This window comes from Beta vulgaris, chromosome 4, assembly GCF_026745355.1.
Source record: "Beta vulgaris subsp. vulgaris cultivar EL10 chromosome 4, EL10.2, whole genome shotgun sequence".
Taxonomy (NCBI): domain Eukaryota; kingdom Viridiplantae; phylum Streptophyta; class Magnoliopsida; order Caryophyllales; family Amaranthaceae; genus Beta; species Beta vulgaris.
In genome coordinates this window covers 51,468,172-51,585,775 of record NC_079205.1, presented here as the reverse complement: position 1 = coordinate 51,585,775, position 117,604 = coordinate 51,468,172, and the positions used below count along the sequence as shown (strand labels likewise).

The following is a 117,604-nucleotide window of genomic DNA, read 5'->3' as shown; positions in this document are numbered from 1 at the left end:
TCTGAAACATTGCTTACCAGATTTACCTCGGACACCACAGCAGCAATGACATCATCATCTTCAGCAAGGTTAGCTTGAGGTTTGCCATCTTTGGATTTGACTGGGGTTTCCTTCCTTTGACGGCACTCCTTGGCAGCATGCCCATACTTACCACACACAAAAAAGTTACCCTTAAATTTGCCTTTTCCCTTGAAGTTGTTGTTATTCTGCCTGGTACCATGAAACTGATTTTGACCTTTGCCTTTTGGTCCTTTACTTGCAGCAGTCTTAGTTTCCACAAGATTAGCAGAACTAGAAGAATGATCAACTGATTTTCCCTTTATTTGGATATGGTTCTGCTCCTCAATTTTTATATGGGACACTAACTCTTGAAGGGTAAAATCTTTCTGCCTATGTTTTAAAGAATGAACAAAATTCTCCCAAGAAGCAGGCAATTTTTCTAGAAGGCAATTGGCTTGGAAAAGGTCAGGAATAGCCATACCCTTGGCAACAATATCAGCACATAAATGTTCATACTCATGAACTTGATCAAGGACAGGTTTCTCATCATTCATAGAAAATTTCAACCAACGACTACACGCATATTTTTTAGTCCCAAAATCATCAGTCCCATACTTCGCATTCAAACCATCCCAAATCTCCTTAGCATTTTTAGACTTACTATAAATCAGATAAAGGGAAGCAGTCATATAATGCAATAACATCCCACGACAGGTCTTATTATCTTTTACGAAATCCCTAACAGAATTTTCAGGAGCAACATCAACAGACAAACAATAATCAACACCAATCTGACACAAGAAAAATTCCATTTTATCAGACCACATCCTATAGTTTTTCCCATCAAAAGGTTCTAACTTTGACATATCAGGGACAAAGGGATTGGTTATAGGAACAGCATTTAAAATACGGGTACCTTCATTAGGAATATCAGCGGCCATAGTTCCGGGATTAAAAATATTTCGGAAAATTCAACTTTAGAATGTAGGAACTAAAACCGCTAACAATATAAATTTAACTTATCTGGAAAACCGTGGCGTGAAGAATTCACTGCCCTAAAGTTGAATTTACCCCGCTACAACACACGGCCTCTTAGCAATCAACCTCCAGGGGTACACGGTCTCTGAGATTCCAGTGTAGATGGAAAAACAGATTGAGAACGATCTTGAATATTGCCCAGAAAGATATTTTCGAGAGAGGAAGAAGAAGGTGTTTATGATTTTCTGTGTGATCAAGAGAACAGTAACCTACGTATTTATAAAAGGATAATAGGGTTAAAACGTGGTTACCAGCCCAAGGCCCAAGTCCCAAGGCCCAAGGCCCATGGCCCATGGCCCAAGGCCCATGGCCCCGGGCGGGCGCGTGTGGTGACTCCACTCACCACATGCCCACTAAAAGTCCTTTTGTCACACAACTCAAAGGGTATAGAAAGTGTAATGTATATAAACCCCTTACACTACCTATTATTCTATCAATGTGGGACCCTTCACATTCTCTTTTGAAGCAACTCTTGAGTTTCCTTTACAAACATTTATTATAAACTCCAACAATTACTAGATTTTGTTTTTATGTTTTAGATTTGTAATTGTCGGATGGAACTACTATAGGAACAATCAATTATATTGTGTTTTATTTATTTTCAAGACTATTATTACTGCAAAGTTGCAAGGCAATGCAATCTCATTCAACTTTGAACACTTGGAACTACATATATGCATGCCTTTTGTAGAATCTCTTCGATCCTTTGTGAAAATTAATCCTTGTTTTTAATTTTTGAATAAGAATCATGAGAAAATCCATTACGACGAGAATGAGTCATGCATAAATATTCTTTTTCCAATGCCTCAATGGAAATGAAATTCTGACCCTTAAAAAGAACACTTTTGATTGCTAGGAGTAGACCATGGGATTATTACGTCCTTTCCTCCAATGATAGATCTGTATAAATGTCCTTTTTTTCATACTAAAGCATAATAAATTTGGATTTATATTTTGTATGAAATGAATCTTCCATTGTTACACTTTTCTAAGGCTTCTCTGCCAGCAAGAGCTTAATCCTATCTGTAAATTTTTTTGCTAAATTAAGGATGCATAATTTTGGTAATTTCTCATCTGCTTATTAATTAAATTTTCCATTCTCACATCGTTTTACAATTGACCTCAACAATTTCAGATCCCTGTGCTGGAAGCTGCCGAAGCAATGCAAATCCTATCTGTAAGTTGAGAATGGCTACCAGTGTTTCTCTGTTCTATTCATTCTTTAGCATCTGACTTTGAGCTCTTTGTTATGCAGAATGGAATTGCTAATCTCATTCCATGGGTTAAAACAAAAAAAAAAAAAAAATTCTCGCGTGCCGTCCTACGTGGACGGTACGCAGGGAATTTTAATTTTTTTGGGCATATTTTGGGAATTAAAACCCACTTTTGCATTATTCAAGGAAAAAATTCAATTTATCAGTGTATAGAATTCTTATTTATATACAATCAAATACGACGCAAATATAGTTCCAACTAACCAATGACATTGAAAATTTTGGGCCTAGCTACAACTTTAGTTGAGGGCTAATAAGAAATACCCAAGTTAAAATTATAACTACAAAAAGTTCTAATGAGTTTGGAATGGTTTACACCATCTCTCTACTTATATGACTGCAGATCAGTTGACATTGGAGAAAAGAAAGTATCCTCTCCTTTCGTATAGATGTCAATCAACTGTCTGGAATACTTTGTAGCAAGTTCTCTGCAATCATCACGATCATGATCTTGTAGTTCATCCACTGACTTCTTCATTTTGCCACACTTGGATCACCGCCTGTCAGAAATTTGGCCAGAGTACTCACCTGGAAGCAGAGCACATGCATGTATCAAACAAAACAATACTTTATCCAGCTGAACTTCTATTCAAAATATTTTCAATGTATATTTTCAAAATATTGACTTTTTATAAGTTGGACTAATAAATAATTGGACATAATATTACATAGGTAGACAGGGATAGAACTAAATTGTATGAAGACTGGAGATTACATCATATGAGGAAAATCGTGATTCATAAAGAAAAGTATTGCGTGTTGACTAGCCAAACACTAGGTTTGGGTAAAAACAGAACTACTTCTAGAAAGTATCCTCCATTGCCCAACTGGTTAGGACTTTTTGATGTGATTCAATCACTTGGTTCTAAAGATTGACTAGTTCATGGAGCCAAAAATCAAAAGTCAGACTCCAAATGTTTTCAAGTAGCTCAATTAGTTTAGCAATAAGAAAAAGTAACAAGTGGATTGACGACCAATGCAACAACAAGATAATAACAAGCATTAGGGGTATTTATGAACCATTCTTCCATATCAAGAAACTTGAGAAATATCATCCATACACTCAGAGCCACTCAGAGGTCAGAAGTATTGCATGCTTAACTAAAATTCACCCTCAGTTAATTAGGATTCAAGAAAAGTGAAAGATTTATATATCGAGCATGTTACCTCTCAAAATCACACTCCTTCTGTAATATCCTGAACCTTAACCTCATTTTATTACTTACTAATTATGTTTATTAGCATAATTACGTCCTAAAATCTTTCGAAATTATTCTTGAGAAGGTTATTTTATAAAATAAGTATATTTATATTACTTTAATAATATTTATTATGATAAATGATTTTATTTACAATATAGTTTATGACTTTAATATTATAAATACAAGTCAAAGTTAAAACTCTTGGAAATAGCAAAGTTTGACATTTTGACATTCAAGGAAAATAAGAAAGAAGAAAGCTTCCCCAATCCAACACAACCGACCATCCCACCCCTCTTCTTCTTTCTTCTTTGCTCTTGTCTCCCACCTTGCTCCCCAAGGTGTTGAATCACCAATCCTCAATAAAGCCACCTCCATTTTGGCTCCGTTTGGTAGGGCGTAAAATATTTTCAGTGTAAAATGATTTTCATGGAAAACAATTTACAATGGAAAACACAATTCCAAATTTAGTTTTCCGTTGTTTGGTTCGATGTAAAAAAAATGATGAAATGAAAGGAAATGAAAGGGAAAGTAAGGAGGTAGTGAGAGAGTATACAAGATAAAGAAGGAAAATAGTTTTCCCTTCATTTTGAAAGGAAAATGGTTTTCCATCTTTGGGAGAGTAATTTTACCCCAAGGGAAAATGGTTTTACACTCTTTTGCCAACCAAACAATGTAAAACTGAAAATAAAGGAAAACAGTTTTCCGGGAAAACGTTTTACGCCCTACCAAACGGAGCCTTTGTCTCCTAAATTCAGCTATAAAAACCCATTGAATCTGAGCTTGGAAAATCAAAAACAAAATTACAAGATTTCCCTCTTTCTTTCGACACTACCATCAACAACCACCAGCGCAGCACTGGTGCGCCGCCTAGATGCGCTGCACAATCGCAGCTCTGCCGCACCTCCCAGGACGCCTTCTTCCTTCTTCTTTCACTCGCCGACCACCTGCAGCTCGCCGGAGCTTTACCTGCAACTCGCATCATATCTCCTTCATTGCACTCTCTCTCGTCGCTCCTCCTCGCACGCTGCTGCTGCTTTCTACCGGAGTTCGAAGGCGACGCCGAAGCTGGGCGGTTTCCGTCGCCGACCTCCCGTGCTTTCTCTCGCCGGAGTTCGCCGGAGCTCCTTTCCGGTGTTGTTCGTCCCTGCTCCAAGTGAGCAGAGGTACTACACCTCTCTTCCTTTTAATCTTCCCTCTAAAAATAAGATCTAAAGTATTATGAGACAAGCCCAATTACTACCTTTTTGCTAGTTCTAAGTTGGGCCTAAAATCTGGTTTGCAGTAGTCAAACCAACTTAATCTAAGTGTTGCATGTACGATATTTGGGCTTAATTCTAATTTTAGTAGTGTTAGTTGAGCCACATAGTTAATCAATGGGCTAATGGAGTTAGGGCCTATTCTCCCCAGCTTATTTTCAGTTCAGTTCAGTTCAGCTCCAATAAGTTTAGTTCAGTTCAGTTCAGATCCAATAAGTTCAGTTCAGTTCAGCTCCAATAAGTTCAGTTCAGTTCAGCACTTCAGCTCTATTCTTTTATAACCATTTTGTTAAATATTAATATTATTATGTTGGTATAATTTATTTTACTAATTACTATTATTATTATTTTTATTATTATTTAAATATATATCATTACTATTAAGTATTATTATTATTGTTGTTTCTATATATATTTTTTATTATAGCTTTACTAATTATTATTACTATTATTATTAGGAGGAACATGGTTTAGGTCAAAGCACAAATAAACCCACTTTTTTAGCCCATAAACCAATCAAATCGCGTCAAGACGGTTTATGATGTAATTTTCGCGGTCCAACCCAATCATTATTTTTATTATTAAATATTTTTATATTATTAAATCTAATTATTAAAATAGTAATATTAATTTACTTCTTAGATATGATTGTTATTATATATCATCGTCAAGTATTAATATATTAATACAAATAATATAAAATAATTATTATTAATTATCATTATTCTCATTAATTATTATTATTATTATTAATTTATGATTATGAATATTATTTATTTATAACTATCATTTAAAAATATTCAAAATACTACTATTATTATTATTCATTATTATTACTTATCATTATATTATTATTTAATATTCATATTATTATTGTTTAAAATATTATTTATATATTTATTACATTCAATTTATTTCAATGTAATTTAATTCAATTCAATTCAATTCAGTTCAGTTCAGTTCAGTTCAGCTCTGATAAGTTCAGTTCAGTTCAGTTCAGCTCCGATAAGTTCAGTTCAGTTCAGTTCAGCTGTTTTATGCCGAAGAGAACAGGCCCTTAAACTAAAACTGATTTGCCTAATTAAACTACCTAATTCATGATATTCTTTGACTTGTTGCGCTAATGAAAGACTAAATTGATTTAATTAGTTTAATTAAGATACTTAGTCCAATTCTTTATTGTGTAACTTTATTCTTATGATTAAGTTATGCTATATTAAATATTTTTAGTATAGGAAATGGTTATAAATGGTTTATGTTAAATAATTTTCATTAAAGCAATGTTGATGACATTTCTAAAACAAAATGTTTTAAGTATTACAAATCAACGAGATTTAAATGAATCGACCTATTAATCTCTTACTTAGTTTCGTCTGAATAATTAAATCATAGGTTATTAGGACATTATGGAGTTATAAAAGAATAATTTGGTTGTTTAGTGGATGATTTCTGATTATGGGTCATGTTGTTATAATTTTGAGGGGGATACATGTATGACGATTCTTGGAGGCTAGTTATGACGATACTTAAGGAGTAAGAAAAGGAATAACGTTCGAGGTAACCTTTCATGTCCAGCAAATAGGTGTATGCCCGTATGTGTTATATGTGATGTTTTATATGTGCTCTTGCGCATGAATACGAGTATGTGATGATGATTATGTGATATGATTATGTGATCTGATTATGTTTCACAATGTTTATGTGGCATGATGAAATATGATATGATTCAATGATGGATATGTATACTATGAGCAATGATGTTATGATTAATGAAACCTGTTTATCATCATTTATGGGTGTTGTTCGGAAATATGATTACATGCAAGTTTGTAAAAGTGGATGGTTCTGCTGACTCGGCATTATGAACTGAACTGGCAAATGGGTAAGTTACAGGTGGAGGAATTATGTTACGATATACGAATGAACTTGGACCAAAAGGGTCATATAATAAAGTTAATGTTATGTCCAAAACCTGTACTTGCCAATGAACTATGGTCACGCAAATGTTCCTTGTCAGTAGACTATTCAACAATGAGGTTTTCTGATAGTATTTCCGAACAATCACCAATATAATGGATACATGTTTATGCTTGAAAATATTTACGAACTAAAACCGTTTTTACGGGCTAAAGTGAAGTTACTGAGTTTTTAACTCATTTTAGGTTATTTTCTATGTTTTCTCTTTTCTCTATTTTACGAAATTATTCAGGTATTATGAAGACAGCTGAAGATTAGTTATGTCAAGGATGCTTCGGAAAGGTTGAGTTGAAGCGACTTTGTATATATTTAGGTTATCTATAATACTCTGTATTTATGGGTAGTAACTATTGAATAAGGATGCTCATTTGTATGATTAAGAGGTTATTCAAACTATTATTTTATTAGTAGGTCATTATGCTTCCGCTGACGATTAAGGTTGTGTGAATTTGTCGGGGCGTTACACCTTCAATCCTTCGCCTGAAGAGGATCCAGACTCTTTTCTGTGCAGTGCACTTTTCGCACAAAAATCAAAGTCCTGCCTAAAAGAACCAATCATATTAGCAACAAGAACATTTTTTTTCCTGCTTCTCTTATCGATCATTATTGTGCAATGTATTGTGCTCAATACAGTTGAAAGACCAACGAAATTTATTCCCGCAAATCTTGCACTGATGTTGGAAAGCTCTATGTTTGGTTGCATTATGATATTGAAAATCTTTCATTGTGTAAAAGGGCTTCTTGCATGCGATACATACAACAATGGGTTCCATGAGTACCTGTGAACATCTATAATTCATCAATTGTCTAACAAGACCATATTCCCCAATTCAATTTATTCAAGAACCCTAATTTACAAAAAACCCCCAAATTCATAAAAATTAACCCATTGAAGCATAGAAATGGTATTGCAAATTAAACTAATATAATAACTTGTTGAGATATTCTAGGCATGATTTGTTATGATTTGTTAGGATTATTTTCCTTAACATGTATTCCTATCTTTTAAGAAGTATTCCTATCTTTTTGTATGTGCCTCCCTATTAATATACAGGGAGATTGTTTCACGTTAATAACACATGTCAAAATCTTCTTCCTTCTTCTACATTCTATCATGGTATCACAACAGGTTATGCAAACCATCATCAAAACCTAAAATTTTTTTTAACCAAAACTATTCGGCATGGCTGGCGAGGATGCCCCTCCGCCACCGCCGCCCAAAATCGATTCCTCTTCACCGTTTTTTCTCGGCCCTCAAGATCGGCCTGGTGATTTTCTTACTCCTACACGACTTCGTCATGATAATTATGCGGGTTGGGCTTCTGATATTCATTTAGCGTTGGTTGCTCGGCATAAATTCGGCTTTGTGGATGGCACTATCTCTGCGCCTCTTCCTCCTTGCACCGATAGTGATTGGCTTACCATTCAGGCCATGCTCGTGTCCTGGATCACAAACACCATAACTCCTGAGGTATAAAGTACATTAACTAAATTTCGTGATCCTGAACGTTTATGGGATCATCTTCGTCAACGTTTTTCTATTGTAAATGGACCTCGCATACAACAAATAAAATCATCTATTGTCCGTTGTGAACAAACTCGTACCATATCTATTTCCACATATTTCGGTCAATTGAATGCTTTATGGGAGGAACTTTCTCTCCTTGAACCCCTTATCACATGTTCTTGTTGTGCTAAATGTACTGCTGGTGATCTTCATAATCAATGGCGTGAAAACTCTAAATTGCATGAGTTTTTTATGAGCTTGAATTCTGAATTTTATGGTAATTTGCGTTCTAATATTTTATCCATGGAACCCTTGCCGACCCTTGATCGGGCCTATCATCTTGCCATCCAAGATGAAAGGGTTCGAGCCTTCCAATCCGCCCCTCTTGACAAGCCTACCGAAGCTTTCGGCTTCTCTGTTCGCGGCCCCCCACCTGCTGGTCGTGGGTCCTCTCGGCCCATATGCGGGCAGTGTCACAAGCAAGGCCACGATACCTCTTCCTGTTGGGCTCACGTTACTTGCACTCATTGTAAAAAGAAGGGCCATGGGGTCTCTCACCGTTACGAGTTACATGGATATCCTCCTGACCGAAATAAGGGTGCTGGCCGCGGCAAGCCTCCTGCTCGCGCCAACGCCGTGGCTGCCGGGCCTAATCTGGCTGCTTCCAATAGCTCGGGTGCTGCCTCCACCGTACCGGGCAGCAGCTCCGCGGCTCCTCTCTTCAGCCCCGATCAGTGGAAGGTTCTTGCGTGCCTATGTGGTAATGCTCCTGTGTCTTCTAACCACTTGAATGGTACGTTTGATAACACTTTGTGGATTATAGATACTGGTGCTACTCATCATGTTACTGGTAATGATTCTTGGTTATTTGATGTAAAATATTTTGACTGTCCGGTTGGCCTTCCCAATGGTAATTCTGTTGTTTCCACCATGGTTGGTTCGGTTTGCTTAACGTCTCATATAACTCTTAAGAATGTTCTTTTTGTTCCAAATTTGAACTGCAATTTACATTCTGTATCGCAACTTAGCGATGATTTATAGTGTGATGTTCAATTTACTTCTTCTATGTGTGTCATACAGGACCCCATGAAGGCGCTGATTGGAACGAGGATTAGGAAGGACGGCTTATACTACTTTACCGGCATTGATTCCATCCATCATGTCTCTCTTCCGTCCTCCACTTCATTTTTGGAACTCTGGCATTGCCGCATGGGCCATCCCTCTGAAAAAGTCGTAAAATTACTCCCTCCTCTCTGCAATAATAAGGGTAGTTTACATCCTAATCGCGAGATTTGTTTTCGTTCTAAGCATTCCAGACACAAATTTCCTTCTAGTGATACTCGTGCTTCTCGTATTTTTGAGAAAATTCATTGTGATTTAAGGGGGCTATATCGGCATGTTTCCTCTAGTGGTAATCATTATTTTTAACAATTGTTGATGACTATTCTCGAGCTGTATGGACATATCTTTTGATTGATAAATTGGAGGTGTTTGCTGTTTTTATGTCCTTTGTTGCTATGATTGATCGTCAATTTTCTCAAACCATTAAAATTGTCCAAAGTGATAACGGAACTGAATTCAATTGCTTACTTGAGTATTTTTCTGCCACTGGCATTCTTTTTCAAATTTCTTGTGTGGGTACCCCAGAACAAAACGGAAGGGTAGAACGTAAACATTAACATGTTCTAAATGTGGCACATGCCTTACGTTTTCAAGCTCACTTACTTATCTATTTTTTGGGGGAATATGTTCTTGCTGCTGCTCATCTCATTAATCGCACTCCGTCTTTATTACTCAATGGCAAGTCTCCTTTTGAATGCTTATTTGGTCGAATTCCTGCCTATGATGCTATTCGTGTCTTTGGTTGTCTTGCCTTCGCTCATAATCAAAAAAACAAAGGGGGATAAATTTGCTAGTCGTAGCCGTAAATGTCTTTTTCTGGGTTATCCTTTTGGCAAAAAGAGGTGGAAGTTGTATGATCTTGACACTCGTGAATTTTTTTGTCTCTAAAGATGTTAAGTTCTTTGAGGCTACTTTTCCATTTTTGTCTCCAGAAGATGTTAACATCGCTCCACAAGAAATGTTTCCTGACACCCCCTACATTCACTATGATTTCGACGAATATGACGCCCCACAAAATTTGCCCCCACCCTCATCAGGGCCGTCTCATGAATTATGGAGGCCCCGTGCTATCCATCAAAACGGGGCCCTTAAATAAATTATAATTTATTTTTATTATTTGTCATAAATCTGATTGAAGGTTGTAGACTACATTCTTGCAAGAACAACCAAGCAAAGTAATTTCATATTACAGTGAGATTGTTATAGTCTTACATATTACATCAATTGAATTAGGCATAATTGCATCAATTGAATTAGGCAAAATTATATAAATTAGAAAAATGTAGAAAAATCAACTAGGTGTAAGTTTAGAGAAAGTGATAAATATTCTCAATAATTGAACAAGTATTTGTGCTATGTAAACAACCATTTTCACCATGCTCCTATATCTCTCTCTAAATGGCCATCCTCATTCACTTCTAACAAAAAAGAAGAAATTCTTCATAAGAATTTGTGCCATATAAACAACCATTTTCACCTTGCACTTATAAATTTCCATTTTGAAACCCCATGATTTCATTTACAATCAAGCAGGTAAGAATAATTTTCCACATGCAAAGCAGAAGATTGTTTGCACAAGGGTAAAGGAAGCAATTGAATTGATTGGCTTACTGAGTTGGACATGTAAAGTCTTGCGCCAGATCTCCTTATTCAACTGCAAAGTTTGCAGCTCAATTATGCAATGTAATTTGTTGCTTGAGTATTCATGTCAATACGAATAATACTAAGGTTTTGCTAGCTCTAATTCAGATAATCATGGCTTCAATAATCTAAGTCTAGCCAAAAGGAGGAAAAGAACTCCAGGACCTTCTTAACTCGGGGTTTACATTTGTCTGTGGAACACCAGATAAACCTTGCCGTAATTGGGTCTCAGGTTGTTAGACATATTCTAGAATACAACAACCAGAACATAGAGTTGAATAGTTCAACGTCTATCAATTATCACTAACACTAGGGAGAGTTGCAAAAATTGCAAAAAAAATTGCAGAAAAATCAATTAGGCAGAATTGCAAACAAACCAAATCATAAAATCGAAATTCAAAATTATAATTGCATCAAATATGCAGAATTAAAAACATAATTGCATCAAATCGGCAGAATTGCAGAAAATCAAAATCAAAATCATAAGAATTACATATTACAAATTTTAATTTCAAATTATAAAGTTTCAAAATTGTTATAAATCTCTACTTGAAAAATGGCATAAAAGAAAAGTGAAATTACCTTAAAAAGTGAAGACTTTGATAACAAATTAGCCTAGAAATTCTTGATTTTTCACCTTCGGACTCCCACAATCAAAATTGGTGTTCTTGAGTTGGAAATATGGAAGGAGTAATGAAATTGAGCATTTTTTGGCAAAATTTAGATTGGAAATGAGATAATTTCTTGAATAAAGAGAGTGACTATTAATTGTATATGGAAAGTTGAATACTATCATGATTTTTGGAGATCTGATTTATGAAAGAGAGAGAATCGTGGAATGAAAGAAGATGGAAAGTCTCTAACTGTTCTTGCGGGAGTTCTCAAATAAATTTTTTTTTCATTCCTCTTTCCATCCGCCAACGAAATTTGGGCCCCAAATTTTTGGGGCCCTGTTCTGCTGAACCAGTTGGACCGGTATTCAGCCGGCCCTGACCCTCATGTTCGGTCCAGCCGCCCGACACTCCTTCTATCCCTTCTGCTCAGGCACAAAATGCGCCCCATACAATTCCTCCTGCCCAGCCCATCCCCGCAACTCCTATTCATTTTTCTCCTTCACCCTCTTCTTCGGCCCAGCCCACAAACCCCTTGTTACCGATCCGCGCGCGCGCCCCTCTTCTACGCCTGGCCCAGATTTGCCTTCTGCATCTAGCCCATTCTCTACCCCTCACCCGCCTCTCTCTCTTGGGCCTTCTTCTGCTGCCCCTTCACCACCCACTGACGCGGTCCACACTTCTCCCCCCTCTGATCCGGTTTCTCCTTCTTCTCCGCCTACGGCCTTGGGTCGTGGGCTTCGTGACAAAATACCCTCCACTTGCCTTCGCAACTACGTCACCCATGCCATCAGTGCTCCCGGTATAAGTTTGTCATCTCCTTCTCTCCCTTCCTCTCATCCTTCAGGTACTCCTTATCCCTTGACTCACTATGTAAATTGTGACAATTATTCTGTAAATTACCGAAAGTTTCTTGCAGCTCTTATTTCTGAACAGGAACCACGTTCTTTCAAAGAGGCTATGAAACATGACGGCTGGCTGGCCTCCATGCAACAGGAGATCCAGGCTCTTGAGGACAATGGCACTTGGACTCTTGAGCCCCTTCCCCCGGGAAAACATGCTTTGGGTAGTTAGTGGGTTTATCGCATAAAATATCATTCCGATGGACGTATTGAACGTCTCAAGTCTCGTTTGGTTGTCTTTGGAAATCATCAGCAGGCGGGCATTGATTATACCGAGACTTTTGCTCTAGTGGCCAAGATGACTACAGTTCGGGCTTTCCTTGCTATTGCTGCTTCCTAAAATTGGGAGCTTCACCAGATGGATGTACATAATGCTTTTTTACATGGGGATCTTGATGAGGAGGTTTACATGACACTTCCTCCTGGCTTTTCTCGTTCCGATCCTAATCTTGTCTGTCGCTTGCGTAAATCTTTATATGGGTTAAAACAGGCTCCCCGGTGTTGGTTTGCGAAATTGGTCACGGCTTTGAAAGGGTATGGGTTCTTGCAATCTTTGATTACTCTTTGTTCACTTTTACTCGTGGCTCCATTTAGATCAATGTGTTGGTTTACATTGATGATCTTATTATTTCTGGGAATGATTTCGCTGCATTATATCTGTTCAAAGCATATCTCAGCAATTGTTTTAAAATGAAGGACTTGGTGGCACTAAAATATTTTTTGGGCATTGAGGTTGCTAGAAGCTCGTCTGGGCTCTTTCTTTGTCAACGCAAGTATACTCTTGATATCACTTCTGAGGTTGGTTTGCTGGGCGCAAAGCCGTGTGGTTTTCCTATGGAGCAAAATCATTGTCTCGCACATGATGAGGGTCCCTTGTTTGAGGACCCTGAGCGCTATCGTCGTCTTGTTGGTCGTCTCATCTATCTGGGTGTTACTCGTCCTGATCTCGCCTATTCTGTGCACATCCTGTCTCAGTTTCTTCAGGCTCCTCATGTGGCTCACTGGGAGGCCGCGGTTCGTATTGTGCGCTATCTGAAGGGTACCCCTGGGCATGGTATCCTTCTTCGTGCTGATAGCGATCTTTCTCTACAGGGTTGGTGTGATTCTGATTGGGCTGCCTGCCTTATTACGCGACGCTCATTGTCTGGTTGGCTTGTCTTTCTGGGTGGTTCCCCTATTTCCTGGAAAACTAAGAAACAACACATTATTTCTTTGTCTTTTGCTGAGGCCGAGTATCGGTCTATGATGGCTATTACTTGTGATCTTAAGTGGCTCAAGGGGCTTCTTTTGAGTCTTGGTGTTCAGCATCCAGGCGATTGCTCTTTTCTGTGACAGTCAGTCGGCTATTCATGCATATTGCCAACAATCCGGTGTTTTATGAACGCACCAAGCACATTGAAGTTGATTGTCATTTTGTTCGGGATGCCATCAAGGATGGACTTATTGCTCCATCTTATGTTCCTACTTCCGCTCAGTTGACCGACATTTTCACCAAGGCGCTTGGCAAGTCTCAATTCGATTTTCTGATGTCCAAGTTGGGCCTTTTTGCTCCCCATGCTCCAACTTGAGGGAGGGCGGTGTTGAGATATTCTAGGCATGATTTGTTAGGATTATTTTCCTTAACTTGTATTCCTATCTTTTAGGAAGTATTCCTATCTTTTTGTATGTGCCTCCCTATAAATATACAGGGAGATTGTTTCACGTTTATATGTCAAAATCTTCTTCCTTCTTCTACATTCTGTCATAACTAGGTCACATTAACCATCAACAATTATGTAAATTTCATATACAATAAATTTCCCCCAATTTAATATATTCAAGAACCCTAATTTAGAAAAACCCCCCAAATCCATAAAAATTAACCCGAAACGGAAATAAACTTAATAGTATACTTACTTGATTAGGTAAAAATAACAGCGAAATTACTCTTGAAGGTTGAAAAAAAAAAGAAAGGGAGAAGAAAGAACAAGGATGAATGAGTCTGGGCACGTGAGTATTGTTACTGCGTTCTTTCTTTCTCCTCCTACATTTTCTTTTCTTCGTTATTTGCTTCTTTTTCTATTTTTTGTTTCTTCTTTTCTTAGCTTTTATATTATTTTTTTTGAAAGGCTTGTCTTTTACTTTTTAAGCTTTGGGCTGAATTTCTTGGTTTTATAAATACATAAGGGGTGAAATACATATGTTGCTATCCAAATGAAGATTTTATGGAAGATTGTTAAGTATCCCTCTAATCTTTTGGTTGATCTTGTTTCCAAGAAATATTTACGTGGAAGTTCGTTGTTTAATTATTCTCCGTCATCTAATTGTTCTTGGCAGTGGAGAAAACTTATGTCTCTCCGGACTATTTTTCAGCAAGGTATCCGCTGGATTGTTAATAGGGGTGACTATGTTTATTTCTGGAATGATAATTTAGACTTGATCAGAAAAGGCCCGGCCCGGCCCGAAAAATCACCGGGGTTGGGCAGCAAAATGTGGCCCGAAACTGGGCTTAGCGCCTGGTTTTTCTGGCCCGACTTGAACCGGGTCGGGTCTGGACAGATTTGTAGGCCCGATTTTTGTCCCGGTCCGTGTCTAAAAGTCAGGTTGCTGTTAGGGTGTTAGGCGCATCAGTGCATGGAGTTGGGAGTTGGACTTTAATTGGGTTGTTGGACAGTATAATGAATATTGGGCCGTGACAGACTAAGTAAGAGACTATGAGTGTATTGATTGAGTCAGCCCGTTTTTTTTGCTTAGGAGAGAGAAATCTGAAATTTCAAAAAAAGAGTGTGATTGAAACCCTACCTTCCAAGTTCCAAGCAACTGTTTTTCCTCCTTCTCCATCCTATTGTCTTCTTCTCTTGATTCTTCATTTAGGTATGTTAAATACTTAAATTTTAGTTCTTTATGAGTTCAAGCAAAAGAAAAAAAAAAGAAAACTTTCAGATTTAGGTATGATATGTATTTGCGGTAAAAATCAGCAATTATATCCGAGTTGTCTACTGCAATACTGGATTTCGCAATCAAGTTATTTTGGGGAACATTCTTATATTTGCGCTTATGGCATAAATTTTGTGATGAAAAGACCTCCTCAAATAAGACACATTTGTGAAGCCATCAAGAGAGCTTAACTTAATCAATAATCAACGTTTAGAAGTTAGGACCTCAAGTAACCAAGTTGTTGGTCTGACCTCAAGTAACTTTTTTGTTCAATTTAGTTTAACTAGTTAAAATGGAGAAAAAAAAAACAGGCCCGCTTGGCCCGTATGGGCCGGACTTTGGGCAGACCAAACTGGCCCGCTGACATGGGCAGAATTTGGGCGGGTGGGCCTGGCCCAGTCTTTGATCAGGTCTATGATAATTGGGTTTTTTCTTACCCAATCTCTGCTGTTTGTGATCCTTTGATGAAGTTTGGGAATTTAAAAGTTATTGATGTTATAAACGACCATCGCTAGTGGGATAAATCTCGCCTTTTGGCTAGTGCCTGCTGATATTGTTCAAGCTATTTTGAGTATTTTTCTGCCTTCTCTAGAGGGCCCGGACTCGTTGGCTTGGGGTCTTTCTTCGGATGGGGAATATTCTGTTAAGTCAGGTGCTCTCCTTGTTCAAGGGATTGCTTTGCACCCCCCTCCGCGTAATCCTTTTACTTGGATTTGAAAGCTGAGTGTTCCTCCTATGTTTAAAAATTTTCTTTGGAAAATCTGCTAGGATGGTCTTCCTACCAAAGACAGGCTGCATAGAAGCCATGTCTTTACTTCTCAAGAATGTTGTTTTTGTAATCATCATTCAGAAGATGCTAATCACTTGCTTTCTTTTGTCTGTTTGCTCAAGATGTTTTTAGTCTGCTTTGTGAGAATGTGGGGTGGAATTGCTTCCTTGTTGGCCCTTTCTCTGATAATGTTTTGATTAATATTTCTTATGTTTTCCATTATTCCTTAATGAAAGATGTGGAGAAGTGTTGTGTTGCTTGGTGCTTTATTTGGTTTTTTCAAAATAAAATTATATTCCAGGATGGTCCTTCCTCTCATGCTTGTACGCTGAAAGCCATTTCTGTTTTCTTTAAGGATTGAGTTAATGCTCAATCTTCTGATGAGCTGTTTGGGTCCAAGGTAGCGCGGAGGTCGAATAAGCAGGGGGTTGTCAAGGAGGTGGCATGGACCGCCCCTCCGGAGGTTGGTTTAAGCTTAATTTTGATGGGTCTAAATTGTCTGATGGGAAGGCTTCTTTTGGGTTTGTTATTCGTAACCACGAGGGTGATGTGCAGCTTTCGGGTTCAATGCCTCTCTCGGGTGGGTGCTCTATTCTCACATCAGAAGCTTGGGGGCTTCGGGAAGGTCTCCGGGCAGCTAAGTTTCTTGGTATTTCTTCGTTAGCCATTGAACGTGATAACTTGGTTGTTATTAATTCTATCCGGCAATGTTGGAAGATTCCTTGGGAAATTTCTTCTTTGATTAAAGATTCGGCTGCGGAAATTCAGAAGTTTCATGTCGTCTCTATTGATCATTGTTTTAGGGAAGCTAATCAACCGGCGATTTTATGGCCCATCATGGGCATGAGTTTTCTACGCTTGTGTATTGTTTTTCTTCTTCTAACATTGTCTTTTCTTCCATCATCTGTAAGGATGCTGTAGGCTGGTCCTATCCAAGGTGCCAAACCAACGTTTTCTTCTCTTATAAAAAAAAGTATATTTAAGGTATTAGTATGAAAAAATAGGACGGTATTTAGCAATCAAGAATATACACTAGGGGAAAAAAAAGGAAGGGCTGCGCAGGAAGGGCTGCGCTTTTTTTACAAGCGCAGCCCTACTAGTGAAGGGTTGCGCTTTTCTTCAAAAGCGCAGCCCTACATAACAGAAGGGCTGCGCCTTTGAAGAAAAGCGCAACCCTTCACTTAATAGGGCTGCGCTTGTAGAAAAAGCGCAACCCTTCTTACATTCAGAAGGGCTGCGCTTTTTCTACAAGCGTAGCCCTACTAAGTGAAGGGATGCGCTTGTTAAAAAAAAAGCGCAACCCTTCTTTAAGTAGGGCTGCGTTTTTAAAACAAGCGCAACCCTTCTTTAAAAAATTTGAAATAATAAACGCGGGCTTCAATTATTAAGCGGGCTTCAAATATTATCCCTCCTCCCTTTTCCTCCTTCTCTCTCATCCTCTATTCTCTCTCAAAAACTCCCAGAAACGACAAACCTACCCAGAAAAAACTCCCAAAACAACCAACAAAAAATTAATCACAAATTAACCTTTCTTTCTTCTCCAAAAACGCCAGACATCTGCAAAATCCCAGAGAGAGAAATTTAGACTGAAGCGTCGCCATTTTCAGGGGCTTTAAAGACCAGTCCGTACATGTGACGTAGGAAGATTGGCGGATAAGTTTGATAAGGAAGCGCGAAAAAAAGCCTGAAATGATTTGCACGGGCCGACGGAGTCCGATTGCCTATTGTGATACCTTTTCGAAAGTGGAACGGGCCAACGAGTCAAACTCACCGCTATGCTGTGATGTATAGGTTTGTTAAGCCATCCTAGTTCGTTTAAGGCCCGAAATAGGCATTTTAAGTATTTCAGATCTATAATTTCTTATCTTTGTTTTGGTTAATGTTCTTGTATTTTCAGATCTATAATTTTTTCTCTTCTGTATTTTAGTTTTTGTTCCTTTTTTTTCATTCTCTTCTTTTTTTTTTCATTTTCGTTTCGTTCTTTTTTTTTTTTTGGGGTTTAGTTGCATTGTAGAACTCTCTATCTTGCATTGTAGAATTCTGTATTTTAGTTTACTTTAAGGTTTAATGCAAATGTTAAAATTCAGAAACTGTGAGATTAATATATGAGTAAAAAAATGTCAAAAAAAAATTTTTGTTTTTTTTTTTGGTAGGAAGGGCAGCGCTTTTACCTAAAAAGTGCAGCCCTTCGTTGTGAAGGACTGCGTTTGAAAAGCGCAACCCTACTTAAATAGTGAAGGGCTGCTATTGAAAGGGCTGCTGTAAAAAAGCGCAGCCCTAAGGGCCTTTTTTAGCGCAGCCCTTCTTTATTTTTCCACTAGTGATATTTAGATAAATTCTTTTCATAATTGCTAATGGAGAAGTAGCGAAATATTTTTGTTCAAGTGTGTTATAATTTCAAATATTTATATCGTTATTTTATTATATAAATACATTGAAATAAATTAGTGTTGAAATATATATAATAAAAATTTAAAAATCTAAACAATTAATTAACTTATGCAACTAGCTTTGCCAAACTGTTAAACTAATAAGGCACCTTATAAGTTTCAGCATCTTATCAGTTTCAATTATACCTTATCAGTTTCAGATACCTTATCAGTTTCAGCTACATTTCAGGTAGTATTGCCAAACAGAGCCATAATTTGTAATTGACTAATTGGGTAGTTAACATAGGGAACTTAGGAGTTAGCTTTTGACCCTCCTAAGGTAAATAAGTGAGAAATAAAATATATATAATAAAATAACATTTTAAAATATTTTTTTTATAAACTATTTAATATAATTGATTACTAAACAGGTATAAAAATACAGGGTGTTACGGAATTTGAGTCAAAATTCAGATTTTGAATACCAAATGTCTCTCCTCTTTGTGGGTTAGAAACCGCAGGAATATATTTACGCCTAACCGCAACAATATATTTACGTTTTATCAGGTTAAAAGAGCATATTGCTGCGGTTTCTTGGTGAAACCGCAATAATATGCCTTATTTAATAATAACTAGAATTTTTTTGCACGCGATGCGTGCTTGCATTTTTTTCGAAAAAGAAACTTAATTTTCTTCGGCATAAGAGTCAAAATTTGAACATTAGACATACGAAGTATAATTGTTTTTAGTTGCAAAATTTGATTGGTTTAGTTTATGTCACTTAAGTCTCTCACCAATCTTTTTTTTTTTTTTCACTTTTCAAAGTTAAATTCTATGAACAAAATAGAAATTTTATTGAATTTTTCTAATATTATAATTTTTTAGTTGATTTTTGAATTAAGTACAGTACTTCATAAATTGTAAAGAAAGTGGACACTTTGATTGCAAGTCAATTTTTTCATAGATTGTAATTTATAAGTGAATTTTTAAGTTTTTGTAAAATTTTCTCATTTTAGTGATTTGCATAACGTAAATTATGCAATTTTTTTAATTGACTTGTGAGTGATTGTTATAATTATATTTTTTGTATTTTAGTTTGATTCCCCCTTTGATTTGTAAGTGAATTGTAATTTAGAATGGGAAGGGGGTAACACAGTCTCTTCATTCGGGGACACCATAACTCCCCCATTCCCTTATATAATAGAGATATGTTGTACTTTAATCCTTGCATGATATTTTACATAAACCTTTTTACCTTGATAATTAATCGCTATTATATAATAGAAAAATATAGGTCCAAATATATGTAAAAGTTTCATTATATATAGGGAACACTATAAAAAAGTAAATAATTTTTTTCCTTATCTAACTTCTAAATTTCAATTTCACTACAAATACACCTCTATTTTTTTTTTATCATGACCCACCATTAATTGTGAATGGTTCTTTAGAATAGTGATTTGTAAGTAAATTTTTGTAAATGTTTTTGTATGTATTGACGTTCTAGGTTATTACTTTTAGTTTGTATGCCAATTTTAAGTTTTAATAAAGTTTTCTGATTATTTGAGTGATTTGCGTGATTTTTATAACGTGATTTTCTCAATTGTATGAGTGATTTGTAAAGTTCCTTCTTTTAAGTGATTTGTGAGTGAGTGTTGTAAATTAATTTTTGGTAGTTTTTTTTGAGTACCGATTATGATTTTGACATTCCTTTCGTAATTTAGGAAGGGAAGGGGGGCAAAATAGGCATTTCAAAAGAGGACATCATTGCTCCCCCCTTCCCTTATATAATAGAGATAAAAATGTGTATTGCTGCGGTTTTCTCAAGGAACTACATCAATATGTCTTAATTAATAATAAAGAAAGCATATTGCTGCGGTTCCTCGACAAAACCGCAGCAATATGCCTCTTTATTATTATTAAATAAGGCATATTGCTGTGGTTTCCCAAAGAAATCGCAGCAATATGCTTTCTTCTTTTTTTAAATTTTTTTTTATGCATTTATTAATGATTGGGAAGCTATGTAATGCAACTTTGAGGAAGCTATGCAGCAAGCAGAATGCAGCAATATGCAATAAATTTTCTGCATAAATTTCGGCAGAGTTCCACTTGTAAATTGGATAAACCCATAATTGGGAATTAACATGTACAACAACCAACATCCACCATCCAAATTCAAAATACCATCAAACAACCACCATCTCCAACATCCATCATCCAAAATTCTATCCAACACCCAACATCTCCAACATCCACCATCCAAATTTCAAGTTCAAAAATAAATAAATACGATTCAATCCAACGCAAATATCTTGCGAATCCAACATATATATATATATATATATATATATATAATATATAATATATATATATATATATATATATATTATATATATAATTATATAATATATATATATATATATATATATATATATATATATATATATATATACAAGTTGCAATAATTTATATATATTCGTCTAAAGTTAGAAAAACAAATTAAAGAAAATTAACATTAACTAACTAACCTATGGAATGCACTCATCAATAAAGTGTCTTGCCAACTTATTCTTCACCTCATTGATTTAATCTTCCGTATAAGCATCATGGGTAAAGGTACGAGCAACCTGAAATTAATTTACCAAAATTAGCCTCAAATAGTTAAATATATAACATACGAAATGAAAATTATATGAACTTACTTCGTCAAAATCCTCCGAACCAAATATGAAGCGAGTACGTCAAAAATGTATCGCATCACAAAATCACCGCACTCCGTGCCTCCTTGTTGTTGCTAGCACTTTATCAAAAGTTTTAAGAAAATGAGAACATTTATCGTATAATGAGAATAAAGTAAGCTTTTAATTGAATCAAACAATTCTATTATACCTCAACATGTTTCCACAAAAGCTCCTCCCGACGAACTTTGTGGCCGCTCAACCGAAACCTCCTAAAAGCACTATAACACAACATTAAATGATTTAGTCTTTAATTGTTGTAGGTTATAATCTCAATTCATTTATCAAACCGATCAACTTACGCTATCATAGGCGGTCTAATCTTTAACTTCTGCTCCTTGTGAAAGCTAGCGGAATCGAAGGTATAAACTATCCCGAGCAAGGGACATATGACAAGGAGCATCCAATGACAGCTACTAGAAGATTGAATAACAATAATTACTTAAAAATCACATATCATGCAACAATCAATATTTGTAGAACTATATATTAAGATAGAATATTACTCTTGAAAGATTGGCGCGAAGATGATACTAGCACCAAGACTGACGGATCCCGTCATAGCATGCACAATGTACCTCGTTACCACCTCTGATGCATGCAAATCCGCGGTACTCTTCGGAAAATCCAGCAAACACGTCCAATAACATCCCCAAATCCATCCAAGTCAGACTGCGTAGCCCTAAAAATTGGCAAAAGTAAATTTTATGTGAAAAATACAACTACCATATAATGAAATATATAAAAAAAAAATCATAACTTTGATTATTGTTACCTCATGTACACTTGGATAATAGCAATATTAATCATCTCTCCTTTCAGAAACTGACCAATATCCTCCTTGGTCAGATAAGCGATGCCATCATGTCCTGAATAATGGAACAAGGAGCGAGCACGACAAGGTAACACTAGCAGCATCATCGTCTACGACGGCAAGGGAAGTCGTATTTGCTAACTCCCTACAGTCTTCAATGAGGGATTCCAAGAACGATCGATCATCGATAACTGGACTAAAACAAGAAGTTGAACCGTATTTCACTTAGAATCAAAGAATCAACACACATTCACCACCTAATTGAGATGTGACGTTTAAGAACAGTCCCCAAAAGGGGACTATTCAAGACTTACTCCTAATGAGTAAGTCTTGAACAGGTATCTAGGCAATATGATGTACATAAAAACAATCGCATTTAAGCGATTCAAAGTATTCACCAAACAATAATCGCATTCAAACGATTTCAAGTTATCATTAAACAACAAGTACCAAACTATTCCTTAGATTTCTCTTCCCCTCCCATTGGTGAGTCTATCAATATAAAGGCATTGCATATCACTTTAAATAAAGAATAGCAAAAACATCACTTTAAATAAAGAAAGTGGACACTTTGATTTCAAGTCAAATTTTTGTGAGTATGTATTGACGTTGTAGTGTAATTGTTGTAGTTTGTAAGTGATTCTTTAGTTTTGTAAAGTTTCCTGTGAATTATGCAATTCTATTATTTTAGTTGACTTGTGAGTGGTTGTTATAATTTTATTTCCAGTATTTTTGTTTGAAGACCTCTTTCGTTTATGAGTGAATTTGTAATTTAGAAAGGAAAGGGAGTAAAATGGTCTCTTCATTTGGGACACCACAGCTCCCCCTTCCCTTTATATAATAGAGATAAGTGAGAAAAAATATATATCTAATAAAGAACATTTTAAAATATTTTTTATAAACTAAAATAATATAATTGATTACTAAACAGGTATAAAAATACGGGGTGTTACAGAATTTGAGTGAAATTCAGATTCTGAATCCAAAATGTCTCTCCTCTTCGTGGATCTAGAAGGGTTTTTCTTTTCATACTCAGTGGTGAGATTGAAGAAATCCATTTTCTTAAGTCATCACCATTTCTACAACTCTCTCTTTCTCTCTCTTGTTTGTTCTTTCCATTATAGTGATGCATATAAAAGCAAACTCAAAATCGTGCAAAAAAGAAAATAATCACATTTGCGCAAAGAACAAAGAATTTGGCTTGTCAGATTTAACTCCTCCTGAGTTCTTGGAAAAAGTAGCTGGTCTTTTGAAGGTATTGCTTTGTCTCACAGAGTTACCAAAGTTGCTAGAGAATTTTGAATCATTGTACCTTTTTTTATCTGCCATCATGGCCATAGGATCAGAATGAGAGTTAACAGAAATCTCCTTATGTTTTTCTTCTTGTGAACAAATTTTGTAGGCTTCTGTTACTTTAGGAAGTGCTTGTATCATTAGCATATTCCCCCCAATAGTAGCATATTTATCAGACAGCTTCATCATGAACTGCAGTACCATCTTCTCCTGGTGTCTCTCATAGATTTTCTTAGTCTAATTGCAAGAACAATTGTTACAAGTGCAATATGGAAGTGGATGAGCTTCATCTATTGCATCCCAAACTGATTTCATCTCAGTAAAGAACTCTGAAACAGACTGATTTCCTTCTTCATGAAGTTCAGACAATTTTTGCTCTAAAGCATAAATCTGAGCTAATAAGGTGTAGCCAAAACGTTCTTCAAGGTCTAACCAAATGTCGCTAACAGATTGTCTAAACATAACACTGCCAGCTATATTTTCATCAAGATTAAACAACAACCATGAGCATACTAGATCATTGCACCTAGACCATGCCTTGTGTTCAGCAGAATTATCATCAACAGGAGTTTTGTAAAAGCCATTAACAAAACCTGCCTTATTCTTAGCTGATAGAGTCAGTAACATTGCTCTTTTCCAGCTAGTGTATCCTTCACCTTTGAATTGTGCAGAATTCGCATCAGATGGATGAATATAGTATATGCTACTAGGATCTTGATTCAAAGGCATTGAGTGTGTTATATTATCACTATCGCTATTGTTTTCTTTTTCAGTAGACATATATGATCTAGGATATTTCTGCAGAATGATTAATGTGAAATGATTGAAGAAATTTAAGGATTTAGAATCAATGAGTGATTTGAGTAAAAGAAAATTTTCAGGAAACAAAAGAGATTGAAGGAATAACCTCTTATGAAGATAAGATGAAGAATGAACAATATTCAAACATGTAAAAGATAAGCAAGATTTTAGAGAATTCGAATCAATTTTCACAAGAAACAGTAAATTTCAGCTTAATAATCATGAATTGCGACAATTATCAGAGATTTATGAGAAATTCAGCAAAAATTTTGGTTTAATCACACCTGAATTGAAGGATTTCAGCTGCGAAAATGCTATGATCAGCACGAGGAATAGAGACTTCCAAATATTTCAGAAACAATGCGGAATTTTTGAGAAATTTTCAGCAAGAAATGTCCTAGAATTCGTGAATCTGCTCTGATACCAAGTTTTCTTGTGATAATTCAGAGAACTTGTTTAGAGAGAGAACAGAAACTCAGAAGTTTTTATCGATTTGAAGAATTGTAATACTCTCTTACAGAAGTTGTTAAGACATAACAACTATTTATACAACAAGTTGTTATAGGTTGTTAGAGGTTGTTAGAGAGAATAACTAACTAAAAGTATAACTAACTACTTTCTATATTGATAAATTAATCTCCAATATTGGGAAAAAAATCAAAAAAAAAAAAATCAATTGAACAACAAACTCAAGAAAATTACATAATCAACATTAAAAAAAACTAAACAACTAAAAAATGATCAAAAAGGAAATACTTCTTAACAATTTATCTGAAGTGGGTGAAACTTGCTAACTTGGAAAACGAACAGCACGGCCCGTGACGCGATGAATCTTGTCCGTGTAATGTTGGATTAGCAACACCGTGAGTCTTGAGATTAAAAATAAGTTTTTTGTTTTTTGTTTGAGAGAAATGGGATAAGTTGTACTATTTGGGATAAGTTGTAGTTATGTTTGGATTTAACTAATAATATGTTTTTTTGTTAATCAATAAATTGTTTTTTATATAAATTAACCTATAAATATATATAGTTATATGATCTTGAAAAAACACTTCTTATATCATTGTCTTGTTCTATATAAACTTTATTCTTACTAACTTCAAATTATAAATCTTTAGTTGTAATTTGTTTGAAAATATTAGGAGTTAAATATCGATCAAATATTTTTTTGATGAAGTAATTGGTTCAGTTCAAGTAGAATTTTCTTCTTTGCAAACAATATCTTTTAGATTTAAAAGGTATTCTTTTTTATATATGTGTCGTTAATGTGCTTTGCAAACAACAAACCTTAAATGGAAGCTCAATTCTTATTAATACGATTGCTATGCATTTTATTGGAAATTCAAAGGAAGAAATGTCAATAAACCAAGTAGTTCTTACTAATCTTAGGTGTTCTATACTTGATGATTATCTATCGCTGGTATAAAGATGTATTCCTTAGTAATATTTTCAGAAGAGGTGATTGCAACCAATCTTTTTGTAAAGCTAAGAAAGATTTATATCTGGTCTTCCATCTCTATTTTCTCAAAGAATATTTCTAAAACTAAGAGAAAGTGCAGGTCAAGATGAAATTCCATACGATAGTATGACTTATGGACAAATATTTTCCTTTGTTAAAAAGGAAGCAATTGTTTTATGTCAAGAATTAGCAATTCAAAGTAAATATTCTTTTGAAAAAATAGAAAGACAATTAGGAAGCTTTTGTATTGTATTTGGATTACCCAAAAATTCAACCTCCCTCTGCCATTAATAAAAAGAGATATAGAGAAAAGTTTCGACCAATTAGACAAATAATTAGCAACAACCCATACTATAAAAAGACCTTTAAACCCCCACTAGACCCCCAAAGAAAATTATGGATCCCAAAAAACTAATTTATTGCTATAAGTGCGGACGAGTAGGTTATAAGGCTAACGAATGTGACATAAAATAAAGGAAAAATTGACAATAGAGGTGTGAACTTTGATGATAATTTTTAAAAGGTCTGAACTATTGATTAACCTGTGTAGGTCCCAACTTTAGGGGGTCTTAACTTTTAGCGGGCCTCGACGACTTAAAACTGAAGATTTTTTTTAAAATCTCACCTAGTTCCTACATCCCTCCCTCAATTAACCCTTCTGATGTCACCCAAGTTTTACAAGTGATGACCTATTAAGCCAGTTTTGAGTCACTAAGGTCCGTTAAAAGTTAAGACCCCCTAAAGTTAGGACCTGCACAGGTTAATCAATAGTTTAGACCTTTTAAAAATTATCACCCAAAGTTCCGACCTCTATTGTCAATTTTTCCTAAAATAAAAGGTCAATGAATTATATGGTCATGATCCAGACCTTCAAAAAAAATTAGCCTTATGTTCACTAGAAAATTCCTCAGATCATAACCTTACTGGCCATAGTGAAAATAATTTACTTCAAATAAAATCAGATAATGAGTCAACTTCTTAATGTTCAAAAGAGTCAACCCCATTTTGTCAAAAAGAATGCTGTAATAATATTTGTCCAATTTCAAAAGATTTATTTTCCTAAAAATTACTTTTACTAATCAAATTATTTTTCAATATTATTTACTCACTTAATTATTTCAAATGCAGAAAACTCTACCATTTTCTAATTCCAAAGAAAAAACCAAACACTTATACTTCACACACACACAAAAAAATTCATACCCAAGAAGTTCAAGATTTACTCAAAAAAAAAAAAACTCCCCTCATCATAAAAGACTTATAAAAAAAAAACCTTTCCTAGAAGGTGTGGGAAAGGTGGCTTTTGAAGCCTTCCCCTCTTAGGTTAAACCTTTTTTTGATAGTCAGTAAAAACTTCGAATTGCCAAAAAAAAAAAAACAACCTCACTCAAACAGCCAAAACCCATACTTTACCTAAGATACATAAAACAATTTCCAAGCTCTTCATACTTGAACTAATCATTCAAATATATCAGCTCCCAATCGACATACAAGAAATCATCATCAACAAAGTAAAGCAAGAAAATTTTAACACAAGGTATATCAATTTCCTAACATCAGAAAAAATATTCCCCTACAACATTTGGCGAACATGGGGACGATCTATATTACTATTTGCATATTACCAAATTGGAGGGTTTTTCCTATCCACAAGAGATCTTCAAAAGACTGATCCATATTTTCAAACATGGAAATATGGCTTAATAAGGATATTTTACGAAGTACCGGAACTAGACTCATAATTTTTTAAAGAGTTCACAAAATTCCAACAATATATATTTTCAATAATATATTCCATTGAAAAGAAAGAATGGATATATGAAGAAATCATTTGCGCCAATATAGAAATGGTAAACGGCAAGATCAAACCACCTCACTGCTTCATACTCATTAATATAAGAAAATGTGATCTCTACTGTAAGGATCCAGCTGTTTTACATCCCACTCAAGCAAGAGCATATTATTTTTTGTACATCATCTGAAAAATTGAAGAATTAATCAGAAAAAATAACGAAGATCCAGTTACTTTTATTCATGTGGAAATACAACAGTTGTTTTCCCTACATGGCCGCAAGAGTATTTTATTACTAGTGTCAACCACTCTGAACCACTGGATCCATATTTATCTCAATTCAGAAAAATGTATATGATCATTTTTCAAAATAGAATACTTAATAGTCTAAAAATAAAACTGTTGCAATTTTAGAGAAACGAGGAAAGTATATCATCTTAATACATATTTGAAGCAAAACGGAGGAATATAACACATAAGAAGTCTTCAATGAAGCAAAAAACAACTAAACCACTAGTATAAGAAATTATACCAAATATATTAACAATGTATAGCTACTAGGAATTTAACACATGATCTTTGAAATAAAATTGTGAGAGTTTAAGTGTTTAACCACCAATCCACTACAGTTTCAATAATTAATATTTCAAAGTAAAACATAAGAAAATCTTATAATTATACTCCCTCCATTTCAAAATATAAGGCATTCATACTTTACGAAAAATATGTTTTGACCACAAATATCTCTCATAATATGATAATATAAAAATTATAAAAATTATATCATTGGATTCATCATGAAAAATACTATGATAACATTAATTTTTATAATTTTTTATCCACGTAAATTGAGAGTAATTAACGGTCAAGGTTCGACCTCGAACATCGTGTGTGCCTTATATTTTGAAACGGATGGAGTATGTAATTTATATATGAAGACATAGACAAAACCTTTTGATCTCTAATCTCTATTATATAAGGGAAGGGGGGAGCTATGGTGTCCTCTTTTGAACCGACTATTTTGCCCCCCTTCCCTTTCTAAATTACAAAAGGAATCTCAAAATTAAAATCGAGACTAAAAAAAAACTACCAAAAATTAATTTACAACACTCACTCACAAATCACTCACAAATCACTTAAAAAAGAAACTTTACAAATCACTCATACAATTAAGAAAATCATGTTGCAAATCATTCAAATAATCAAAAAACTTTATTAAAACTTAAAATTAACATACAAAGTAAAACTAATAATCTAGAACATCAATACATAAAAAACATTTACTACAAAAATTTACTTACAAATACTCACAAAAGTTACCTATAAAAACACAAATTTGAGAAAAACATAAGATTTTGACGGTGGTATCACACATTCATCTATCGGCATAATTTGCGAACTTCCAAATTATTTCACATTAGTTGAAATAAACAATAGGAAATTAGTTGACTGTTATGTAGTTAAAAAAATGGAGATAACAACAATGGAGCTCTTTTATACAATCAGACTTAAATTTAATTCATTTTCATATAAAACAAATTTAGTTTTTTCTAAAAAAAATGCCAATATTTAAATTTTTGCCCAAAACTTTTGCAAAAAATCCATGTTCAGAAATAAATTTTGAAAAACAAAACAATATCAAACTTTTTGCAAACAATTTTTTGCAAAAATCCATTTTCTAGAAAAAAAAAACTAAATTTACAAAAAGTAACGATTTTTGTTTTTCTAAAAAAAATTCCAATATCAAATTGTGTATGAAAAAATCAAAATTTCATTTCAAATATAATTGAAGCTAAAAGTGTTAAAATTTAGAAAAGGACCAAATTTGAAATGATGGAAATTCTTAAATATCAATGTGTGCAAACAAAATTTAGAAGTTAGACAAGGAAAAAAAACTGAGGTATATTTGTAGCGAAATTATAATTTAGAAGTTAGACGAGGAAAAAAAATTATTTACTTTTTCATAATGTTTCCTATATATAATGAAACTCTTAGATATATATTTCGACCTATCTCTTTCTATTATATTATAGCGATTTGTTATCAAGGTAAAAAGGTTTATGTAAAATATCTTTCAAGAATTAAAGTACATATCTCTATATATAAGGAAGGAATGTGTCCGCCGAATGAAGAGACTATTTTATCCCTTTTTCTTTCTAAATTACAAATCCACTTACAAACCAAAGGGAGATTCAATATAAAAATACTGGAAATAAAATTATAGCATACTCAAAGTCAACTAAAATCATAGAATTGTATAATTTACATTACACAAATCACTCAAATGATGAAACTTTACAAAAACCAAACATTAACTTACAACTACAACCAATCACTACAACGTCAAAACATACTCACAAAAATTTGACTTGAAATCCAAGTGTCCACTTTCTTCACAATATATGAAGTAGTGTACATAATTCAAAATCAACTAAAAAATTATAATATTAGTCAGAGATAAATTCAATAAAATTTCTATTTTGTTCATAGAATTTTGACCTTGAAAAGTAAAAAAAAAAAAGTGGTGCGAGACTAGTGACAGAGACTAAACCAATTAATTTTGTAAATAAAAACAATTATACTTTGTATGTCTAATTTTCAAATTTTGACTTTTACATACGTCGAAAAAAATCGAGTTTCTGTTTTGAAAAAAATTCAAGCACGCATCGCGTGCAAAAAATGCTAGTACTTTATTAAGGTAATAACATTATCTTATCCTAATTTCATTGACATTGTTATTTTTATCCTCAATTTCTTGGAAGTTTTTTTGAAACAATTTATCATGCCATAACGTCCATTTTCCAATTTCGCAATAAAAAGATATTTACGAAAAGCTAATGAAATCAATTATAAAACTTATGGGTAATAATATATTTCATAATTGGAACTGTCCAGGGCATCGCCTAGGCTAAAAATACTAGTGTAGAATTTAAAAAGTGTGCAAAATTCTCAATCAAATTCAAGAATTTGCAACTGGGTTGAACAACTGATTAGTTTTGAAAAACCCAAACTTAATCAACAAATTTTCACAATTTTTAAACTACTAATTACACGTACAAATTTATAATTAGAATTTTGAAACATTCAAGAATAAAAAAAAAAAAAAGAAAATCCAATTTTAGACTAATCAAGTAAATGCTTCAAAAAAAATATTCACTTGGATTTTGGATAACTAATATTTTGTGCTAAATTTTTTATTAAATTTTTTTAATTTTTTAAATAATACTAAAATAAATTGTAATCTCAAACTATAAACAGATAAATTTGATGCTAAAATTATAAAATAAATTATGTCTTACTTAATTTACATTAAAAATCAATACTATTACTCCTCCGTTTCTTTTTAATATATTCACTTCACTTTGGGAGAGAACTAAGAGCATAACCAATGGTTGCCCTATAATTTGTGGTCATTCATTATTTTATTACTTTCTCACTCTTTCACCTACCCCACTATTTTTTCTCTCTCCTCCATTTCCTTCTTTGCTCCTCTTTTTCTTGGTCCATCATGAAGAGCTGGACATCAATCTTTTGGCCAAATTTTTCTCTCTCCTAATAAACTAATATTACTTTTATACTCTCTCTCCTCATAACCCACAAGGAGGGCAACCATTGGGAGCACTCTAAGGAGGAAGTACAAAAGTATGAGAGATAAAATAAAAAGGTGAAGCGAGAAACTTAAAAGTGAGAGAGATAAACTAAAAAGTGGGTTAAAATATTAAAAAGTGAATGATATGGTGGAAAAAAAGAGGATAGAGTAGTTTTTACCTGTTACCAAAAATAGAAAAAACGGCGTGTAAATTAAAAAGAAACAGATCAAAAAGAAAAGTGTGTAAATTAAAAAGAAAAGGGAGGAGTATTACATACAATGTCCGAGCATCAATGGAGCCAACAAACTAGCTTATTCATTCAAAGGGATGATTTTTAATAAACTCTGGATGTGTTTGTTCAAAGCGTGAAATATGCATAAGCATTGTGCACAAAAAAAAAACATATCATTTATATAAAAGAATACGAACTTTTTTCAACAATTTTTCTACTTTGAAAAAGAACACAGGACTTAAGATAAAAGAATATATACCTTTTAAATTTAAATTTGAAAAAGGAATTTTTAGCTGCAAAATTTAAGGAAACAAATAATAATATTTTTTTGAAAATTATAGACTCTAAAATAATAAAACGACGTACTCCCTCCGTCCTCTATAAGTTTGCCCCTTTCTTTTGCATAGAGTTTTAGGAGAATAATATTGTGGGTTATAGAAAGAAAGATAAACTATTATTTTATATTAAAGTTGAATGTATGTGTGACGAAAAGTTTGTGGTCTCATTCCAAAAAAACAAAAAAAAGAAAGGGGTAAACTAATAAGGGATATCCTTAAAAGGAATACGGGTAAACTAATAGAGGACGGAGGGAGTAGTTTAGAAAAGGATGTACTATGCTCTACATGCACTTAGGGCCTGTTCTCTTCGGCATAAAACAACTGAATTGAACTGAACTGAACTTATTGGAGCTGAACTAGGGATGGCAATGGGGCGGGTCTGGGTCGGGTCAACCTGGACCCGGACCCGGACCCGTTTATTTTTCACAGACCCAGACCCGCCCCAGATCCGTTGGGTCTAGATTTTTCAGATCCAGATCCGCTGGGTCTAGCGGGTCCATGGGTCCTTACTGGGTCCTAAATGAGTCCTTCTTAGTTTTAAGTTTTCATCACATTTTTTAATTATGTAATCAAAAAATTTCGCCCTAATATATATAGGTTTTTGTATCCATGGTTAAAGCATTTTCCAATTTTTTTTCTAAGCATTAACTCGTAAAATGTTACAACTTACAAAGTTACATGTCTTAGTGGAGTTACAATACTAACGAGTTCACAAAATCACAACTCACAAAATTTTAGAGTTTAAGTAAAAAAAATTCTAATATGTAAATGGGTCCACCGGGCGGGTACGGGTCTAGCATATGTGGACCCGGACCCGACCCATGCTCTTCGGGACCCAGACCCGACCCGGACCCATTGGGTCTAAAATTTTTGGATCCAGACCCTTATAAATGGGTCGGGTCCTAGCGTGTCTGGGCCGAGTCCAGGACCCATTGCCATCCCTAAGCTGAACTGAACTGAACTTATCAGAGCTGAGCTGAACTGAACTGAATTGAATTGAAATAAATTAAATTGAAATAAACTGAATGTAATAAATATATTAACAATATTTTAAACAATAATAATATGAATATTGAATAATAATTATAATGATAAGTAATAACAATGAATAATAATAATAATAGTATTTTGGATATTTTAAATGATAGTTATAAATAAATAATATTAATAATCATAAATTAATAATAATAATAATTAATGATAATATAATTAATAATAATTATTTTATATTTGTATTAATATATTAATACTTGATGATGATATATAATAACAATAATATATAAGAAGTAAATTAATATTACTATTTTAATAATTAGATTTAATAATATAAAAATATTTGGTAATAAAAATAATGATTGGGTTGGACCGCAAAAATTACATCATAAACCGTCTTGACGCGATTTGATTGGTTTATGGGCTAAAAAAGTGGGTTTATTTGTGCTTTGACCTAAACCATATTCCTCCTAATAATAATAGTAATAATAATGAGTAAAGCTATAATAAACAAAATAATATATAGAAACAACAACAACAACAACAACAATAATAATAATAATAATAATAATAATAATAATAATAATAATACTTAATAGTAATGATATATATTTAAATAATAATAATAATCGTAAGAGTAATTAGTAAAATAAATTATACCAACATAATAATAATATTTAACAAAATGGTTATAAAAGAATGGAGGTGAACTGATCTGAACTGAACTGAACTGAACGGAACTGATTGGAGCTGAACTGAACTGAACTGAACTGAAGAGAGCTGAACTGTACTGAACTGAAAATAAGCTGGGGAGAACAGGCCCTTATTTGGGGTGTTTAGTGGCTCGCTAAAATAATGGTATTCGCTAATGTGTCATTACATTAGTACTCCTTCCGTTTCCTAAAGATCTTCCCTCTTTCCGTTTAAGTGCGTTTCTAAAAGATCTTCCCTCTTTTACTTTATTCCTTATTTGGAATTTTTTCCCCTTTTTACCCTCTCATGTCTCTATCATATGGTCCACCATTACATTATTTATTCAATTTTACCCTCTTTCTCTCTCATACTTTAACCTTCTTTAATTTTTTTTATTTATCTTAACCCCTTTCTCACTCATACTTTACCCACCCCACACCCCACACCCCACACAATTTAATCATCATTGGTATATGTAATAATAGTAACAAAGAAGAAATCTTTAGGAAAACGGAGGTAGTAATGACTAATGAGCGTAATTTCTGCAATAATGACTTCTAACCATTCTACCAAATGACCTCATCCATCCAGGGAATAGTTGGTATTTACGTATATTAAGCAGGCTATTTCTGTTGGATTTCCATGATTCAAAGCAAGCTTTTCTTTCCTGCCAAAAAAAAAAAGCAAGCTTTCCTTCGCCCAAGATCCTCACCAACCAATGCTTACATATTCTTTTTTCTTCCTCTCTCTTTTAAGTCTTTTATCTAACAACTTATAAAGGTTGTTTTGTAGCAATGATAGTGGAAGCCCAGAGCTCATTTTGCACCAGACATGGCCACCAACAACTTGTTTCTCCAACTCTTCCTCTTAGCTTCCATATTCATGCCTTGTGCCAAATCCATTAATTTCAACTATCCTGCAGTTTTCAACTTTGGCGATTCGAATTCTGATACCGGTGCTCTTGTGGCTTCTGGACTCGAGGGGATCACTGATCCCTACGGACAGACTTACTTCAAAAAACCATCAGGAAGATACAGTGATGGTCGCTTGATAATTGATTTTCTCAGTAAGTACTTTATCCTACATATCTCCTGTTTTTCTCCTTTTCTCTTCTTTCCTTCTCTTTGAAAGCTTAAGTTTTCTGTTTGATGTTTTGTAGTGGATGACATGGACTTGCCATTTCTGAATGCGTATTTGGAATCCATCGGAGCGCCTATTTTTAAGAAAGGTTGCAATTTTGCTGCAGCAGGATCAACTATTCTTCCAGCAACTGCAACATCAGTTAGCCCTTTCTCCTTCGGGGTTCAGGTGGCTCAGTTTCTCCGATTCAAAGATCGAGTCCAAGATATCTCTAAAAGTATGCACTCCACCACTTTCGGAATTCTTGAAATGGAAAAATTATATATTTCTGGGAAAATTCTAATCATGATTTCTTGTTCTTCAGCAACAGGTAGGAAATATGACAAGTATATTCCATCACAGGATTCTTTGGGGAAGGCTCTCTACATGTTTGATATAGGCCAGAATGATTTGGCGGGAGCATTTTATTCAAAGTCTTTTGATCAAATTCTAGCTTCAGTCCCTTACATTTTGCAAGAATTTGAAGCTGGCATTATGGTAAGCTCGAAAAAGTGACTCAGATTTGTTTTGCATCTGTTGTGTGCAATGTAAGTCACAAACATCTAAAGCAACCTGTATGTATTCAAATGTTGTCTGTTATTCTTTCCAGAAATTGTATGACGCGGGAGCAAGATTCTTTTGGATTCACAATACTGGTCCATTAGGGTGCTTGCCTCAGAACATAGCCAAATTCGGGACTGATCAATCAAAGTTAGACGTGCTAGGGTGTGTTGGTGCACACAACCAAGCAGCTCAGCTCTTCAATCTGCAACTTCATGCTCTCAGCAAGAAATTGCAGGGACAATATCCAGATGCAAATGTCACCTATGTCGATATATACACAATAAAGACTAATCTTCTTTCAAACTATTCTAGATATGGCGAGTTTCAAAACTCTAACTATAACATAGTAATTCCTTTCAACATTATGTTAATAATCCACTATGACCATATTTGCAGGATTCGAACAACCAATCATGGCTTGCTGTGGATATGGCGGTCCACCACTAAATTATGACAGTCGGGTGCCATGTGGGCAGACAAAAGTCATAAACGGCACTTCTGTTACCGCTAAAGGATGCAGTGACAGCACGGAGTACGTAAATTGGGATGGCATTCATTATACAGAAGCATCAAACCAGTATGTTGCATCACAAATACTCACTGGAAAATATTCTGATCCACCGTTTTCCGACAAAATGCCATTTCTCTTAAAGCTCAAATTCTAAATACAACAGTGCACATTATATTTAGACCCAAAGATATTGTATAGTAAACATGATCCAATTTATTCTTCCTGAAAGTTTTAAATCACATTTATTTTTAATCAATGACTCATCTCAAAAGTGATTCTTTTTAAGGGTCAGAATTTCATTTCCATTGAGGCATTGAAAAAAGAATATTCATGCATGACTCTTTCTCGTCATAATGGATTTTCTCATAGCCCCTCAAAATAGGAGTATAGGACTACCTCATCAATCCGTTGTTTACATGGTCAAACATTTGGTTTGGGCAATTATGTGTTTGTACATATACTTTACAAAAATGCAAAAAGATGGCAAGTTACCTTAGAGCATGCATCAATAGACAACCTATTTTTTTGAAACATATGCATAGTATTGTGCCATGGGGACAACAAATGCAATGACCAACAAACCACCAACCACGAGACTGAATTGCCCTCGTTTTTCTTCCGTCTCTTCCTTGGTCTTAAAGTTGGACTCTCGTTTGTTTTCCTGGAACTTTGGGCCACCAGGGTCTGGAAGACCATCAATAGCAGCCACTAGCCGCTTGGCAGTGCTATAAACGGCTTCATTGTATTTCTCTTCAGTTGCTAATACTGCAAGTAGAGTTTTTCCCCTGTTAATACTTCATCTCTTCAACTCAAGCTATGCTAAAACTTGTTCAACCAACATAAACCTTCTTAACCTTGTATTTTCTCTTGAATTACGTAAAATTTATATTAATTTTGTAAGACAAAAGTACTCATTTATTAAATTTACCATGAGTAGCATAAACAAAAAACCAGGATGGTGAACCAACACCCTTTAACCTCCTCTCTACGGAAAAAGGAAACAATAAAGTTGCGAGGTTCTTTACCAGGAAGATTATCTGACACAGTTGCATCAAGAATACTTTCTCCAACAGCCTTGACAAATGAAGGTCCGCCTGTAACTGCCCCTTCCTTTTGGCTAGTGACAAGGACAACAATCCCTTTGTTATCACCTTGCTCAAGACTTGGGTACCATTTCTCCAAAACTTGGTCAGCATACTCAAAAGCATCAGCTTTGCTCTGGAAGCAAACAATGCCAAACTCAAAACAATTAGTATTAAGGCCTTAGTATTTCATATTTTGGTTCACAGATTCAAACCAATCACGTGTGACATTTATTGTTGGAAAAGAGACTAATTTGAACTCTGTTCCCGAAATCTCTCAACAAATAGATATCATCAATATTAACAATGTGTAGGAGAACAGTCTAGTCTTATCTCACCAAGAGGATCAGCTACACATAGATAGATCTGCAATTCTTCATTAATTTCAAAGGAAATTCACACTGGAAATGCTCCAGCAAAACTTTAAATCAGGCCCAAAATCAGTATTTAAGACATGAGGAAGATGGTCAAATCACAAATGCCCTTTCTTGATCCATGGGTTGCAACTATTTTGTCATACAAGGTTTACACCATATATCTGTTAATCTGTATATATCATAGCCTTATTGCAACATTACTGAGTACAGGGTGTCGTCATGATTTGCTCTAGAAACTCTAGCCCAGCCCTTAATTATATTTGCAAACTTCCTCCTATGATCTTGATGAACAAAGACTGACATATTCCACAATCTTTCATGTTAGGTTTCCATTGAGGTGCAAGCGAATTTGTCATTAACAAAACTAAGTTCTGCTCATTACTGTATCACTAAGCAAAAAGATAGATACAAGTCAGAGTCTTACTAAAACTTAACTCTTAACTCTTGTCTGATTATAAGGTAATAAAATCAGTGATAATGAATTGCTAAGTAATGTTACATGACATATCCCAATCACCACAATAAAGCTTCCTACGGCCCATTTGGTAAACGTGAATAAATTGCGCTAATGGGAATGAATTTTAAGTATAATTTTATTAGGGAAGCACCGTTAAAATCTCCATAGGGAGGCATTTCTTCTTCATGGGTAAGCAATCTCACTCCTAAAACGGACCGCTATTGGAATGCGTTACCATCGCCTTGATTACATATAAATTCATTATCATTAGCTAAATATTCGGCTTTGTAACTATTAAGCCATTAATGTTAAAGGGTCATGTACATAAAAATGCAAACTATAAATATATGAGGTATGACTCTTAAGACACTAGTATAAACAAACTTAATTCGGGATTTTACTAACTCAGTTTTCATACACCAAAAAGGCAACAATTCTGCAAATCCCACTTGAAAACATTCAAAAATAATGCAAGCATTAAACTTTTGAAGAGAAAAAAGATATGATGAAACTAAACTTACAGTAAGTTTGCGAACTGTGATGAAATTAATACGGAAATTCTTCCTAGACTCTAAATCAGTCAACAATCTTTTAAGATCAGATTTTGTGACACGACTAAGAACACCTGCATCATCAACAACATATGATTCTTTAGGTGGTCCATCATTAACAACATCAAACTCAGAAGCATTAGCAAGTCCACTTGGCAAAATGGGTGAAAAATTAAGAGCTAAAGACAGAGCAAGAGCTGTTAATCCATGTTGAATGGGAGATAACCAATTATTGGGTATTGAAAGAGATGATGATTTTTGAGGTAAAGAAATGTGCTTTTTGAGGGAATAAGATATGGGTTTTGTAGAGGGTAAAGAATTTGATCTGGGTTGGAAACAAGGAGAGAGAAATGATCTAGTAGATGAAGGTTTGGGGTTGAGAAGTGGAGAGAATGTGGGAGGAGAGAGAATGGTTTCCATTTGTAAGAAATTAGAGTGATTGTGAGAGGAATTTCATGGAAGGATTAGAGGTTTGTGTTTTGTGAAGAGGGTGGAGATTTTTTTCTGTTGTGTGTGACTGTGTGTGAATTTTTCTGATGGGTTCAAGAATTTTGGGTGGTTTGGATTGTTTAGTTGGAGGCAACCACAAGATAATGTCTAAGGACTATGGGGAATTTGGATTTCAGAGGGGCACTTTAGTAAATATGTGTGTATTGAGTTTACTTTTGTTTTAGAAGTTTTGGATTGGATAAGAAGGGTAATGAGAATGTTAGATTTTCGAATGAGCAAATAAGAAGATACTCTAAAGTAGTTAAGTGTAGTATGTATATGGTATATTTAGGTATATAATTGATATTTTAAGGATGAGAGGAGAGAGATATGATTTTGTCAATTTCAAACGAGAAAACTTTTTAGATATGGGAAAGTTGGTTATTAAAAAATATATATATTTTTGCTGCTTTCATTTATTTGCTTTAGAGTGGAGTGAATTTACTTTTTATATTTTTGTTTAGGACGAGTTGATGACCATTATGTGGCAAACACAAAGGGAAATACCAAATAGAAAATTAGAGCAAATATTTAGGGACACTGTATCTCCTATTATAAGAGGATTTTTTATGAGATGCAACAACTTATGGGTTATTTAGATTCTATTCAACCAGGTTTCAACTCGGGTGATTTTGGTGCAAATTAAAGAAAAACTTACTGGAATAACTAGAAATAAAGTCAAAAGTTGTATGCATAATGATCATCACTTTATTAATTAATAAACATTATTGCCCTTTGAGTTGCTTTTGTTGGGTAACTAATGAGACAAAAGTTTGAGGTGTAATAGAGTAAAAATGTCTAGTGAATAGTGTGGATACATATACTGCAGCTTAAAACCAATAGGAACAACATATTAAATTTTTTTTCAATGGAGAATACAAGAACAACAAAAGATGGGGAAAATAATTATTATTTAGGTGGAGTTATATATAGACATATAGTAATACTTCTAATACTCCCTCTTTTCCGAGATACTCATCATGTTGGCAATTTGCACAATTTTAATGTACTTTTGGCTATTGTATATATATAAATAGGAAAATGTTTGAGTAACCAGTAAATAAAAATACATGTCACTTTTTGAAAACAATTGTCTAATGAAGTCAAAATTGGCTTCAACGTCCTGAACTAGCACAGGTATAACCAACACCACCAACTACGACTTGTAACTAGAACACCACCAAGTACGGACCTGAGTGCAGTTAAATGAGGTCGGAGACCAGAATCTCACCGATGACGGGAGAATCTTAATTTATTATTATTTTTTTTCATTTTCCCCTCTTTTCTTATTTTATTATTTTTCCAGCCCACCTTTTTACTTAAACAAAAAAAGACACGTGATCCATTTTCTCCCCCTTCATTCTTTCCCAACTGAAGAGTCCCCTATTAAAGACAAAGTTTTTCTTCGCCAAATTCCCTCTATCTTCCCCAAATTCGCTCTTTCTCCCCCAAATGAACCCTAGTTTTGAAGATTACCCAAATTGAGGTTAAAAGAGTTAAATTTGCATCTCCTCCGTCATAATCATCTTATTCTCCGGCGAATTTTTTGATCATAAAGTATGTATATATCTACCACTCCACTCCAGTTTTTTTTTTCTTTTGATGAAATGGAAGAAATTTATGTTTTAAATGTGGCAAATAAAACAAGTGCGGACGCCCTTTAACTTACTACCTCCGTTTCTAAATAATAGTTACACTTTCACTATTCACGTGTGTCGATGCATCCTTGAGCACTAATATACCTAAACTCGTATTTGTAGAGATTATAAAAACCTAATTTTCTAAAAGTACATACTAAGACGAATAAAACAAGATTGCATATGACTATATTTTTCCTTACCTATAATAACAAATGACAGTTAAATTGAAATTTGTGAAAAAGTGTAACTATTATTTAGAAATAAGGTACTAGTTGATAAAGATTTGTGTAACCATATCTTAAGAGTGAATTTCGTCGACATTAATAAAATACGGCTCACTGTGTTTAGCCACTTTCTAACTAGAAAAAAGGAAAGAGAAATATAGAACCAAAAGAGAATTAGTAATCACTAATTAAAAAGGGTTTTTCTAACCTATGCACCTAGTGCAAAACTTAAGCCTTACCTATTCAATAAATTGATTAACTAAAAATATGATATCCACAATTATGCTAATATATATTAATGACAATTTTTTGATTTGATTAAAAGAAAAAATAAAATATATATTAATAAGAAAACTAACCATTTAACATAATGAAGATATTCTATTTTAATTCATCAAAGCAAAAGAGTAATTACCAATATAATTAGAACCAAAACAACCTTCACTTCTCTTGCTTAACTTCATAAACGTTATCCCACATTATCTAAGCTCATTCTCTTTGTTTCCATGGCTGCTATCTTCACACTCTCATGGCAGTTCTCCTCCCTTCCTCTCTCCTCCAACAACATAAACTCCCTCAAACCCCTAAACCCACTTCTTCTCCACAATTTTCTCTCTCCTCTGACCCTATAATTCTCTCCTTAAATCCCAACAAGAGAGATTTCCTCTTCCAATCAATTTCTCTCTGCATTGCTTCTTTAATCCTTAAACCCCCTATTTCTCTTTCTGCAACTGAAGCTCCATCTTCATCAAAATCGATTTTTTCGGGTATTTCCAACACCAAATCATGGGCACAGTTTTATGGAGATGGGTTTTCAATTCGGGTCCCACCCCTGTTTGAGGATGTTAATGAGCCTGAGGTTTGACTATTTTTTCTCTCTCAATTTTGATTTTATTTGAAAATTAAAGAATATCCAGATGATTTTGTGTTATTATGATAGTAATTGTAATTATAATGTGGTTGTTATGTTATTTTGCTTTGGATTTAAACATTATGTAGAGGAACTGATTATTGTGTTATTGAGGGGATGAACTATGTAAAAAGTAAAAGGATGTTGTTTATAACGTCTAGAAATGCCGGTACTTGATGAATTTGGAGGTGTGGTTTGTTTCAAATATCCAAACATAGCTTGTGTTACTAACTACTATATACATGGAATGTGACTAGCTATGTTTGGATTGCCTGAAGTACGAGGTTCGAAACTAGAATTATCTTTTGGGTGGACCAAGTATTTTGCACGGAGAATGACTGGTGTTGATCATATGGGCTGAGAAAGAATACTTCCCATGTTCCTTCTAGTCTTGTTTGATTTTGAGAGCTTTCAATTCCTCGGTGGTCGGTGTTACATTACTTGCATTACCTTGAGTTCGAGACCTGCTTGATATGACTTTTGAACACTTGAAATTATATAGAAGTCCATGACGAAATTAAGTCCTCAGACCATACTTTATCTTTGTCCAGCATCTTGAGTGAAACAGGTAATTGTGATAGGGAGAAAACAAATTTGACTTAAGGGATGAATTTCTTGACCATTCATATGTAAAATGGCTACTGGTGACAAAGTGACCACTGTTAATGACTTGAACCATCCAATGGTAATAGGTGTAGTTGGTGGCTTGGTGCTAGAGGAACATAACCCTTCATAGAAGTTGTTATCTATACTGATGACAAAGTGTCACTGTGGAGGATCATGAGTGTTGTAGTAGTGTCTTGGGTTAACTGTTAAGAAACTTGGCTTCTATGCGAGATGCTTTGTTATGACAATAATGAAAAAGTTTTTGCAATGCGCTGAACTGCTGAAGCATAATCCTTGTCTCATAGGCTTATCTTTTGTCTAGGCTGACTCACTTGATAAGTTGTTAAAAGATCTTTACGTTTACCTTTATGCAAAACTTTTGCTGTCCAACTATCTATAGAAGAAACCACCACCGCATTCATGTGTAAGAAAAAAGTGCTTAGTTGATCTGCTATATTATTTTCTGGAAATTTTGGCCATCAAGAAAAAATTTTAGCCACAAGATTTTGAAGCCTGTTCCTTTTTAATATGTTCAAATATGCCGTTGTGTTACTATGCAGTTAACCGGTTCCGTTCTGTTTGGCCATGTTGTTATAGTTGGAGTTGTTCTAAGTTATAACTAATACATTCGAGTTAAGTTTGCTGTGGGTCAATTCTAGAAGCTTGACGATGGAAATGGGATCCTTGTTCTGCACTATCTTAATTTAGTTATCTCTATTATATAAGCCAAGGGAGGAGGTGTGGTGTCCTCTTTTGAAGTGACTAAAATACCCTTAATGATCTAATTAATAGAATGAAAAAAATTACAAAAGCAAATAATTTAAAAGTTCTCATTCCAACTTGCCATTTAAAACAAGTTTAAAATGGTATATGCATCAAATACTTTAATCAAAAATTAAATGGACAAAATATGTATACCTTATAAAAAAAGATGACATACATAACGTGCACATGAAAAGTCTGAACATTCACTACCTTTGATACTCTTTAATTCAGTTAAACCACCTCATTATTTTTGTTCTTTCTGTTCAATATTCATTCACAAAAAAATAATGTTAACAATCACTCACAACCTTTTTATTTTTTTACATTAGCGAATTAATATATCTAAATTCATCTAACTGTTGAATTTTTCACATTTAAGTTTAATCATAAATAAAGTACGAATGGAGTATCTAATAGAATAACAAATTTTGAAATTAACGCACGCATCGCGTGCATATGAAGGCTAGTGTCCTCTAATGAAGTAATGATCCATTTTCCAAGAACTGTCCTAATCTGTTGGTTGAATTGTTGAAGAACGTTAACTGAAGAGCAGTTTATTCTTTATTCTCTCTCTGACCATATTCTTTGATATCTTATGGATTCTATTCCATTTTTGACGCTTTAGGATTATAATGCTGGAGCGTCCCTTTATGGAGATAAGGTGAAGCCGAAGACGTTTGCAGCACGGTTTTCATCTCCTGATGGGTAAACATAATGCCTTTACTCCTTTCTGCATTTGAATGTATAATGTTTAGTCTCAGCCTCTTTGGTCGGAGCAATCAACTGCATGCCTTTCATTGTAAAATCTATGCCCAATAAGTAGAGTAATTTTGGTTAAAACTGTTGTCAGTTATTGCTTTATAATTGCACTGGAAGGAAACAACGTTCTAATTTGATTTTATAGGGAATTAGAGATTTATCTCCGTCGTCAAGCTTATCACTTTTTAGAGAGTACTTAAATTCGTCCTCATGATGCAGGTTCGAGGTAGTGAGTGTTATTATAAAGTCATGCAACCAACTGAAAATCACCTTCTTGGAGGTTTGTGTCTTATTTTACTTAATTTACTTCTCAAGATTTTCTAACAAATCTGTCTTCTTTTGGCTATGTTACTTTTGTTCTATTATATAATTTCCAGCACTATATTTATGATGATACCTATTTTGATGAGGGTATTGTTAAAGCTGTGTACCTGCCATTTATTGCCATATTAAGTTGCTGGAGCACCGATAGTGGCTCTCTTTATATGTCTTTGACTTTGGGACTTGATTTCTTAATGTGGCCCGATCGACTTTGCACCTACCATTTTAAGCTTTTCTAACTTCCCATTATCATAGTGATCCTTGTCCCGCTTGCTTTCTGTCCTACAGACTGCAATCTTGATAAATGTTTTCTTGATATTGCAGGCTCAAGACATTACTGATTTAGGTTCTTTAAAAGAGGCAGCAAAGATTTTCATTCCAGGTATGTGTATTAATACTAAATTCTCGTCTCCTTCCTTTCACCAAGATAAAAGTTTGGGAATAAGGTAAGTTTTCCAATACATGTCAGACATGCAGCTGTTTGATTTGATGCTCTTTTGCTTCAATTTGCTGGTTCACGGCTTCCTGATTTTATGCTATGCTGTAATAAGACTTTTCAAAAAACATTGTTGTTTATCATTTGCTTGGTGGCATGGTAGGTGGGTCATCACTGTACTCCGCACGTACAATAAAAATAAAAGAAGATGAAGGTTTCAGGTAATTATTTGTTGTTTAAGTGGTGCTAACTTGTAAACAGTAACATCCTTCACTTCTCTTTTCTTTATCTTGGCTATGAAGAAGAGGTTAAAAAGGAAATTTTATTCTTGATGGATGGCATTTTGTAGATGAAATTTCTTCTAAAAGTTACAATAGGCCTATTTTTGGGTTGGGGCATCAACCTGATCATTAATATGAACATTGTTTTGACTCTTCCCAGAGTAATTTTTCTCATGTTTGTTGTCTCTCATGTTTCCCAGGACATATTATTTTTATGAGTTCAGCAGAGATGAACAACATGTCGCTCTTGTGGCTGCTGTTAATGGCGGGAAGGTATTTTGTTGTACTAAGATGTGGTATTTTATGCTTTGAGTTGAAGTCATAATGAGGAATATAATACTCCATCCACAACGGTATGACATTATTCTAACAAAAGATCCTTTATAACAGTGATGTAAGTTCTGTCATCCCCATCACTTGATAAAATTAGTGGCTCATTGCAAAATTTAATCATAAATCATTACAATAATTGGAAAGGTGGCTGTTTTTCTGCTTATCCTAAAACATTTTAGGTGCCTCTTAATTTCGAACGCAGAGAGTATGCATCTAGAAAATGTTTACAGTTCTAGCTTCAATCTAGACTTCTAGTCACTTACATAATAAGATGTACTCTTGATTTCACTGAATAAGGCATTGCATTTATAATCAATGTAACTGCAGCCATTGCAAAAAGCACATGCTTCTTGAATCATAATGAACACCGAAAGGATTCATTTTGTTAATTTCGATTTTCGACAATATGATAATGTTTATGCTTGTTTACTAATGGTGTAGGCAGTTGTTGCTGGAGCGACTGCCCCAGAGTCCAAGTGGGATGATGATGGTGTGAAACTTCGTAGTGCAGCATTGTCTCTGACTCTGTTGTAGTGTTACTTTGACAATTGAGGTTTTAGCCTTGTCAAGTAGTGTTTCAATATTGTGTCTCCATTTTGGTTGGATAAATTACATTCTGTACGTTGAAGATTCTTTTTCTTACTGGAGAATATTTGTAAAAGTTCAACATCAATGTTCTCCTAACTTTTGATTCTTTTTCATTGAAAATGTTCGAGCTATTTTTCTAAGAAGATATTTGGATGTATATCGTCACAGAAAATTGCGTCCCGCTTCCTTTTTGTTGTAGTGATGTTGTGGACCTTGTGGTAGGATTTGTGGTTTGGTGGATGTTGAAAGAGAAGAAAAAAAAAAAGAAAGTGTTGGAGGCACTCTTGGTAGCAGCTTCGATACGGTGGTACTAATGTACTATACGTCAGTTGCGTTGATTTTGGCGTATAATTGTACCTCAAATCGAATTGCTGAATCACCATCCTAAACACTATAAAGAACTACACGGGCATTGACCGAGTATACAAGCTATTTGCTTACGGATCAACAATATACTCATAGCTTAACCTACACTTTTTTTAAGTTATATGAAGATCCCTTAAATGTCAAGAAGGTGGGGATGGATTTAGGGAGGCACGATCGAATTCCTAAATATGAATGAAGGACATTCAATCAACTAAACCAACCTTGATTCATAATTACATAAATTAAGAAGTTGTGCAGCTGGAAAGAAAATGCAATACCCCTTCTGCTTTTATTTATTTGCTATATTTTCCGAAAAGGGTTGCTTTTTTTTATTTGCTACATTTTCTTATTAGGAGACTTGGCCCACCAAAAAAGTAATAGTATTATATTTGTTTTCCATCTTCTTCCACCAAAAAGTACTATTTTTTCCCTTTTCTCACTCTAATTAATGCTAAAGGGGTCAAAAAGTACACTAAAAAAATTGAAAATGACGTTTCCTAAATTCTCGTGTAAACCAAAATGTAGCAAATAAATAAAAGCGGAGGGGTATAAATCAATGATCATTTATTTCAAAACAAGTACTAAGGCTATGTTCACTTCACCTTATTTTTGCTTATTTCAGATCTAATCAGATCAGATCAGAAAAAATAAGTTCAGATCAGATCATGCTTATATTTAAAAATCACTATATCTTTCATTACATATTAGTAAAAATTATAATGATTGAATATTAATAAAGTACTCATTGAGACGAATCAAACAAGACCCCACATGACTATATTTTTGACTATATTTTTTCTTATATATTGAGAAAAATCTTAAAGATAAGATCTTGTTATCAGATCAGTTCAGATCAGATCAGAAAAATAAGTTCAGATCAGATAAGTTCAGATCAGAAAATTTCAGGTGAACTAAACATAACTTAAGATGTATGTAAAAGTAGAAAAGGACCAAAAGCAGAAAAACAGAGATGATTATGTCAATCACGATTGCTAAAAATAGTCAAAGCCAAATACCAATCCACATCTTCCATGTTTCTTGCCAAGTTGTCATCTGTTGGGCCTCTTCTTCTTCAGGACAGCAAACTCTAATTGCTTTTTTTTAAATAAAACACATGAATCGCCAACTGTATAAATCGGCTACATTATACCCCACAATTACATCTTATGCACTTTCTTCAACCGACCAATAACATTCCACCACTCATCTAGATCTAAGCTATTTTCTGATATAAACCAACATTCATTCAATATCTAATCAAAACTCATGATTAAATGACAAATTTATGAGAGGAGAGAAATAATATGATTTTATTAAGGTGTATTTACATCGGAACTCTTATTCGGAAACAATCTCTATAAGACATATTATTCTTAATACTTATCTAGTTATCTTATTGAAAATAAATCATAAGATAATATTTCCCTAACCTAATTAATATCCTAACTACTCATATATCCTACAGATATGCACGTAACATAGAATCATTTAACTTGGGCCCACCTTCTCATGTTCAGTTGAAAATCAAGTACAAATATAACTTTCATCTTCCTGATTATTATTGTCGTTTCATGCTACTCTGTGAATGGTGTTTTTTTGGTTCCTACCCTTTTAAAATTACTAATCATGTTCATTTGACTGATTAAATCACCATTAATATAAGTTTTAGTTTAATACTTCTAGTTTCTGTTATTTTCTATGTAAGGCAGTTTGAATTTAAATTTGTTATCCTCAAACTTTTTTTATATTTTATTTTTGGGGTTGAGATTTTTACACTAATTAAGTTCAAGACTAGATTTTTATGAAGTAGTTGTAAGTTTCAAGTAGTTAATTTTAGCAGATCTTCTGTATTTGAAGAAGGAGAAGAAGAAAAATGTTTGGTGTACCAAATATAGTGCATGAATCTTCACCATTTGATACAAGCACAGTGATCTCCATTACTGTGTTCATAAGTTTAATATGTTTGTGTATCATTGTTGGTCATTTGCTGGAGGAGAATCGTTGGGCCAATGAATCTATCACCTCCCTTCTTCTGGTACTCTCTTTTTCTTTCTCCTAAGTTGAAATTTAGTAACACCCAGTTGAAAAGTTTGAATCTTTCTGATTGATTTTTGACCCAAAATAGAAATTCTAGAATACCCAATTGAAAAGTTTGAATCTTTTTTTGGTTTTAAGCTGTGAATTTAAGTGGGTTTAAGTAGATTTTTTTTTTGGAATTCCAAGTTCTGATTGGTCAATTTTTTGCAATTAGTTTCAGGTTCTGATTGGTCAATTTTTATATTCCAATTAGTTTCTAGTTCTGATTGGTCAATTTTATTTTTCAATTGGTGCCTGAAAATAGTAAGTTGCTGTTGTTGGATTAATTTGCTACAAAGATGAAGGATTTACCATTGGAAAATTCTCAAAATAGAAAGTCAAACGTTATTAGTTGCCTAGTAGTGCATAGATGAGAATGCTTAATTGCAAACTTGAACTGGTAAGATTGCAAGCATTTTGAGCCATGAAGGCAGGGGCCACTAGGGTTTTGAATTAAGATTGAATTAGGTGTGCCCAAGACTTAGATTACCTTTAGTACGGCTCGAAATGTGGTGGCACACCATTTTACAGCTACCCCTTTGATTGGGAAAGTATTGACTGGTTGCTATAGGCTATAGTGACCTCTGTTTCACACCAATCATTATAACACAAAAACTTGAAAGTAAAGTTAAGGCTCGACTCTATATTCTATTGAAGATGGTGGTGTCTATCTGGGATTAGAACGGACCACGTGTCTGAATCTATATCTCAATTAGACAATGTATATATCATTGGCATCTCTTTGTTGTTAAATGTGGTTCTCAAGTTGATTGAAATGTGAAACGAAGTTGGCTGGTTAGACTGTAAATTTTGAAAGATTTGAATAAGCTTTTGTGTATATTTATCTAATGGGATATGTTTTGGTTATGGAATTTGATTGACTTTGATGTTTTGACTTAGGGCGTGGTGTCTGGAGCTGTTGTATTGTTGATACGTAGAGGCCAGAATTCGCGCATACTTGTATTTAATGAAGAGTTGTTCTTCATTTACCTGCTGCCACCAATCATTTTCAATGCTGGGTAAGCTATGGTTTCGGGTTATGCTTGAACTAGTACTTCATGGCTGAAACTTGTGTCATGTGCTAGTGTGCTACTACTTAAGCACTTTGATTCAATGCCTTCACTATGGTCTGACATCCTGATGCTTCAAGTAGAGTGCTCTAAGCTTAATTAAAGAGCATTTGATAGATCTTACTTTGGATCTCTTTACTCAAAATATTTGCAAATAGGCAATATTCTTGGTATGCCAATAATTTATCACTTCAATGCATGCAAAAGCTAGAACAGACTTCATATTGTCCATGATTTTAAATGTTTACAGGTTTCAGGTTAAGAAAAAACAGTTTTTCAAGAATTTCTCAACCATATTGTCCTTCGGGGTGCTGGGCACATTAATATCATTTTGCCTCGTATCATCAGGTACAGCTGCTGATTTTTCAGGCCATTGTGTCAACTTGTGTCAAGTACTTCTTTGCATCTCTTTAGCTCAGTCTTCTTGTAATTTTTCCCTCCTATGTCATCCATTTACGGTATAGATGTAGTCTCCCCCTACTGGTAGAAACGGTAGAGCATTGTGTCCATGACATTATCAAATAGCCCAAAGTTTCCTCCATGATGATAAGGGGCTATAAGATCTACCAATTTAATCCAGATTCAAGTAATGGCTCCCAAAGTACATTAAAGTTTTGTGTGAGAGTTGCTCTGCTGGCTGGAATGATTGAAGGAGGTCTTGTGTCAGTAACTTGCATTCCTCACATGATCATCTCTGGCACTCATAGCTATATGTGTAACACAATTAGATCCTAATAATTAGCATAGGTTTCTGAAATCTAATTACTGTATCATTAATGATCTCTAGTAGTAGCAATAAATTTGTAAAAAGATGAACCAAATAGTGTGATGCTCGCTCAGTTAATTCCTTGTCGACATGACCCAACCTGGTTGTGAACACGCCATATGTGTCTGACCTGAGAGAGATAAAATGGACAATATCAGTCTACCACTCCTTATTTTCATTTTTACCAAGAAAAAAGCAAAAATCTCAACTTGATTTGAAAGTGATTACCAGTTTGTTCCAGAACTCAATTGTCATTCTGAAATATAGATTATCAGCTTGTATGGAAATAGTGTCAGAAAAAATTTAAGATTCCGGAAATCAGAAAATTAAAGTAATATTTGATTTGACATGCACACAGCACAATTGTCGTTGAGCTATGCATCAGGCTGAAGGTTTTGAGTCTGTCGGACTAATAATCTTTATGAAGTCAGCGTGGACTGCCAACACTTGATTCATAATATGTCCAATTTCAAGGGACGTTGAAAATTCATTATCTTATGCTTGAGTATATGTTTGCTGAAGTTTTGCATCTGAAGCTTTTTTTCCCCTGGAATTTTGCAGGTGTATTATTACTATTGAAGAAGATTGGTTTGACACAACTTAGTGTTAATGACTATATGGGTACTTCTTTATGAAAGATTTAATAAGCTTTTGTTCTTTTTATATCCCCATTGTAGACTAATATAGTTTGATTTCGCTGCAGCTCTTGGTGCCATATTATCTGCCACAGATTCTGTCTGTACCTTGCAGGTATGCATGTCGGTGAAAGAGAATATACGATGATTGGTACGTGACTATGCCTCACTGACTGATGATCTCTCTTGCACTTTATAGGTCCTAAATCAGGATGAAACACCACTCCTTTACAGTGTTGTATTTGGAGAAGGAGTTGTAAATGACGCGACCTCCATTGTGCTTTTTAATGCAGTCCAAAAGCTTGATTTGAGCAATCTCAGTGCCATGACTGCCCTTGCATTGTTGGGGACCTTCTTGTACCTGCTTGTCACCAGCACTCTTCTTGGCATTTTTGTAAGTCGTGAACATGCTTTGAGTGCATATTGATATACCATGCTTGGCTGTCCCATTAGTGAAGACTTGCATGAGTTTATCTTATTACATATCGTAACTGACCAAAATATATCTCCGGTCCACCGTACCAAGTTTTCATAGCTAAAATCTTTTGATCTGAAGTACGTCATTCTACAATGCCACATTCCATGTTAATATAAAATATGCATATAGCATTATAGGTAATTAAATAGTAATAAAAGAGTATCAAATGCTCCTTTATGACAGCTTATAACTTCGACCAAACCAAATTTTAATGTGTGAAAACAACTTTTAAATTCTGATTAAGAAGAGTGACACTTTCTTATTATTATTACTATTAGTTTTTGTCCTTGGAGGTCAAGTTGGCCACTGCAAGGGGGGGGGGAGAGGGGTTATGCTCACAACTAGCTCAGCCCCATAGACCACCTCTGGAAACTTCTTGTTCAGACCTCACTGGCTCACTGGATAGTATAGGAGTTGTTTGTTTCTGTGAGGTTCATGTTGAATGGTGTGATGTATCAGATGATTTTTTTTTTGACAGCAACCGCAAGCAATATTGGGAAAAAAAAATTACATAATAAAACACAGTATATCATGTTCATCTTCTGTCTAATAAAGTTGAATCATACCTGGAACACCTTGGATAACAATGTCCAATAGATCCCTTTACTTATTGACTATTGTTATAGAGCTATAGCCTATAGATGAGCCCAATGTCTTTCCTGTCAACAGTCCAACATTCGCAAAGTCAAGACAGTGCATCCCTTTCTTGAAATGCATTGAACAAACCTATAATATGGTACATTTAATGAAGTCCCTTTATTAGTGAATTCCGGTATCAATCTCAATGCTTATCTTCTATGAGTCTCCTTCCTTATAGATAAGATTCTTGTTATTTTTTGATCTTTGTATCATGTTTTGATGCTCCAGATCCCGTTGCGTGCATTCTAAATCTATAGACCAGGGATGTTTCCAATCTATTTTTCTGATTCCCACAGATAACTACTGAAAGCAAGAATTTTTTTCACTTTAAACGACAAATACAAATGTTGTCATTTAAATTTATAGGGGACTTAAAAATCATTACCTCTCTGGCAATCGTAAGGGTATAATATCCCGCCCATGGGATTGAGTAAGTTTTATGATGATCTATGTTACCACAAGACTAGTTCCAGTGTCGAGTGTAGGTATATATCCAAGTGTTAGACATGTCAAGGCTCAAAATTTCGGAGACGAAGAACCATCCTAGAAGTTGGACATGTGTGCAGGGTGACAGTATTCATGAAACATATTATGCAGATGTTTTTCAAGTTACAAATGCGTATAATAATTGTGTGTTGTCTTGTTTGCCAATCCTTGTTAGTCTGTGATTCAAGACCATTTTTGAGAGTATATTGCATATATTTTTATCTCGATGAACATGTGGTTCAAGATAATTGAGGTATCTGGACAGAAACTGAAGTATTGGTAAAATTCGATACCTTGTCAGAGTGTTGTCTGACATGAATATGTAAGAAATCTTAGAGCCAAAGTGACATAATTTGTGATGTATATTGTATGCTACTTAGACATGGGTATGACCGTACTTATCCAAGTGTCAAACATGATTATCTGATCGGATACGTGCACGGTGCACTATCCAAGTGTCAGACATAACAAGGTTTACACATGTTAGACACAGACATTTTTTGAAATTGGTTGTGGTGGTGAGTACACAAATTCATAAAACATATTTCTAATGTTAGAAGAATTCCTTTGGTGTTTTTCATGTTATAGATACATACACACAGTTGAGGTTGGTTTCTGTTCCATTAAATAATAAGCCAAGCCCTTTCTTGAGTATGTATCACACAGTTTATCTTTTGTTCCCTCCTTTCACAAGTTTTCTCTATGAATATGTGCTTCAAGATAATTGAAGTATCTCGATCAATTTTGAAGTGTCATGTAAGGAAGCCATACCCTTGTTGTATGTAAGACTAAATGAAGAGTCGAAGTATAATAGATGGTGATCTTATAGACTTATAGTACAATATTAATTTTTTATTCTGTGCAATGTATCATGTAAATATAATTGTTTATCAATTTAACGTGTAGCTCGCAAAATTGGCTGTTTTTGTTTCTCTTACATGCTATATAGATCAAAATATTTTACTATGTAATTGTTTCTAACTTGAATTACATGAACACAGGCTGGTCTGTTGAGTGCTTTTGTCATAAAGAAGCTTTACATCGGAAGGTAGTGATTGAACTGAAATTTTATTTCTCAGTTTTTGTTAGAACATGTTGGCTGTCCTCTTACATCTAAACTTAGGATATGCTTAGATTGAAGGTAATGTAATAAGGGGTACTAGGAAAAATTTAAAGAGAATGAAAGTGGATGGAGATGGGGGTTAATAGAATTAGGTAGTCATTATGTATGGAAGAGGAAGGGAAGGGGAAATTATTAGCCTCATTTCTGGTAATCGTTATCCACCTCCACCATAGGGTAATTATAACCCCAAAATGAGGGTAATAGTTCCTCCCTCCCCCTTTTTCCATACGCAATCAGTACTTAATCATATCTTCCACCATTTCCATCCACCTTCATTCTTTTTTATTAATTCTTCTAATACCCCTCTTATACATTGCCCCTAAGGCCCTAACCCAATCTGCTTGTAAAGTCTACATGTTATAAGATCCCTAAGATGGAGGAATATCCTAGCTGAATTCGTTAAGAGCATTGCCCTCTCTTCCAAGTTCCAATAACAAAGTAGGTTGGTTCTCTATCTCATGGTAAACCATAAGATTAAATTTACTTCTTATCATATAGGGAGAATTCTTCAAAATAATACGAATTTCTTAACATCTAAAAAGACAAATTTGTTTGGTCTCTTAAGTTTACACCTTGGCATTATGCTACAAAAAGTGGACTGTACTCCACTTAAGCTTAAAGATTTCATCAGTGACGAAATGACATGACAAGAATATTAACAAAAAAAACACCTAAAGTGACATAAACCCCTGTTAAAGAACTTCTCTTTTTTTCTTTTTACTAGCATCACCTTATCTCACCAAAAGTCCAAATTTTATTCATAAAGGAGTAGAAAGGGAGCCAAATTGGAAAACACTATTAAGAAATCCTTGTGGGTTTCAAGAATTATCTCATTAAGATTTTGAGGAATCCCTTAAGTCCACAGGTGCTGGCTATAGTAGCTATAGCTAGTCAAGAAGCTGCTATATCAGAAACCAATTAACTGTGTGTCATTAGTTATTGATAATTCATGTCATTATCACGAATTTTCCCTGTCACTAGGAGTACTTTTTTTACCTGTAGATGGATTATAAGAATAAAGACCAGCTGAAAACAGTATGCTTTAGCTTATCAAAAGTGGTGTTTGCACACCTCTTGTTTGATGTGCATCGTTAAAAAGATGATTTTCGTAAGTCCTTCAGTCTTAGAATCTGACGCTGTAGTTAGGTCAAGCCTAGTTTACTAGCAGTTTGCCAGGTTACCAGGGGGACAAAGTGTAACCTAGATGGCACAGAAAAATCTATAAGAGGCTGTATCATGTCTAATACTGAAAAGTCAAAATACTCTGGACACAGTTTCTGTGACCTAAAACTCTCAAAATTGCCATTCTTTTTTGTGTCTGTATCATAGCCATACCTGTTTCTCTACCTTTGACTATAGTGCCCAAGTGTTACTGTCCTATATATTGCTGATTGCAATGGGCAATGCACTCTTGCCTATTGATGGGCTGGTGAGAGTGTAAGCCATGTGCAGAATCTGGTATCGCTCCACATGTTATTTTAAGATGCTATCTAATTTGATCCCAATTATGATAATATTCTCAATTTTTGGCAGGCATTCCACAGACCGTGAAATTGCGCTTATGATGCTTATGGCTTATTTGTCTTACATGATAGCTGAGGTACAAACTAAACTCAAGTTACATAGTAGTTGATAGTTTGACAAATGCTGTGTTTATTTATATTTATATTTTTCTTTTTTGCTCCTACAACCTAGTCTTCTTTTTTGGTCTAGAATTGCTTCACCCAACACGTAAGTTTGCCAAGTCTTTTCTTCTTAAGATTCTTCGGAGAAGAAAATCATAGAATTTGGGTGAACAGAAATGTGTAGAAGTTCTTCAATATTACAGTTTCTATATTTGGATTGAGAACATTATGTGCCTTAACTAAGGTTTTGCCTTTTCCTAACTGTTAAAGTTGCACAATTGTGTCTGGTGAATTGGTTCAGTTGCTGCTTAATCCCTCCATACCAAAATACTTCCTCCGTTCAGTTCTAAATGAAACATAGGGGATGGGTACGAGGATTTAGGAGAGGAGAGAGTAGAGAGAAAGAAAAAGAGAGACCCATGTGATGAGGAGAGAGATAGAAAGAAGTAAATACCAAATAAAGTAACGTTTCATTTATTTTGAAACGGCCTAAAATTAAGTGTTTCATTTATTTTAGAAAGTAGGAAATATATGTTGTTTAAAGTTTTTACTCATAGTTCAAGGATTGTCACTTGTCATTGCCTTTATATGCTACCAACAATGTTGCATTGGTATTCTAAAATGACTAATTTTATAGCACTGATATCAACTACTATTATGAAACAAAATAGCTGTTTAAAGTGACCAGTTAGTTGAAGTAGAGGGAGCATTCTAGTTCTTTGGAAGCATTGAAGTTAAATCCATTTCGTAGGCTTCTGGAAAGAGGATATGTGGATCTTTTTTATTTAAATATTTTGACACTTGCAACACATCACTGGTGAACTGATGAGATTCTCTTAATGATAAAGAAAACCCAGGGAACCCCTAACTACATGAAGAGCACATTGTGCTTTTGGGAGACCTTTGCTAACAGGGAAGGTTAATAGAAAATTGAGATAGTTTTTCATAGTTTAACCAGATAAGGCACTTTTAGCTGGGATAGAACTGTCTAGGGAGTATTGTATCTTCATCTTCAATGAGATATTGGGTTTGTATCTTTAATACTTGTTTATCCAGAATGGACTAAATAAATTGCATAAATTCCTAGTTTCAATTACATGCAAAAATAAAAGATTGATTTCTTTGTTCTTGCAGCTTATGGAACTCAGTGGTATATTGACAGTGTTCTTTTGTGGTGTTGTCATGTCTCATTATACATGGCACAATGTGTCAGAAAGCTCAAGGATAACCTCCAAGTAAGAGCTTACTAATCTTTCATAATCATACTAGTCTTCCTAATACGTATTCATACTTCATACCTTTTGCAAATGATGTAGATGGTTGGTGTTTGTCTGGTTGCTCTAGTGGTTTTTGTGCTTCCTACGATATAGTAATCAATGGATTGCATTTATTTTTTATGTTTCTCTATGCCGATTTGATGCCTGTTAATACATGCTGGTATTAGTAACGAATTTATATGGACTTCCGTGAACAGTTCTCATGACGACATTCACATTAAGAATGCGTCTTCATTTCCAAACATTTGTTTCCCTTCACAAGTTTCTATTAGCACCCCTTACCAACTCAAAATTGGTTATGTATGCTAATGGAACTTCATGAAGAAAAAAAGTACTTGAGGATAGACAAGCATTATGCTATAAATTAACATAGCTTGGATAGATTATACTGCTAAAATGGAGAAATTAAGGGAAAAAGATGAACTCTGGTTGATTGATAATAGTAAAAACAGCAAATGTAAACGCTATTCAAGGTTTCGAGAGGCTTTATTCTCTCCCAATTGAACTCTTAATAGGTCACCTAGAATTCTGATCAATATTCAACATGGCTTTCCTCTTTCTAACTTTCATTATTTATACTAATTTTCCACTAACAGACTCCCTAGCTTATTCCCCAAGCTACCTATATCTGATTGTAGCGATAATGACAATAGCACCCCTTCCCTAATATCAGTTCTTAGCACATTACCTGGATATTAATATCAGATTTTTTTCTTCACAAATTTCTTATAACTTCATTACTGTTATCACCATATATTACCGCCTACCAAACGAGTCTCTATGATTGTGCAATGCCCAATTTCTGACATAATAGGTGCACTCAACTTGATTTAAGCCTTTTAAGAATCCTGAAAAGTGTACTTGATACTTCACAGTGACATAAGATGCAATATGCTCATTTGAGTACTTGCATGAATATGAGATAGATTATTGTGGAAAAGCTCTTGTTGGGTAGAGGTACAGAGGTAAAGTAGAGAAGGGCATGTCGGAAGATGAGAAGTTCATGCTCCTCTCCATCATGACCATTCTAAAGCGATCTAATGTGAGCAAGAGTAATGAGTGGTTATCAGTTAGTCTATTTTACTGTTTAGGCAAATGGTCATCTTTGAGAACACAAACTACAACTCCATAAACAATGTGGTTTGAGATCATTAAGAATATGACTTAATTGTGTAGATATCAAGCTTCATGATAATCAATAAATTAAAAGAAATCTTTTCATTTTACAGCTACAATGTTAATCATGAGATGGACGCATATTCTAACCTTAATCGCTTGTAATATGATTGCAGGCATGCTTTTGCAACAATGTCATTTATATCAGAAACTTTTATCTTTTTGTATGTTGGTATGGATACATTAGACATTGACAAATGGAAGGAGAGCAGTACAAGGTATGTTTATCTTGAACGTCTTTGCATTACTAGGCTTTTAATCCATTGTTAAAACTGTAATGAAAACCAAACTTTGTAGAATTATGAGGATTTCATCTAAATGATGATGTAGTAAACTGTGGATCAAAGATCTTTTGGAACAAAACCAAACGAAACAAGCCTTGACCACACAAGATGCCTCCTACAATCCAAAATGTAGATAAAAAGCTCATCTTATGTTTTTGCTGGCTCTTTAACATCTCAAACAGGTTGGTCGATTCGGGTTAGACTTTAGAGTAGTATGTTTTCGGGTTCTGGTCATATTTGGGTTAGTTGATTTCTGGTTCGGGTCATATAATAGCTTACTCAAGACCCACAGCATTCAGGTTCGGGTTGACCCAAAGCATTCAGCTTGAAGAGATCTGAAGACACCATTTCTATTTCCATTTTTTTTGGCTATATATGAAACCAAATTTACATCAGATGCCACAAATAGCAAGTTGTAATTTAGAAAGTCATTTATAAACAAATCGAACCACACATATGTTGTCTTAGTCCAAAATGCCATCAATGGAGATCTTGAGCTAAACATACATATTAAAGATGAAAATGTTGAATTTAATAAATTCATCTCTGATCTTTTATTGCATAATATATCCCTTTGATCTTCATGAGTGAGATTCCTTGCTTCAGAAAGGTTCCTATCAATCCAGTACACACCCATTCGGCCAATTATCCTTTTGAACAAAGACTGTTAGATGAAATTCTTATTACCCAAGAATATATCTTGCCGGTTTATGTATCTTGGAATGATTTTCTTAACAAAGTTGTGGGAATCGTCTGCTTTATGCTATTTGCTTCAAGTGGATCCAGCCAAGTTATTCATTTATATTACCGGAGAAAGATAGCCATTGAATTTTTTTCTAGAATGTGAAGAAGTGCTTTCCTACTACAATAACAAAAGACTAAAATAAGTTATGTTCTTCAAATCAGTGCAGGAACTTACCTTGCTGTTAGTACCACTATGCTGGCTTTAGTTTTGATTGGACGAGCAGCATTTGTCTTCCCTCTGGCAAGTATCTTAAATTACACTCGAAGGGGTAATGATCAAAAAATTGATTTATCTAGACAGGTACGTACATCTCATTATTTCTGCACATATTCAATTTTTTGTTAAGCAAATATCGTTTTCTCTGACAATTTGCAACTTTCCAGTTTATAGTATGGTGGGCAGGATTAATGAGAGGTGCAGTCACCGTTGCATTGTCCTACAACGCGGTAAGTTTTTATCCTATTACCTGCATAATTGTAATTTTAGCATGGTGTCTATTTCTGAAGAAATTATGTGTTATTGCAGTTTTCAGGTTCTGGAGAGACTGTATCAAATGAGAGATCACTGATGATCAGTTGTACTATCATTGTTGTTCTGTTTAGTACTTTGGTCAGTTTTCCAACCCTCTTTTTTTTCTCTAGTTTCTTTGTGCCTATGGACTTTGGTACACCAGTCTTTGTATCCAACATCGAATTGCAAAACCTTTATTTATTAGGAAATTATGCAGTGTAACCCCCTCTATTATTTTTTTCCTCGAAAGAGAGCACTTATTGGGCATCTTCTAAAATGACCTTGAACTCCATAAAATACTAGAAAATGATCTATGATAGTGATTTTCTTGTAGTGTGATATAGGGGTTTTTTCAAAACCTGTTTGAAGTACAAGGTTTTGTTGTAGGGAGATTATATTAGGTAACTTTGTATATTAGACTTCTTTCTAAAATGATCCTCACTTATGGGACATTCTCTAAAGTAACCCTGAACTTTGAGAAACACTTGTTATCTATTCTATGGTAACCCTGGAGATATCTTCTTATTGTGCGATAAGGTTATTTTGAAAAATTGTTTCTCTTATACTTCCTCCGTTCCATAATAAGTGAAACACTTCTCTTTTTTATGTGAGAGCTTTTTCAGAGAAGTGTTTCACTTATTATGGAACGGAGGAAGTATGTTTCAACCCTGCAATCTTTGTATTCTTGAGTATTTATGTATATCCTTCTTCTATAATAATAGCTGTTCGGAACTGTAACCAAGCCTTTGATTAAAGCAATACTGGGAGCTCCAAGAAGAGCAGTTTCAGATGCAACTGATATTCCGAGCCTTGAGTATTTAGACATCCCTTTCCTCGAAACTCCAGAAACGAATCAGAATAATGGCGATGATCCTGAACGTCAACGAAGGGGCTTCAGTTTGCTGATGAAATACCCTACTGGTGCTGTACACCATATATGGAGGAAATTTGATGATAAATTTATGAGACCTGTTTTTGGTGGCCGAGGTTTTGTGCCATATGAACCAGCTTCGCCAACTGGTGCTGTAGATCCAAATCCAATTCTTGAGCATTAAAATTTTGATTCCAAGTTCTCAGCTTTCTTTAGTTTCCTTTCCTTTTACCCTTAAGAGATATTGTAAACAGAATGATGTAAAGATCAACCGTCTCTTTTTTGTTTTGTATATTTTGGCATATTGAGGTTGATTGCAAGTGTCATGAACAACTTGGATGGAAGATGTAGATATATAGTTTAGTAGTGGCGATTGGAGCAACCCATGAACTTGCACATAATGTGTAATGTGGCTCAGCATGGCCAATACTTGTGATGTTGATATTATGATATATTATTTGATCAAGATTGAGTAAGCTTCACGGTTTACTATATAATAAAAAACCTGAATAGACCTGGTGCTTATTGTACACGAGGTATTATATGATATGGTCATTCTTTATATAATATGATCACCTTTTATATAACATAGTTAGTTTTTCTATATAACCGTTTTTGTAAAATAGAGTTAGTTTTCTTTGTTATAATTAATATAGGTCTACAATAAATTATTATGAACTTGGTCCACTCTTATTCTATAATATAATTGTGATTACGATGTTGAAGTCTATTGCATTTCTCGTGATATCTTCATTTATAACCTTGCAAGTAGTTGCAAAGTTTTAGAGTTACAACTCATTATGTATTTCCACTCATCAGATATTAATGTCAAACCAGAGGATTAAGTTTTTGACGAGCTTGGCACTAAGAGATGGTTTGGTTGACAAGAAAATTTGATATAGTTTTTCCTTTATTCTTTGTTTGATTAGTAATAAGTGGGAATTGTGAAATAAGTTTCTCATGATATTAAACATTTTCCTTTCAAATAATGAATGTTTTTCCATCTAGCGTCTATCCTTCATTTTTCCTTTTTTCTTTAACTCAATTTATCATAATCAAATGGTAAACTTTCCCGAGAATCAGGTGGGAGCCCAATGGTTGGAGCTCTTACCTCCCGACGGAGTTCGATTCTAATCAATCCCACCTCCTAGGGCTAGTAAATTACCGAATAAAAAGAAAATGGTAAACTTTCCTTTTGTTCACTACGACTAGTTGAAACTTTCCATCCCTTTATCTTTTGACCACAGTTTTTCACTAGGTGTAGATGATTTAGTGGAGGTTAAGAGAACGATGGTTTTGAAGTTCGATAATTATCGAGATCATGTATGGTAGTTTGAGGGATATTAGGTTGGTCAACAACTACATCCTTGAACTTCAAACCATTCTTAAGTAATTATATATAAAAAAAGTTTAGATCAGATAATTATTGGGTCAGATCAAGTTTGGTACGGGTCAAGTCTAAGGTGGGTCAACTTCAAATCTAACAAAGTTTGGCCGTGATCGAATTTGGTTCGAGTAAGTACATATTTAATGAAGTTCAAAATGAGTCATTTCTGTGCATAAAGTTCAGGTTACAATCAAATTATGCTCGAGTTAGGTGATAACTTGTAACAAGTGTTATTGAGATGTTCCAACTTCCAAATTCGAGCTGTGTTACAAATCGTGTCATTTTGCTTTCTTGTCATATTTTAAATGGTTTTAGATTGGGCTCATACTGGTCTGTGCTTGATACAGTCTTGGAGTTTATCTTCTAACAGATTGAAATATCTTCTATTGTTCCCGTTAACAGTTATGGTAATTTGTAAATGATTGTATATATTCATATAGGCTATGCTTTTAAAAAATTAGACTAGAATAGGAACATAAAGTTTTAATTAAAATCCTTTTTAACTAGCTGAATATAACTCAATTCAGGTTCAAATGGAGTGGAGATAATAATTAGGTCGGCAAGGATTAAGGTCAAAAAATAAGGATTAAGCATAAAACAAACTAAGTCTATGTTTAGTTCACCTGAAATTTTATGATCTGATCTGAACTTATTTTTCCCGATTTACAAGATCTTATCTTTTTGATTTTTCTCAATATATAAGAAAAAAAATATAGTCATGTGGGATCTTGTTTGATTCGTCTCAATGAGTACTTTATTAATATTCAGTTATTAAAATTTTACTAATATGTAATGAAAGATATTTAATAGTAATAATGATTTTTAAATATAAGCATGATCTGAACTGATTTGAACTTATTTTTTCTGATCTGATCTGATTAGATTTGAAATAAGTAAAAATAAAGTGAACTGAACATAGTCTAAGTTGGATTCAAATTGAGTTAGATGTGAGTCGTATTAAGTTCAATCAAGTGTTAGGTCATCACATGTCAGACATCTACATGTGGCCTCAAGAGGTTGATCCCCAACAAACTGACTCGTAGAGATGGCAATATCCAGGATATCCAGTAACCCGATCCATCCTGTTTAAATAAAAGGTGAAAACCCGATATAGATGGATAAAGAGCGGGTGACGAGTGAACCGGGTGACCAATTCGGGTAGGATGCGGGTGACAATTTCTCACCCACCACCCGATCCACCACCCGATTAATCACCCGACCCATTATCCATCTGTTTACTTTTTATTATAATAAATTTTAAATTAAAATACTAAATAAAAAAACTAAAAACCCAAAACCTAAACCTCTATTTCTCTAATTCTTTCCCAGGCTTCCAGCCTCCCAACAAACCAATCACTCCCAGACTCGCCGGATTCAGTCGCCGGATTCCGTTCGTGGCTTTTCATTGCTATCTGTGGTTAGTATTCCTCATTTTGTTCACTGAGTATCAACCATATAGGTACATAGATGTTTATTAGCTGAGTCAAACATCGAACGTATAATAGGGCTCGGCTTGACTTGGGTCTTCCTAGTGTATAATAATCCTTGAGTATCAACCATATAGGTACATAGATGTTTAACTTTCCACTGTGGTTCACATTTCTTCCTTCATTTTATTGTTATTCACTTATTCCAATACATATTATTGTTGTTGGAGTGGCATCAAGTAGCATTCTGTAGTCATTGAATTAGTGCAGAGAAGTACAAGCTGTGAATTTGGAAAGGTATTGATGGAATGTAGAAGTCCAAAGTTTTTATCTAAATTTGATATTTAGATTTATCACCCGTTAATCACTCGACCCACCCGAATCACCCGGTTGTGATGGATGGATGGATTTCGGGTGATGAGTAAAGCGAGTGACGGATGGATGGATGAGATTCAATCTAACCAGGTGATGGCTCACCTGATCCAAATCCCACCCGTTGCCATCCCTATTGACTCGACCAGTAGGAATTCAAAATAAGTACCCCTTCCATCTCAAAATATAGTTCTCATTTTCTTTTTTTTACGGTAATTTATGCAAGTAGAATCTAAGAAAGATAGTAAAGATTTTTTATTTATTTAAATAAATGTTGTATGGGAAAAAATAATTTTAGGAGAGATTGGAGAATATTTGGTGAAAGTGAATTAAGTGTAACATTTTGGTTCAATAAACAAAGGAAAAAACACAAAATTCAAGAGATAAATAAATGATGGAACACGATTTTTCTAGACAAATTATGAAAAAATGTGAAACTAAATATAAAAATGTAAACTATATTTTAGGATACTCAAAATGAAAATGAAAACTACTCCGTATATTTTAGGATGGAGAGAGTCAGAGAGTATGACCTATACTTGATTACACTTAATACGATTATGCTGAATTCAGGTTGGGTCAGCTTTCGACAGCAAGAACATAGCGCGCAGGAGCACAGCGTAGTACCAAATCATTTTTCATTAAACCCTCTCACACTCCCACAAAACCCCGTCTTTCTAGTTTCTTCCCAAGCATTTTGCAATAAAAAATCTCGCTTTGATCGAAGATGGCGATTCTGCGATCCAATGCCATTCGAAATGTACTAAGATTTGTCCAGCTTCAGCATCATTCCTTTGCGTAAGATTATCTTCTCATTTTTCCTCCTATATTTTAATTTTTTTTTTGGAATTTTTGTTATTAATTTGGCTTTGTAATTCAATATTTGGCAGTCTTGGAAGCTCAAGAAGTTACTCTAATGGTGTTATTATCGGTACTAGTATTCAATTCTACTATCATAATCTGAAATTTGCATTTGATGCTAATTTTTGTATCTATCGATTTAGTTGAAATATATGAAGCTAAAATAACTTTGATATACTGCTCCCTAACATTTTTTTGGTTGTTAATCGTGCTATTAATCAACTTTTCAGGTCTAAGCAATTTCTTTTATCGATTTATTATTGATTAACTAACCAAAATGTGAAGGTTAAATGGTTCATTTAATTGTAGTAGAAATGCTCAAGAGCTATATATTATTCATAGTTTTATACTCATGTACATTGTAGGTTGCAAAAACATTTATAAATAACCACTCATTTCTTCTGATTTGCTCCTTGTCGGGCGCTTAGATGTGTGCAAACATGAGAATCAATGATAAATGATGACTTTGAGACTCCATGAAGATGCTTTTCCAGTTTTCCTTTAGAGGAGGAATTATATGCTTACATGAAGTTTTCTTGGTGTTAATAGGGCCTCAAGTTAGCTTCTGCAGGACATATTCTTGCATATATGAGAGTCATAACTATCCACTGACTCATGGCAGAGCAACGGTGCTTCGCCCTACAATGGTACAAAACTCATACTTAACTAGTAATATTTTAGGTGTTCTATGAAATCATAAAAGAATTCTTGTCATTATATTTTGTCTAATTGTTGTATATGATCAAGACTTGCTAAAAACTGGCTTTCAAACCCTTGCGATGAAGGTATTTTGTTATAAAAATTATATAAATTCTTCTCTTGTTAAACACTTAATATTTTAGTTTATCAAAAGTCAAAACCTTTGCACAATGATTTAATTGTTACTTTTTCAGGAAGATGGATGATTCAATTGAATTTATCTTATGAACTATCAAGTAAATTATTAGTATATCTTGTTTCTAAGTTTTTTTCAAGCTAAATCTAATGGTACAAAAATTAGGAATATTCGAAGTGTATATTAGAAGTTATGATCAACTTACTCGACGTTATTATTTATTATAGTTTATTGTAAATCAAATCTTATTATTCTCTTATCTTAAACTCTATAAATGTACTTTTATCTCTTTAGAATTATATTTATTTTTAAACTTAATTTTTAACTTATGATATGTCAAACTTAGATGACGTGCTTTATGCTCTCGAAAACATTCTTCTTCATATATATAGACTAGCAAAATATCCATGCAATGCGTGCCTGATTTTTGTTTTTCAAACATAAATGCTAGCCTTTTTGGGCATAAATAGGGGTAAAAATTTAAACACCAGACATTTTTTTGGCTAAATTTCATAGGTTAAGCATCTATCATTTTTTTTTACTTATTCTTTCTTGTAGGTTTTTAAAATTAAACTTGATGAACGATAAAAGAATGTTAAGTGAATTAATTTAGGATTTCTTATGTTGTATTAACATAGTTTTTTGTGTTAAATAAATTATTTCACTTTGTTAATTAAATGAATTTTCCGTTTTCATGTAATTTCTTGACTGTGTTAGTGAATTGACCGATAAGATATTTGATTGATGTAAGATTCCTTTTTACGTTTTTCCACATGAATGTAATAAATCTTATACCGTATATGACTTTGGCTTCGCCAAAAGGACCTTCATACTCACAATGATATGAATTTAGCTTTTTGGTGGCTTAATTATAACTTGATTGCCTTTAACATTTAAGTTAATTTTTAATTGTTATATTTGAATTTGACTTTGTTTTCCCCTTTTTTCTTATAATAGTTGATTTACTAATGGGCACTTAAGTAAATCTATAGGGGGATACTGTAACTCCCCCTTCCTTTATATAGATATATAAAACTATGTGACTTTTCTATCATTATCCTTGGTTTCAGGTTGCTGGGTTGCCAGTGTTTCTTCATGAAGCTAGACTGATAACAACTCATGCAAAAGCCCCGCCTCAAACACGACAAATGGTAATTTCTCTGGCCGACCTTACATTGCTTTAAACATAAGCTATAAGGAAGCTCGTCAGTGTTTCTCTGCTCTCTTTTTTTTTCTCTCCCCTCTTTGTTAGTGGTTTGTGCTGCCGTAAGGTTGATGATTATTTTGTGATTTACAGGGAGTTGGTTGCTAGGTTTGTGATGGTGAGGTTATTGTTTGTTGGGAAGTTGGTGGCCAGGGTTTTGATTTTGATGCTATGTATTAAGGTGGTTGTGGCTGTTGGTTTCTGGGGTCGGTGGCTAGTGTTGTTGCTTGGTTATGGGTTTGATGGCTTGAGTTTTACTTTGTAGTGGTTGTGGCTATGAGGTTGGTGTTTTTGATGTTTTTTTGATTGATGGGAAGAGGTGAGCTTTAGATGGTGTGGTTGTGAGATTATTATGGCAGTGAGGTGCTTGTGAGGAGGTTTTAGTTGAAGTGTTTGTTGATTAGTGTTTGGAGGCAGTGATCAAAAGGAGAGAGGCTTGGGGAGAAAAACTGGGTATTTAAGGTTAATTGAGGGGGTTCTTTAATGATTAATCAGGCTAAAGTGGGAAGAGTGCCTTTTTGTGTATAATCAAGAACCTATGGGTGGCTTAGTTAAATTTTGTTAGTTGCAAGTGTTATTTGATTGAGGGCAATAGTTTTGGGTGGTTTGGGGTTGAAGTTCCTACTCAATATTGAGAAATGATTTGTATAATTTGGTTATAAAAATATGGGGTAAGACTGGTTATTATTTTTTGGAATGGGTGAAAATCCAAGATTATGGACCTAGAAAAGGAAACTATGAAATGCGATAGTGTCTCATTTTTGTGTGTGCCTAAGGTACTGGTGTTTGCACTTGTTGTTCCGTGAATGGACAGTATTCTCGTTATAATCGTGCTGTTACTATACTGTATTGCATGTCAATCCTTGCTCATGATTGTCATGAAGCTGAATAGAAATATTTCTGCTTAAGGTGTACGTGATGAATGTCAAAGATGTGTATTCACCATCTATTTCTTTTTGGTATTTGAACATTACACTTGAACTTCTTCTGTTGATTGTTTACTAATTGATTATTCAAAGGCATCATTCCATGTATTGGTTTGGTCTTCTAATATCGAGTGTGAGTTTTTTCCCTTAATTTTGGTATCGCGAAAAATACCCAAAGAAAGCTAAATGTGCATGCATCATTCTGTATGCAGGGGGCTATGCAAGTCGCTATGCTTAGTCCTGGATTTATCTACGAACCATATGCACCTCGAGAACCAATCTCATTCTTAAAAAGGTAGCGACTTTTTTGACTTCCATGTACTTCATTCAAATGGACCATGTGCTTCATTCATATTTCCTATCTAACTTGAAATATTATGTTGATGCTAAGGGTAGTTTTGGAAAGTGGAAGGATTGTGCTTTGATTTGAAAGCAGGCATTTATCTGAGACATCATCAAATGGAATTGTGAAAATTCTTTCTAGGATGCTGGGAGTTGAATCTCACTGTGTTGCAGATCACTTGTAAATGATTGATATGCATATGCTCTTGAAGAGATAACAGAAAGTTATCTCAATGAGATTAGAGAGAGAAACTCTTAATCTTTATTTCATAAACTCTCAAATGAAAATTACAGCCTAAAGAGTTATTTATACAAGAAGTTCTAAGCTAAAGAAAACTAACTTCTAACTAACTGAATTATAACTTCTCTAACAAACTAACAATCTTGTAACAGAAAGTGCCAGCTCATCAAGGAGATTATTATCTCCTGAGTTACAGCCCCCTCTCAAGCAGGACTTGGGGAAGGCATAGAAGAAACAAGGCCTAGCTTGAAATTTAATAATTTATGATGAGCAAGTCCAAGAGACTTTGTTAACACATCAGCTAACTGCATCTGTGAACTAACATGATGAGTTGCTATGAAGCCAGATTCTACATTCTCTCTGACATAGTGAACATCAATGTGCAAATGCTTGGTTCTTTCATGAAAACAAGGATTTGCAGCTATGTGTTGAGCAGCCTTGTTATCACAAAACAAAGGCACAGGAGTAGGAACTTGAATTCGAAGATCAATTAGTAAATTGTTGATCCAAGTAAGTTCACTTGTGGTGTGGCTCATGCTGCGATATTCTGCTTCAGTAGAACTTTTAGAAACCAATTTTTGTTTCTTAGTTTTCCAAGATATGAGAGAAGTACCCAAAAAGATATAATAACCTGTGAGAGATCTTGCTGAATCAAGACAAGAACCCCAATCTGCATCACAATATCCATGAACTTGTAATGTGGAATCAGCTGAATAGAATAAACCATGATGTAATGTACCCTTTAAGTACTTAAGAACATGTTGAGCAGCAAGGAAGTGAGGAACTCTTGGAGTACATAGAAATTGGCTAAGCTGTTGAACCACACATGAAATATCTGGCCTGGTCATGTTCAAGTATAATAGCTTACCAATGATTCTTCTATAAAGTTCAGGATCAGTCATTAAATCACCATCATGTTTACTGAGCTTCAGACCCTGAGGAAAAGGACAGGCTACAGCCTTGCAATCTGACATGCCAGTGTTATGAAGGAGATCCAAAATATATTTTCTTTGATTCAGTAGAATACCAGCTGCATCTCTAGTAACTTCAATACCTAAGAAGTATTTGAGAGGGCCTAAATCTTTAATAGTGAATTCAGCATGTAACTTATCCTTCAAAAGTTAATCTAAGTAAGATGTGTCCCAGCTATCAAGAGATCATCCACATAGGCCACAACTATAGTGTAAGTGTTACCATGTTGTGAAGTGAACATAGAGTAATCATACACAGATTGAACAAAACCAAGACTAAGAAGGAACTTAGTCAATTCTAAATTCCATTGACTTCAGGCCATAAATGGAACGTTTCAGTTTACAGACCTGACCTGGTTTGATCTTGGTGTAACCCAAAGGAGGCTGCATATACATATCTTCCTCAATAAAACCATGGAGGAAAGCATTATTAATATCCACTTGATGAATTTCCATGTGACAAGCAGCAGCAACTGCAAGAATTGTTCTAACAGTAGTAAACTTGGCCACAGGACTAAAAGTATGTTTATAATCCTTGCCCTTAATCTGTTTATCACCACGAGCAACCAATCTTCCTTTACATCTCTCCACAGTGCCATCAGGATTAAACTTAGTCTTATAGACGTACTTACAACCAATAGGTTTAACATCACTAGGAAGATCCACAATATCCCAAGTGCCATTTTTTTCAAGGGCCTCCAATTCTTTATTCATAGCATCCACCCATCTAGGATCAGCCTTGGCTTGAGCATAAGAAGAAGGCTCAACAATAGAGAGAACATTTGCTAAGCTAGCAAGATGGTCAGTAGGTAAGGAAGAAAGTTCAGGGCATTGAAAGACATTAAAAGAAGAAGAATTAGAAGAAGTAGAAGGAGGAATAAGAGGTTTAGAAAGAACAAAATCTGTGTATTTTGTAAAAGGAATAGGTTGTCTAGAAGATCTTCTTATAGGAGAACAAACAGGTTCTGTAACCTGAGTGCTAGAAGATTGAAGAACAATATCAGTAGAAGGTTGTGAAAGAGAATCAAGAGATGAAGATGATTGTGCAGTAGGTGAATCAAGAGAGATAAGAGAAGATGTATTAGGAGATGTATGTATGGGAGATGTAGAAGATGTAGAAAAAGTAGGGGAAAAAAAAAATGAGGAATATCATCATCATGTAATGCAGGATTAACCATAGAAGTAGATGGTGAATAAGAATCAGTTTGTGAAGAACAAGATGCTTTAAAAGGAAAGATATCTTCCTGAAACTTAACATCTCTACTAAGAATGATTTTGTGAGATTGTCAATCATATAATTTGTACCCTTTTTGTCCATAGGGATAGCCTAAGAAAACACATTTCTTTGCCCCTAGGAGCAAACTTGTTAGAAGATTTGCAAGAAGCATAGCATAAACAACCTATAAACTTCAAATGATCATAAGAAGGTGGTTTTTTCATTAAGCATTCATATGGTGTAAGCCATTGTAACACAGAGGAAGGCATGAGATTAATGAGGTAAGTAGAAGCCAAAAGACATTCACCCCAAAATCTATTTGGAAGAGCAGCATGAAATTTTAGAGCCCTGGCAGTTTCAAGGAGATGCTTATGCTTCCTTTCAACCCTGCCATTTTGTTGGGGGCTTACCAGGCAAACTTCTTTGATGAATAATGCCTTTGCTAGCAAACAAGGAAGAACAAGCTTCCTGAAAAATCTCAGTCCCATTGTCACTTCTAATGATTTTAATAGAAGTATCAAATTGATTCTCAACATAAGCAATGAAATCTTTTATCAAAGTAGGTATTTGTGTTTTAGAATGAACCAAATGAGTCCAAGTAGTCCTTGAAAAATCATCAAGTATTGTTAAAAAATATGTAGCACCTGATAAAGAAGAGTGTCTATATGGACCCCAAAGGTCAACATGAACTAAGTGAAAAATAGCACCAACATGAGAAGTAGAGATAGGAAAAGGTGAGTTATGAGACTTAGCAAAGATACAAGGTTCACAACAAAAATCTGCCATAGTATTCTGTTAATCTGTTTGAATGAAATTGGTAGCTTTGACATTTTTTGTACTGACAAGTGACCTAGTCTAGCATGTAAAATACTAAAAGTAGGTACAGAAATGCCAACATGGAAACTTTTATTGAACAAAGATAGATCAACAGCAGATGAGTTTGAAGAAGAAGAAACAGTACTGAACTTATATAAGCCAGCCTGTTGATAGCCAATTGCCAGAACATCTTTAGTTGTAGTGTCCTGAAATTGGTATGAAGAAGAGGTGAATATAGCAAGCAAATTATTTTGAGACAAAAGCTTACTAACAGAAAGGAGATTGTGAGTGAAATCAGGTATTAACAAAACATTTTTCAAGATGATTTTATCGGTAAGTTGCACAGTACCATCAGGTAGACCAACTTTAATAGGTGTATGTAATAAATTATGTGAAGCAAATAGGCTTCTATCCCAGAGTATATGATCTGTTGCTCCAGTACCTACAATCCAAGCTATTTTATCATGCAAAAATGGCAATGAATTAGCATTGGAAGCAGTGATTATACCTGCAAAATTCACTGAATGATTGAAATCTGAAGCAGCTTGAGAAGTGGCTTGACCTTTCACCATCTTCATCATTTCCTTGTAAACAGCTTGGACAAGAGCATAATCAACTTGAGTGTGTGTAGTAGAACCATTAACACCTCCTCTAGAAAGGTCTAAAGGTGTATTGCCAGCAAATTCAGTGCTATTACCAATTTCTCCAACATGTGCAGCCAATTTATTTGTGGCAGTAACACCAGTAGATTTGTTTTTCATATTAAGAAACCAATTTGGATACACACCAGTCAACTTGAAACACTGATCCATAGTGTGACCAGTTTTCTTGCAATAGTCACATTTTCTACTAGTTTTATCAATCTTGAATCTCTTGCCATATCTTCTGTCATACTGAGAAGTATTAACATGTAGTATAGATCCTTGAGGTGCTTGTTGTCTCATAGACACAAATGCACTGTAGTGAAGATTCTTGCTGAACATTAAGCCTATTCTGTCTCTCAACTTGTAAAAGCATGTAATATGCTCTATTCACATTAGGTAAAGGATCCATACTTAATATGTTTGTTGTAACAATATCATATCCTTTATCTAATCCAACCAGCAATTGAATTAACTTTTGTTTCTGATCAGCAGCTAAAACTTTCTTTAAAATTCCACAAGAATCTAATGCTCCACATTCACAATCAGGAAATCCATCTAACAATTGTATTTCATCCCAAATTCTTTTCAGTTTAGAATAGTATTGAACAATAGAATCAGAACCTTGAGAGACAGATGACAATTGTTTATGTAATTCAAACAACTGAGGTGCGTTAGATTGTCCATACCTTTCAATAATTTCTTCATACAACTGATTGGCAGATTGTTGAAGAATAAATCCTTCTGCAATCACTTTGTCCATGGAATTCAGTAGCCATGACTGAATCATGTAATCATTCCTTAACCATTTCTGCAGTTCTTCAGAATTAGATGGAGGTCTAGGAGTTTTTCCATCAATAAATGTCAACTTATTCTTAGCTCCCAAAGCTAATCTGATTCCACGATTCCAAGTAAGGAAATTATCACCATTAAGCTTATTGATCAGGTTGGTCTCCTGATCCTAAGAAATACTTATCTGTATATCCTATCATTGTTGTCTGAGGTTGAGAAACAGAATTTTGAGAAGCTTCTGTCATTTTCAGAATCAAGAGATTCAATAATCTTGCAAATGAAGATTGAAAACCGGAGAAAATCAACTCAGATTGTTGATTCTATTGAAGAAGATTGAAATAATCAACTAAAACGTTGACTTGAATCAAGAAATTGAAGAATTTCAGCAAGAATTATCTTGATTTAGTAAGAATTGATTGAATACAATCAAAAAATCGAAGAACTCGATCAATATTTGAGCGTGTAGCTCTGATACCATGAAGAGATGACAGAAAGTTATCTCAATGAGATTAGAGAGAGAAACTCTTAATCTTTATTTCATAAACTCTCAAATGAAAATTACAGCCTAAAGAGTTATTTATACAAGAAGTTCTAAGCTAAAGAAAACTAACTTCTAACTAACTGAATTATAACTTCTCTAACAAACTAACAATCTTGTAACAGAAAGTGCCAGCTCATCAAGGAGATTATTATCTCCTGAGTTACAGGCTTACAGCTCTGATTACTTGCTGTTTAGCAGTTTTTCTAGATAACTAGAGTGAAACAATTATCGACTCTTAACATCAGCAACAAATTTAGAATCAATTTTTTTTGGCTGTCTAAAGGAGGTTAGAAGCTCATGGATTTTGTTCTTCTTACTTATTTTCCATCTATACGGGCTTTGGAAGCTCTAAAGTATGAAAGCAAGATGGAAAATTCATGGAAAGCATGATACATAAACTTTTTTACTTTCACGATGGGTTAACGGATTGCAAAGATATGGAATGATTGAGCATGGGCCATATCACCTGCAGAGTAGCAATACTGCTTCCTGTCGATCATAATTTGATGCTACATGATATTTGAACTTTATTAAATTCTTACAAGATTTATATTCAGTTTTCCATTTTCAGTTCTTTGTTTCAGTTAATTGGTTCTGTTATGTTCCAATGTTTGTATACTTTGTCCACTTGTTTTCTTGCTTTAATCCAATTGACTAAGGCTCTTTTCTCTTCCCCTAATTTGTACTGAACTGTTTTTGTTTTTACTGATCATAACTGTGTTTAACTGTTTCTCTGTACAAATACTGATTTTTACTGATTAAAACTGATTTTCGCTGAACACTGTTTTTTAATTCTTTAATTTTTCTCCTTATATTCAAATTTTTATGGTGGGAAACTCCTTTTTTTTCATCTTCTATTTTAGGTGGTTCACTAGAAATGGATGGAGAAGAACAAAGGAAGACATGATCTTAGAGGTGAAGCTTTTTTCAATTAGCTTATTAACTTTCCAAGGGATCTGCTTTTGCTTTGAAACAATTTAATCTTTTTAGTTAGTTGTATTGGTAAAATTCATTATTATAGTTTCTTATCCAGTCCATCGGATATTTTTTCAATTTAGTTATTTGCTTTAATTTTGCATTGTAAATGCAGTTTTCTGGATGTTGCCTGTCAATGTGCAATTCAGAAATATCGTAATAAAAGGAACATAGGAGTTTGTCACTAGGTATTTGACCAAATAGGACCGTCTAGTTCCTATAGAACCTATCACTAAAATACCTCTAGAGGGGGATAGGGCTAAGCGGAGCAAAAAGGGTTTTCCATGAGATGGGAAATGAAAACTGTTAGCCTCACACAAGATTTGTGATTTGCAGCTTCTCTGTATACATATTGGCAAAGTTAGTCTTGGTTGTTTTACGACTCACGCTTTTAATTGATCCATTTCAAGGGCCCTAGTTATATCCTTAACCTTTTCTTTGGATAAAGATCCATTTAATTAGTAAGAATGATGATAAAGCATGATGGGTAAGGACAGAACCTTCGATTCTTTGAAACTTGTTCTGCAATGTGTGCCCATCACATTGGGAAAGATAGCTCTAGTAAACCCCCAAACCTATGAGACTAAGAAGACCAGCTTAATGCATAAGAACACTTGGTGAGAACCCTTGTCTCAAAAATGCATGTCTTCCAAACTACAACAATGACAAAATCGACAAACAACTACACCTTAACAAGCACGACTTTAGAAAACCCTTGTATCTATCAAACTCGGATTTATGAGACTTGTAAAGGCTTTGAAACAGAAATCCAAGCTAATTCTCTCACGTCACGACCTCTAAGAGCTTTATGCCAAAGGCAAAAAATTGTAATTTGAAAATAAGTGGATTATGGTTTCAGTCTCCTATAAGGCTATAACTCATAACATAGGCTTTGGTAATGGCCCCTGATTTTGCACTTTGTTTTTGAATTTCAATTTTAAGCTTCCTCCTTTGTTCTTTTACTTGCAACAGTGGAGTATGACACAAGAATTTAGGAGAAGAGAAACCATCCCCATATTCTAGGATGAGAAAACGAGAATATATTGCCATAAATGTCAATGATACAACTTGCAAGTAATATGCACCCTCCTAAAATGGAAAACGTTGCAAGTAAAAAAGATCGGAGAAAGTACTTGACTGCCTTGGAAACAAATGTTCTCACCCTTTATGGCAATCGGTATACTTATGCTGTTTCTTTTTAGATGTATCACTTACTATTTTAGAATGTTTCAGATTAGATGTTACACTTTCATTTTGGGTAATAACTTCTCTCTATGTCTCCTATCACATGGGACCCTTTTGTTTTCGTTCTCTCTAACTCTCTACAGTCTCCACTCCAAAAATTGCCCAAGAGTCCGTAATTTTAAGTGTAACATCTAAATTGAAACAGAAGAAGTATTTGATTTCCAAATAGAACAGATTAGGGAATATATTGATTGGTGGAAGTTCGTGAGTTTGTGTTTAGTGAAGTCAACAGGCTAGAGGAGTCCTCTCCCAACCCATTGATTTGGACCATCCAACAGAGAACAAGTCGCAATGATTTCCTATAGAACTGCATGTATTTAGTATCGGTGGTGAGACTCAGGGCTGTTGATCTTGTTGGCTTATTCTTTTCACATCAAAAAATGCTTTTTTTTAGCAAATAAATTCAGTATAAACTACTTTGTGTATTTTATAGCTTGAGTCCATATAAGCTCAAATAAGTCCAAATTAGTTTAAATAATGGCCAAATCACAAAAGCTTGATTTCTTGTTGTCGATTTGCCAATGGGATTACATGTTTTGTATACTTTTCTTATATCAGCACTCTCTGCTATCTTTTGCAGCTCAAAAGCGCCTATGCTGTTTCCAAATTGAGAAAATTTGGGTATTCAAAACAGGGGTTCTATAGAGAGGCTTTCAAATTATATAAAGAGGTATGCGTAATTCTGTTACTGCTTTAGATTTGCCTTTTTTTTGGGGGGGGGGGGGGGGGGGGTTCTTCTTGCTGGCCACCTCAAGGGTTCTGGACCTTCCGATGGGCTGCCAAGATTGGTTTAAGCTCTTACTGATTATAAATGGAGAGTACATAAAGTACTCAGGTGCTTTGTATTCTTGATCTCCAGATACCCTCTAGACCTAGCAGTAAGATTCTCAATCTTTTGCATTTTCTGTTCCGTAAACAATAACTAATCAATATAGGAGCATTTCAGAGGCCTTTTGGTTCTGTTAAAGGATAGGAAAATGAATCTAGAAAAGGCTTTAAGGTGAAAGGAATCAAGAACTAAAGTTTGATACTTTGATTACATTTTAAGTTCAAAGAATAATTCATTTCCTCTCAATAATTTGCTCGAAGAAAGACAATTTTTCAGAGCCCCTCTCCCCAGCCAGCCAGCCACCCTCCCTCCTGCCTCTCTCTCCCACCCCCACTCCCTCCTCCCCCACCTCCATCACCACCGTCCGTAGCTCCCTTCCTCTGTAAAAAGCAATGCTCTCCATGCTTTCCTCTGCTATCACCATCCTGCTGTTGTTCTTGGCCTCTCATTTATCCTGTCTTATTTTATCCGTCATTGTCAATTTTATTGAGGCAAACCATGAGATGGTCGATTAGACCACCAAGGTTCGAGGTGGCCCAATTGAACCATCGAATTGTTGGATCTTGCAATGATTGACAAAATAATCTGAAGCTAATATCTACGACGTGTTTATCTCTTTTGTTCTTTTACTCTTGTTGAAACCACGATTTTGGGTGAACTCATTCAAGAGTAAAGTAATTGAGAAAATTAAAACAAAGAAAGAAAATGAAACAGAAATAAACACCACCTAATGGAAAAGAGAGTAAGCATTACCTTGCTCTTTGTTGGCTTGCTTAATCAAATGCTCCATCAGTCATGTGAAGTTATGGCAAGCCTGATCATACATGAAAAAGGCAGAAATCAGAATCATTGATGCATAGGTTGATTTATACCATCCTTGTATTTGGTGAAGCTAAATGGTTATCATTGTTTGGTTTCTGATGCTTTTTGGTGGTGGTTAATGTCGTTTGAAGCAAAAATATTATAGTGCCAGTAATGATTATGGAATTTCCTTTTCCTTTAAACGGAAATTTTTCCAACATCGATTAGATTGTGGGTTGCTTCTAGTGACTTGATTCCATATTTTTTAAAGATCTTTTCTCATCATATTTTATTTTAAAATGGTTCTTCTGGATGTTCTTCCTCCGCAGATAAATGCACAACTAGCACATGGTGATAAAACATCACTGAGGAAATCAGTTACGGAGAACATGTTCTCAGTAAGTAGCCTATCCAAATTTCTTGATAATTTTCTAATTTTCTTGAAAGATCTTCCCTTGATTTAATTAAAAAGTTTTGACTCAGCTGAATGCATACAGGCCCTGAAAAATGATATTAAACAAAGAGAAGCTATGTGGAGCGAAGTCTACTGGGACATGATTGAACCAGCTGTCAGAATACGAACTCTGCGAGCTAGACTGGCAAGTTTCACTTTCTACACTCTTTTGTGGTCAAGTTAGTCAACAGTGGCTGTGAAAGTGTTAGCCTGGCAAATTGACTGGGCTAACTTGATATTAGGAAATGCACTCCATGTAACATTAAGCTGAGCTTGGAAAGGCAACTTCACAACATAATTCTCTCATAAAATACACATATATTTTCATGCTGTCATTCTTATGTAAACTATGGTGAAATCTTTCTTATTTAATGAACTTCTCCATTTTTGTTTGGAATACGCTAGGGTAAACTTCCTAGTTGTAATTATGAGCTCTTCTGTTGGTATCCTTCTTTCCCTTGTTTCTCCCTTGTTCCTACTCTGAACGATCCTTAATTACTGATGAGCTTCTATCTAATTGAAAAAAAGGTTAATACTTGTTGTATTCCCTTCTGGAGTGAGGCATATATATAGAAGGATGATTACTGAGAGGCTGAAACAGAGACTTCTAGGCTGGAAGTTTGAGATTTCATCAAACGAGGGAGGGTAAGGTTGACAAATGGTTGAAGATTACCTTCTCTGGCTTGTCTATTTGTTATGTCTATGTTTGTTGTCCCAATTCGTATGCCTCACTGCCTTGTTATCGGGAGAGAATGGAGAGATATTTTTTGTTGGTTGGTACAGTGAAGAATGAGATATATAATTGGGTTAATTGAAATAAAGTTTCTGTGTTTAAAGGGATAACCGATAACTTTTTTGGCAGAAGACCCTTCACTTTTATGAAGGAATATATTTGCGGGAACTAGTTTGGAGATCTGTGATGGACCAGAAGGTGATCTGTAAGGCTATAAAGGTTGGTGGAGCTAGAACATTTCTTTTTTCCAGTGAAGTGGGGAAAGTCTACCATAACAGGTCCACAGTTTTTTAAGCCTTTGTTGGGGTTGTAACTTTTAAGTTAACAGTAGATCTATAATACTGATCTAGGCATACTATTTAGTTCGGGACTTATCAGAAAGAAAAAAATTATAGTATGGAGATCAACATCTGAAGGTCCAGTATCCACATATTACAATATCGCCTCTCTTAAGGCTGTTACTATTCAGGAATTGGTATCTTGGGATGGGGAAATTATTAGGATCTCACCTCTACAAAAACTTCCGAACTATTGAGAAGAACTAGTTTTTATTTCAATGGAGTTTCTCTCTGAGGTGGAGATTTACTAAGTTGACGACTTGGCTGTATTGCTGCATGGCAAGAAAGTATTTTCTACTTTTAGGAGCTTGTGTGACTTTTTTATTCAAGGGAATTTACTAAGAGTGCAATTCTTACTGCTGTGTGGTACGAGAGAGAATTATTGAGATAAGCCATTATTTCTGCATCATGAGATGGTCTCTTTCTATTGGAAGGATGCAAAAGCATCAAAGTTGGTAAATTTTCAACTCAGTGAATTATGATAAACAAAATCAAACATTTCCTTCATTTCTCATCAAGTTATGTTCTTTTTGGGTTCTGAAGTAGCATGCTGTTTGATACTTCCCTTATTACGTCTTAATGAAATAGTATCTGCCATCAAGAGTACATTTGAAAGACGCAATCCTTGCAAGAGTTACTGAGTTTATTGTATGATGATGTGTTGTGAGATAGACTATATAAGCTGGGGATATAGTTTATGATTGGAGGAGAAAAAGTGGACTTGTCCACAAATTCGGACCACTTAAATGCAGAGTATATTGGCTCTGGAAAGAAGCTGCACAATTTTTTTGCAAAGTAAAATATACAAAATTGAGAAACTAGAGCGGATGATGCAGATTGAGGAGTTCTCTTGTTTATGAATCGTGGAGTTGTAGTTTTAGAAAGAGGAAAATTCGTAAAAGAAACAACAGTTTTGTAAGTTTCCTTGTCCTTTATGAGGAACTACCTCTTGAAAAGTTACACAGCAATGCCAAAGATGTAGGCCTAAAAGATGGGGTCGGCTAAAGTGGCTTACCTATTCTTTGAACGGTATATTGGCATTAAATTATCTGCTGATCTTTACGAAGTAGCCTTCATGCCTATTGGTAATTTTGGCATCTTTACATATTTTTTGCATATAAGCTAAAGCATTGTGTATATATATATTTTTTCATCTTTTTGCTCTAAGGGGAGAATGGCGGTTCACTTTCTTTATTTTTGAGATACTTTCCTCCTCTTTTATCAATTTAAGGCCGTCTTATTTTCTATGCTTGAAACTTGCATTTTAGTCTTATAGAATCTTCTATGCAATACAGGTGTGGTTCCTTAATTTGGCCACGATGTTACCTTAGACGAAAGATTCGTGCATTGAATTAATTATATGCTTCATATCATTTGGAACACATTTCAGCTTGATCATTATCTTCAAATCTTACTAGAGTTTCCTACTGATAGCTCGCTAGGAGGATGTCTACCCTAATAGAGGTCACAAGGTCAAACTCTTTTGCTGTCTATTTTATAAAGTTTTTTTTTTGGGGGGGGGGGGGGGGGTGGGTGGTGGTGGTGGTGGTGGTGGTTTGGGAGGCTGTCTATGATCGTATTCTTTTTGAAGCTCTGATCTTTCTAATGCTCGTGAGGAATTACTTAGTAAATATTTTAGTGTGCAGGATAGTGTATACATATATATTGGAAATATGGAATTCGTTCTCATTGTTTTGTTTGAACAAGTTACTTTTTCATCTTCTTGAACTGACCTATTTCTTACTATTCTGATTCCAGATAGGGGTTGACCGCAGCGACCTTAAAAAAGTTTTCATACAGCTCACTCTCGAGTTTCTTACGAAGCAGGTATTTTTCTGTTTGATGGAAGGCTCCAGTGATATCTAGCTAACTGCTGCATGTTGCCCTTTGTTTAGTGTTGCTTAATTTTTAATTTGTTCATTTAACACATGCTCCAGTGTCCAGGGGTACATTAATTTATCCAAATATAGATGTTCATTAGATGGGAGTGTGAGGCTGCTAATTTTAAATTATTCAGTATGTTCGCTTCAAAGGTTGACAATTGACTATTTATTACATTCATAATTGTTCATATGTTTCTGTAAGACAAGCTTTTGTTTATAGGTTGAGTGTTGCATAGTATCTTATTCTCTATTTTTTTGAGCAATTTTGACAATCCCTGAACTAATTTTTTATCATAATTTGGAGCTGCAGAGGAAAGCCACCAAATGCAAAAGATTGCAAGTAGTTTGTGTCATAATATAATGGATTGAATACAGATCTCAAAGAGTGTATGAATGTTCAATATATATCCCAACCAGTTACTGTTAGCAATAATCCCCCCATTTTTTCGTAATTGGGAGCATGATTACTTTGCTTCATTATGTCATGGATACACTTATCAAGCAATATAAACCTCCGCATTTCTTGTCCTTTACTATAGACATCTTTTATCATTAAATAAATTAACTTTGTTATTGAAAATATATTATGAACCTCATACCAAAAATCATCTTGAATTAATAGTGATGAAACTTCATTTCGCAAGCCATCTTGAAGATGAATGTGCAAAGGCTGTAGGAACGGATGGTAGAGCAACAATAATTTATCATGAACTTTAGGATGAGGTTGACAAGATATTGGCTATAGCAAAAGCCAATTCATACGGTGTTTAAATTTGCTGATGATGAAGGATAGAAAATGAGTGAGGTTTACAGATATACAAGGGAAATTGACTGATTTACTGCAAGCTGACAAGGTACTAAGCTGATGGATATCCATTTTTAACGTCAGAGTTCAGACTTATATCAAGTTTTTTAACAGTATATGAGGAAGACCCTTGTAGGAATTGGGACATCGACCTAGAGAAGTCTTAATTGGAACATTCACTTGTGAGATTGGTGGCTTACTGGCTTTAAGGTGAGAGGCAGACAGGTCATTTAGGAGGCAAAGATATTTCCAGGTTTCAAGATGGTACCTTTAGTTTTGGATGGCAATCACTAGGATATGAAAAAAAAGAAAATCAAAGATCTCATTTTGTTTTGGTGCTTCAGGTTATGAAATTCAGTTTGCAAACTATGGAGTATGGACGTTTGTTGTGCATTTATAAGTAACTTAAATACAACAGAGTTTCCATTTACTACAAATTCTACATTGTAATTACAAATTTGAGTGAATGTTTTAATAAAAAAATTTAGTGTCTATAATTGAAGGACCCATCATACTTGATTCACTATCGGTATATCGAAAAGAATTTAACCATGTAACCTCTACTTTCTTTGAGAAATTTTTTTTGAGGGAGTTTGACTCTAGAAGGGAAGGAAGAGACACAAAGGTCATACAAAGTCAAGAGACACAAAGGAATATTGATTTAGATGTTGGCAATAGGAGATATATATAGAGGTGTTGGAAATTGGAATAGAAAGAAAATGAGTATATAGGTTTTAAATATAAAGAAATCAATTTATATAAACAATTAGACACCAAATGGGCTACTAATGTGATTATTGTTTTTTTGTTAGTTGCTACAGGAAGTTGAATTTGATATTTCTCATTTTCTCTTGCAGAAGTTTGAGGCCTACAATTCGAAAGGTGCTATTGTTGCGGGAGATAAAAATAAAGAGGTATAATTGTGTGCTTCTTCTTCTTGTTATGGCCAATTGGCTGTCAGGTTTTAACTAGGAAAATATTTGTAAACGTTTCCCTTGATTTTGCTTGAATAAGTCTTCAATATCTGCATGGGAATATTTGTTATGACTTGTCATTTTCAAAATTATTAAGAGAAACTCTACTCTCTAGGAAAAGTGTTTTGCCATAATGGAAAAAAGTTCATTATAGTACATCGCTTGGAGCAAGTTCCCATATCATAATCAATGTATGTTACTTTGTATTTGATTCTCTTATGAATCCTTTCAGACGCTTATATTGGAACAATTATTAGATTGTTCATTATTTTTCTCACAAACAGTAGGCTCTTGTAACTGTTTCTTCTCTCTAGCTCTTACTGTTTTGGTTTCCTCCAGGTAGATGGTTAAAAAAGGAGGTTGCTAAATGTTTTTGGGGAGTTTGGCTTCTTGACATATATTTAGTTGCTCAGTGTTTCTGTGCACTAGAGACTAGAGTTGTAGAACTCAATTTTGTTTTTGAAAGGTGAGGAAAACAGGATATTACGGAACTTTGGCATCAGATTAATGAGGTTTCAATTATTAAAACATGAAGTTACCTTTGTTTAATTAAACCTCATGTTGCATCACTGAAATTTGCCTTGCGAATTTTTTTACCTCTAAGTCTTGCTCATTCAAATGTCTACTGCTGATCCCATTGTTTGAGCAGGTACTTGTACGTGATATATGGGTATTTGAGAAGTCCCTTTATCACACTGGAGCATATTGGCGGCTCTGTGGACGAATTCCTCCTAAATAATTTTACTACTTGTTAGCTTCATTTGTTTGTTTTGACATGTACAGTTGCAAGGCAAAATTTGCTGATGCCACACAATTTTGTAAGTTGAGCATATGTTTCTATTGCTTTACAAGTAGGGTATTAATCATTTAAATCTTGATAATGGCATGGACCCCTGGATGTTGGGTTTTCGGCAGAAGTTGACACAATAACACTGTCCCTTGTCACAAATATTTCCTTCCAGGCTGTATAATTTATGAGTTTGAAATGCGTTATTATAGTGGTTCAAAAATTCTGCATTTTCTCATGGCTTAAATTGTGTATAATCATGTTTAAGTTTCAGTCACACCTGAAAATCTGTCTGAACAAGGAGAGTAGAGAATATTTCTTTGGGATAACCAAAACTGATGGTGATATTATCCAAGAAAAGAATCTCTCCTATACCTTTGTTTTCACTTGCACTCCACTTTTGGTAGGGGATACCATGTTTCAAGCACATAGAAGTTAGAACCACCTAACACCATTTGTAAATCAAATTCCTTTCATTTGACCTTAAGAAATGGATCAAAAAGAGCAGCAGCTTCAATCTCTTGGAATCTGCCAGAGATTGTTCTGCTTCATCATGAAAACCTTAGCTGCACAAGCCCTTAAACCTGTAACCTTGGGCCCTCCAGTCCAACTCCCGCAAACTCGAAAGACAAGTTGGTCAGTTATCAATCGACAAGAGATGAATACTCAACACATTGGTTCTATCCATGAAGCTGAAGATTCTGAAAGCTTGGCCTCAATTGAGATCGAAGATGAAGCTTCACATCTGCTCGGTGCCGAGGGATTTGACTGGTGGTATGATCAAGGGAAGGTAATAGTGGAAACTGTGGCTGAATGTAAAACCAAAACTCCACGAAAGATGGTTAGTATTAAAGATGAACCTGAAGTTATAAATGGAAGCAAGAGAAGGAAGAAGAATGGGGCACCGGAGCAAAGACACGACGGCGAGCTGAGACCTTTGAGGTCTATTCTGAAGGTGGGTTCAAATTTGACTGAGACATCACCTCCAGTTGTTGATGTCAATGCTATGAGGAAAGCCACAATGGACTAGTCATCATCTTATCATCATCAAACGATTATCTGTTGCTTTATTCTTATTTTTTTCTTGCCAAGGTGTTACTCCATAATTGGAAGAGTATGCTTGGCCAAAGTTTCTAATAAATGATGGCAGTACCATGTTCTTTCTTTGATAAAGTACTTAAAATTTCTAGCATGCTCTTAGTATCGAAGCGAAATACAAAAAGTAACTGGATAATCATAATACTATATATTCATATGCAAAAGATGCTAAATTATCTTTTAAAAGAAAACAGAAAGAAAATCAAAATCCAAAGTAGGACCATTACGAGAACTTTGTGGCTTTGGAAAAAGACAAACATTCATTATTCATGTGGCTATTCTTTATTCAAGGATCTTGATCTCTTTTGAACATAAACTATTTTCATATGAATTCGTAATATATATATCTCCTATGTTTCTTCTTATTTGTAACTATTTAATTTTTACGTCTATCAATACATAACTTCAAGTATTACTATAATTAATTATTGATATTAAAAATTATAAAAAGTAGATATTCGAAAAATGTACATTGAGACAAATCTAACAAGATCTTACATGAATTTTTCCCTTAATTATGTAAGTACGTGTTGGATATAACATGTTACACCATAACTTATTTTGTAGCAAAATCTCACACGTACATAATAACACAAACCCCAGCAAAAATAATATGAATTACACAAATAATGACGTGAATATGATGTCATTTTATCATCTATTTCATGTCATTTGAATTTTTTTAAATAAAAAAGCGATGATTTATGGCTTGTTATGCTAAAACTTATAGTGTAATAGTTACACTCAAGAATTTGTGTAGCTATAATCACCAAAGATAACTAACTAGAGTTTGTGAGTAGTGTAAAAGTCAAACCATTACAAGTAAAAAGAAACGGAGGAAGTATTAGATAACAATTCCATTGCAAAACTTTCAGAAAATACTAAAATATATTCAACAAACCTTCTGTGTGTCTGGCTACAAAATTTAATTAACTATATATAAAACATAAGTAACCCCTAAACCCTTCATCCTTCAATTTGTATAAGTAACTCCTAAATTGGAAGTAACATGAAAAATAATAAGAAATCCCAAAATTTTTAAGTAACCTCTAATAGTAATATATTAAATAAGTAACCTCTAATAGGCTAAACCAAGTAATTCCAATAGGGTCCCCTCAAAAAAAAAAAATTCCAATAAGTGATAGAAGTAACCCCAATAATGATAAATAATCTCAACAATCATAAATAACCCCTAGTCCCTTAATTAATAACCTCAAAATTTCTTCGCCATCATGTATTTGATCCGTGCATAATATCATGAAGAATAGAATATGTAAGAAATTTTGACTACTACTTAGTATCTGCAATAGGTCTGAAAAAGTATCTAAAAGTAGAAAATTTAGATTTTTGTACCCTATCGAAGTAAAGAATCACGGCATATATGTTTGAAATCGATTCCATTTTGAGATATAATTAACCTTATATCTATACTACTGGACTAGTTGCGTTATTAACCAACGGTGAGGCTAGCCGCATATAAAACTTAGCGTATTTTATATATTCTTATATCCTCATGGGTTCATGACAAGAAATATGTTAAATATTTTTATAACAAAAGTTGTGTAAAACTGACCATTTAAGAATAAAATTTCCCTTAAAAAAAATCTAAGAATAAAATTATTACAGTTTAACCTTACCTTTTTTTTAACTAAAAAATTACTAAGAACTATTACATCAAAATAAAATCCCTTCACCAACAAAATAAAATAAGGAAAATGATATACATAACCCTTAAGGCTATGTATAAGAAGCTTAAAATAGATTTTTTTTTTTTTTTTTTGGTAAACAAAGCCCTTCATTTCTTAAACAATAAAATTAAAAGTCTTACAATCCGATAATAATTGTTCAGAACAATAACTAGGGGGAATGGGAAAAGTCCTAGTTACAACACATTCGTCATTCATGACCCTGCATGCCTTGGCCATAGTGTCCGCCACTTGGTTAAACTTGCGGCTGCAGTACCTAATCAGAGTCTCTGGGTGCTTCGTAAGCCACAGCTTGCACGTATTGATGACATTTGCATATAAATCACATTGACCTATTGTAAGAAGCTCTACAGCAAGTTTGCAGTCAGAATAAATGATGGCCTTGTGGAGGTTTTGCGTCCCCACAAAATACAGGGCCTCCAGGATCGCAAGAAGTTCCGCTGCAAGAGAATTGTTAGTGTAAATCATTTTCCCAAACCCCACAACCCATTGGCCACGACCGTCCTGAATCACTCCCCCAAGCCCCCACTGTTTCCAACAAACCAACAAAGGAAGCATTGACGTGGATCATGAAGTGTCCCGCGGATGGGCAAAATCCATATGGGTTACTTGAACCGTGCTATTCTTACTTTTGGTGGACGCATACTCCCTAGCAAGCCCTGTGGCCCTAGTACACAAAATCGTAATAGGCGGGGGGTCCCGTCCATGGAACACACAGTTATTCCTGTCTTTCCAAATCTCATGACAGACGTATGGGAAGATACTTTTTCAAGAGAGCTCGCGAAAAAATTCATTCGAGGTCATATGTTCATGGATCCATTCTCTAAAGTCTGCCTTCTGAGATACTGGCATTCCAGGAGTTCCCCAAATTTCACAACTTTTAGTACATTCCCGGATAATATGAGCATCATGCTCAACATGGTCTCTACACCTAGGGCAAGACTGGTCTTGAATCATTCCCCTAATGGCAAGGAGGTGTTTGTGTGGAATACGGTCACGCCAAAGTAACCACATGAAAAAGTTAATTTTGGGTTCTATTGGACACTTCTAGATCCAAGACAAATCTTCTCCATCCTGGGGTTGGGAAATTAAAGTATTAAAAACAAGTTTCGGCATAAAGCCTTGATGATTCACAAATTTTGAGGTAAGCAGATCCTCCAAAGAGTTTTGAAGTGGGGGTGGCATGGTGAGGATACGACTGGCAACGTAACTTGGTAAATTGATCGATAGTGTTGAAAGGTCCCAATGATCTAACGAGATTATGCTATGGACTTTCCCGGCACTCTCCTCAACACCTAGGGGCCCCTGGACCCAGCTGCGTATAGTAAGGGGCCAATTGGAAGCCAATCGTCATGCTAGAAATCTGTGTTCAAGCCATTCCCTAAGCTCCAGTAATTGTGCTGACTTAACACATCCCAACCCACACCTATGCGTTTCCAGGTGACAGACCCATTTTTAAATTTTGTGACATGATTTATTATGGAGGTACTTGGACGTGATGCATGGCTGTGCTAGATTAGGTGGACCCTGGGCTAACTTCCATCCTAGCTTGGCCATATAGGCTTTGTTCATAAGCTTTTGGCTTCAAATCCCCAAACCCCCTGATGCTTTGGAAGGAATGTAGTTTGCTTATTGACGAGATGAAGCTTTTTCCTACCTCCCTCTTTCCCCCACAGGAAGCTAAGTTATTACATATATTATCCAAGTCATTGAGGGTACTGGATGGGAGGCATGTTGCTTGCATATAGTAGGTTGGGGTTGTGGACAGAGTTAGAGGAAATGAGGCAAAGGTGTCCGACCTTGGATAGGAATTTCGTTTTCCAGTTGGCTAGTCTAGACCTGACTTTCTCCACAATGAACTAGACTTGGGCTCTCGTAGGGCGCTTATGCGAAATTGGTAACCCCAAATACATCCCTAGGTTCACATTTTCCTCAATATTAAGAGTTGCTTTAAACAGGATCCTATGCTCTTCTAGGGTATTGGGTGAGAATATAAGTTTACTTTTTGCCTCATTGATCTTCTCCCCCGACTCCCTACTGAAACTCTCAAGAACCTCCCGAACGGCAAAAGTAGTGTTCTCATCTACTTTCCTAAACAATAATAAATCATCAGCAAAGAGTAAATGGGAGATCGGTACTCTACCCCTACCCACACAAAAAGGAGTCCAAAGTTTATTGTGGCAAGCCTCATTTATCCTACTCGTGAGAGCCTCCAGACATATGTTGAACAGTTACGGGGACATAAGGTCACCCTGTCTCAACCCCCGAGTATGGTCAAATTTCTCCGATTTTCTGCCATTAATTAAGACACAAGAATAGGCTTTCGAAATGCAATCCATAATCAAGTTTATGGCCACAGGGTCCATCTGAAAGTTCTGGAGGCATTCTCTAACAAAGGACCACTCAATCTGGTCATATGCTTTCTCAAGGTCTATCTTTAAAGCAAACCACTCTCCCTTCCCTTTCTTCCTTTGCATGGAGTGTAGAATCTCGAAAGCTACAAAAAATTAATGTCAGGACCCCGACCCTTAATATAGCTATTCTGATTATGCGAGATCCAGGCTGGGATAAGAGGTTTGAGACTGGTAACCAGGATCTTAGTGACCAGTTTGTACAGCGTGTTACACAGGCTAATCGGTCTGAACTGCTTGATTGTTTCAGGGGATTGGTAGGTCTTTCTCACAAGACTACTTGGGAAAAGAATTACAGAAATTATGGAAGTGGGAAGGAAGTATGGATCTTGTATCCTTAGGAAAGGGCTTTTATAGCATGAAATCCTCCTCGAATGCCGAGAGATCCCGAATACTAGTCGATGACCCGTGGTTCATAATGGGATCTTTGGTTTGGGTCCAAGCATGTCAACTGGGATTTAAACCGTCTAATGCAATCATTAATCAATACCCAGTTTAGGTCACATTACCTGAGCTTCCAGTGGAGTTCTATCAGAGAGATATCCTCCACGCTATGGGGAATTCCATGGGGAACATCATAAAGATTGATGCTCATACGTTAGTGGGGGACAAGAGAAAGTTTGCAACTATGTGCATCCTCATAAAGTCGAATAAAAAAATTCTGGGGAGAACATGGGTCGGAGCTGTGTGCCAAGACCTCATATGTTCTGTCTCGCCTTGGGTCTGTGATGCGTGCCACCGCGTTGGTCATAATGGAAAAAAATGCCCGGAAAGGATGGTAGACATGGCCGGAAAAGTTCACAATGGTGTAGGCAAGATGGGTGAGCAGAAAAATCAAAAAGAGGAAGGAAATTGGGAACACGTGCATGGCCATAAGTCAAAGAAAATTGAAAAACAAAAGAAAAAAGTGGGTGACCCCACCATCCAGGTGGACACCTAAGAAAAGTGACTAGGGAAGGAAGGAAAAGGCAGCGCTGCAGATTGAGTCAAATCAACTGGATGGAAGTGAAATTCTGGAGTTTTGTGTGGGTCATGAGATTGTAAAAAAGGATACTCACAATCCCTCAAAATCCTACCATAACAGTTTTGTGGTTCTCGAAACTGAACAGGAGGATTTCCTCCATCTTTCTTCCTCTGAAAAAAATGAAACGTGGAGGGGAGGAGCCTGTGAGGGTCATTTCAAACCCTCCCCCCTCCCCTAGAAAATCATCACCATGTCATCCTATGCCTAGTCATCTGTTAGAACTGGGGATTTCATCTTCACCTCCCCCCTTATTTGAAGCCCAGCAGATTAACCCCTCCACTCCACAAATTATATTTCCATCCCCCATACAAAAAACCATCGCTTCTGCTTTACCCAACGTTTTTCTTCTTCTCACCATGATGATGCCACGCACTCCAGTGGATCTCAACATGTTAGGATCTTCCTCCCCACCACCACCCTTGTCTCCTCCATATTCCCCTCCCGAACCACGAGTAATGGTGGTCAGACCCTGAAACCCGATCATTTTCTCATGTCCGATTCATCCCCTAAATCCCGAACTCAACATGGGGGAAGTAGAGTACTATCTCCCATATTTAACCAAACGAATTCCATATGGAATTAACATTCAAGGACATGAAAGCTCTCATTGCAAACCCGGGCCTAAACCCCGAAACAGCCGGTGTCTCTTGATGATGTACTGGAATTCCGAGTTTCGATCAGCTCATGTCCCTCAAGTGTTAGATGCCGGTCGTCTTCCCCTAACCATGCGACTTTTCTTGAAGTGGTTCCTAGAGAAAGAGGTAGAAGTAGAGAGCGAAAAAAGAGCTTTCTTAGCGAGCCTAGGGCCGTGGATAGACCCTCTACCAGTACTCCCAATAGTTCGTACGATACTTCGAGTGGAGCAGAAAGATGTGAAGATGATTGCAAGAAGCAACTCGAATGCTTTGATGCTAGCAAGACTTCACCTACCGATGAAACAACTAGGACTGTCGACAACCTGGGAGAGATAAACGGGCGAAAAAACCCTCGAGAAGCCGAGATAGTCCTTTGGCCACATCGAAGGATGTGGACCTGTCCACAAACCGGAGCCGTGGTAGACCCATAGGTAGTAGGAAACGAGGGGGTTCTAAAAATGCTCCTCGACAAGACACTGTTGCATAAAGGAATGACGGTTCTTTTTTGGAATGTCAGGGGATTGGCGAGGCCATGCTTCAAGCCAAACTTTCGATTACTTATGCAACAGCATTACCCGTCCCTTGTAGTCCTTGCAGAAACTTGGGCAGGGCGGGAGAAAACGGATGAGATTGTTGGTGACTTGGGCTTTGATTCGTGGCATTTGCTTGAACCGGATGGGTTTTTAAGCCTCCCTTGACTATCAAGTATAATAATCGCGACTCGAGGTAACATCTACTACTAACACCTGCACCCCCCCCCTTCCAACTATATTTATGATGATTTTAGATAAAGTTTTGATGATATGTATTTATGAATTGCGGGATATGAAATGTTTTGTTGAATGATGTTTATGATGATGCTATTGTAATAAATTGGTATTCATGATCCTTATAAGATGTTCTATGAAATATACTTTAAAATCACGAAACGTGATAAATGAAAGTGAAAGATGGTTTATGGCACTATTATGCTCAGTGGATCGTGCACGTGTCATTATGTTATATGGCGGCAATGCCACCTTCTGATGGGGGACAACGTCCTCGGTGGTACCTGCATTATATTTGGCATTATATGTCACCTTATGATGGGGGACAAAGGTCCTCGGTGGCTTTGCCTTATGTTATGATGTATGGGTTTATGCCACCTTCTGATGGAGGACATATGTCCTCAGTGGCTTAGTCTTTTGTTGTACTCGCCAAGTACCAAAGGAAGATTTCTGGTAATTAATATGATATAAGAATGACAATACGAATCTTTATTTTAAATTCCTAATATGAATTATGAAATGGTTTAACTATATTCTCTCCTTTCTGTTTGGAAATAAAATGAGTTGAAATGAATTTACGTTGTTAGAGTAGTATGTTACCGGGCCTCGGCTCATGACGTTTTGTTTTTCTGTTTTAGGTACCGATGGGGATGACAAAGTGGCTTAGCAGTGAAAATTGATATTAAAATGACTCAAACACTTATAGTTTTTGTAACCTAAGTTATCAATTAGTTTAATTAACATTAACTATGTTTTACTTTAATGAGAAAATTCTAGAGAGAGATTGAGCAATTTTGCAAATGACAACAAAGTACGAAAAATTGACTCTCTCCCCCTCTATAAAGAGTTGTCTTTGTCCTGCATCGCGACACCCTCTGCATTACCCTTAGCAGGCCCATGAAAGACATGCTTCTAATGAGCCCGACCCAAAATTAAACAACTAAAGGCCCAAAATAAAAAAAAGGCCTAAAATAAAAAAAACCAAAGGCCCAAAATCAAAAAACCAAAGGCCCAAAAACAAAAATCCAAACAAATGCCAGATATCTCCAAGCCCAAGTATCCTTAAAGGGTTCACGGTCAAATCTGGTCAACACCTCAGTCAACGGTCAAGGGTTAACCAGTGGAAGGTTGACCGACGTTCTACCCATATATTTTGCCAACAATTGGCTAAGTACATTCAAAAGCAACTCGGGGTCCCTCATAGCAAGGCTCATTATTAGCCCCCAAGTTATCACCTACCCTGTTTGGCCTGGCCAAGGGGCTCAAATGCCTTAGCTATCAATCGGCTAGGCACTCACATGACCAACTCGGGGTTCCTCATAGCAGGGCTCATTAGCCCCCGAGTTGTCACCTACCTTCCTTGGCCTGGACAAGGGGCTCAAATGCCTTAGCTATCAATCAGCTAGGCACTCATATGACCAACTCGGGGTCCCCAAAGCAGCGCTCATTAGCCCCCGAGTTGTCACCTACCCTCCTTGGCCTGGCCAAGTGGCTCATATGCCTTAGCTATGATTCAGCTAGGCACTCACATGACCAACTTGGGGTTCCTCATAGCAAGGCTCATTAGCCTTCAAGTTGTTACCTACCCTCCTTGGCCTAACCAAGGGCTCAAATACCTTACCTATTAATCAAATAGACACTCATGTGACCAACTCGGGGTTCCCTCAACACCTGAGTTGACACGCATCTCACAGCTTGAAACCCGGACGCACACGGAGTCGGGACCAATCCCTCCACGGGATCCTCCCCGAGGCACCCTGACAAATTCGGGGTCGGGAGTGCCATCCCTAAGCTCCGGACCCACTCGGGGATCTTCCAATAGCCTTCTCGACGAACTTGGGAGTGGGGGTTGTCCATCCCGAGGAGTCACAACTCGCTCGGGGAGCTAACATCAGCCCCCTGAAGCACTCGGGAGTGGGGGCTATCCACCCCAAGGAGTCTTAACTCACTCGGGACCTTATCTGGGGGCTAATAATGCATTTGGGGTTAGGGCTTCATACACGCACACAGTCGGGATCACCAAGAGCTCTAGACACCCTCGGGGTTGGCCCAAGACACTTCTTCTATCCCAACTAGGTAGGGACGTAATACTCAGGGTCGGGATTCATGTTGTGGAAGGCACGTGACTCCTATGTATTAGGTTTATCGAATCATGCCCCCCAGGCCTAACCAGAGCTAACATATCCAGAAGTAGGGCCTGATGATCACATATATTCCGCCAATCAATCACATCCTGGATTGATGATCCAGCTCCGATTACTTTGCGTGGGGCTTATTGTTTGGACCCATGACCTGGCGCAATAAATATCAGAAGAAATTCTCCCAAGGTCTAGGATATAGTCCTCAAAAGGGCCCATCAGCTTTTCAAGAATAAAGCAGCTTTACCCTAAAAAGGTGACATCTTTCCTAAGTATTGGGATGCTCCCCAAAAGGGTTTCCTATTTGGGGGATTCCCAACACTATAAATACCAACAGTCTCATCAATGAAAATGTATTGAATTCTCACCTAACAAAACCAGAGCATCTCTCTCTAGACTTGCTTACTTTCTCTCTCTAGCATGTCACTGACTTGAGCGTCGGAGGGCTTTCCCGGAAACACCCGCGAGCCGATTTTTCCTTGTTTTGTAGGACTCCTAGTCATAAGACTCGGGATTATATTTCGAACTCGGGATTTGACTATCACCTTTAACACATCACTCTTTCGACTAGTTTCTTAGCCGAAACAATATGAGAATATAAAATTTTTATTTATGAATATTAGTTGACATATAATGAACACTTGAGAGAGAAAAGAACATAGAGGACAGAAAATAGGAGGGAGAAACAAAAAAACACAAGAGACAAAAATTATTCAACATTATAATCTCTCTGAACATTTAGAAAAAAAACCCTGATGTTGACTATAGTCACTGAACTCTGAACATGTACTCTCTCTAAATGGACTCATTCAATAGTACTATGAGCAACATCTAACCCCACTAAACATATGATCGCTCTTAAGTAGAGGGGTTTTTTAAGCATCGCCCCAAATTCATTTTTATAGACTACTTTACTCTTCGTCTTTTCAACACCACCCACCACCACCTGCCACCTCCTGCAACTACCCGCCATCACCTACCTGCCCACTGCCACTGCTACCCACCAGCCACCTGGAAGGAGTCGAATTTTTTTAGGACGATGGGCGAACGTCAAGCCTGGACGTTCGCCCATCGTCCTAAAAAAATTTCGACTCCTTCGAGGTGGGTGGTTATGGCAATGGGGTGGTGGTGGCAGGAGGTGGATGGTGGTTGAGTAGGGTGGTTGGTGGTGGTGGTTTAGGGAAAAGGAAGGAAAAGATTAGAGATGTAATTTCAACTTTTTTGAGGCGATTTTAAGTACTTTTAGGGCAATGAATAGAAGTTCAGTTAATAAAATTGTAGAGCATACTTGTGTGAAACTTAAAGTGAGTAGTCCAAACCTATATATATATATATATATATATATATATATATATATATATATATATATATATATATATATATATATATATATATATATATAATATTAACTTAATAACTCATAATTGACTTTTAAAGTAAATTGAACTAAAATATTTAAACTCGAGACTCGGCTCAAGTTCGAGTAATAGTGTTACGAGCCAAGCCTTGGTGTCTGTTCGACTTGAAAGTGTCCACCTACTAATTTACCATCCTCCTCGGAGAATCAGAGAAGTGACGCCCAATAGAGGATTGAAATTTTTCTAAAAACAAAAGCAAAATGCTGCACCAGAGCAAGAACTAAAGAATATGGGATGTGGATGCTCCACTCTCTCAACACCCAATCACAACCTTTTTCTCTCTCTTTCCTCAACACTTCCCATCAAACCAAAATCAAATTCTTCTAACTATCACCCAACTTTTTCATTTCATTCCCATCTCCCTAATCTCAGCAACATAACCATGTCTCAATCCCCACTTCCATCATCTCTTCCTCCCAATTCCAGCAAAATCGTCTCATTTGAAACCCACCAAGAAATTTCTGAAAAACCCATCTTCAATCCACATGAAATTAATCCAAAATTGCTTCAGAAATTGCTTTATGATGGCCTGGTTTGGTCTTCTCTTCATGGGCTTCTTGTTGGAGATAGAAATGTTCTGGTATGCCCAAAGTTTTCTGCTTTAGATTAGCCTATACTTGTTATATTTTTTATCTTTATGTTTCTAATTTGACCATTTTAATTTGTTGATTTGGGTTTTCCTTTGAAGTTGTTTTTTCTTAGAAAAATGCACAATTGTTGATTTAAGTTAATTAAGATGCTAGGTGTTTTGTTGACATGATTGTTGGACCATGATAAAGTTACAATATGTTTAGAAATTTAGTGAAATTTATTTGCTCTTTGCCTAAAGAAAAAGATTCATAGAATATGATTTTGGTAAAGGAACTATTATTGGTTTTGTGGCAGTTAAACATTGTAATTGGGTGCTAAATGCAGAGTATTTCTCTCTTTAATATGGTTTGTTAATTTGCAGAGATCAGGGACAGTTCCTGGGGTTGGTATGGTTCAAGCCCCATTTTCTCTTTTGCCTGCATCATTCCCTAAGGATCACTTCAAGCAAGCATGTGAATTAGCTCCAATTTTCAATGAACTCTTCGACCGTGTCAGTTTGGATGCGAAATTTCTCCAAGATTCATTATCGAGGTTCGTCTTCACCATGTAGATTTTGTACATTGTAGAAGTTATATTCTTGTTATCTGCTGTATTTCTTGTCCCTTTCCTATCTCCAATTTATATCAGCTTAGTTCTTTTAGTTACAAATTGTGAAGGTAATCAAATATTTTAATTCGTGCAAAATCTCGAAAAGTAACTCAATTTGCTGAAGGACAATAATAAGGTGCAGATGTGAATTTCAGTATGAACCTGGCTATCTTCAGCATGATTTTGTCCCGGGCTACAGTGTATACTACCAGATTACGTTGCCATATTGATGAATCAGATGTTTGTAGTTTAAACTAAGATACAGTGCATATCATGGAGATAAAGTAGTATTAGATGTCATTGAGGTTCATGAACAATGAGTTTGTCAAATGTCAGCGAAGTTAGTCTTTGGGTGGCAAGGAAATGTAATGGGTATAGCATTCACGATTTCTGCAAAAAGTCTTCATCCCTTATGACAAGAGTGTCAAAAGTTGCCATCTCAGTGAACCTCTAATAAAAAGGATTGGAACTTGGCTCCTTGGTCAGAAAAGCTTTAGAAGTCTCTCCATTATCATTCCAAAGCTTTCTTATGGAAATCAACACATGTCACTTCGTGGGTCTTTCACTCAGTTCTTTATCAATGTCAGTTAGCAGATTGTGTAAGTGAAACTAAATCTTCCGACTGTCTTTTATATTACAGAACCAGAAAAGTGGATGATTTCACGTCAAGACTGTTAGATATTCACTCCAAGATGATAGATATTAATAAGAAAGAGGTGAGTTTATATCTTTTCTAACTACTCTTTCAAATTTTGAATGGCAAATAATTATCTGATTTGAAGATTATACATAGGAGTTACGCTTGGGCTTACATCGCTCAGATTACATGCTTGATGCACAAACCAAATCACTTCTCCAAATAGAGTTCAACACAATCTCATCTTCATTTTCTGGGCTTTCTTGTCTTGTCAGTGAACTTCACAGGTAAGCTGTCCTCTGGATTACAAAATATATACTCTTGTAAATCTAAGGCTGTTAAGAAATAGTAGTGTCTTCTGACAGATTGGAGGTTGTAATGTAGGAACTTGCTTGGTCACTATGGAAGTCAGCTTCAAATGGACTTCAGAAAGGTCCCTGAAAATACATCTGTTCATCAGTTTGCAAAGGCACTAGCTGAAGCTTGGCGAGAGTACAATAATCCAAGGTTTGAGTTGCTTAAGAGGCTGTTATTTCTGTTCCTTGTGTCTCATGTTCTTGTATAATTTACAGCATTGTTGAACTCGACAGGGCTGTTGTTCTAGTTGTGGTTCAAGCTGAGGAACGCAACATGTATGACCAGCATTGGCTATCTGATGTATTGAGAGAGAGATATCCTTTTTGTGTTTCTACCAAAAATAAATGTGGCTATCTTAAAGCAATCACATTACAATCTAGATAGTTTAAATCAGTGTGATTGCATGTTTTTTTGGGTATAAATGAATGGTCAACAAAATGCATTCAAACTATACACAAACGACCTTATAGAAGACTTATTCAGAGGATGGGGCTGCATTTTTGAAGATCTTTTTCCCGGAACTTAAGTACTGTCCTTGTGCCTCAGTTTTTCTTAACTGTGTAATACACATGATGTTACATCTATCAGGAAGACATTAGCAGAAATTGATGCAGAGGGCGAGTTACTGCCTGATGGAACACTTGTTGTGTATGTGATGACAAGGACGTTGTGCCTTCCCCTTATTCCTTTTAATTAAGGTTTTTCTTATATTATTACTATTACTATTGCTATACAAATACTGTAAGATAATGCTGTGGCTTTTATGACTTCAAGTTTTACTTTCTACTTTCTAACTTGTTTATTGTAATACTGCAGACAGGGGGAAGCAATTGCAGTAGTGTATTTTAGAGCTGGTTATGCACCTACTGATTATCCTTCTGAGTTGGTTAGTGATCCTGCTTCTGTTTATGACCCTTGATTTCACTACAACAGGAGAAATGTATTGCTCCCTTCTAGAGTTTGGTGTGCCAGTTCTATTCACAATTAAATCTTAAATGGGCTTGTATATGCATCAAAATGAGGTGAACCTTCGGTGATTTTCTTTTTGACTGAGGTTATAGCAGCTGCCACATAAATAGCTTGCAAGTCGTAATTTGAGATGTTTTAGGGATCAGATTTATTGACTTGAAGGTTTCATTCTACTTTATCTTTTGCTGGTCTAATTTATTACCTGGCATAGAAATAAATACATAACAATGGATCAGTTGCACTTCAGTGCTAATCATATAGTAGATAATGCTCCACAGGAGTGGCGAGCTAGGCTATTGGTGGAGCAGTCATCTGCTGTGAAGTGTCCTTCAATTGCATATCATTTAGCAGGTACCAAGAAGATTCAGCAGGAGCTTGCAAAATCCAATGTACTTGAGAGGTAATTCTTGAGTTTTATGCAGATGTTTGACTCAAAATAAATTATTTTTACCACTAGCTGAGCTCTGAATTTGAGCTGTCCCTGCTTCTTAACCAGGTTCCTTGATAACAAAGATGACATCGCCAAAGTTAGAAAATGCTTTGCAGGCCTGTGGAGTTTAGATGATACTGAAGTTATTTTAGATGCGATTGAAAAACCTGAGTTGTACGTGATGAAACCTCAGAGAGAAGGCGGAGGTACCACTACTTGCAGTCTTGCAGACTTCATTACTTGTTTTATATGTGTGTGTGTGTGTGTGTGTGTGTGACTTGTAAGTTGTAATATTGGACCATCTTTTCTTAAAGGAAACAACATTTACGGAAATGATGTGAGAGAAGCGCTTCTAAGAATACAGAAGGGGGGATCAGAAGATAATGCTGCATACATTCTCATGCAACGAATCTTTCCGACTAATTTCCCAGCGCTTCTGGTAAGAGAAGGCATCTGTCACCAAGATCATGCTATATCAGAGCTGGGCATATATGGTGCTTATCTGAGGTATATAAATGCGCACTGCACTATATCCTACTTGATCAGCATAGCAATAGGGATGAGAAAAAAAATCATTGAACTGCTTTCATCTCAAATCTTATTTTGTTTGATATATTAAAGCTCTAGCCATGAGAAGAAGAGAGAAAGAAACGTAAAGAATATACTGCCATGAAAAGCTTTATGTTGGTGATCATGTAGCACCTCATCTCCATTTAGCCTATAGGACATTCTTAGGCATTGAGAACAATCTTCTAATGGCCTGTTTGGTAGCAGCTAGTAAATTGTGATAATGATTATAAATTCACATGAAATTGTGTAAAGTCTTATGCAGTCCCATGGTAATTGAACTTTATCCAGACGTGATTTTCTTCACAATTTTTTCACCACTCAATAACACCTTAACAGGCCGTTTAGTAGGTGTTACTAGATAATCGTAATGACTATGAAATCATATGTAATTTCCAAGGAAAATCTTCTTCTCTTTTTTTGACAGTAGGATAGATGGAAATAAAGAACAAACTAAAGCACATCTTTCTAGCTTGGGTAGCTAGGTAATGAGCCTTTTCTACTTTCTCTCTTCCAACTTTGGTTACTCTAATAGAGTCAAATCCTGTTGCTATATGGAGGATATCCCTAAGGATATTACGGATAAAGGAGTATTCTTGTTTTCCCGTAGCCCCTCAACCAGTTGCTTAGAATCTGTCCAAATTTCTAAAAACTTGATTTGGTGGTTTCTAATGCCGAAGAGAAGAGCAAAAGCTTCCGCTTGGATAGTTGAATTTGCATCTATTATTTGGCTCCCTTTTGCTATTTCCCTGCTATTATAAAAAAGAACCCAACCATAAGCTGCCACTCCCGGGTCGTACTTCCTTTCCTTGTTTTGTTTCCAAGCTCCGTCGATGATTAGAGTTGCATGACCACTTTTCTCTTTCCAGTTCTTGCTATTTGATCCCCTCTGATTCTCGCCTGTACTTAGATTTTGTGACAATCTCTGGTTTTTTCGCATAATTCATTTATCTTGATTTCCAGTGATTGAAAATGCGATAAAGGTCATTGGGCTTCACGCTGGACTTAGGACTTGGGAGTAAAAACAATTTTGTTTCTTAGCAACCAAATGCTCCAAAGTGTACCTATGAAGTCAAAAACTCTTGAATCCTGGTTTTCATCCTCTTGCATTAAGTACCACACCCAGTTTCTTGACCATGCAGCTATAGAGATATTAATCAGACTTTCTGAGTTGATTCCAAGGGTTGAGCTCTTCCATATTCTTAAGGTTATCTCATAATTTTTGAAAAGATGAGTATCCTATTCCTCTTTACTCCCACATAGTGGGCAAGGACTCTCGCTTTGGATTTTCCTTTTCCTAAGGTTTACTCCGGTAGCAAGCGCACCATTAGCTAACTTCCAATAGAAAATTTTCCATTTTGGCTAGAAATTTTGACTCCTTAATTTCTTCCAGAATTTAGAAGGACCATTGCTTGGGTTTTGAAGTTGGATATACAACCAGTAACCAGATTTGGTCAAATAGTTAACATGCGTTGTTTTCTCTCAATTATACTCATCCTCTGTTTCTATTGATGGGATATGAATTATTTTAATGGTTTTGATGTCATCCGTATCAAACCATTCATATAATAGATGCTCACTCCAGCTGTTATTTTCCAAAATTAGGTCACTAACCCACTCTGGTTTTGGGTCTTGAGTACATATCTCCCTAACCTTGAAGCACATTTTCCTCCCTTCGGCCCAGATGGAGTCTATGATACTTGTTTTCTCATTGCCTATTCTTTTCCCTATTCTAGTGGTCAAATCACCTACACTCTTCATAATGCTTCTACCACCCCAAGTGTTGTTTTGGGGAATATTTCCTCTCATGCTTTTTTCCGAATATTTGGCTCTGAAGATTTGGCTCACAAGAAGTGACTGGTTGTTTTGGATTCGCCAAGCTTGCTTGAAAAAAGTAGCTTTGTTGAGAGCCACTAAGTTCCTCAAACCTAACCCACCATTATTTTTGTGGTTATCAAGGAGGCTTCTTTTTCTCCAATAGATAGGTTTCTTCTCAAACTTCGCTCCCCACCAAAATTTTAAGATAGAGAAGTGTCTTTGTTGAGAACCTTTTTTGGGATCAAGTAAATAGACATAATGTGCGAAGCATAAGCAATAAGAATGTTGTTAATAAGTCGGGCATCCTAGGTATTTCCCTAATTTTACTTGTTGGCCACTTTGAAACCCTTATTCAGGATTCTCATGAATTTCTTTAGAGTGTTTTGGCTGAAGATTGTAAAGGATTTCTGGATATCTATCATTATTGCAGAAGCTTTCCAAGGTAGTCTTTAAATTTCCTATGTTGCCCATAGTTCCCTTCACAAAGAAGAGTGTGTCATCTGCAAAGAAAAGATGAGAAAGTTCTGGCGCTTTACGATTCAGCTTTAGCCCTTTAATGAGCACCTGTTCTTGTTGTTGTAATATTTTCCTTGAGAGGACTTCCGTGCACAGAAAGGGGGTCCCCTTGTCTCAACCCTGCTTTAGGTTTGATCAAACTCACAGGTTCACCATTAATAATGGCTGAATAGGTAACAATAGTAACACATTCCATAATTAGATGAATCCACAACTCTGGCATTCCTATGGCTTTTAGGACCTCTTCCACAAAGTTCCAACTCACTCTGTCATAAGCCTTATTGAGGTCAAGATGTAAGATCATTGAGTAGTTAGAACCTTTTCTACTTTTTCTTTACATAACTGAGCATTTCATGTGCTATGATACAATTATCATTAATTGACCGACCCGGGACAAAGGCATTCTGGTTTTGATGATTAAAGAATGCATCAACGGCTGGAGTCTTCGCAATAGGCATTTAGAGATGACTTTGTAAGATGAATTGCATAGACTAATAGGTCTAAATTGACTGACCTGGTCTGTCCACTTTGGGGATTAGTGCAATAAAAGTTTGATTTGTCCCCCTTAGCATATGCCCTCCACTCAAGAAGTTTTTCACCACATTCCATTGTTTTTGAAGAAAAACCGGAGAAATACCATCGGGCCCTGGTGATTTAGTAGGCTTCATGCTAAACATTGCTGCTTTTATTTCTTCTTGGGAAAAAGGCTCCATAAGATACTCAGATTGTGAAGCTGCGGCTCAAGGGCACAATCCAATCCTTAATCTCCTCTGCCGAACGATTCCGTTGTTGATCATTAGAAAACAGATCAGAGAAGTAAGAGACAAAAGGTTCCTTTCTTCTCATTACCATGTCATGATGGTAATGAAATCCCATCCTCAAACTAACACTCCATTAAGAAGAAAGTAGATGCTCTGGGAAGAAGTAGCATTGCCATGAGACTTCCCTTAAAAAAGCATTACCTTTACGTATTATGACCACTTACCAAATGGGCTATAGAATTACTAATGGATGGTAATAAAAATTATGAAGAAATAAAAGGAATTTGTAGAAGGAAAAACATTACCATGCACATTGGAATGAGACTTTTTTTTCACAAATGTGCCTATAAATTCATTACTGCTCTGCTACCATTATTCATTTTTGTCTACCAAATGGATTGTTCGTGCATACTTGCCAAGTGTAGATTGAGTTGATTGAACGTAAAGCCTATGTTTCTTGAAACTTGAAAGAGTAAAAACTGTTTTGGTAATATAGAATTTTTTAAAGGGAAAGTATTATCATGGAACGAAAAAGAAAAAGAGCTTCTTCTATCTGTGAAATAATTTGTCTCACCAAGATTTGTATCAAATGTGCAGAAACAAAGAGAAGATTATCATGAATGAGCAATGTGGTTACTTGATGCGGACGAAGGTCTCTTCATCAGATGAGGGTGGAGTTGCAGCTGGTTTCGCTGTCTTGGACAGTTTATATCTAAGTTGATAGCTTTAAGGAAAACTATTCAGTACTGCTGTACTGCTGAAGTTTGGCATTTGGACATCCATTGATTTCTTCAGCTCATTTTGGCATCACCATGTAGTTCACAACGGCCTTGTGGGCTGTGGCACTGAATGCAGGGACAAGTTTCTTCAGACTTTCTTGCAAATAATTTTTTTTAAAAAAATTCTGTTCCTCGGCCGTTAAGTAATTATGGTTTTGGTTTTTGGTCGTTAGATTCATATAGGAAGTTCTGCTTCAAAGTTTCCCATCTTGGATTCTTCGGAATCTAATTCCTATGTACATTTCCTTGAAAGTCCTTGTAATTTGTTTGGTCAACATAAGGAAAGTTGCACTTCCTATCATGGGAGAGTTACAACTTTTTTAGCCGTTTCCTTTTTTTTTCAGGGGAATTTTTAGCCGTTTCTTAATACAATGCATCAAGTCAAAAAATTTAAACAAAAAAAATATAACAGACACTTAACAATTCCAAGTTTCTAACCATAAAATCAAAGATGGGAAGTCTTAGGTGAATCGGGTTCATTGTGTTTTCGAATTTTGATTATATAACACAGAAACTGATTATATTGGAATAAATTGACTATATCAAATGAAAATTGATTATATCAGAAAATCGAATATATATAATACAAAAGGTGATTATACAAAAGGTGATTATAATATATAAAAATTGATTGTATTAGAAAGAAACTTATTATATCAAATAAAAACTGACTATATTGTATGATATTCGGTGCACAATTATTGTGAACTGGGTCCATTCACGTTTTTTTAAATCAAAGAAATGAAATGCTCCCTTTTTATTTTTTCTACCTTTTTTTTGTTTTATGGTCTTCAATGTGCAACTTTGACTATGAGTATTGCTACTTGTACATCATTATATATTATGAAAAATTGATAATTTACTAACTCAAACTTAAGCATTTCTAACAATTCTCCATGTATATTTTTTTCATTAGACTAGAAAGACTTTAGTTAAGCTTTTATTACACTTTAGGCTATGTTTCACCATCTGACATACTTCGGAAATTAACACTCAAAGATAATGCAGTTCAACCAATCTTGTTGAATTGTGTATTGGTCTTACAAATTAAAATTGTATGGACTCGTATTTCTCCATACTCATATTTCGTAATTAGAAGAGAAAAAATTGCCAAATAGTATCAAAGAGCTTTTACTTAGATAAAATATAGGTCATGTGACCAAGAAGTACACCTAGAAGAATCCCAACAGTGGGAAATACATTACACAAGAAGAAAACAGGACGAAAGTGTAGCGAATTCTTACAAGAATACAATTACAAGCCCTGAACAAGGACCAAAGACAATATCCAAAATTCAATTAGTATACATGGTAAACATTAAGCAAGTTCCAAAAGAAAAATATCAGAAGTTGAATTAAAGAATCTGCAACCAAATGAAGCACCTGCCTGTACAAAGTATAGAGAGGGAATTAATCATCAATCAAGATTCAGTAAGTTTATTACTTTCTTCATCAACAACACAATTATTAGAATTATTTTCAAATCCTCCAATGCAACCATCTTTCTCAGCAACTGCTGAAGAACCTGCGTCGTCTTCTGCATTCTGATCCGAGTCTTCTAATTGATCAAAGAAGCTATCTAGGTACCAACTGCATTTTTCATTCCATTCGCCCTTTCTAGCATGGGCTCTCCATTTCTGATCAGCTACCATTTCAGGAGAGAGTCCCCATTCCAGCAACTCTTCATCTGAGTGGTTTATAGCCAGACTGTAATCTCCGCCCTCACCTAACTCCATCACTCGATACTCACAGTTACCAGGATTGTTGAGGAGTTCAAACTGTTCAACTGTCCATTTGAACCACTTCATCAAGAATACACGTGACAACAGTCCGTGTGTTACAATTATGAGGTTTAGCTCGTGGTCAGGGTCATGATGAAGCCGGTTCATGTCTATGTCCCTCCACATTGATTCCATGAAACCTGCAGTTTTTGTTTAATCATCAATTATGTTATAGCCAATGCTTGCTATATTGCCAACAACATTCACATATATTAAACATCAAGTCAATTGGAATTGTCAAAGAAAAAGGAAAAGACGCTAATCCAACTAATAACCAGCAGGTCTCATAAGCACAACCCTTCATTCTCAAAGTCAATGAAGATGCTAAGCTAGGAAGTATTGAATATAACAACACAAAATCCATAGAATATGATGGTATCTTTAACTACAAAAGGCTGCGACATGGGAAGTAGCAGTGGATCCGATATCATCAAGACTCCAGACAAACTAGAGGATGGAACCATAGAATCGTAAGGTACTCCATGACTACGAGCAGCTCAACCCCCAAGAACAAGAAAGGGCACTCCATGGCCTCATATCACCAAAAAACAGTGAAAAAACTTCAAACTTGCTCACTGACATGTCCTAAGAGAGCTAAATAGTGGAAGAAAATTACTTGTATTCTACAAACAAGCAGCCAGCTGGTACAAATTTCAAGAGTTCTATAACCTTTGCATCCTCATGCAACAAAAAAGAAAACTTCAAGGACCCTTTGTTCTTGGCAAAAGGAAGCCAAGCACAAACAAATAAATACCTACTCTCAAGTCTTGAGTAAATATTGAAATAGGGTTCTTATTAGAACAGAGCAACCTCCTAATTACGTCGATAAAAGCTACTGAATTGCTTTCTAGCACCAAAACTTTCCCCAAGGCTTCTAGAGTAATCAGTTGGCTTTTCATCCTCCAATCATGAGGCACTCCATACTCGGGCAATATCAATAACTTCATTGTACTTCACAGGGCCAGAAGTTTGGTTCTTCACTAGCCAAAAGATGCATACAACTAAATTTAACGCCTTAATGGTAACCAAGGGTAGAATGAAAATACGAAGTCTAAAGCACGCGGATAAAGTGTAATGCAACAAATAGAATAGACTCAACCAGTGTTACCTAATTCCCTAATTTCTCTGCGAATCGCGAATTGAAAAAAGCAAATTATGGTCATTTTTGGTTCATTTTTGGCTCATTTTGGGCGAATTGGCGAATTCAAAAGGCGAGTTAGGTAACACTGGACTCAACACATGAATGCCAGGCCAATACCTTTTTCAGAGGATATTGCGTTTGTCTGGACACTCAAAAGACCAATTCACACGAAACTTTCAAACTCATAACAACAGTCAGTCATTCTTCATGTGATTTTTACTTGCGTGTTTTACATTTATATTACAACTTTGAACTTTCCATGAGAGTATGAAACCATTCACAAGTAGCCATTCTCCCTAATTTCATGTACTCAATTTCATATTTAGCACCTTAAAATGGTCAGATATTAAAGAAATCAGGAAAAACTTCACATCGTATAACCCAACATGAAGCCACTACACAACTCGGTATAATCAAGGAAAACTACATATCTATTATCCCACTTGTGAGGCAGCAGATAATTTTCAACTCATTAAATTCGATTAAAAAAACAGTTGACTTTCTATTCATAAATTGACTATTTCAGGTAGAAAGCTCCACCCCAAAAATACAAAAAAAAAAAAACAATCATGAAAATCCCACAGCATAGAATGAGACAAAGCAAGGTCAAATATACATAACATAAATTCTACAAAAAAAAAAAAATGCAACCAGATGACAATTTTTCTCCCAAAATTTTTTTTAAAAAAACACAAATTTTCAGTTACCCATTTCCCATCCTACAGACAATGCTACATCTAATAGTTAACCCACTAGAAATAAAACAATTACAACTGATGAGTTAGATTCGACCATTTATTTATTTTTATTAGTAGTGGGTTGTTCATCCACTAGATAGATAAAGTTTTTTCCCATCCTACTAATATCATCAATTCCCAAGTGAGCTTTTTTTCTAATCCTCCACCCAAAAAAAAAATCCAAAAAATCACAACATTCTACAACATAAATGATTAAGGACAAATTAGTCGTAGAAAACAAGAACAAAACTTGATTGACCCATCGCATAAAATTTAATGTAAGGTGAAATCCAACTCGACATTAATTTACGCAGTGGGTAAATGTAACTATATCAAAGGAAGCTGTTATGATCAATACAATCATTATCAAAATAAAAAAAAATAAAAAAGGAGGAGAGAGAAAGAAAGAAAACTGACTTGAAACACGATCATAAACATCAGCAGCAGACTCGCCTTCAGGAAAACGATAAAAGAATCTACCAAACTTCTCTCTAGTTTGTTTAATAGCAGACATTCTTTCCTCAACTTGAAAATTACCAAAATCTTGTTCACGTATTCTACACTCTTCACGAACACCAATAACACGTCGTTTAGGGAAGGACCGTCCGATCTGACGAAGAGTAGATCTAGTACGTTCATAAGGTGATACGTAGAAATATACCCTCCACGCAGCGGCTGCACCGACGGAGAATGATGATTTGTCGAGTAAACGACGGATTGAGTTACCGGCGATGTTAGCTTGTGAGATTCCATCGGAAGTTAATTGGATCTTGTGATCTGGTGTTATGGAGTATGCTGACATGTCGATGTTTCCTTGGCTTTCGCCGTGACGGACTAGGATTATTCTTTTTGGGAGTTTTGTATGGTGTTGATGGGTTTGGGCTTCGTTTGAACCCATTGCTGAATGCTGATTGCTGATTGCTGGTTGTAGAGTTGTAGTGGTGGTTGTTTTTTTTGTTGTTGGGGTTTATGCCTTTATGGGTTTGGGGAAGGTGGAAGAGGAAGACGTGTGGGATTGATTTATAAGAAAAAAATGGTGAGTAGAATTGTGGAAGTACTATATCTGTATATCTGTATATTCTGTATTTCTGTATATGGAAATTATTGTCAAATGGGTCGGGCGGTTTTGACGGGGCTTTTTGTGTTTTGGGAATTGGGAATTGGGGTATTTTTCTTATTTTGTTTTTGGGTTGTGTATCGCGGGAGTTTCTTTCGGGTTTTCAAAGTGGAAAAGATTGCTTTACTGAGTCATGAGTTTTTTTTTGGTATTTTCACGCGGTTCACCCTTCGGGCTACATCCGGATCGAGGTCAAGTTCGAGGTGGTTAGGTTTCATTCATCTCCCAAGGGTGTGGCGGGGATTCGAACACGGGTCCGTCCTACCAAAGTCAGTCCCCATCACCACTGGGCCAACACTTACTTGGTACTGAGTCATGAGTGATGTTATGCTTAAGCGGAAACGCAACTGAAGTTAGAGTTGGGATTCTCTTGAGTTTTAGATTTTTGGTGAAACTTTATAACATTTAATTTTAATTTAAAAGTAGATGGTTTCTTACAAGACAAATTCTTCAATCTATTTAGTGATCAAGTCTAATTTTATATTAAAATTAGACCGTCTTTTTTAATAATTTTTCTTACAAAATAGAGTTGTATCCAAATCATATATTTTAAAGTCAAGGATTCATATTGGTGGAAGAGGAAAATTACGGTATGAGTTTTGATGAGAAAAAAATTAAGGAAATTTTAAAATGAGAATATATGAGTCATTTTTTTTTATTCAATGTTTGATATTGCTCAAACTCTACATTGTAGAGTTATTTTACAACTCTAGAGGATCCAAACACATAAAATTACGCCTTATTTGATAATTATCGGATAGTTGTTAGTTGATTGTATTAATTGATAGCTGATTGTATTAGCTTATTTGATTAGCTAAGTGTATTTTCAGATTTGACTAGCCGTTTGAATACAAATGTTTGGTAAGTAGCTGGTAATTAATTGTTACATAATTGTGTAAAAACCAATAAGGACTTGTGCATAATCTATTGTTGCATATTTTTATTGTTTACTAATGTAATTTTCAACAACTTTAGGATAAAAATGTAATTGGCCCACTCATTTTCAAACTTCTAGTGTTGAAAAGCTCCTCCCCTAACTTTTTCAAAAAGAGCTTTTTGAGTACAATCAGCTAGTTAAACCCTCTCTTTACCAAACACTCAGATTAAAGGATTGACTAGTCAAATCCTCTAATATGAGTTTAAACCTCTAATTTTTTCCCCAAACCTATATTTAACAAACAAGGCCTTAGTTTTTTCTAAGGAAAAGTTAGTTTCAATATCATTATCAGTTTTCAATTGTTGGTTTTATGTATATAAGTTATACTCCCTCCATTCTGAATTACTCTTTTTTAAAAAGGTAAAATGAAGTCCCTTGAAATGAGCGGGGGAAATTGAGAATTCGTCCTTGCAAGGGGTGAAACTCGATCTTAGGATCTACGAGATCGGAGATAATGCTAATACCACTAAACTATCACCTGCTACTCCTCCATTCTGAATTACTTGCAACATGGAACTCTATACTATTCATATACTCCATTATGATAATCTAGTATGGATAATATGTAATGTTAAACATAATCATCTTGATCTTGTTATATTTCTCTCGTTTTATACTGTTAAAATATCAACTTTTTATAATTCTCATTTATAGACAAGAAAAGATATTAATGATTAAAGTTGTGCATAGGCAGACATATAAATTCTAGTGTTGCAAGTAAAAAACGATAACGAACAATAAATAGGGGAAGTTGATAATTAAGAGGATGATTGATTAGGTGTAAAAAGGGACAAAAGAAGTAGAATTATTTTTTAAGTCTTTCCTTTTAATATTAACATCTTTGATTACGTATAAGAAAGTTACAAAGAAGACCTCTTTAGTTTTCAATTCTATAGTTTCTGTCTTTTCCTTTCCACTATATTTTGTGGACTAATCCTTTTCGATCCCTTACCCAGTGCATCCTCTAAATGTGATTATCTTTGAAATAATGCTAAATAGTTGCAAGATATTGAATCATATAAAACTTAAATTTGTGGTTATAAAAATTGAAAATTATAGGTTAGTGTACATAACTCCATAAGGTGTAGATTGACTAATTGTTCTTGCAAAATGTCCAAATACTCGTATGACGTCTGCTATGGGTCAAATATGGAGCATTTATGACCTTAAAAACCGGAGCATTTAAAGTTTTTTCTACTAGTATTGAATTACATTTAATTGTTTCACAAGTTTCATTATTATAGGGGTTTTTTATTTGAGTTGCACAAGTGTATGTTTTCACTTGTGAGTCGTGACGTTTTCATATGGTGATTGTGGTGATGTTGTTGGTGCAGGAAGATAACGAAATTAACGTTAATTACAAAAGAAAAAAACAAATAATTCAAGAGTTTAGGTGGAAAGGTAAGAAGTTGAGAACAGATATAATGAAAATCATACTTCAATTTAATTTCTAGTAATCTAGGTTACGGTAACTCACTAATTACTCCTCCATCAACTTCCAACAGTACAGTACTAAAGATAATGGGAAAAGAAACATAAGAAGGAATTTTAGTCAAATGTCAACGTCTGAAGATATCTAAGCTATGGATTTCTCCATCTCCATGAAGTGGTTGCTGATTGGTTGCTGTCTGGCCATATGTGTACGCACGTACAGTAGCTATCTTCTCAGGTTATATATGGGGTTTACTTTTTCATTCTCATAATTTTATTTCTGGACGTCTTTTGCCTTATACTTTATTCGGTCTTTCATAATTTTAGCATTTGACTTTTACATTATTAATGGTTGTAATGTTTATACTGTAATGGATTTTTTTAAAGTTTATATGGTATTATATTAGAAGAGGAGAAGGTCTAGTATGCTAAGATTAGAGGATGCAAAACTCGCGAAACAAACAAGCGAAGCAGTAAGGCAGTCGCGGGTCGCGACCTGACTATTGTACTGGCTCGTGATCTGTTTCGCGGGTCGCGACGTACTTCCTGATCCGGAGCGTGAATTTTTGCATGAACGGTGTATATCTGTTGTATTATGTATGTTTATCATTTTCATGACGTTTGGTAAATTAATTAGAGGATTAGAAGGATATTCATGTAATAACTAGGGGTGAGCAGAAATTCCGGGTACCCAGATCCAGGCCCGAACCCGGTCCAACTGGGTCCGGGTCTGGGTCCAAGAAAATGGACCCATTTGCATGTGGTTCCAATTATGGGTAGAATTTTGTCGGACCCGGTACCTGGTGGGTACCAGGTTCCGCTATGGGTACCCGGTTGGAGCGGGTCTAGGTCCGGGTACCCGATACTTAGAATTGGTTTTTTTTCATATACTCATATAGAATTGGTAATAGGATAATAGTTGTTAAGTAAAAAGTTAGTACTTAGTAGGCCTTTAGGCCTATTTAATTTTTTTACAAATTTATATCTCAATTGGCCCATCTTAGTATGTAGTTAAACTTATAACTGGGTACCCGATTCTGAACCTGGTACCCACCGGTTTCGGGTCTGGGTCCAAAAATTTAGGACCCAGTTGGACCAGTTCCAATTCCAATTTCAGATTTTTAATACCCACTGGGTCTGGGTCTGGGTCTGGGTCTGGGTTTATGAAATTCTACCGGGTAACCGGTTGAGCTCATCCCCCTCAAGCTGGACTTGGAGGAGCAGAAGGAACAACAAGACCAAGCTTGAGAGCTAATAACTTATGATGTGCAGCATTGAGAGATTTAGTTAATAAATCTACTAGTTGCATCTGAGAACTAACATGATGAGTGGCAATAAAACCAGATTCCACATTTTCTTTGATATAATGAACATCAATGTGAAGATGTTTAGTGTGCTCATGAAAGCAGGGATTTGCTGCAATATGTTGGGCTGCTTTATTGTCACAAAACAAAGGAACGGGTGTAGGTATTTGAATGTGAATATCTGCCAGCAGATTAGTAATCCAAATGATGAGTTCACTAGTGGTGTGACTCATACTTCTATATTCTGCTTCAGTAGAACTCTTGGAAACCACATTTTGCTTCTTGGTCTTCCAAGAAATGAGAGAAGTCCAAAAAAAAAACACAATAATCAGTCAAAGAACAAGCTGAATCTACACAATTTCCCCAATCAGGATCACAATAAGCATGCATTTGTAGAGTTGTATCATGAGAATAAAAAAGACCATGATGAAGAGTGCCTTTGAGATATCTCAAAACATGTTGTGCATCAAGAAAATGAGGTACTCTAGGAGCACATAAGAACTGACTTAGCTGTTGAACAGCATAAGAAATATCAGGCCTTGTCATATTCAAGTACAACAACTTGTCAATGATCCTTCTATATATTTCTGGATCAGTCAAAAGATCACCATCATGTTTGCTCAACTTTAAACCTTGAGGAAAAGGACAGTCTGCAACCTTGCAATCTAACATAGCAGTAGTATGTAAAAGATCCGGGATGTATTTCTCTGATTTAACAAGATGCTAGAGGAATCACTAGTAACTTCAATGCCTAAAAAATACTTCAAAGTAAGATAGTAAAGGTTGTATGTAGTTGAGTCTTTAATTGTTGTATGGTTGAAAGATGAGTACCAGCTACCAACAAATCATCAACATAGGCTACCACAATAGTGTAAGTAGAACCAGATTGCTTGGTAAACATAGAATAATCATACTTGGACTGATGAAAACCAATACCAAGAAGAAACTTAGTGAGCTCCAAATTTCATTGCTTGGAAGCTTGTTTTAGTCCATATAAGGACCTCTTTAATTTGCAAACTTGCCCTGATTTGACTTTCTTATAACCCAAAGGTGGAGTCATGTATAAATCTTCCTCAATAAAGCCATGAAGGAAGGCATTATTGATGTCCAATTGATGGATCTCCATGTTACAAGCTGCAGCTCCTGCAATAATGGTTCTAACTGTTGTGAACTTTGCAACTGGACTGAAAGTATGCTTGTAATCTTTACCCTTGACTTGCTTATCTCCTCTAGCAACCAGTCTGCCTTTGCACCTCTTAACAGTGCCATTAGGGTTGAATTTAGTTTTAAAAACCCATTTGCAGCCTATAAGTTTAATATTAGGAGGGAGATCAACAATATCCCATGTCCCATTTTGTTCAAGAGCCTCAAGCTCTTTATCCATAGCTGCTACCCATCTAGGATCATGCCTGGCTTGATCATAGGAAGAAGGTTCAATATCTTAAAGAACATTTGCTAAACTAGCAAGATGGGTAGGAAGTAAATGAGAAAGTTCAGGACATGTATAAGCATTAAAAGAGGAAGAAAGAGTAGTAGTAGAAGGAAGAGCAGATGAAGGAACAAGAAAATCTTATATTTAGTAGGGAGAACCTTCTGTCTAGTAGATATTCTTAGGGGTGGAGAAGAAGAAGAAACAGTTGTAGTAGGAGCAGAAGAACTAAAAATCAAAGGAGAAGGATTATTAGAAGGAGTAGGAGAATTAGTAGGGATAGTAAGAGATGAATCAGAAACAGGTGAAGAAGGATGTATTGGTGAATTAGAAGGAGGAGAAACATTAGTAATAGGAGAAAAGAATGCAGGAATATCATCATCAGAAACACTAGGAGAAACCATAGTGGTAGGGGGAGAAAACAAGGGAGGTGTAGTAGAAGAAATGCTTTGTTTAAAAGGAAATAGAGATTCTTGAAAAGAAACATCTCTGCTAAGAATGATCTTTTGAGTATCAAGATCAAATAATTTGTTGCCCTTCTGGCCATAAGGGTAGCCTAGAAAGATGCACTTTCTAGCCTGGGGGCAAATTTGTCAGAAGTATGACAAGTAGCATAACATAAACATCCAACAATTCTTAGATGACTGTAATCAGAAGGTTTATTAAACAAACACGCAAAAAGAGTCTTCCATTTCAGAACTGATGATGGCATGAGATTGATCAAATAAGTGGTAGCTAACAAACATTCAGCCAAAAAATTATGTGGAAGACCAGCATGAAATTTGATAGCTCTAGCTGTTTCAAGAAGATGTTTATGTTTTCTTTCTACTCTCCCATTTTGCTGGGGTTTACCAGGAAGACTTCTTTGATGCAAAATACCTTTACTTGCAAACAAAGTGGTACAATCTTTTTGAAAAATTTTTGTACCATTATTACTTCTAATAATCTTAATAGAAGTATCAAAGTGATTCTCAACATATGTAATAAATTCCTTCATAATAGTAGGAACTTGAGTTTTAGAATGAACTAAATGAGTCCTAGTTGTTCTTGAAAAATCATCAAGAATAGTAAGAAAGTAAGTAGCTCCTGATAATGAAGCATGTCTGTATGGGCCCCAGAGATCCACATGAATTAATTGAAAAATAGCACCAGCATGTGAAATAGAAATAGGAAAAGAAGAGTTGTGTGATTTAGCAAAAACACAAGGTTCACAACAAATGTTTGTTTCATTATTGGATTTATATGGAATGGACAGTTTGGACATCTTTTGCACAGACATGTGGCCTAACCTAGCATGTAAAACACTAAGTGTAGGAATAGAGGCAGCAGCATTACAACTATTATGCAAAGAAGAAACAGAAGTATTTGAAACCACTAGTAGAATAAATGCTATTTGTTGCGGTTAAAAAGTGCCCTATTGCTGCGATTTTGGGCGCGCAGCAATTAAGGGGGCAGCAATAGGTATTAATTATATTGCTGTGGTTTTAAACCGCAGCAATATCGACAAATATTGCTGTTAGGCCAAACTGCAACAATATATTTATTTTATATCAGATTTAAAAAGCATATTGCTGCGGTTTGTGAAGAAAACCGCAGCAATATGCTATATTTAATAATAAAAAATAGACATATTGCTGCGGTTTTTTATAGAAAACCGCAGCAATAGGGTCTGTACAGGTAAAAAAAATTTTTTTTTTTTTTTTTGCATTTTGTCATCAAATTTGAAAGACGAAACAGTTAAAAGAAAATAAAACACTATTGATTGATACTAATGACAAAAAATTATTATACAAAATTGAAAAACATAAAAATATAATATAAAAAACAACAAATATAAAATTACACCAATTTCATTCTAAAACTGTAAAGACAACAAAAAAAAAACATATTAATTCACCATATACACAGCAAAAAAGAAAATCAAAGAATGAACTAACATCAAATTCATTAAAAAAATGCCTCTTTGGCACATAAGTTTTTCTAGCATCTATTTCCGTCTTTGGAGCAGTAAAGTCTGATGTTTCCTCATCTATTTAGCAATTCATAGTCAGTTTCAAAATACTGATCAAAACTTCAAATAAAGTTGCAAAAAAATTACAAAAAAAAAACTAATAAATTCACTTTGAGATCTCAGTTCTTGGAGATTAGAAAAAAATACAAAAAAAGAAATTAATAAATTCAAGTCGATTGGTAGAGACAACGTTGAGTGATACACACGACGATGGTGAAGAGTGGCGCAGCCGATTGGTGGAGTCGAGCAGTGTAGCCGATTGGTGGAGTCGAGCAGTGTAGCCGATTGGTGGAGTCAAGCGACGACCGAGCGCGAAGTCTTCGACTGGTGAGTTTTTGAGGAAGGACGACCAAGCGCGAGATCTACGACTGGTGAGTTTTTGAGGAACGACGACCAAGTGCGAGGTCTTCGACCAACGAGAAGATTTCGCCTGGTGAGGGAGGAGAACGAGGATGGAGAACGAATAGTGACAAAATTGAGAGCAGAGCAGCGCCACCTATTCACTAACCCATTAAATTAATTACCCACCAGACATCCAATCTCCATCATCATCGCTTCGAAATCGTATTTTTTTTGTATATATCATCAACATATGTACATGTACAAAATCCCTCTTTCCTACCGGTATACACACATCCATCAAACAGAGATTTTAGGCGAGGGTCGGAGTTTTACAAGAATGATGGTGGCTAAGTGAAAATGAAAAGAAAAGGAAAGAAACTGATGAGAGGGAGGAAGCGTGAAAGGAGGCGTGAAACTGAGAGAGAGGGAGAGGAGGAGAGAAAGGAGAGGGGAAACCCTAGTTGGCTAAATAACGTAATAAAAGCACCTCACTATCTTAATATTTATTCTAAAAGCATATTGCTGCGATTTTTTCAAGAAACCGCAGCAATAGGTTCCAATAATATTTTTTTATATTATTTTAATATATTGCTGACAAAAACCGCGGCAATATAATTGGTCAAATAGTAAAAAAAAAAATTAAAAAATTTCAGTTAAAACCATATTGCTGTGGTTTTCGGCCGAAACCGCAGCAATATGGTTATTTTATATTTTTTCTTTTCTTTTTAGGTGATATATTGCTGCGTATGGGTAAAACCGCAGCAATATCACCGCAGCAAATAGCATTTATTCTACTAGTGAACAGAAGAGGGAACAAAACAAAACTTGTATAAGCCAGCATATTGTTGACCCATTGCTTGAATTTCTTTAGTTGTAGGGTCCTGAAACTGATAGGCAACAGGAGTGAATATGGCTTGCAAGTTATTCTGAGCTAATAGTTTACTCACAGATAAAAGATTGTGAGTAAAATCGGGAATTAACATCACATTTTTAAGAATAATGTTGTCTGTAAGATTGACAGTACCAATAATGTGAACTAACTTGGTTGTGCCGTCAGGCAAACCAACTTTAATGGGGTCAGATAAAATGTTAAAAGAAGCAAATAAGCTTCTATCCCAGATCATATGATCTGTTGCACCTGTATCCACAATCCAAGCCTTTTTATCATTGAAATTTGGCTTTGAATTAACATGAGATATAGTAATAATACCTGCAAAGTTCACTGAAGGTGTGAATTCTAAATTGTGAGATGGACGAGGCTGAGTTTGTACCATCTTCATCATCTGCTTGTAGACAGCTTGTACCAAAGCTGAATCAACTTGATGTTCAGAATTATCAGTAGGAAGATCTAGAGGAGTGGCTGCAATGTAATCTCCAGAACTATCAGCAACATGTGCATCCATTTTATTTGTACATCCAGATGATCTATTCTTCGTATTAAGAAACCACTCAGGATAAACACCAGAGAGCTTGAAACATTGGTCCATTGTATGACCATTCTTTTTGCAATAGTCACATTTTCTGCTGTTTTTATCAAACTTGATTCTATTTCCTTCACATTTATCAATTTGAGATGGATAAGGATGTTGAGATATTGTTGTGGTTCCTTGATATGTCTGTTGTTTCATAGAAACAAATGCACTTGTCTGATTTGAAGAATCATGTTGCATATTCAACCTGTTTTGTCTCTCAACTTGCAATAACATATAATATGCTCTATTGACATTAGGTTAGGGATCCATACTTAGAATATTGGTTGTAACAGTATCATACCCTCGATCTAAACCAACAAGAAGTTGAATTAACTCTTGTTTTTGATCAGCAGCAAGAACTTTCTTCAAAATTCCACAAGAACAGTTTGCAAGAGCACCACAATCACAATCAGGAAATCCATCTAAAAGCTGAATTTCATCCCATACTCTCTTCAATTTGGAGTAATATTGACTACAGAATCAGAACCTTATTGAATTGAAGAAAGTTGTTTATGCAATTCAAACAATTGAGGAGTATTAGATTGTCCATATCTCTCTAGAATTTCTTCATACAACTGATTTGCAGATTGTTGAAGAATGAAACCTTCTGCAATCACTTTATCCATGGAATTCAGTAACCATGACTGAATCATATAGTCATTCCTTAACCATTTCTGCATTTCTTCAGAATCAGATGGAGGTCTAAGAGTTTTTCCATCAATAAATGTCAACTTATTCTTAGCTCCTAGAGCTAATGTAATCGCACGATTCCAAGTAAGAAAATTATCTCCATTGAGTTTGTGAGCTCCAAGATGTTGATCTAGTTGATCACCAGATCCAAAAAAATATTTATCAGTGTATCCTACTATATTATTCTGAGATTGAACACTCGAGTTTTGTGATTGTTCAGTCATTTTTCCAGAAAATAGGAATCAACTCACTGAATTCTCAAAAAATGAAGAAAATCAACTTCAATTTTTTTGATTTTAAAGAAGATAACAGAAGAAATTCTGCAAGAAATCTTGATTTCAGTTCATCAAATGAAATTAACAATAAAATCGAAGAATTCGATCAATTTTGAGCATCCAACTCTGATACCATGTAGAGATTTTAGAGAGAAAATATAAAAATCTCTCTATAGAAAATCTATTATTTCAACTCATTGAATGAAGATTACAGCCTAGAGATATTTATAGCAAGCTAAAAGAAGAAAACTAACTCAAGACCTTCTAACAGAATGTCTAACAGAAATAATGAGCTCATAACTAACTTGTCAGCTCATCTTACAAAATATCTAGGCAACAGGAGGTGAACTCCTGTGTTACACTCCCTCATACCTGACGCTAAATATTCCACTTAAAAAGGAGGGGTGGATGAGATTTGAACTCGTAATCTTTATGTCATGTTAGCTCTAGTACCATATCAAATGACCAACTCAATCAAAAGTTTGAATTGATGGTTGAAGTCCATGAATAGTTTTATACTCTATCACCAAGAAAGTATCACATTATTCACTACGCTCTTATTGTAAGGCATTACACTAATTTTGAAGTTTATATCAGCAACAAAAAGAAAGTTCCAGATTAGTAAATGAGCATAAATTAATCTTAGATATACCATGTCTATAATATACCAACGTGTATTAGGAATGAGGTAATTGAATAATTGATTAACAAATGTAAGTCATTTTCTTTTAATAAAAAAATTCTAACCTTTTCCCCGCAATATCTGTACGACTGTACTGCTTACATTATTGATTGATCATAATGGTGATAAAATAAAATAAAAGTTTGGTTGGTTGGGGGGGGGGGGGGGGGGGTTTGTTCAATGCTTAATTATTCACCAACAAAATTGACCTTAATTTTTATAGTACTACTAGTGTGCACTTTTTCAATTGAAAGATGAAATCTAATGACGCGCATGAACAGTTGGCAACAGCATTTTGGATTACTTCGGTGGTGCATGGAATTGGGTTGACCTTCTCCTCTAGTAATTCATATCCATCTTCTGTAGACTACTCTCTAGTTCATTGTAGCCGCGTAATTGGCACTGGTACGCATAATTGCATAAATATCGTGCAAGCTCTATATCTACATTCTACACCATAGAATAAATCATGCGTATTAGTTTATATAAAGACAACGTAATTAATAAATTAAGAACAAAACTCAACTTTGATATTGTCGTGACTTTATATCGTGTCCTGTTGATCAGGTGACGTGCTTTCATAACTTCATTCATTGCCAACAAGGAATAAGATCATGTGCATTGCGTTCAAGTACTCCTATCATTAGCATTATCTTATTATTTATTACGTACAAATTGTGCATTAAGAATATAATCAAGATGTCGGTACGTCCTTCTCACGACATGGAAGCTCTAATGCACGTGAATTGGTGATTTATGGTGAATGGAATGGACAATACTATATTTATCCGGTGGATAGTTAACTCATTAGAAATAGAAAATTAAAAAACTATTAAAACTTATGAGTTTGATTCCACTATTTATTTATTTCTACTTGTACTTGATTGTTGACCCACTGATTAGATAAAGTTTTTCCGAATGGAATTTAGACGATAGATAATAATATTTTGTTCACATTTAAATAGCTTATATTAAGAAACAATGGATCTGTTCTTAATGATGAACTTTTGTTAACGTATGAATCAATGCTAGAGGTCTAAACATACCTCGACAACACGGAAATTAAAGGCAATCATTGTAGAATTGTATTTGGTCTCACATTAAATCTAAGGAATTCGTGTTTGACATGGTTTTAACTTTCAAGAGCCGCGTCATGGATAAGTTGATTGGAATAAAAAGTCTG

At 35.3% G+C, this 117,604-nt stretch overlaps 10 protein-coding genes across 12 annotated transcripts; 7 read left to right on the top strand and 3 right to left on the bottom strand.

Annotated features, from left to right (window-relative positions):
* Positions 1 to 4,096: 4,096 nt before the first annotated feature.
* On the top strand, positions 4,097 to 7,162 carry LOC125497028 (uncharacterized). Of its 2 annotated transcripts, none has more exons than XM_057394350.1 (2): positions 4,097 to 4,677; positions 6,980 to 7,162. In XM_057394350.1, the coding sequence occupies exons 1-2, from the start codon at positions 4,112 to 4,114 to the stop codon at positions 6,996 to 6,998; spliced, it is 585 nt and encodes a 194-aa protein (XP_057250333.1). In that variant the 5' UTR covers positions 4,097 to 4,111; the 3' UTR covers positions 6,999 to 7,162. The 2 variants fall into 2 exon arrangements, with proteins under 2 accessions (XP_057250333.1, XP_057250332.1); XM_057394349.1 differs by having other exon boundaries at positions 6,933 to 7,162.
* A 9,497-nt stretch (positions 7,163 to 16,659) lies between these two features.
* Positions 16,660 to 17,136, top strand: LOC130591181 (uncharacterized). The gene has a single exon (XM_057394116.1). It carries the CDS (start codon positions 16,660 to 16,662, stop codon positions 17,134 to 17,136), a length of 477 nt encoding a protein of 158 aa, XP_057250099.1.
* Positions 17,137 to 33,996: 16,860 nt separating this feature from the next.
* Positions 33,997 to 36,286, top strand: LOC104891058 (GDSL esterase/lipase At1g54790). Of its 2 annotated transcripts, none has more exons than XM_010676708.4 (5): positions 33,997 to 34,393; positions 34,487 to 34,684; positions 34,778 to 34,944; positions 35,057 to 35,327; positions 35,407 to 36,286. In XM_010676708.4, the coding sequence occupies exons 1-5, from the start codon at positions 34,159 to 34,161 to the stop codon at positions 35,673 to 35,675; spliced, it is 1,140 nt and encodes a 379-aa protein (XP_010675010.2). In that variant the 5' UTR covers positions 33,997 to 34,158; the 3' UTR covers positions 35,676 to 36,286. The 2 variants fall into 2 exon arrangements, with proteins under 2 accessions (XP_010675010.2, XP_010675009.2); XM_010676707.4 differs by having other exon boundaries at positions 33,998 to 34,393; positions 34,772 to 34,944.
* On the bottom strand, positions 35,835 to 38,536 carry LOC104891057 (UPF0603 protein At1g54780, chloroplastic). Its single transcript, XM_010676705.4, has 3 exons — positions 37,959 to 38,536; positions 36,547 to 36,739; positions 35,835 to 36,286 (listed from the first exon to the last, which is right to left on the bottom strand). Exons 1-3 carry the CDS (start codon positions 38,406 to 38,408, stop codon positions 36,039 to 36,041), a joined length of 891 nt encoding a protein of 296 aa, XP_010675007.2. The 5' UTR covers positions 38,409 to 38,536; the 3' UTR covers positions 35,835 to 36,038.
* Positions 38,537 to 40,793: 2,257 nt separating this feature from the next.
* On the top strand, positions 40,794 to 45,485 carry LOC104891056 (hypothetical protein). Its single transcript, XM_010676704.4, has 7 exons — positions 40,794 to 41,200; positions 43,248 to 43,327; positions 43,601 to 43,661; positions 44,027 to 44,084; positions 44,302 to 44,359; positions 44,620 to 44,692; positions 45,194 to 45,485. Exons 1-7 carry the CDS (start codon positions 40,871 to 40,873, stop codon positions 45,284 to 45,286), a joined length of 753 nt encoding a protein of 250 aa, XP_010675006.2. The 5' UTR covers positions 40,794 to 40,870; the 3' UTR covers positions 45,287 to 45,485.
* Positions 45,486 to 47,266: 1,781 nt separating this feature from the next.
* Positions 47,267 to 60,009, top strand: LOC104891055 (sodium/hydrogen exchanger 1). Its single transcript, XM_010676703.4, has 14 exons — positions 47,267 to 47,741; positions 48,683 to 48,801; positions 49,103 to 49,200; positions 50,180 to 50,239; positions 50,322 to 50,368; positions 50,453 to 50,647; positions 52,858 to 52,904; positions 54,513 to 54,579; positions 55,739 to 55,839; positions 57,174 to 57,275; positions 58,248 to 58,386; positions 58,470 to 58,532; positions 58,612 to 58,695; positions 59,319 to 60,009. The coding sequence occupies exons 1-14, from the start codon at positions 47,580 to 47,582 to the stop codon at positions 59,649 to 59,651; spliced, it is 1,617 nt and encodes a 538-aa protein (XP_010675005.2). The 5' UTR covers positions 47,267 to 47,579; the 3' UTR covers positions 59,652 to 60,009.
* A 2,127-nt stretch (positions 60,010 to 62,136) lies between these two features.
* LOC104891054 (uncharacterized) lies at positions 62,137 to 82,093 on the top strand. Its single transcript, XM_010676700.4, has 13 exons — positions 62,137 to 62,271; positions 63,227 to 63,451; positions 63,544 to 63,584; positions 64,064 to 64,161; positions 65,420 to 65,500; positions 66,692 to 66,774; positions 72,903 to 72,954; positions 74,840 to 74,929; positions 76,219 to 76,287; positions 76,387 to 76,488; positions 79,173 to 79,241; positions 80,960 to 81,016; positions 81,726 to 82,093. Exons 2-13 carry the CDS (start codon positions 63,381 to 63,383, stop codon positions 81,813 to 81,815), a joined length of 903 nt encoding a protein of 300 aa, XP_010675002.2. The 5' UTR covers positions 62,137 to 62,271; positions 63,227 to 63,380; the 3' UTR covers positions 81,816 to 82,093.
* Positions 82,094 to 93,177: 11,084 nt separating this feature from the next.
* Positions 93,178 to 101,388, top strand: LOC104891052 (glutathione synthetase, chloroplastic). Its single transcript, XM_057394348.1, has 12 exons — positions 93,178 to 93,640; positions 94,013 to 94,182; positions 94,880 to 94,955; positions 95,033 to 95,163; positions 95,261 to 95,383; positions 95,467 to 95,548; positions 95,802 to 95,881; positions 96,050 to 96,119; positions 96,481 to 96,602; positions 96,699 to 96,838; positions 96,947 to 97,139; positions 100,892 to 101,388. The coding sequence occupies exons 1-12, from the start codon at positions 93,290 to 93,292 to the stop codon at positions 101,013 to 101,015; spliced, it is 1,662 nt and encodes a 553-aa protein (XP_057250331.1). The 5' UTR covers positions 93,178 to 93,289; the 3' UTR covers positions 101,016 to 101,388.
* Positions 101,389 to 102,243: 855 nt separating this feature from the next.
* LOC104891051 (phosphoglycerate mutase-like protein AT74) lies at positions 102,244 to 106,164 on the bottom strand. The gene is made up of 2 exons (XM_010676695.4): positions 105,149 to 106,164; positions 102,244 to 102,993 (listed from the first exon to the last, which is right to left on the bottom strand). Exons 1-2 carry the CDS (start codon positions 105,627 to 105,629, stop codon positions 102,494 to 102,496), a joined length of 981 nt encoding a protein of 326 aa, XP_010674997.1. The 5' UTR covers positions 105,630 to 106,164; the 3' UTR covers positions 102,244 to 102,493.
* Positions 106,165 to 114,096: 7,932 nt separating this feature from the next.
* On the bottom strand, positions 114,097 to 115,688 carry LOC130591180 (uncharacterized). The gene is made up of 3 exons (XM_057394115.1): positions 115,348 to 115,688; positions 115,076 to 115,246; positions 114,097 to 114,979 (listed from the first exon to the last, which is right to left on the bottom strand). Exons 1-3 carry the CDS (start codon positions 115,686 to 115,688, stop codon positions 114,097 to 114,099), a joined length of 1,395 nt encoding a protein of 464 aa, XP_057250098.1.
* Between the last annotated feature and the right edge of the window lie 1,916 nt (positions 115,689 to 117,604).

Excerpts from the sequence above, each read along its gene's own strand:
- LOC125497028 (XM_057394349.1), top strand. The coding sequence starts at position 4,112 with ATGGTTTTCCATCTTTGGGAGAGTAATTTTACCCCAAGGGAAAATGGT. Across the intron at positions 4,678-6,932 it reads CCTGCTCCAAGTGAGCAGAG|GTTATTTTCTATGTTTTCTC; the intron begins GTACTACACCTC and ends AACTCATTTTAG.
- LOC130591181 (XM_057394116.1), top strand. The coding sequence starts at position 16,660 with ATGGACCGCCCCTCCGGAGGTTGGTTTAAGCTTAATTTTGATGGGTCT.
- LOC104891058 (XM_010676707.4), top strand. The coding sequence starts at position 34,159 with ATGGCCACCAACAACTTGTTTCTCCAACTCTTCCTCTTAGCTTCCATA. Across the intron at positions 34,685-34,771 it reads AGTCCAAGATATCTCTAAAA|CAACAGGTAGGAAATATGAC; the intron begins GTATGCACTCCA and ends CTTGTTCTTCAG. Across the intron at positions 35,328-35,406 it reads TTCAAACTATTCTAGATATG|GATTCGAACAACCAATCATG; the intron begins GCGAGTTTCAAA and ends CCATATTTGCAG.
- LOC104891057 (XM_010676705.4), bottom strand. The coding sequence starts at position 38,408 with ATGGAAACCATTCTCTCTCCTCCCACATTCTCTCCACTTCTCAACCCC. Across the intron at positions 36,740-37,958 it reads TCACAGTTCGCAAACTTACT|AGCAAAGCTGATGCTTTTGA; the intron begins GTAAGTTTAGTT and ends GTTTGCTTCCAG. Across the intron at positions 36,287-36,546 it reads TGTGTCAGATAATCTTCCTG|TATTAGCAACTGAAGAGAAA; the intron begins GTAAAGAACCTC and ends CTCTACTTGCAG.
- LOC104891056 (XM_010676704.4), top strand. The coding sequence starts at position 40,871 with ATGGCAGTTCTCCTCCCTTCCTCTCTCCTCCAACAACATAAACTCCCT. Across the intron at positions 43,662-44,026 it reads TGAAAATCACCTTCTTGGAG|GCTCAAGACATTACTGATTT; the intron begins GTTTGTGTCTTA and ends TTGATATTGCAG. Across the intron at positions 44,085-44,301 it reads AGCAAAGATTTTCATTCCAG|GTGGGTCATCACTGTACTCC; the intron begins GTATGTGTATTA and ends GTGGCATGGTAG.
- LOC104891055 (XM_010676703.4), top strand. The coding sequence starts at position 47,580 with ATGTTTGGTGTACCAAATATAGTGCATGAATCTTCACCATTTGATACA. Across the intron at positions 49,201-50,179 it reads ATTTTGCCTCGTATCATCAG|GTGTATTATTACTATTGAAG; the intron begins GTACAGCTGCTG and ends GGAATTTTGCAG. Across the intron at positions 58,533-58,611 it reads TTGCATTGTCCTACAACGCG|TTTTCAGGTTCTGGAGAGAC; the intron begins GTAAGTTTTTAT and ends GTGTTATTGCAG.
- LOC104891054 (XM_010676700.4), top strand. The coding sequence starts at position 63,381 with ATGGCGATTCTGCGATCCAATGCCATTCGAAATGTACTAAGATTTGTC. Across the intron at positions 63,585-64,063 it reads CTCTAATGGTGTTATTATCG|GGCCTCAAGTTAGCTTCTGC; the intron begins GTACTAGTATTC and ends TGGTGTTAATAG. Across the intron at positions 76,489-79,172 it reads GAACTCTGCGAGCTAGACTG|ATAGGGGTTGACCGCAGCGA; the intron begins GCAAGTTTCACT and ends TTCTGATTCCAG.
- LOC104891052 (XM_057394348.1), top strand. The coding sequence starts at position 93,290 with ATGGGATGTGGATGCTCCACTCTCTCAACACCCAATCACAACCTTTTT. Across the intron at positions 95,882-96,049 it reads CCTGATGGAACACTTGTTGT|ACAGGGGGAAGCAATTGCAG; the intron begins GTATGTGATGAC and ends GTAATACTGCAG. Across the intron at positions 96,120-96,480 it reads CTGATTATCCTTCTGAGTTG|GAGTGGCGAGCTAGGCTATT; the intron begins GTTAGTGATCCT and ends AATGCTCCACAG.
- LOC104891051 (XM_010676695.4), bottom strand. The coding sequence starts at position 105,629 with ATGGGTTCAAACGAAGCCCAAACCCATCAACACCATACAAAACTCCCA. Across the intron at positions 102,994-105,148 it reads TGTTTATGATCGTGTTTCAA|GTTTCATGGAATCAATGTGG; the intron begins GTCAGTTTTCTT and ends CAAAAACTGCAG.
- LOC130591180 (XM_057394115.1), bottom strand. The coding sequence starts at position 115,688 with ATGACTGAACAATCACAAAACTCGAGTGTTCAATCTCAGAATAATATA. Across the intron at positions 115,247-115,347 it reads CAACAATCTGCAAATCAGTT|TCAATATTACTCCAAATTGA; the intron begins GTATGAAGAAAT and ends CTGATTCTGTAG. Across the intron at positions 114,980-115,075 it reads CTTGTTGGTTTAGATCGAGG|GTTGAATATGCAACATGATT; the intron begins GTATGATACTGT and ends GAGACAAAACAG.